We start from the raw sequence: 144,179 nt of genomic DNA, 5'->3' as shown, positions 1-144,179 counted from the left end.
AGTATCTATTAACACGCCGTATGCGGGAACACCAGACAATAATAGTCAAACAATATACTCTTATCAATTCACGACAGGTCAAAAAACTTGGGTAATGTTGGTAAAAAAAATCTAAATGCGGCAATGGTGTAAAGAACTCTGGCCTATCAAAGGTTTGGTAACGTTCCAGTAATGGTCACGCGTCCTCAAATAATATTTTACGGCTTATTACAACACTAACACGAATCGACCATTTTAATAATTACTGTTTACCCTTTTTTGCTCGTGTGGAATTTTCAGGAACTGGAACGATGTAAAATCATCCTATTAATATCATTATTTATTGGCTAGACAGTATTTTTTTATCTTTTCCCTTGTTCATGGTTCATTCAAATGATTTTTGAGAGCTAAGGATGGATCGCGCCATTTAAATTTGACGTTAACTTTAACCTGCGCGCCGCTGGCGTTAAGATAAAATAGCATACTTTGCATTATTCTGCGCAGGTAAGTAAATTAAATGTTGCGACACACCCTAAGTTTATGCGGGTATATTATTGTGCTATGTGAATTTTATTTTGTTTTAATCTTTGAAAAAGGCATTATCCTTTTTCAACTTTTTGACAACATTAGTTGTTCAGGTGATACATTTATGAATCATGAAGATAAAGCGAAATAAAGATACACGTATTTCGAGATAAATACATACTGATTGCATCTGGTGTATCTAGCGCTTTGAGAACTTATCATGTCAAGATCTGATAACATTAGGTACTTATATTGAAATCTTCGTAAATAATCTTACAATAACGAAGTCACTAGCTGGCGCGTAGCTGAAGATAATATCGAAAAAATGGCTAAACTAACTCTGATTTTTGTTTTGTTTTCTGTAATATTTATTAGTGTGACAGTGGCGGAAGATTTGAAATTAGGCAATTCGACCAATGCCCTGTTGGCGTATGTGGAAAATGTCAAATTGTCTGGAATTCCACTGAATACAAGGACAAAGAACGTCTGGTATAATGATGAAAACCCTACGCCTAGAGTTATTAAGGTAAGAATTTTTTTTTTGTTATGGATGGATTGGTTAGTGTGTTTATAGAAATCAATGAAAACCATTTAAATAAATCCGGAGCATTTATTAGATGACCAACTGACAATAACAGTGTTTTTGATAAAATTTGAAGATTATTTTATATATTTCGTTATTATTTTTTCATCGCTTATGCCCCCTTTAATCTGTGAATAATGAATGGGTTAAACAATTACAATTTTTTTTGTGCTTTGTTTATCTTTATCATGAAACTATCTACTAGACATAAATATAAAAATAACTCAAAACCAAATTTTACACAGGAAAAATCAGAGGTGTAGGGTTAGTATTTACGAAATCAAAATATCGATACTTATGTCACAATATAATAGACTACTCATGTTAAGCGTTTATGAAATTATATTTTCTTCAATTTTTTTCCATTAGTAGTAATTTAAAACATCGATAGTAATTTAAAGATACTACGGAAATTATGTCTTTGTTTCATTTCTATCCATTTGGCACGGCAAGGCGAGGCTCTTAATGAAAATGATTTATTTCCAGGCCATCACAGCAGTAGACCTGGGCAAGTCTAAAGCCAAAGCGACAGTGACGGCCGGGGGGGTCGACTCCACTTTCGTGAACATCCGGATGAAGAGTGAGAGGGGAGACGGTCTCGATTTCCAGGTGCAGATTTTTGTGTGATGATATAAATCACTGATGGTTATGCTAAAATAAAAAATATATACAAGTATTTATTTTTCTATGTAACTACCGTCTTTATAATGAAAATGTACATTACAAGCATTACATTTTTAAGCATAGCTTCCAAATTGATTATTGAAATAAAATGATGTAATTTTAATTATTATTTAAGATTGATTCAATGCTCACAACGCGAGTCTAGTAGACTCGATATGTTTCAGGCGTCTAACGTGGCTGCGGTGGCTACATCTCGTCTGGTGGGCAGCATACCAATTTGCCTGTTTAATAGTATGCAAAAATGTGGTCATCAAACTATTTACTATGTTGCAAAAGATAAAAAATCGAAAGAAAAATTTATTAATATTATGGTCGCACTCAAGCATTGTCATATTTTATCTGCATCTGATGGACAAGTCGATCTATTTATTTAAAACGTAAAAGATGTTTAATATTGATATGATAATATCTTAGGTAATAACTTAAGACAGAAGGTCCATTAAGTAGGGACTAAATAAATTTACCGACTTGGTATTACATGTATCTCACAAATTTTTACGGTAGAAAAACTGAGCTGCGAGATTTGGGTTTTTTACAGCATGTTTTTGATGGCGTTTAGTTTTCTTTGGTGCAATAATGTTGCACCAATTAAATATACAGAAAAGAAACAATTGTATTGTTGAACAGAAAATGTTTAAGAAATTACTTACCTACTTACCAACTAATCATGTTGTGGTTTAATAGAAACATGCAGCGTATAAAAAGAAATAAAATCGTTACGAAGCGGAGTTGAAACTATGCAAATTCAAGGTTCAGTAGTCGTGTAGCCGGCGCGGCACATATTGGTCAGCGGGCACTGACGCGTAGGGGAGTCCGAGAGCTAGTGGCGTTAAATGTGGAGTTTTTTATATTAAACATTTACCCAAAATCTTAGTAGAAACAAGAAATTCAACGTTCAATATTCGTGTAGCCGCGTAGACGAGTTCGAGAGCTGAAAAAGATAGTTTTTTTTTATTATCTCAAGTGCTTTCGCTGAATCGTAGTAAATTTCCTAATCAGATATTGAATCGTCGTTTGGCTGACATATTATTAACATATACACAATAAAGACCGAAAACTTGTACTACAAAATAATATAAATATAAATATATTAGGACTAGCTAGACTATTGAGCTAGCCCCAAAGTAAGTTCGAGACTTGTCAGCAACGTCTAATTTTTTAAAATATAATTGAACATACGTGGCTTAGGAGCGAGCCTTGAATTAATATTTTTTCAATTCTGTTTATTAGTCCTTGTCATTCTCGCAGTATCATTCTTGCGGTAGAATAATTCACTTCTTAATCAAGACTTCATTGCACCATTTACAGGCAAAATATATTATAACTAGGTATCCATATATGAGCGCAAAGTTGGACTTTTTGCGAGGTATTTTTTTTATTGCACTAAATAAATTTACCTAGCTCCCCGTCTATATCTGTGTTGACTATCGTCCCCCGTTGAATATGCAGTGCCATGGGCGTGCCCTAAACTCTTGTAAGCCTTTGTCGATCCCGATATTGGATGCCCGGACTTTGATACGTTGAAAATATGCCTCTTGTTTATATACAGCGCACCGGCGCGTGGTTCGACGTAAGTTATTAATTTGAAATTAAATTGGCCTTTATTGGTCGCCGGATGTTAGGCTATAAGAATATATGGGCTAAAATATTCCTAGTTATTTCGTGTAAGTACTAGATTAATTTGGTCTTGACTTAATATAATTTTTGACTGAATTTTACAACAAAATAATGAATTCATCACAATCGGCCTGAAAAGTTGTATAAGAAAATACCTAGTACCTATACCTAGTTATGAATAATATAGGTACATTAGGTATGCCTTAAATAAGTCTCTGATTTAGACCAGTAATATGTAGCAATTATCGTCCAAGGAGAAAAGCTCTTTATACCCAGGCGAAGCCGAGGCCGCAAGCTAGTATACATAACTAATGGTATGTAATTTCATTGTGTAGCCCTTAAACTATTTCCACCTTCAAATCTATAATGCAACGACTTCAATTAAAAGATGCTACAAAGTATCGCTTCGGAACTACCATTACTTAGGATAAAGCCATCCCGACATCCACTTAAAATCGTCACCTGCTCTAGCTCAGAATGTATAATTAAAGGACCACTTTACAAGACCCCACTATGCACCCAAAATCTTTACACCGAGAGCTCTGTATCACTGGAAAATAAAAACAGCTAGTTTAAGGCCACTTAGCTTTGGACCTAATAAATTAACCCGTTACAACGCCGCTGTTTATACAAAAGCAATCTAATATGCTTTGATTTAGGGTTTAGATTTGTGTATTCTGGTGATGTTGTAAGTATATCAGTAGCGTGTTAACGAGTATTTGATTGCAGCGATAATGTCCCCGGCGCCGTCCTACGGAACTATATTCGCCAACTGGAGCTGTCAGAAGTTCCATTTTGAACTTTTGCTTTGCGCCTATTTTTATGGGCTTTTGTTTAGTTTTGTCTCTGGCAGGTGAGGCTGAAGCAAAAGATGCAGTAGTTGATTTTATTGAATCGAGCATATCTTGATGATTAGCCTTTTTTCTCGCTAAAATTACATTTTATTTTCCAATGTCAAATTTTGTATTATATATATTATTTATTTTATTTTCAAATTCACTGTATTAATAATTATATAGATATTTAACATCCGTATTTTCATAACCCGTACTAAAATTAAGAAAGTGTTGTTCTTCTTTTACGGCAAAACTGAGCAATCGCTCAGTTTTGAGAAATTTCAATTGATTAAGTTGATTTTTGTATAGTACAGTAATAGCTGGGGAGTGACACCGGCTACTTTATACCGTGGGCAAAGAGGCGGCTGGTTGTTCATAATTACAGTGCATTATTACTAAAGCTTGAAGTTTAAATTATGACTGTAGCTTTGCTTCCTTGAAATTAAAAAGTAAGAAATACTTAAATGAATGGCCGGATCGAATCTCCAGGCCTAACCTATATAAACCTCGCAGCTCAGAATGTTATCTATCGCACTTATTCCACAGCATTAGAAGGAGAGAGCAGGAGGATTCAGTGAGATATAGTGCAGTAGGAACAGAATCCCGTGGGGGCCGTTAATCGAGTGGAGCTAATTTGTTGACTGCTGTCCGGCGTTTAATTATTTGTTTGGAAAAGAGTATGTTTAGTAGTTTCCAAGCTACATTTACTTTTAGTCTAATTGGAATTAAAATAAATTTGACATTTGGTTAACATTTAGGTTGGACATTAGAATGAAAAATGAAGCGTTGGATATCCGGCAGCTTAATGCGTCAATGACGTAAATAATAGTTATAGAATTCGGTAAAGATGCGCCAGGACAGAGAAAACAGGCATAGTAACAAGAAGACAAAGGCCTTCTTCTTGGCCGACCGAGCGCTGGGACACGATACATGGTAATTTGAGTTCGATATATTTTTAGGTTCATTTCACCAAGTCGCTTCATAATAATCTTTCTATCTTATGATGAGTTGAATGGTAATTTTTTTCCAACACTGGTATAACTTAATCATCTAATTATTTCGATGTCAATACTTCCATATCATTGTTACAAATTCTGCGTAGAAAACTATAGCCATTTAAAATTACAGGCAAGCCAAATACCAGGATTACTTGATAATAAATAAATATATTAGGACAAATCACACAGATTGAGCTAGCCCCAAAGCAAGCACGAGACTTGTGTCTATATATATATATATTAGGGCCAATTAGAAAAAGACCACGAATTTAGTTGTTAATAAAATATTAGGCTCGAACGCGATCTCTAATCTCGAAGCAAAGGCAAACATATGACTGTGATCACAGCACGCCTCCGCGACGTAACGGGCGATCCAAGGGCGGGCAGTTTCCTTGCACAGTAGATCGCCATCGCAGTGCAGAGGCACTTGGTTTTAACATATTAGCTTTATAGAAGGGGCTAGATTCATTATTTAGTGCGTTAACTACCGGTTTGAAACTAAATCGCTGCAGTACACTGGAGGGCAGTAAATTGTGGACACAATAAATAAACTTCGACATAAATCACGATACACTATGTGGCTTGATCCCAGCCGACAATACAGTCGTGGCGTGATCATATCGTGTATGCAGGGCAGCTCAATTTATGGTATTTACCATATTATCGGTTGCCTAAACAATCATTTCAAGTATATATAGTTTAATATTTATCAATCAAGCTTGATATTTATCAGTGTTGAAGTCTGTACCTAAAAAGTAACAAAACTAACGCTCTTTTTCTTTTCGTGTGAACATCAGTTTTCTGTTGAGGTTTTCGAGCGTTTTATTCAGAATCTTCACCTGCCGTTTACAATGTTTAGGTTTATTTTCTACATTTATTCCAGGCTTCATCGTGTCTCAGCTCCGAATACAGACAGATCACACGAGCAAGAAATAAATAGGCTGAATAAGTGAGACCATCTTAATTCTCTCTTCTGATCGAGCTATTTTCTTTTTCAGCCACAAGTCGTCTGAGTCTATGATCCAAGTCAGGTCACTATGTCTAATTTGACGACCTCGGTGGCGCAGTGGTAAAGTTCTTGCCTCTGAACCGAGAGGTCCTGGGTTCGATCCCCGGTCGGATCATGATGGAAAATGATCTTTTTCTGATTGGTCCGGGCCTTGGATGTTTATCTATATATGTATTTGTTACAAAATATAATATCGTTGAGTTAGTATCCCATAACACAAGTCTCGAACTTACTTTGGGGCTAGCTCAATCTGTGTGATTTGTCCTTATGTATTTATTTATTTATTTATTTATTGAATTTAGAAAATGAAGAAAAATTAATATCAATGCTATTTATTTGATAGAATATAAACATAAAATATGAACTGATGCTGAATGTAGAAATTCAGTTGGTCTCAGGGGACCAGAGCGTTGTATTGAAATCCCGACGGAGATGCCCGTCAAATAGTTGCTGACTCCAGGGTTCACGGTGTCACAGCCCCGAATTCCATCAAGGAGAGAGACTGAAGAAGTAAGACTACATGAATCTCTCATTGGAGCGTATTTCGATTTGATTTTCAGCAACAAATCATCAGAACTGAGGGTTAATTTCAGGTCAGCATCTACTTCTTTATTTTTCAAAATGGAGATGACGATTACTGTCAATGTTTTCGATAAAAATATGAACTTTAAATATAAACTAATGCCGAACGTACAAACGTCAGTTGGTCTCAGGGGCCGGAGCGTTATATTGAAACCCCGGCCGAGATGCGCGTCAAATATTCCATTGTCTTGTCACAAATATCGAATACGAACGTAAACTCGACACCGGCGGATTGGATTGGTTTGTTTTGTATCAGCTCTGTTCTGTTTATTCTTCTCTTAAATATATGGATATATGAGAATTGTATGTACCAATAATAAATAGTACAGATAAAAATTAACACGAAAAATACTACAATGTACAATGGTAGACTTATTTTTATGCATTCACTGTACAAAAGGCAATAACCTTAAGTGAGCTGTTCATAATCATATACGTTAAGCATGAGATAGAAACCAAAACTTTTTTAATAAATGCCTAACAAAATACCAAGCAACTACAAAAAAATTACACGAAAAGAATCCCTTCACACAATATTGCGGCATACCTGAAAATTTGGTCGAGCAAATCCCAAAAAGAGCACTAGTCGAAAATATTATTTCACGAAGACAAAGACTGCTACACATTCGCCCTCCTCTTTACTCAATTGTCCTTACATTTTACATTTCTGCATCATATTCCGTCGTCTCGCAATGAAAAGTAAAAACATTGCAGATGATAGTGACTCCAAAGAAACTTCAACCTTAAAAGTAAGAAATGTAGGAGTTAAATTAGTATATCATGGTAATTTCGTAAATTCTGGTGCAGGAAAAGACGAGAGTGGCTGAATTGAGGTGGAAGCTAAAGTGTGGAATAAAAGTGACGAGAATGCAAAGAAATAAAGTAGACGCCGCGCTTGCCTGCTACTTTGCCATCGATGGAACGCGTTTAGCTAATCGTTATACGGGATACTTACTGACACTAAATTGATTTGATTGTGAAACAAATAAAAAAAAGCTCAATGTGGCAAGTGAATTTCTTTATTATCAAATTTTGCGTGTAAGTTGTCAATCACGACAGTGATGAAAAATCAATCTTTAAATATAAAAGAATCATTTGTGGTTTTTCGACCAGTTCTTGCTTAACGTCAATCCTATGTGGAAATGTTGTTGCTGACTATTTATTAAGTGCCTAGTACGATATTCTTGGGAGAATATGGAGCGGTTTTATTCTAGGTCGGAAATCACACGCTACATTAATAAATAATAATAAAATTTAAAAATCTCATTTATTCACACAGTCTCATGTGAATATGTTTTATTAAATAATAATATTGTTTATTTGTAACAAGAATTGGCTGCTCTCGAACTAGGCAAATCCATGGAATTAGTAGGTACTCCGTCGAAGTACTTACTATAATAATATATTATATTTGTATTATGACAGTAATGTATTGTAACGTCACAGAATAAAGTAAAAGATCATTCCTAATATACTTTAATCAGACCGAAAAAATACATTATGAGCAACAAGAATCATGAAGAGTGTTATAAAAACAAGATCTTTATATAGCTCAATGATATTGTTCCTAGTCGTAGTGTTAAAACTTCACAATTTACCTATTTTGATTTTATCTAGGTTCTCTTTTTACGAACAAACTCAATCGGACAATTAAAAAGCTTTCCTTTTTTTAAAAATAGATTTACTTTATCCTATTTTTGAAGTTCTAACTTTTGCTCGTCAGATTTTATTTGTAAATGTGCCTTGTACTTTAAAAAGAAATTGTGTCAAAACCTGAAATATATAGATTGCACCAGTTAGCTTTGATGTTAACTTTAATCTTCATAAAACAATGCAATGTACGCTATTTTGTCTAAGCGTCAGCAGTGCTCAGGTCAATGTCAACGTCAAAGTGTAACTTACCCCAGGCCGTCATGCTAATCATGACTAGAGTCATGATTAGTAATCATCTAAAAACCTGATCACAAAATTTACAGTGAAATAGATGTCGTACGTGTCGACTGTACCCTTGTCAGCAGATAGGCAACAATAACATTCCCCAATCTTGCAGTTGGCAGAGGCAGTTGACCAGTAGTAAAATCAGCCTAATTTTTCATTTTTTTTACGCTGATCCCAGTCTTGACGGCGTCACAGCCCCCAATGCATCCAAGAACACGCAAAGACAGAGAACACACTAGCAAATGTGAACCGCTGTAAAAGCGTTATAATTTTGAAGGAAATTTGTAGTGGAATCAGCTCGGGCACGCCGCCAACTCGTGTACAATCAACTGCATCATGAAGTTACCCTGCATGGAATTCTATGCGATGGTCATAAAGGCTAATTTGCAACGGTTTTGGACAGCTGGCTATGGTGCTTGCTGTACGTCTCCGAGCGGTGCTTCAGAGGGAACAAGGTTATATCGTACGGAAAATTAAACTCGAATCACATGTGTATTATGTACTTAGGCTACCATCTATGTTTTACGCACTAGTTGTGTCTCGGGAATTCGCTCTTGTGAGAATTCTGGGGCAATGTGTACTATGTATATTTGCTAGATTTGATTTTTGTCTTTTTTTGAAATAGTAAAACGAACCACATTTTATTCATTAAGAAATATAAAAATATAAAAAAAATAATGTCAATGTAATTCTCAATAATTTTAAATGTAATGTTATTCAAATTTCAACCTACACATCAGCAGTACTAGCAACTGCCAAAAGACTATCTGTCTCTCTCAATCCAAAGGATTTTCCCAACTCACACAGTATGTGTGTCTAACTGGTACACACAGTCTGCCCGCGTCACGTATCGTTTTTACTACCACCCCAGCTGTAGCCAATCGAGGAAAAAACATCATTTAATATTTCATCTTGCACCTCCTGAACCGATATATTTTAAATTCTAATTCAGTCTGCCGAGCACTGACTACGTAGCCGGTAGACCACGCAATCAATTGATGATTTTATTGTCTTTGACGTTAAACTAGTCTGATAAAATGCAAATTGAATATAATAAAGGAGGACAAAGATGATCTAAGTTGATGAATAGGAGATGAGGCTAAAAATACAAGCTCAAAATTGCATAATCACTATTGAAGATTCATTTTATAAATTGTAGACAAGAGGAGGCGAATTAAGCTGTACGATGACTATTAAACATGAAAATGATACTGACTAAATAAACGGTAACAAGCAAAGTGTTTCCGTTTTTATTCGTGTCTGTGGTGCCATAAAAGCCTGACTTTCTACTTTTTTATTTTGAAGATTCAGCGACTTAACGAACTGGTCACACGCCAGTTGACAGCCTCTCAAATTATATCCACTGAGTTTTTATTTATATTTGTAATGATGATAAACTTACTGATAGAGATGATGGAGTGGTCTTAGTCTAGATCGGAAACAAGCAGATTCAAGATATCAGTGATCTAAACATGCACAAGTCAATATTCCCAATAGATCCAGAATATAAAGTGGGATTGTAAGTCTCTCGTGATTTAGCGTTCGTGCCGCGTTTCAAATTAATGTGCAGACTCGCCTTACTTTTGTGAACATCGAACTTCCCGATGATATTTATGTCAGGGTATAAAAATTCATGAATTTCGAGTAGTTATAAGATGCTAAAAGATTACGAAAGTATCATGGTGATTGGAGAAGCGGTGATGGTTCAGTGGTTAGACGCTCCTGTGATCGAAAGGTTACAGTTTCTCATTCTATTCGTGCCTCATTAGTTTGCATCATCACCAATCTGACCCATATGTAGTAATAGGTTTCATAGATCACCACTTGTTTCCACTGGAGGAAAACATCCTACAAGACAAACGTTCATCAATTTTACTTGCGTACAATGAGTCATTTTCAGTCACCTTACAGATACCTTAAGGCGACTTAAACTGACTTAACAGACTGAATAAGAAAAAGGAATACAGGTCGAGTCTTTAAAGATATAAGAATGAATTAGGTACCATTCAAAGCGAAAAAATCGAAATATGATAATCATACGAAAATAGTATATAAATAAACAAAATTAAAAAAAAAAAATTTCAAAAATTAAACTCATTCTGTTCGTTCTTTCGTTTGTTACCTCAATCAATCTTGAAATATCCCATATATATAATTAAGAGTATGGAGAAGGACATATGGTACCTTTCAACCCAGAAAAAACTATTGTTCCCATGGGATTTGCGAAAATCCTATACTCTATTAAAAGTGGCGCCAAATATGAAAAGACTAGATGGCGCTGTATTACAAGATGGAGCTAAATACTAATAAAAAAACTTTGCAATAAAAACACTAGATGGCGATGTGTGTACTGTATTTTGAATGCGCTATGGATATTTTAATTTAGCTATCCCAATCCCATTTTAATACTAATAAAAAAACTGTTCCCGAGGGAGTTTACACGGGCGAAGTCGCGGGTAAAAAGCTAGTACACTTAACACAAACAGTGTATACACTTAGTTCATTCAGTACGCATAATTCAATTGGGATACATTTTCTGACATCAAATATAAAACACGTCTTTTTTAGTAATTACAAAACTGTATTTACAACACCAACAGTTAATATTGTAATTTTATTTTTCAACGAAACAAAAACTAAAGTATACAAAAGTACAGTCAGCTTGCTTCCTATTTGGTATTCATATTAACTTCAGGACTTGTACGGAGTCGGGCGTTTAACAAGAATCGTGGAGCAACAAGTTTCATGAAAACTTTCTGTGCTTTCGAGCTTTTGCATCTAGTTCTTACCTGATAAAGCTTTATAGATACATAAATACATACCTATATAAGCTACAGAAATATTCGGCATGTTAAATTGTAAAGTAGTCTTGATACAAATATTTTTACTCTGACAGCAATTAGGTAGTTCATACTATTGTGTATGTAATAGGGTTGCCATCAAGTCAAATCAGATATTTTTTTACATGTGTCAAAAAACAATAAATGTATGGGACTTGTACGTCAGTGGGGACGAAGTAGAATATAAAGTATTTCAGGATGGGAACTAAAACATAATAAATCTTACTATAAATAACATTGATCAATTAAAGTGACATTTGATTATAGTGGTTTCATTAATGTGATTTATTTATTATACTAAACATTGTATTAAATAATATTTAGTAATAAAAATTAAATAATATTATATTATTAATTATTATTTGTATCTCCTTTTGGGATTCACGGCACATAGTCCGGTCCTTTGAGAGGCTTGCGTGGGGATATGGATCCAACACGTAGAGGCCCTTAGGAGAATTTAAATTATTATTATTATTATAGTTTCTTATATAAATGCATTTATTTATTTTATAACCAGACAACAGCCATATTCATTTTTGGAATACAATACACGATTCCGTCTTTTTTTGCGACTACAAAGAAATTTGATCAGCCGGAAAATCTCCACTTAATCAAGTGTTTTTCTTGATAAGCTATAACAAAAACAAGACTGAATAATTTAAGAAGGAAACATACAATATTCTAGCCAGCTGTTGAACAGAAGTTCTGGCTTCCCTGCAGCTGTAAAACTGTTGTTTATCTCCGCACTACCTGCAAGAACTGGCAAATAAAATGCACAACTCGACTTTTGTTAGAAGATAGCTCCTTACAAACACAGGTATATTTTTCAATGTGTGCTTTGTAATCCGAAGGTATAGGCTTGGATATAGTTCAGTAGGAGAATTAAAACTGTATACCGTGAGATGTTAGGATAGTGTTTTTCGTTTGGCTTATTTATCCTCGCTTTCATAGGAAATGTGACGATTTTCTGACACTTATTTAAACTTTCGCAGATACTCAGCGAGAAACAAATGATGTTTAACTGGTATAACTGCTAGCATTCATGTGTCCGCGATAGTTATAATTCTAAAGATGTAATTACATAAAATGCGAACTCATATTATGTTTTAAGAAAGCCAAAACACCCATTAACATATAAAGGTTAAAAAAATATATTATTTAGTAAATTTTTGTGAAATTTAGTATTGAGGTAACAGACACATAGATTAATATGCTTTATTAGGGTACTGATTTAGTCAAAAAGCCTGATAGTCAATGGCGCTTTCTAAAGTAATGGCGCTGTGTGGCGTCTGTGCATACATTAAAAACATAAGTAAACGTTTTAATAATCACAACGAACGATAGACCGAGGGTACACTGCCGGGTACAACTAATTATAATAACGGTCAGGCACTATAACATAACACAAGAATTAATTATTTATTTATTTTATTTATAGTAATAAAGGAGTAAGTGCCGTGCATATCCAAAGAAAAAAAAATAATAATGCAATGTACATATTAATAATATATGTTGCTTATATGCAGTCGCCGTGTCAACAAAACAAGAGTTATTCAAACGAAAAAAGTGCCACATTACAATGTCCGAAGGGAATCCGACTTTTTGAATTTTACATTTCCAAAGGAATTTTACACTAATTATAGAAAACTGCGCCCCGGGCTTCACTCCCGTGGGAATTTCACGATAAAAAGTAGCCCATGTGTTATTCCAGGTTATATTCTACCCGTGTATTAAATTTCATAACAATCGCTCCAATTTATTTTGCGTGAAACAGAACAAACATACACACATATACATATACACATTCTCACAAACCTTGGCATTTATAATATAATATTAGTACTATACTACATAAATTTATGGTCTGTATTATAACCTAACGAACGAACTGTACGAACGAGGGAACGAGCGAACGGGCAAACAAACTTACTTTCGCATTTATAATATTAGTTGGGATTGGGATATAAAATATATAGACTAACAAATTGGAAGGGAGAAAAATATATAGATAGCAATACAAGCATTCTTACACGTTTTTGTGATAAAATGTAGAAAAATATAGAAAAAAATCGTATCGTATAGCTTAAAATGAAGTCATGTATTGCACGGCTGCTCCTCATTCCGCATTCACGCATCGGCCGAAGGTTTAACAGGAAATTTAAAACTGCAAGCTGCAACTATTTGCATTTGAATTCCTTACTTTGCGGAAATTTCCTCGCGGTATTGAATAACGAGTGTAATGAGGTTCTGTGCTTCGGGAAGGTGGGGGGGGGTGCTCTCGATGCTTTTAAGATTTTTACTGGTTTTAATTATGTTTATGTTTGAGCCTCGTGACTCTTGGCTCTGACTACCCCGAAAGGAATAAGAACGTGGCATTATACCTGATTCTTAAGTGTTCATATTGTAAACTTTGAACTTTGTGATTTTCGGCTCTAACTATCCCGTAACGAGACAAATATGTGGCATTTTATCAGATTCTTAAGTTTATATGTTCTAGATTTTCAAATTTGTGATCCTACTCTAAAATTTTAAAACATAATTACACTGTCTTATGTATTAATTTACTTATAACGCACAGTCATGTACCCAACGTAATTTCTCAACTAATAACTCCCTATTATACGTATACTAGTGTTTGTCCAATTACCTGCTAACACAGATTACACTAAGTCTATATTAATCTGAACTAGATCTATGAAATTATAATCATAATCATCTGCCGCAATGTGGAACCGTGTTACAATAACGTTAACCACGTGACTAATCTGATCTCGATGGGATTTGCACTGAAACACGAATGTAATTAGAGTGACAAAGTCCTGTGATTTTGCCTACCTACATTTTTGGAACTGTCTAGACACAGGTGCAGAATATTCGTATTCATTTATTTGCCAACTAAGGGTGGGTTGCACCGTCAACTTTGACATAACTTTAACGTGCGCAAAAAAACGCAATGTACGTCATTTTGTCTAAACGTCAGCAGCACGCCGATTAAAGTCAACGACAAAGTTGTTGGTGCAACTCACCCGTGTAAAGTAAGTTTAACTTCGATACATCCAGTACATCCTTTCCTTAAAACTATATAATTAATGTACCTAGCATGTTCGTTTATACGCTGATTTTATTCTTGCGGTACGTCCAATATTAATTAACACTAGGTACTTATCTTAAATTAATGCAAGTTACATACACATGTCATGTTGTTTCAAATTAAAGTAGATACGTAACGTCGGTAGAATCCTATGTTATCTACACAGAGACATACTGTAGCAAATAAACTCAGCTCTTCAATTTTAAGTTATAATTTTAGGCCTACAAATTCAATTATTTCTTTAAAATATCTGAAAAAGAAAACAATGAATAAAAACTAAATTAAACATTTAAGAAATCTCCAAAATTTTTGGTATCATGTCATATATTCTAGAAATAAGATAGATTTAAACATAGCTCAATGATATTATCTTTCCAATAAAAAAAAAAAACTAGATCAAAATCAATCAGTTTATTGTATGGCTGCTACGATGCCACGGACGGACATACTATCTGTATGTAGACACAGACCTGTCAAAGTTATAACCAATAAAAAAGATGATTTTTCTGTTACGTAAATCTAAAACGAATACAACTTTTCATATCTTAAAAATGGACTCAAATCAACATTTTTAATGTGAAAATAACCACCACAACTACAAAAATTTCATTAGATTTAATTGAAAAAGAAATTACTCACATTGCATCCAGACGTTAATATTTTAAGCTCACAAAAGGCATCCCCTGAGGACATATCTAGATAAAGCAATGTATTACTCAGAGAACACAGTCTACAGTCCAATAATCTATCTATAATCTAACTTCCTTTATCTATATCTTTGGATCTGGCCAGATCTACCAATACTTCCAATTGTACTACTAATACTTTCAATTGAATTTCATATGTAAGTATTGTTGATAAAGTTGAAAATCGCTCGGAGAGGTGTAGTAAGATCAGTCGATATAAAATTGAGTATAAAGTTGGTAGTACTAAGTGCATCTTGCATCCGCTCCCGGTGTCGGTTGGAAATTCTCGTTACCGCAATAATCCACCGTCGAAATAACGTTTTCCTATATTTTACCGCTCACAATTTGACGGCGAAGGTTCGCCGACAAAAGATCTTGACGGCGACCGACGGTTATATGGAATTGCTTAGCAAAATTCTTGGAGGTTTTCATAAAGAATTTTTCTGAGCTTGTGTCAGCTGTTAAAGTGGTAAAGTATGTATGTATCTTCAATAAATGTAGGATATTTTATTTTCTGCTAAATTATTAAAAGCTAAAAGAATTATTTTGCGTTTTTCACCCATTCCAATGTCTATTATGGTCGAATTTCCTTCTATGTGTTCACTAACGCTACAAAGAGAATCTGACAAGTTGAGTAGGATTAAAGATAATTTTGCAGGGAGAATCTTAAATGTTACTATCCTAAAAATTCTTAAAGGTTTTTAGTTTTTTTGTTTAACGATTTTAAAATGTCTAGTAAGAAAGAAAATTGGTTGTAAAAATAGTACATACAAATTATGTTAAAAAAAAACTTAAACCTACGTATTGTATTTATATTAATCAAAAATTCCATGATATATATGTAAAGTTACAGAATTCGTAAAAATCTTTTAGTTTTTTTTATTGTTTTTCATAATCAAACAAATTAATGCTGTAATCAATTCAAATTGTCTCAGGTCTTAATAACTTCCACTTTGAAATTATATTTAAAAAAAATCCAACCTAAGTGATGTCAATAAAGTCGAAAATACTAATATTAAAATCGTTTCTGAAATCGAGGTAGCATACACCAATAGTGCAATATACACGAATGGTGGAGCTAGCCAACTGAATTAGCTTTATTTGTGGCGGCGACAGCTCGTTCAACTTGTTTTGTGAAATTCACGCAACAGAAACAAACTGTAGTGAAATGATAAACTTTTGGCGCCGGGATTATTTTTAGCGCCGTTTTGTGCTTATTTATTCGAAACAATAATGTCGTATCGTATATGATATAGTGATTTCTCACTTTGATGAAAAGGCCGTGTGAAATTTGTGGTGCCGTCATTTCTTCGCCTAAGCTTGAAATCTGCATTAGATATACTTTAAAGTAAATTGACTTAATATATGTGTATTTTATCATATGTAAGTTTGAAATAATTAAAATTTAATTTGGAATATTTTGAGTGAATTGTAAGAGATGTCGGACTTTTGAGGGACGATAATTCTTCCCTTTTTCCACAATAGTAGTTGTCATTTTGTATGCTTAGATATTTAAAACTATTTAATAAATTTTGATGTAACTTGGTTTAATATATAATGTATTTCCTAAGAAAGGTAAGTGTATAATTTATTATGGTTTTACCCCAGCGAAGCCGGAACGGGCCACTAGTTCATAATATTGGTGCAGTGTAAGGTATACGTCAGAAATACTCTCATCCTTTCTCAGAGATGTAACTACAACTGAGCCCATAACCCAGTGGTTAGTGTTCTGAGAGGAACATACACCAATAATAAAATAGATCTCCAAGAAATAGTTATGAAACCGGTTTTAAATTTTAACGTCTTGTATTTTTTTTTGTAGATAAAATAACAGATCCATAACATAGAATAGGATCACTCCATTGTCATCCCGTGGATGTCGTACAATGCGAATAAGGGACACACAGCCTTGGCAGCTGATACCAAGAATAACATAATGTTAAGAGGGATGACGCCAGGCATGTCTGCCTGTGATAAAATCACAGGCAATTCCACTAAATTGTAAGATTATTTTTTACACTGACCTCGGCTCGACCTCACAGCCTTATATTCTAGAATGTAAATGTGAGAGTGAGAGAGAGAATAAGTCAGTTAAATTCATGGTTTCTTTTTTTCACACTACACAAATTTTGTAAGCTGGTGCGAATGATGACACTTAGTCTTCCATATAAATTGGCTATAATCAGCTGATCGGACATAATTCGGATGATTCGGTAAGTAGATTTTTTTTTACCTTTGTTTTTTTTTTTATTGTGCAGTAAAAACTACCATGTGTAAGTTTACTGTTGATAATTCAAATTCAAAATTCTTTATTCAATTTAGGATGATATACATCACTTATTGACGTCAAAAATTACTTAAACTAAGTCTACTGCCGGCTTCCAAAGCGCAGGTGAAGAAGAAGCGGCGCAACAAACTTCACCGCAGCCTTTTCTCCAAGGACGTCAATTAACAAATATAAGTCTTATAAATATATTAAAAAAATATATTATGTAATATGATAAATCGTAATAAAAATATATCTACACGTTTGTAATCTATAAAATTTGTTGTATATGTTCTGGATGTATAAATGTTTAAACCGATGCAATGACGAGCGAACACAAAGGGCATTCTGTGTTCACTGTGCACTCTGTGCCTTAAACACAGCCTGTCTTTATCCTTAGATCTGTGTCTCTATCAATTTCAGGAAGAGAAGTAAAGTTTGTTTGGCTTGCCTCCAATATTAAAATGGGTTTGTTTGTTACCGGACTGAAAGGTGTCATGTGAGATCTTATATGGGTATTGTTTAATGACATAATGAACTGCTTTTCCTTGATTATATGTACGAAAGAGACACAGAAAACCTCAGTGTGGAGACTCCAAAACTTACTGTTAATTTGTAACTGTGAAAATTTATTGCACAAATAAAGCCCGGAGCCCAGTCCTTGAGGCTTGCATGAGGACATTAATTACTATTATTCCTATGGTAGGAGTTGAGCTAGCTCGACTAACCAGCAGTGCAGACTCCACACCCAGAAAGGACAAGAACACATGAGGCCTACCTGCAGAAAACTCGTCCTCGAGATGATTCGTAGGCATTGTATAGACAAAATATTGAAATAAAGAGACAGAACTCTATTATGTGTCCAATTATAAAAATAGATCTCGCATAGCAAATTACTTAGCAATTTATTTTTATTTATTTATTAAAGATAATAATAAATAAGTGTTATTCCGCAGAAATGTAAGAACTTTATAAACCTTTGAATATTATGTGTTAACACATAATCAGCCATCAAAATTAGTTTACAGCAAAAAAAAATACTATGCATTTCTTTGCTAATATATTTCATTTGCAATGAAAAATCTAACAGGGCATTTCTTGAAAGCGCCAAATCGAAATAGATGAAGACCTATAACGTAACTAAATTGTAATTCAAATTAAATAACTCAATCACCTTCCATCAATCACATACCTACAAAATATTACACTCCTTTTCAGACAATCTGATAAATTGTGTAATTATTCCTATAACTTTAGAATTTTCCATTCAGCTCTCCAGAGAACAATCCCTCTTTATTCTAGAGTAAATACAGTACTCAGACTTCATAATAAAGTATCCGCGAGGCGACGTTGGCGTAATATTTCATTGATATTGGAAACAGAGGAACTTCAAATCGATTCATTTTCAGACTTTTGTATATAGTTTGTAGTTGCTACAAAACATTCCCGGAATAATCAAGTTAAAAGTCTTCCTACTGTTAAGTTTAGTATGAACTTAATTTATAACCAAGTTAAAAGTCTATTTTATTATATATTGTAATAATGTATATAATTGTTTCTTGTAAAATAAAATACTAATAATCAAAATATTCGATCAATCCTTCATCTACGGTGACATCAGCTGCAGATATCCGAGAATCAATCAGATAAACGGAGTCAGGTAAAATGGCGGGAATCGGACAAAATACAGGGGCGTTTGTCTCGAGAACTGGCGATTACGGGATAAATGATCGGCCGGGATTCCCTGATCGGAGCTAGGGTTGGCATTTATACAGTGTTCACTCTAGTAAAATTACAAAAATTACCATACCATATATGTAAGTTATCATTGTTATAATGTACATTTATAATTTATAACATTTTTAATTTTGTTATAATATACAATTATAACAAAATGTAGGCTACCTTTTCTCTACCACTACGGATCTAGTGAGGAGATTTCTTTTGAATTTTTTTGTTTAAATGGGTGGACCTCCGAGCGTTTTTCCTGCGGCCGCGCCGACATTATAATCCGTTAATTTTCTTGAGGAAGCAATCATTTCCAAAATTAATCATTCATAGAATCGACACAGTACAGATTAATGATTTTAAAAAATGATCCTTGTCTTTGTTAAAATTTGAAAAATAACAATGACGCGCGGCCGCAGCGGTCGAAACCCACGGAGATTCACCCAAATACACCTATATATAAATAACGATGTATTATTATGAAAATCCTTACGAATCACACTATCTATTGGTGAGAATTGCATGAAAATTCATGCATTCGTTTTTGAGTTTGTCTTGTTTATAACAGACAGAGAGACGCGGCAGAGAACTTTGTTTTATACTAAGTATGTAAAGATAAGAAGCGGGTTACGAATGTACGGCTTAAAACGATATCCCCTTTTTTTCAAAGCTTTACATTGCTATAATTGTATACGGTGACACTTGTGGAGATAAAATAGGGCGACAGTATTTTTGATAGAGTTGAAGTAACATTTCAGTGAAGGCAACCCTATTGCCAATCTTCATGAGGTCATCAGGCCAGCTAAATCATTTTACTAGCTCTCTAGTAAACGAACTAACTGGACTGACTATGTTTTCATAATAATAATGTAACATTGCATTTTTTTCATAATTTACCTAATCAAAATGTATATACTAGACTAAAATTTTAGAAATTTTTTAATGTATTAAAAAATGTGTACGTGCAAAATTGTTGTGGAAATTTCATGCATTTATATTTTAGTTCGTAACATATTATGAAATTATGGATCAAATTTTAATTTTACATATCAAAATATATATCATATCTAAGACAATGTTTTCTCACAATTTGAGACAAAAATACTAGTAAATCTAAATTAAAATTGCTTTTGGCAAAACTCCAATTTACACTTACAATAATGTAAGTATTTCACGTTTTCTAACAAATACTGGATGTTGACTGTGAGTGCAGTTGTCCTCACATTTGGGAATTCAGATTCTCTGCGAATATTACCCGGTTAAAATAAAAATACGCGGAGAGCGCAACGCTTATTTTAAAAACGCCGGCTAATACGGGGTTTTGGAATTTTCTCGGGGATTTTGTACAAGAGGTGGGAAAATTTTATATAAGTATTTTTGTTGCTGTGAAATGGGTTGATATTTCTGTATACCTAGTTTGCAGGTGAAAAATGTAACTGACAATAAATATTTGACCGGCCGGTGATGATTCCAAATGGCATCAATATTCGTAGATTTATTTAACGATTTTTATAGACAAACAAAGTACGTGAGTACATGGAAAATAATTATAAAAAGAACTGATTTAAATTTTAATCATTTTATACTTTATATGAAAACTTAATTGTACAAAATTACAAAGAAAAACACCATATGGCATTATCTATCAGTAACCAATAGTATACTAATCAAATCAATATTATAAACAAATACAGGTTTAAAATGTACGATGCTGTCCTGCAATGAAAAGAGCAATTATTTTTGCGATTGCAAGTAAAAGTAATTTCAGGAATAATGCCACTAACTGCATCGAGTGTCCGTCGAGAAAGCCGATTACCCCGTGAAATACATAGAATATTCACGTTGCACCGCGGCGCACGCAAACGGCCGGCGACGCGCTGAATTTTGATCGCTGCGCTTTGCAAGCCACAGATTATGCGTATCTAGATTGTTCGACTGTTTCATTCCATTTGGGGTGTGTTTTCGCCCGAGAATACCATAATACTACTCCACGTTTTCCCGTGGACGATGAATCGACGATGGTAATTTTGAAAATTTTGATACCTATCAATAGCCGAAACTGAAAAATGTTGGTGATTTATTTCGCTCGCTTCTGTTTTTGTGTGTGAGAGAGAGAGACTGTTTCATATTTATTTTATCTATAGTTTCATTACATTTAGTTTTATTTTGGATTCCTTTCAGTTTGTATTATTAGCATAATATAAAAATCTCTATATTGTTTGTAAAGAACTTTAACTTTAGTAACATAATGAATAATATATTAGCGAACTCTTTCAAATACACCCCAAAAAATTGACTTACTTTAACCTGGAAAATATATTTTTGGAGCTTTCACAGTTATAAACAAAAATAATGTAGTGATTTAGTCAAATTTTGCCGTGAGTAATCTGGAAATAAACTAAATACCGGATATGACAATATAATCGGTCAAGTGTGAAGACTCGCGTTCTGTGGGTTTATTTAACATAGACACTCCATCATATGGACTGATTATCCTGTTCATCTGTCAGGAATGGTGTTATCACAGCGCACTGGTATAGATATAGCGGTGGTAAAATAATGGTTAAGAATTGTGAATCAGAAGGTCCCAGGTTCGAATCCGATTCGTGCACCTGACTCATATATAGTAGTTTTTATCGACCACCACTTGCTTCCGGTGAAGGAAAACATCGTGAGGAAACCTGCACACTAGTTGATTATTAACTTGTGTGTGAAATGTGGAAGGCAATGACAAACCACCCTATCAATATATAGTGCGAAGTAAGTTGTGTGAGTTTCATTCCACGTAATGACCACGACCATCAGCCATGAGGAATACGACTATGAAGCTGTAAATATAAAGAATCTCGGAATCACTTAAATGATAATAAAAATGAATAATCTAATTACCGCGAGGAATGATCGTTGAGAGTCCAATGCGAAATTACGACAATAATTGGGTCAATTCCGACTGGCCAGCGCGCAGACTTACCGTAAGGCTAACGTCACACTAGCAGCTTATTCTTCTTTTTAGTGTGTCGACTCAGCGAACCGTATTAGTAAGATCAAATAGACGCTACCGATACAGCATTTAACTGTGGCTTCATACTGATTCTTCAGCGTGCAGGTAGTAGGATTTAAGAAACTGTAAGAATTCTTTAAAGTTGTCACAGGCCACGACTTAATAATTAATTTTCATTTCTATTTTACTTAAGATTTAATTAAATCTATATTGCCAATATTAAATTGAAACAAATATGCTTATATTTCCTCTTAAAAGCAATACTATTAGGTTGCATATTATTGCTTTCGTTTTACATCGAAACAAATATGTATTTGTTTCAATGTACAATTGAAGCAAATAAATTATAAAGATAATGTATAAATTTATCATTTGGTACAAAAAGCATTTTCTTACAAATTATATATTTACTTTATCTCGATTAATAACGGCTTATCCCGAGCCCCGTGTGAACGCCGCCAACCATAAGCCGATAAATTCGAGAACTAATCCAATCGACGCCAATTGAAGGCTCCATTAAATTCACTTCTCTGTAGCTTTTGTTAAGAATTTGCTTATTAACTGAAATGTCTTTGTCTTCGTGTTCAGTGTTAACAAAATAACTTTATATAATTTTTTGTATGAGATTTTAAACTATATATAAGAAGATTCAGCTGTGTTTCACAACCGGACACCTGTCTGACGTCAACCCTCCTTGGGAATGCTACACACGCCTAACAGACAGTCATCATCGTCAACTCAAACAATTTAAAACGCATTATGGCACCAAACATGTAAAAAATAACAATTCATTGATAAATCTTGATATAGGTATGTCATATATACTGCTTTTTAAAATACATCCTCGATAGATTTCTTAAAAAAACCTTCCTGTTTGACGGATTTTGGATTTATGATCCAACAGATCCTTGTTTTTAAGGTAATTGGCGGCCCATCTTTTCGGAAATTTGATGAATGATTGATGATGATTTGATTTAAGAAAACTAACGCAACATGACAGCTGCTACTTATTGACGGGCGATCCACTTGATCTGCCTGGGAATCTGAGTCCATGTAGTATTATCCGTGCTAGCTTGATACCGCAATCCTAGATATAGCCTCCCCATTCCAGCAGTGCTTAATGTAATATAAATATAAGATCTACATTTATTAAATCGTTGGCAATGGAGGAAAGGCTGCGGTGAAGTTTATTGCGCCGCTCCTTTTTCACGTCTTTGAAAGTCGACGATAGACTTACTTTTAAGTAAATTTTTGATATCAATTAGTAAATAATAATGATGTGGTCCAGAACTTTATAGCGAAGTAGCCACCTAAGCCTATTTTTTTCTATGTTTACTTATGAGAGCTTTGGCATAATAGTTATTTTAGAACCCCTCTTTATGAAAATACCTCAATTCTAAAACCAATTTTTGTATTAATCGTCAACAAAAGCACGCGCGTCCCATAGGGACCTCACAAAGAACAATTGCGAACACAATGGCGCCCGCGAAGCGTCGATTGACAATAATATTCAATTTTAGAACCCAACTCGATTTCGCGCCGTTTCGCCAGTATTGCTTTTTATTCGGCCAGCGAAATGCCAATTTAGAAAAATATTTTCTATTTAAAAAGTTGGACTGATGAATGCACCATGCTTGGTATTATGACAATGTTTGTCAAAAAATTTGGTACTTATAGGCAAAACATCTATGGGCAAAACTATGTCATTTAAAACAAGACATAAAACAGATAAGACTCGAAAAAGAAATCATAAATCGTAGATCAACAATAACCCATACGTAATAATTATAAGCACTTAGCAGCAGCAGTACATAGCGAAATAAATAGTTTGAGTTAACTGATGTAGTCAAACAGTATCGGCCAATCACTTCACTGATAAAATATCTAAAGAAAGAATAACTACTGAAGAAAGGAAAGTTCCCAAGCATCTCATGTAAGACTTGTATAACAAGATAAGTAAGTAGAGGTTCTAGCCATGTTGAAATCATCCTATTAATGTTTGCTTCACATGCCTTGACGTAGTATTACTTACTTCATCGTGAAAATTGTAAATTTTGTAGTATGGTTTGTTTCTACTTTACTCAATAACCTGACATTATACAATTGTTGAGAAATAAAATAAAAAACGAACGTTGAATATTCGTTATAAATAGGTGATACATTGTGATCCTCAATATCCAAGTTGACATAATAATAACCACACTAATCCAGCAATTAAGTCAGAGTTAGTTAGCGGAGTGTGTCCGTCCGTTAGTTAATGACTATTTAACGAGCGAGGATGCGACCTGCCAGAATGCACCCTATCTATATGTTAGTATTTAAGTTTGATGACCTGGGAGCCTGATTTTCATCGAAATGAATCGTAGTTAATTTAATTACTTACTCCTTGGCTCAGAGACGCGAAAGTGAATCTGGGTCTCCGAAAAGTTAGCCAGCGAAGCGGTGGTGGTGGTGTAAACCGAAAAGTCCCAAGTTCGAATCCTACATGTAGCACGTAATTATCACCAATCTATGTCGTACAAAAAACCAAACCAAAAGTACAATCTGACTTATGTATAATAGTTTTAATCGACCACCTCTTGCTTTCTGTGAACCTAGAAAGCAGGCAAACAGACGTGCGGCCTACCTGACGGTATGTGGTTACCACAGCCTATATATGCTATATACAATCATGCAAGCTATATTTGACTTGATGTCGACTGCACTTACGAAAATCAACCCTAGCAGCAACTCCAGTTTAATCCAAACACGTCAACCGATAACCCAGCATCGGACAACAAACTGCGACGTGACGTCACTCCGTCAAACCCGAGGTTAGATTAACTTAGTTAAATAACTGTTAGCCGTGACTCGCTACATCGCTTCTAAATTAGCTGCATATCTAGACTGGAAATAAATTAATTCATAGAGTATATTGAATTAGATTTGTTTAGTATTGTGACTTGTTGTGCCGCTTCATATACTCCTATGCATGTCGTAAGAGACGATTAAGGGTCGTAAAGCCTTGGCTGCTGTAAGGCAATAATAGCATTTCCAAGGTGAGTTGTTAGGCAGGCGGTCGGTTGTTAAATCTTAGCCAACTTATCGAATAAAACATATCGAACAAATAGCATCACAAATTGTGTTTCACAAGTGTTGGGTAAGGCTAACTGGCCAATCTAATTGGGCAGATTTATCCAGCGGTTAATATAACTATCAGATTACATTATATTTTATCAAAAAGTGGTGGAACAAGCTTAAAGAATGTTAAAACTATGCAAAAGCTTACAACACAAATCTAACCACACAATACAGTCGCTCCTGCACAGTCATCAATCAAGCTCATTACACATTAAATTTAAACAGTACAAGCGCATACCTACATCATTCCCTATTCCGGCTGCTGCACTGGACCAATACTGATACCTACTCATTCATTGACAAACACGATATTTCCTATCACATCTGCATCCATTACCGTTTTTATTGAAATGCGTTTTAATGTGGAAGATACATGAAACGTAATGGATTGCTAATTGAAAAGATTGTAGTGGAAATGCACTAGAACTAGTACACGCGGCAGGTAATGCCAGTGATTCATAGGGCGCGGTCGACGCTAGCTGGACTCATCAATATCGGAAAACGAGGGACCGTTTGATATCGGCGTTATTACGTCAAGTGTTGGGGAAGTCGAGTGATTTAGTGTCGATAGTTTTATCTCAAGGATTGTTGTCTGATAGGTCTTGTGATATTATCGAAATATTGTTATGTATGTTTTTGTTAAAAATAGTGTGTGTTTTTTTTTGTAGCACATTAATAGAATAAAAGTTTTTTTTTTATCATTTACAATTACTTGAGGATACGTACATTGTTTTCAACTATTTGAATAAAAACTATATTATGAACCTAGTAGAGTTATACTTTTTTGTTTAATTTTTGACAAGATTCATTTAAAAAATCCAAACTATAATATTAATGACAGATTCAAAATCAAATCAGAAATTATAGTTTCCTTATTACCTATTTCATCAAATTTCAAATATATATAAAAGCTACAAACTACTTCATTTAAAGATATTATTTATTTATTTAAAAGCATCGATATCGGCCATCGTCATAGGACTATGAAATGACAACACTAATTACATACACGTTTCGGTCGTGATGGATTTACAGTTAAGAGCATTGAAAGTTTGCGATTGATATTGGAATATCTATATTGATTTGCATAGCGTAGGTCGCATTGACATATTAAGGTGTGTTAGAATCTAACACATTGTCACTATATTTGTGATTTGTTTACATTTGCTTTTGACAACCATTTAATGTTCAAACATTAACGGTTGTCAAGTTGATTGTAGTAATTTATCTTTTGATTATTGTTATATAGAAGTATCCTAAAATACTAAACATGATTTACAAATAAACTGTTTAATTTAAATATTTACATTTTAAGATATTAGGTATTTTTGAATTTGATTTGATAGTGACAATCACTCAATTGTTTTCGTTTTAATTTTCTATAAAATAGTTTTTTTTAATTAAATGAAGTAATATACCTTTATTTTTATACCATAAAATATGTATTTACAAACTTGATTTAATTGAAAGATGTTTGAATTCAAAATATGATAAAATACCGGTAATATTGTTGCCCCACCACCGTCGCAAGCATAAAAGCGAGCGTTGATGTAATTTTTGATTCATTCTCGAACAGATTGTTAAAGTGAAATAAACTCCGATTGTTATGGAATTGCTGCCGTTTTATTTGGATTTTAAATAATTCCTGGCTAAGTCTGGTTGTGTTATCAGGTGGAGAGACGGTTATAGTATACGTCTCCTGCTACTGAAAAAGATTAAGGGCACACTAGCAGACTAGTAATAATATCGATTAATTATTTGATGACCTAAATGGTCTTTATCGCTTCTAGTGTGTTATTACTGACATTAGTTTCAGATTTTATTAAAGTCGCCTATAGGCATCTGACATAATTTTTGCAATTTGCGACATGCGTGCTTGAGAGAGAGTATATCAAAAGTAATTATGCAGAAATGGCTGCGGTGAAGATTGTTGCGCCGCTTCTTCTTCACCTGCGCTTTGGAAGCGGGCAAATAGTTTTAAGTAACGAATGATGTGTATCATCCTAAATTGAAAAAATAAATTTGAATTTGTCACATCTAGCTGTGTAATTTGTGCTCTGCGGTCGGCATGGCGTAATTAAGCGCCATGATTAGTTTGCAGCAGATTAACTAACGATTTTAGTTGGTTAATAGTAAATCACTGACATGATTGGCTCATATTAATTTACTATTGCTATCAATTTATTTGACAGCAAATAGGGATTTGATGGGAGACGCCTACTTCCGCGTTCGTTTTGATTTTGCTGCAGTTTCAAAACATGACAGTTTCAAAAATATTTACTTTATAACCATTATTTGTAAATGGTATATTTTTGCACTAGTGATCAAATTGTTGATCTGACGATTTTGATTTGAAGTGCGAATTGTACATTGATGCCTTTACAATTAAATCGAATTGAAAGTGTATTTCAATCGATTGATATTAAACATAACAACATCATATTATGATCTTTCTTTCTCTTCTGCGAAAGGCATCAATTAACAATTTGCACTTATAATATTAAATCATCAGGTCATAGTTTCAACCACAAGTGCAAATATGTATTACCTTACATGAAAAGTGTTTATATGTCACTTGGTACTGTTCAAATAAAATTTGCAGACAAAATATGCATGTGGTATGTATGCGTTAGATCTCCATTATCATTTCCGATGACCTCAATTAACACTGACATATCGAAAATGTCATGGGAGGATATGACACGAGTTTACCAAGTAAGAATAAGAATTAGAATAAGAATCATTTATTTTTCGAAGAGAATTACATGCATATAAAATAACGAGCGATCCCACACTAGGCTAGGCCTGAGTACAAATCGTTACATTTATCGTCAATTTATCGTCTCGACAACGTTTAAAATTGTTTTGTAATGAGATGGACAAAGTTACATACATAATCACGTGTACGTATTTGTAAGGCAAAGTTATGTAATGTAACATATGGCCAAAATTCGTAGCATTAATGCTAGATGGTGACTCGTAGCACGATGCTACGAACTCGTAGGACTTCGTAGACGATTGTCTACGAATTCGTAGCGTGTTGAAAAGTCTTGCTACTCTAATGCGCTAGACGGATGCTTCGTAGCACCCAAAAGTAATTTTATCTTTGCAGTACTTTTATACTAAAATTATAAATACTGTCGTGTTTTCATGGCTAAACCACTGGGCCGATTTTAATACTTTTTTAATTTTTTTTTTAATTTTAAAATTTTAAAATTTGGAATATTCAATTCAATATAATGTATTCAAAGTAAACAGTGTAGGTAAATTTTTGTTATTAATCAAATGCACACAGTTTACCGCTGGAGGAGCTGTGGATTAAAGCTATGAAAAAATAATTATATGCAATTATTTATTTACATGTTACTATTCATTTGATCATCGTATTTTGCATACCCGTATTCCTCATGGGTGAGGGTCATTAAGTGGAATGAAACGCACACAATAACTTTCTTGGCAATGTTGATGGAGTGGTTTTCCTTTGTCTTCTCCATTTTAGACACAAGTTAATAAATCAACCAGTGTAGCAGCTTTCCTCATGATGTTTTTCCTTCACCGGTAGCAAGTTAATTAGTGGTCGATAAAAACTAGAATACATGAGTCAGATTAATATACAAACCCATGTGGCATGAGTAGGATTCGAACCTGGGACCTTTCGATCCACAGGCGGTCTCAACCATTACACCACCACCGCTTCCGTTTTAATTACTGCTATCTAAAACGCGAGCAAATCAATCAAAACACAATATGGAAATTTATGAAATCACATGATTTATGCAGTCGGCTTAGCCAAATGTATCAAACAAGGCACTAATTAGACCGTATTTCCAATTAGTTGCATGATATCTTATTCGGGTTTATTAGCGCCGTACCCCGAAACATTGTTGTGCCATAGTACATGATTTACTGTAATATATTAACAAAAATGACTTCTGCAGCAAATCGAAAAACAGGTTAATTTCTAGCTAGGATTCACTGATTGTGGAGCAATCGCAAAACAATTTAACAGAATATAGTATGAGACACATTGTGTGATTTTTTTTGTATACTTAAAAAAATAGACTAAATTTATCTGAATCATTTGTGATCTGAATCTGAATTATTTACCATTGATGATGAAAATAAAATATTCTATAACACAACGGTTTACGATGTGAGTTTTTACAAAGAGCGCAATTCGCAAATTAATTGTTTTGCGTCAATTTAGAAGTTTTTCTAAATATATTTTATGAAATATAGAACTCACTTAAGACCAATTGCTAAAGTAATAATGCTAGGTATTAGAAATTTACACAAATATAATTTGAGGGCTAATTTTTAATCTTGTCAGATTTAGCTCTTTTCATCAGTTAGATATCCTTCTGATGTCTATACTGTGGCTGCGGTATAGAATAACATTGTTGAGAGTCGTAAAAGCGGTATATGCATTAGTCGCGACGCGCAAAATTAAAGTGGAGGGGAGGGGGGGGGGGGCTGACGTCACAGTAATTACGTCATAAATACGCCATATATTGTATGGCGTAACTGTTTGGAGTTTTGGTTAAAAGCGGCTTCCATTGTTAGACAAAAGAAACACATACTTCCTTTTTTTATTTTTATTTTCCCCTTCATTTATTCAGAAATTAGACCTTCACAGGCACTTTTTCTCATCAATTTTTATATTTATAGTTATTTCTCACAAGCTACAAACTACTGGCATTTCGGAACGACCACTGCTGAGAAGAAATGCCGAAAGAAACTCATTTGAACAGTGTTGATCCCTATCATGCCAGATCGGCTTACCATTATTGTTTCTTAAAACGTTTTTTTTTTCTAATAATATATAAAAGTACATTATGTACATAGTCAAAAGGTATATCAAAACAGGTTATGATTGTGATCCGAGTGCTGATTATATAATATATAATAATCAATTATACAACAAATATATTATAATCAGCTATATCATCAATCTATGAAAGCTATATCAATCTATTATAATCTAATATAATATATTATAATCAGCACTCGGAATATTTACGAGAGATTTATGAATAGATTCAATAAAATTAAAAAACGATGTACTCAATATAAAGGTTGATGCCAAAGATCATGTATAGTGGAGGAAAATAACTAGAAAGTTTTATTATTTGTATTTTTAATAATAAGTTACAATAAAATATTTATTAATAGAAAATGGAGTTCACTTTCTACTTCTTAGCATAAGCGTCAGCGCTTAATGGTTAAGGAAGAAAGTGGGAATACGCTCAGATCAAAGAGATATCGTTTTTTTTTTAAACTAGGTACTGATCAAGCGGCCTAACTGATGGGAAGTGGTCACCACCACTCTAACCTGCACCTACAACACCATGGTCTCTCTAAGGAAAATCATGACGCAGGAGAAAGTTTATTTTGTAGCGCATTTTACGTGACTGATCCCAACATAAGTAAGTTTGTTTGTTTGTTAACTCTTCATGCATTATCTACTACACTAATTGTTAAAAAATTTGGTACACGGGTAGAAAATAACCTGAATAACATCTGGAAGGACACTTTTTATCCGAAAATTACCACGGGAGCGAAGCCCCGGGGCGCAGGAATGTATTATACAAATGTAGTTCATATATTTTATTCTTCTAGTATACACCGTTGTTTCTAATACCTGTCAATTTATATTTTGCAATGAAATTCTTTTAGTTTCATATATTTTTGTAATCCCTTTTCCAAAACCTTTATTTTAATACCCCTCTCGATTTGACCATTAGTAAAATTTTTGTTTTCAGTTTACAATTTATGATGGAAATAATCCGCTATATTAATTTTATAAGACGTCACCTATATATACACAGTGGTGGTGTAATGGTTAAGACGCCCACCTGTGGATCGAAAGGTCCCAGGTTCGAATCCCACTCGTGCCACATGAGTTTGTATACCAATCTGACTCATGTATAGTAGTTTTCATCGACCACCACTTGCTTCCGGTGAAGGAAAACATCGTGAGAAAACCTGCACACTGGTTGATTCTTATTAATTTGTGTATGAAATGGAGAAGGCAATGGCAAATCACTCCATTAATAATGCCAAGAAAGTTATTGCGTGTGTTTCATTCCACGTAATAATCACGACCCTCAGCCATGAGGAATACGACTATGAAGAAGAAATCACACGGTAGTAATGTAAGGAATCAAATGCTGTAAAGCAAGAATTATGGTGGAATAACAAAATTTACATGCTTATAAGAATCTTGGTCGTGTAAAGAAGAAAATAATTAGAAGAAAAAAAAGCAAGTGCCAGTTTCTTAAGTGCCAGTATTTATAATTTGATGTGGAAAATGCAATAGCCCAGTTTCTTTTTCTGTTTGTATGCCACTTGCCAGTTACCTACTTTTTGTAGTAAAATGCAAGGTCTTAAGTGCAAATGGGAATAAAAATGCACAATTAAACCACATATGATGATAAAACACTATGTTTTATTCATGAGATAAAACACTAATAGGAGCAAGGCTTCAAGTTTGAAACTAGAATCAACCGCCTAAAACCGGTTGTGAATTATATTTATCCAGTATGTGAAACAAAAGTGAGCCGGCAAGAAGTTTACAATCCCAATGTTTTAGCAACCCTATTCCACTTAACGATACCCACTTCGATATTCAACCTTATAATTTCAATATGAGAGTTCAAAATTGGTATTGCTTGTGATATTTTTTGTTTATACAGGGGATGTGTGAACTGGTTTGCGAATGTTATATGGAAATTTATTATTTATGACCTTTTGTTTAAGGTTTATTTTCGGTTGGTGTTAGTGAATTCGTGGAATGCCTGAGTCACAGCGAACTGGGCTTGCATTCCGAAAGCCAGAGGATTTCGCGGTGTTTTGCGGTAGTTTGTATTGGTAATGTACTACTGTATCACAGTTTACTTTTGTAGAAGCTTGTTTGAATAAAAGGTCAGTAAGTGAATACGTAACCTGTAGTTTATTTCCACAAAATAACTTTTTACATGCAAAATAATTTAATATCGCAGTAATATACTAAAGAAATAAAATCATGAACCAAAAGATGTTAAGATTCGCGATGCCTTTACGCGTTCACATGGGTTGGGGGCACGCGGTCGCGCCTCCGTCCTCCCTTATTAACGAAGCGCATCGACCGAAATTTTTATACACATATAGTATTATTAAATAATGTTGAAAATTTTCTTTCTACATCATATTCTAAAAAACTCTGAATGTTATCACTATCACTACATAGGATTTTAAAATGTTGCTTCCTGATCTTGCTATCTATCCGCTATGAATGCTAAAATTTTCAAAACCACGTAACGAATTTTGATGCGTTTTTTGTATTTCCTGAGGAAGCTGTATAATTTAATATGGTTTTACCCGAGCGAAGCCAGGACGGGTCACTAATATAAAATACACACTGTAAATTTGGTTACTCCTTTCTAATCTCCTTTTCAAAAAAATATAATAAATAGAATTATTTATCTAAAGATAGTTTTTAAATAAACCATTCAAGAAAGTTCTTCTAAACCCCTAGTTATATTCACTAACCTAATTTTGTATTGAAAATATCCTTTTGATCGTATTTATATTTTATCATGCATAGAAAGAGCAAAAAACGGCAGAGTAAAGAGTTAAAAGGAAAATTTCTTGAAAACATATTTTTCGTCATCATATTATTTCCGTTCGTAGTATTTGATGTTGATACGCAAGACAGGCACAAGATGAGAGCTGTCTATATTACGAAAAGGTTAATATATAGAACTAGCCGTTACCCGTGCTTTAGAGGTAGCCTATGTTTGACCATGGGTCGAACTATACCTATTCCAAATTTCATCAAAATCAGTTTAGCCGTGAAAGCATGGCAGACAGACAGACTTTCGCATTTATAATGTAATATGGAATTATGGTTATACATATGGAATTATGGACAATAAAACGTAAATAGAAATGGAATCTCTTGTATTTACGACAATGAGAGTTGCAATATCTTTGCTTACTAGATAGCTCCCTGCATTGCTCTTGGAAGACGTCAGAATACTATGAAGAATTCGGATGCTTATTGAATTCACTACTATTCATAAAAGTTACGTCAGTTTTCATTAATATGTGACCAGAACACAAGCTACAAGGAAAAAATATTTTTAAATTTGGACTTTCAGACTGAAAAGTTGTCATTTTGCGAAAATGCCATCGGTAATCTGTGTGTGGGTCGACACCCACACACAGATTACCTGCGATGTCCCATTCAGTTCCCGACATTATAATATATTTAAGTCCACTGAAGCTTGTTTATCAGTTACCTGGCGATACATGAATACATAATGCCCGTCTACGTAGAACTTGTAAAGGAGGGTTTACACTACGAAACTAGAAAATTTAGTGACTACCTTATTATACTTTAGATTAGCATGAAATCATTATTTTTTTTTAAACATTTCAACTACCCGAGCTAAATGATGCGCGTATCGTAATATGACTTTTATTTCATCAGACTGACTAAACAACTACATAAAGACGTTTTCACCTTCCTGTTATAACTTATAGCTGTCTCTCTATACATCTGGATAGAAACAAGTAAATAAATAAATAAATATATCAGGACAAATCACACAGATTGAGCTAGCCCCAAAGTAAGTTCGAGACTTGTGTTATGGGATACTAACTCAACGATACCATATTTTATAACAAATACATATCTATATATGTATTGTATGTTTATCTATATAAAAATATCATTTTCCATCATGACCCGACCGGGGATCGAACCCGGGACCTCTCGGTTCAGTGGCAAGAACTTTACAACTGTGAAACCGAGGTCGTCAGAGTAATAATATATTATTATGAAATTTAGAACAGCAATTTAGAAGTCTATTATAATAATTTGCTCGTGTTGTATCTTGTATACAAATTATATGTCTAATATTTTTCTCATGTTACATTTAATATTAAAATTATAACCGTAATAATTTTGTCGTATTACAATTATTTATATTTAAGTATTACATATATTCATATAACACACTAGGAGCCAATGGTCCTATTTTAGTGCGGAACTACACACCTCAGCTTAGGATGCGATAAATCATATGAAGAGAAGAAGAAAGAGTAGCAAAGAGAAGTGTTGGATAAAATGTGAACAATCTTTAAGGCTGTATATCGCTAACGATGACTCGTTGAACCGATTCAGAGGTTTAGCCCTTTTCATTCGGTCAGTGAATGAAGCGGGCTCTATCGCGCACTTTTTATTCGGTTTTCACCGAGTCTATTCATTAAAGGTATTCATTATGTGGGTAAGAGCTTACATGCGTTTGTTGAGGCTCCTTTCATCTTGGGGATGAATATATTTGGCGATTTTAATTTTGTTATACTTTATTCTATGTACCTAAGTATAATATAGTGTGCTAATCCTTATCCGACTCACGATATTACGAATATTTAGTTTAGACATACTATAATATTATATTATACCTATATATCGTAGTTGTTGTGTTATTTTAAAGCAAGTTTACACTTTACATATACACGCTTTACATCATACGCTTTCGCGCTTTACGGTCCAGAGTTTGTGACTAGAAAAAAAGGGAAGCCTATACCCGGCCGTTGGTTGACAACGATGATAATGATCACCATCCGTGCAGATTAACTTGATATGTTGTATCTAATTCTAACTATATAATAATAGCCTCACGACCTCTCGACGGGACCTCTTTATTTCGTTACGACACTGCGTTTCAGTTCAGTCGTTTGACATTGACGTACGCAGAAACACCGCAGTTATGACATACAGTATCTACTGGTTTGTTGAACCACAGGGTGACGAAACAGTGAAACCGCGCTTATTCCCCAAGAATCAGGAAGCAAAGCTTTCAAAAAAAATATAGCTGCGCCCTGGGGCTTCGCATCCGTGGGAATTTCGGGACAAAAAATAAGGTACCTTACCCTATGAGTTATTCTACCCGTGTACCAAATTTCATAACAATCCATCCAGTAAATGCGTGAAAGAGTCACAAACATACATACCTACACACATACATCCTAATGCGAAGTTTGTCAGTATGTTTGTTACTGTTCCACGCAATATCTACTGGACAAGGGTAGAATAAAACCTGGGATTCCCAAATGAGCTAAGCCCCGGAGAGCAGCTAATAAGAAATAAAGCTGTTTTTACAATTTTAATGTTCGAATTTGACTACCAATATTTAGTTATAATTCCAATCAGCCCAGAACAAGAGTTAGTACATTAATATAGAATCAATCTAATTTGTCAATGAAAGTCGGGAGCAGACGTCGATCGAAACCGGCGATAATATGGCGCTCTATGATTTATTGGACGAGCTCGTTGAGAAGTAACTTGAGAAAATTAGTCTGATATAGAAAATTAAATAAATGATTACATTTAATAAATTACTTATAAGTATGTTATTATTGATTTTGTTCAAATCACTTTTTAAGAAGAGGAATATAAACATTTCCCACTAATGTGTTAGCATCGTTAATAGGTGGAAGAAATTATTATAAGTATTCATTGAATAAATAAAATATAATTTCAAAAATATCATAATAAAATAGTACTGTTATAGGCTAGAAAAGTGAAATAATATAGCGTTGAGACTATAACATGATATGAATACATGAGTGGTGATAAAAAAAAACAATTCTGAGATACAAAAAATATATTTAAAACAATAATAAACTACTTTGTCTAATGCCAGTAACATTTTAGTGGCGACCACATCTATATCGGAAGCAATTAACGTCAAATCTGTAATATTGGGCCGATACACTTGCTTACCAATTCACAGATTTATTCATCTGAGGGGCTACTTTCAAAAGCTGCCGAGATTGGATCGGGATTGGCAAATAAAGTATTCAACTTGGGTACAGTACGATCTTCATCTGTATTGCTAGCTGATTTTACAATCGGTCAAGTTTGGACCACCCCAGGGCAGTTTAATGGAACCTCTACTTTTTTTTATCTTTTGAAAATGTTGTCAATGCTAACAATGAATTATTTATTTTTCAAATTGATTTCCATAAAAAAATAAATAAAACATGTTTTATGTTTGAAACTTTAAGATAAACAATTTAAACGAAAACAAATAATTTTCACAATGCTTTCGAGTAGTTGCGTCATAATCAATTTTATTTCCGCGATGTTTCTCAAGCCTCCTCGAGCTGACCTATGTAAGTCTATAACGTAGTTAAATGGCTCATCAGAGAATGCAGCATCCACTGCAAGGGTTGAACGACCGGACGCATGCGCGATACCCCTTCTTTTCGGGCTAAATAGCCAACGAGCTGTCTTAGTGCGCATTCATTCTGTCTAACTGCGATCAAATTTCGATCTTACTATGTAACGAACTGGATCCTTTTAGAGGTGCGTGGGATATAGGCGGGCGGTCGGAGTGAATCGTCAGTGCCTACCCGGTGGTCGAGGGGTGCACACGTCTCACCCTGTCGCTCGAGTCACATTTTTTTCGCCGGCAAAAGTTTCGAACTTTCCGTCGGGTTTTTCGCTGTGTCCAAGAGAAGTTGTATGGTTTTTATGATATATACTCTAAGGTTACAGTGTGTTGGAATTTGTGAGGGACTTTTGGAAGATTTATTTGATTTTGGAAAAATGAAAAGGTGAGTTTTGTGAATTTTTCTATTGATGTGAAAGATATAATAAAAACCAAATATAATTAAAAAATATTTTATATTCTCAGAATAAGTATATTAGTAAATAAAGGTCATTATATTACCAGAATTTGAGATTTTCCAAAGGGTAGCTACATTATAACTCAAGTTAAAAGTAAATATTAAAGATTGAGATGAAACTTATTTCATTAATGAACTCTGAGATCCAAAGGAATTATTACATTTTCAACTTTATATTGAAAATGAAACTTCATTATCCTAATTACACGTCTTCCTATACTTTAACAACTCAAACAAAGTGTGTCTTGAAACTTTTCAGCTTTTCGTGTCATTTTAGTAACGGTACATATATCAACGTGTGTTTTTTACTCATATATATTTTTTGTTTGTTGCAATTGAAATATCTAATTATACAATGGAATATAAGATTATTATAACGCGGCACCTAATTATTTTATGACGTCAAAGACAAATGCAATATGATCCTGAGTTGAGTGGAAAAAAAAAACGAATTCTTATGAACGCATTATTGCTATCAGTTTGTAGAATTGCGTACGTAAACTAATATTTTGGGGGTTATAATTTTATAAATATGAAAGATACTCGATCACAGAACATTATCATACCTTTTTTTAACTGAAACACCTTTCGTTGCTTTAACACAGAAACTGAGTTTAGATGTTTTTTTTTTTCATTTATAAGTTTTTTGTTGCTGGGAGGGATCCTTGCCTATATTTCACACACCTAAAACAATGTTTTTGAATAAGAAAATCAAAAGTCCCTGAAACACATTTTTTGCCATTGTTTTCAGAATGGTTTCACCCTATTAATTATTATCAATTAATGGTTTAAACTATTATTTTAGGGCGTGCTAATCGTACAACTAATTATTAACTAGTTTCAATCATAGATTTTAATTAAAAACCAGCGTGTTTTCAAAAATAAACGAAAAATTCTTTCGAGATATATAGGTATAAATAAAACAATTTGTTTCAATTTAACTATACCTAACAAAAAGGTGAAACGAATTCGTTTTAAAACAAAAGAAGAATTATTTTTGTTTAAAATCCAGTCAAACTTACTAATTTTGTATTCTACATTTAACTTTAGATATTTTACTGTTAAATATATCACAATATTTGACGATATTATTGCTACAATAACTACCGGGCTGGCGTGTGACAGAAAACCCCCGAGTTCAAATTACGAGGACCCGAAACACAACCCCGACTAAAGTACTTTTAGTTTTAAATAACACACAACCTACCTCTTCTGAAAGATAAAAGATATTTTATTTGCAAAACACGTGTAAATTGATACATAAAATTTACTATAATATAGTTACAGTCGCTGCTATACATAAGTAATATTTTTTTTATATGTAATTTTAATTTTTTTGTAGTAACTTCACAGGTTGTATATATATATTGATTAATATACTCTATGAAACATATATATAAGCAAAATATTAAGTAAGTAAAACAAATTATACCTACTTAACAAAATAATTTGCTTAATATTCAAGTCTCCGCTACACAGGAGTATGCAATCAATCATACAAACAAATCCTTTAATTAATATGGTTGTTTTAAATAAAGGAAAGCAACAGTTTGAACTGATATGCTTAATAAGCAATGAATACAGCCCTAAACCCGACGTACAATATAAACCAAATACCAAATACCAAACGCCACTGATCCGAAAAACCCGAGCGCGCTGGTTTCCGTCGAAAAAATATATCGGTAATTCGTTTGCTTTTAAATTAATTTAGCAAAGAAGCATATATTTTTTAAGAGTCTTTGATTTTATAATTTTTAGTTTTTGGTTATCGGATTTTTAATATAAGATCGTATAAGATATGTATTGAATATATAGGTATACGAAAATAATAAAAAACAATAGCTATTTAATGTTCCATTCTTTTAATTGCTAAAATGAACGAATATAAATAAAGACATTGTTTTTTATTTAATTACTTTTGATATGTTGCTTTAACATGAATTAAATTGGTTCAGACAAATAACGCAATTGTGCGTGTATTAAATATTGTGTCAGATGTTAGTAAAACATAGAATAATTCATCTATCCAGCTTTCTTCATTCTTTACTAGTTTTCCTGATCATCTGCCCAGAGTGGAGTGATCTTGACAAACCAATGAGTCGGAAAACCCCCTTACTTCATGGTTTTCGACCTCTCCTGATCCACTCCACCTCAAGGAGGTCCAAGATGGAGGGTTAAAGAGCATACAAGGACTCTTAGGTTATTGAGTGGAGGGAGATTATGGTGACGTTACTTTGTTTTCTGATTAGTTACGTATTTTATAAGCAAAGGCCTCCTTTTCCAGCACGCCTAAAGATTTATAGAAAAAAAAATCGACACATGTTTCGTCAATGAAAATATATGAATATATCGTGATGCGTGCTACAAAATATTCAATATTTTGAAATGTCCGCAACAAGCTTCATCGAAAACTTCATTCTAGAGGTCCACCCCATAAAGCACCCGGCTCAAAAGTGCCCACAATATTAGTGATATTTCCGCTATGGAAATTGTCTTTACATTTACTTTTTTATATTTTAGGAACATATTAATATGTTGTGTCCGGTCAACATCTTGTCAATACCCAAATTCATTGCAAAATAGCAGTTATGACCACCGCATTGAGATTTATGCTGGGTGATATGCATTCTATTTACTATGTATAAATAAATAAAAATTAAATTACATTGAAGGATAATTTCAAGAGATTTTCGTTCGAATGGCAGTAAGTGAAATAGTGTCTATTTTAATTAATTAAAATTAAAAAAACCGAAATATTGAAACTAAATAGGAACTGAATGTAACTATTTGTAGCAACCTTTTTGTAAAGCTTTAATTATATCTTGTACAATTTTCAAACTAAATTTAAAATGAAGATTATTTCCCAAGAAACTTTTTAATTTATCTATTCTTTATTTAATTTTTCACTTTATTGTTAACTCAATTACCTTTTTGGTTTTAAGTGAAGTTGATTGTATTAAGTTAAATCAAAACAGTTTTCTAGTATTACACATTTTATTATTTGCATTATAAATTATTAATGCTTAATTCCCATGATTTTCTGGAAAGTGTTACTTTAATATACGTGAGCATTAACATTTATAATTTTTATTAATAACTCAAATATTGACCGAATTAAATCAATATTATTATCATATTTAATATTACGATATTATTTGCCTTCTAATTACTTATCTAATGTATATAGTACAGTTCTTTAAACTAAAATGAATTAAAAAATATACACTTATCTAAAAATAATAATGATTAACAAATAACTACTGAATAAAATAGTAAGTTATATTTGGTTACCCATCCTATGACCGAACATTATAATAGTGTCTTAACCGGATCTATCGCCAACTGGGTTTAAAGATTCTCAAAGTTACTTGTTGCATATAAGTTCAGAATAGTTACAGTTTCGCATACAAAAGACGAAATTATAGCACTGGGAAATATCTTGAGTTGAAGCAGTCGGCTAATTTGATCGCCGTCTTATAAGAAAAGTTAATTAAAAATAGACTGGAGACGGGCGCAAAAACTGAGCTGCTTCCGAGCTGAGCTCCGTTTCTGGGTGAAGTGGATGTAGCCAGGGTAAAGTTTAAAAGATCTGATAATTCTTTAGTATCGGATAAACGCTTTGTCAAGTGTTAATAAATACGAATGACTGAGCTGCCCGCTAATTGTATTTTTAGTAAATGATTCCTCCCTAAAATAGGGCCAGTCCATATCCTCAAATGAGTATCGTAGATAGAAGCCGTCGATCGATTGTGAAATTACGTTAAGTTTTAAGTTTTTTAAAATGCCGAGTTCATCTAGAAATGCGCGCGCATTTATGTGATTAGTTTAGTAATTTTAAGTCAATCTCTCCTTTAATTCTTCCAATTGGGTGCGTCATTCTCGGATTTAACATCTCAAAGCCCATGGAGTAATTAAATCAATTTAAAATTATGAGGATTCAACCTCACGTCAACTTTCTTTGGGTATATGGAGCGTTCCTGTTCTAGATAAGAACCACATACAATCAAGTCAACAAAATCAAACTGAACAAACAAAACGCAAAATAATTGGCGCACCTAAAATTTGTCGACAAGCACATTTTGTATCGAGTGGGGACCTTTCAATAAAATAAACTACGGGTCTTTCAATAGGAGTAAGTTGGGGCAAGTCGGGCCGTCCCCGGGGAGACCGGGCTATTGTGAACAATGTTAGGAATTCCTCGTCACATCCTGATTTGCGAGTTTGTGCACACGATTGCTTACGTGTAGGTTGAATGGAAACTGTTTTTGCTTTTTTATACTTAAAAATACAGTTATCAACGACATGTTTGAAATAAATAAATAAAATATCGGTACATACTTTTATAGTAGATCTAAACTAAACAAATGTTATGTTTCTTCTTCCCACATTCGTGAAATGACGTCCTTAGACAAATGGCTTCGGTGGAGTTGATTATATGTTGCACTATTTTTCTTCACCTGCGCTTTGAAAGTCAGCGGTAAACTAATATTTAAGTAAATTTTCGACGTCAACTATATAACCCTAAATTAAATAATTTTGAATTTGAATTTGAATATTAATTCTGTAAACGGTGCGATAAAAAGTATATTTGTCTATTTATCAATCAGAATTATTATATTTATAAAATTATCAGTGTGGCGTAGTGTGACTTTGCTAATTACATGTCACTAACATGCAACGAACCAATCACATGGAGCCATTGTGACGCCAAGACAACCACAACGCAACGTGATTGGTGCACTGAGACTCTTTATTGAGTAGTGAAATGTAAACCCGCACTAAGCCCTCAGATTCTCGAATGTCCTACGGTTTAACGCAGATAAAAATAAGTACAGTACAGGTAGGCTTCTTATAAATAAAATATCTTCTCGATATTAAACATTATTTTGTTAGGTATAGTACTGAGGAACACGCATGTAATGTAACGAATAAAAAGAATTACTAATTGATAAAAATAAAATGGCGGTACCTAGGCATCCATTATAGTTTTAAGTACAAATTCAAAATTCAAATCATTTATTCAGAAATTAGACCTTCACAGACACTTTTTCTCGTCAATATTTATAGTTATTTCTCACAAGCTACAAACTACTGGCATTTCGGAACGACCACTGCTGAGAAGAACCGAAAGAAACTCATTTGGACAGTGTTGGTCCCTATCATGCCATGATCGGCTTATCATTATTGTTTCTTACAGTTTTTTTTTTCTTTCTAATAATATATAAAAAATTGTACTCTTGAATATATTGCGTTCTTAATTATAAAAATGGAAATTAGAACAATGCTCTTCAAAGATCATAGCTTGAGGTGAAAGAATAATAATAATGGTATCTAACGAAATGATATTATTTTAGTAATCAATTGCAAGATAGCGTATCTGTTTGGACACGCGAAACACGGCTCATGAATATGTAATCGTTTAATTAAATTGGTGCTACAATACTGACGAAGATAGGTTACGGGTTAGCTAGCGTATTTATATTTCATAAGATATATTGGTATATTTTTTTTAACGTGGACATGGACAAAAAGGTTTGTTGTCCATGTTTTACTGTACCTAATTAACGAATCTCATCAAAATTCGTGATTAGCTAATTAAAATCCACTTTCGTGATTATGATTTATTAGTTACAAATACAAATAATAGGTCCCAGTCAAGAAAACAAAAAGAATGATTTTATTATTATTATGTTTGTTTAATTTATTATAAAAATACACGTTTTACGATCAAGTTTGCACTACATAGTACAAAACAAAGTCGCTTCCCGCCGTCTATGTGCGTGGATCTTAAAACTACCTTTACGAAATTGCATCAGATATTTTATTAGATAGTGTGATTCCTGAGTTATGTGTATGAGCAGCCCGTCCCGGCTTCGCTCAGGTAAAACCATAATAAAACTTTCACATTAATCACCCTATAAAATTCAAAATAATTGAAGTTCAGGATTCGAACCATCCACAGGTAACAACGCGAATTCAATGGTGTTTACCGCTGAGCTGTGTAACCTTTAGTTGACGACATTTTGAATGAGATTAATCGTTATTTCTTTTCACCCTCATTTAACTACCCTAAAGGTCAAATTAAAAAAATCCTAAAACATGGGTCTCATTTTTTTGTAGCATAGCATTTGTACCAAGTTTCAAGTAGATCAGTAAAGATTTTCGTTATTTTTCATACAAACTTTACACCCAACTTTTACCCCTTTAGGGGTCGAATTTTGAAAATTCCTTTCTTATCTGAGCACTACGTAATAACCTAAAGCTATTGCCCAAACTTCGCATTTATAGCTTCTATGTTTTAGGCTGGGCGTTGATTAGTAAAAATCGATTGTACTTTTATATATATCGATTTTGTATGGTTATACGCGAGCGAAACCGGCGCGGGCGGCTAACAAAAAAATAAGATGAAATATTTTCTCATTTTGCAAAAGAATCCTTCCGGAAACGGTTATAAACTCACACGAGTACATAAATATTTAAACCCTCTTATATAATAATGTGTGTGTGGGCTTGACATATAAATGTTAATTACCTTTACCCGGCAAACATTGTTAATTGTTTGAAAACATTTCTCTGCTCAATTAACCACGCGATCATTATGAAAAAGTAACAAAGGGAACAAACTTTGACACCTACTCTTCGTTTGGTCCAAGTTGAAAGATGAGGCATTGTCACACACACTATTAAACACACAGTTTACGAAATCCGTGCGAAGTAGAGACAAAAAAGTAGGAAAGCGGACCTTAGGCTTCGATGCTCAACGGTTGAGGAAGTAATCGGGAAAAAGTTCAGATGAAAAAGACTGAAGGTTTCATAAAATATTGCATTAATATTTTTAATGTACCTTTTAAAAGTTGAAATAACAAGGTTTGCACACTGCTTTCTACGTCATATATTTTTATCTTAATTGGAATAGTTTTTACAAGATTTATTCAATTATGTAAAATGTATCATTTGAATTACCTACTAAGTATTACTTTTTACAGGATTCACTCAAAAGTGTGCGATTCATTTTTATTTTATAATGACTTCACATTTAAATTTGTTCGTGTCAGTGACATTTGTTGCTTTATTTTTTTTTTGTAATAAATAAATGAAAATAAAGTCTTACGTTTATGACATAGACCATACTTTATGAGAATTACAGCGCAGTAAGAGAACTTAGTTACATTATGAGTTCGCAAACCGAATACCAACGAGTTGCGTGAATCTGCACTGAGATTACACATTTACATAGAAGTACACAACACACACAAACAAACACAAACATATTCCTGTGCGGTTTTTAGTTGAAGTTTAGACCCATGTCTTGTTTTGGTTTTTGTAAAAGCCGAATTTGAAAAATAGAGAATCATTAAAAACATACGCACATTTTCTTTTTTTTTTCTAAAAAATTTATTTATTATAAAGATTTTCATAACATTTTTTTTAATAATCTGAACACAGTCACTAATATACATTAAAATTCAATAATATTTTTGCCTTAAACTTGAATTGTCTTTATTTTATTTCTAAAACTCGATATTTTACTAACATAAAAAAAAAAACAAATGAGCTTGGGCAGCAAAACCTATAAAAAAAATTACTTTATTTTCTTCGTCTGTTAACCGATAACTAAAAATCCTAAAAATCCTTTTATTCCGTTTTCGCAATTATTTTTCTTTCTTCTAAAACGAACATAGGACACGAATCATAACTTGTCTTATTTTAAATTCGGCTAACATAATTCCGTTGACAGCCCGAGGTGTCTTATTAGCCGGGGCTTGATTAAACGCGCCACGACATAACCAATTTTCACCGCACAAATATGATTACATATAGACAGACAAAATTGTTTGTTTTCAGGAAAATTACCAGGAAATTGTTACTAAGCACCAATGAGAATAAAGAGCAGTGCGGAACTTTCCCTGGAAGAAATCCAGTATTGTTTACGATATTGTATTACTGCCAATCACAACTTGCCAGTTATTATGAATTGAAGAAAATAATGAACGATTTAGCTTAAACAAATGTGTTGATTTACTAAATATAAACCCTTCTTGCATGATACTGAAGAACACTTTTTTATATGAGTTTCTTTCGGCATAATTTCTCAACAGTAGTCGTTTCAAATTGCCAGTAGTTTGTAGCCTATTGAAAAATACTATCACTTCACTACACAGTATAAAACAAAATCACTTCCCGCTGTCTGTACCCATGTATGCTTAGATATTTAAAACTACGTAACAGATTTTGATACGAGTTCTTTTAGTGAATAGTGTGATTCCTAAGGAAGATTTATATATATTGGGTAAAAAAACATAATTTCCCAAGTGAAGCCGGGGCGGGCCGCTAGTATAGAATATAATTTGACGTGAAAAAGTGCCCGAGAAGGTCTAGTATCTGAATAAATGATCTGAATTTGACTATATTTAATATACATTGATAATGTAATTATTATACTTCATCCATAACATCTTAGTCGGCGCGATAAAATTGCATTTTATGGCCTCCGAAATTGCATTATACAAGTAATTCCCCATGAGGGGCACAGATCGCCCTAGAGTCGCACGTAGCCCACATTATTCCCGGAGACATTTAAACTTTCATTCCCAGTGTCAAAGACAGGGGCGGACTCGAAACGAACACCAAATATAGATGACACAGAAAGATAACCTAAAAACTATTCATGTATAGCACACGGAATGGTAACTGGTACAAAAGTGCCCACTAATTTGGCTGTTTACTTTCTGAAATGGCAATAGGCATCCTTTGGACCAGGAACCATCAGAAACGGTATTCAAAACTACAGTCCCGTAAACGCCGTCTCATCTCATCTCATCGTAGTATTAATGACAATTGAAATAAACAATTAATTTTATCTGTCAATAAAAAGATTAGTAACTACTAAAGTAAATAATGTGTACAACGCCGCACTGGCAAGACAATTACGGTGGCTAAGAACCATATTGTTAAGCTGCTATTTTCATTCGAGAAGAAGTGCTAAGTGTGCGTTGCGCCACTCAACTTTGACTTTAACTTTAATCTTTGCAGAACAAGGCAATGTACACCATTTTATTGAAACATTTTTAGGGGGGACACTACTAAAAATATTTTAATAAAATGCCGAGATCATACAAGTTGAATGGTGCAACAAACTAGGACTACGTAAATAAGATCTCGGAGAATCTAATATGTAATAATGATACACCTTACCTCATGTTGTACATATGTGTAACATTGATCGATACAATTATATGAACTAGTAGATTAGGTATTGCTATCAAATAATGATAAAGTACCTATCTCTGTTTTCTCTTTAATTTGTGTCGGAGGCGACTCGAGTGAGACGTAAAATGAAATATCGCCGGCCCTCCTCGCCGAGGCGTTTTTATTGCTGCTATGTGTAAAGCTTGTAAAAAAATTACTCCAAACTCACTTTTTTATTTGCGCCCGAAGAGAATGAGGTGATGATAATTTTTTACGTTTTTGCGCTGTTCCTTCGCGAATATTGCGGGCGTAATGTCTTTATTTGGTGATAAAACTGAAATTACAGTTATGAGCGATTATTAAGCTCATTTTACGCTCATGTAACTACACTTCCATTTGTTTATCTTCATCGTATTACTTTAGTTTTGCTAAAAGTAATTGCATTTCTGTGATCCACATTGAGCCATTGAAAGCAAACGATACATTTCTACAAAATGAAAACTATATAACATTAACCCCATATCATATCAATATAATTTTTCGATAATTTGTTTTTCTTACTTACTCATATTTTTTTATGTTATAGTAGAGAAGCAAAAACACAGTCATAATATATCGACACAATAGATTGTCGTCTTAAATCGACAATAACTGTGGATCACACGTTGGTAGCTTTGTAAAACTTCCACGAACGTTAATACGAACCGCAATTTATGGCAACCTTTTAGTTGCAAATTGAAATACGGCCTTTACAAGTTGCTGACAGGGTTACTACACGAGAGATATCAATAGCTATGTAATATTTATAAAAACCGCAAAAAATTATTCAAATTCAAAATTCAAATTCAAATCATTTATTCAGAAATTAGACCTTCACAGGCACTTTTTCTCGTCAATTTTTATATTTATAATTATTTCTCACAAGTTACATACTACTGGCATTTCGGAACGACCACTGCTGAGAAGAAATGCCGAATTGAACAGTGTTGGTCCCTATCATGCCAGAAGGGCTTACCATTATTGTTTCTTACAATGTTTTTTTTTCTAATAATATATAAAACTTAATAATAAATAACATATAAAATTATATAAAAATGATGACTCATGAACTGATAAAATATAGAAAATAATCTATCTTTGCAATACTTTTGAGCTGTTGATTGATGAAAATATTGAGTTCCAACTGCCTAAATTTCCACCACTATGAAGGATTTCAACGAAGTTAACGAAAAAGCGATTACAGAGGCTACATAGCGGATTAATGATATAAGTAAGCTATTAATTTGTATACATAAATTATAATATAACGTGTTATTTTATTCTTATTTATATAATACCTTATAGAGATTGCAAGATCGAAGGAACTTTTCACACGATATGATTTTCATGAATTATTAAAATCTTGTTAATGTTCGTTCCACTAATCTTCAGTTTTTATTAGATTGCTTGCTTTTGATTAAATTGGAACTTTACTTGCAAAAATACACAAAAGTAACACATAAACAACTTTGAAGTTAACTTGACATCTGAACAAGGTTAGAACGTCAGTAAAATGCCTCATTTTTAAAATCCTTTAAATATCTAGCATATTCTGAAATGTGATAGCCCTATTGTGGGTAGCTATTACTATGAACGAGTTTGGAAAGCAGGTAAATATATTGTCTGAGCACAATTTCAACTAAAAATAATTGGCCTTTAATGAATAGTGCTTAATTTGTTGATTTTTTTCAGTAAAACATTTTATTTTAAACCCATTATATTATTAACTGCGTACATTTAAATTTCATCAATTATCAGGAAACCTTACTAATAAAATAAAAGGGAAAAATTTGTATTTATGTTTCTTTTTTATTTGTAATGAATAACCACTGGACCGATTTTGATGAAATTTGGTACAGAGATAAATTATACATTTAGGCAATTTTTTTAAATATGGTTTTACCCAAAGCCATCCATAGAAATTCAAAACTTACATATAATTATATAGACAATAAACAAACAGTAAATTTTTACGGCGGAAATAATCCAAAAAATATACCTATATATTTTATATACCTATCGTATTCGACACACCCCAACAAAATACAACACCGCTCATTATATTACAAATCCACATTATCTATGGCTAATATTGCCCAACTGTCCGGCCGTCAAGTAATCCCCACACTCCTCCATAACCAATAATTTAGCGCCATAACGCTTCCCTCAATTTCACTGGCCGTTCTCCCCTGCCGCTTGTGCAAAGCGTCCGACAATTACTATGAAAGTAAAGATTTGACGTAACTTTATTTATTTCCTTTATTATTCTAAGCCAACCAGAGAACCGAAAATAATATATGTAACTAAAAATATTTATTTATCTTAAATTTTGCCTTAAGTACATTTAAAATAATATTTTACCAGTGTGTCTATCATTTAAAAATGTATTGTTTTAGTAGATTTTATACACTTACATAAACCGAAACTTCTACAATAATGAAAACCCGGCGTGTACTGTTGTCTTTTTGATTGGTCTATTTTATCTATGGTCTCCATCCAATCAAAAGAAATGCTAGTGGTAGCTCAGGAAATACATATTATCTGAGCTGACCGCCGACGAGAGAAGTAATGCAGATAAAAATAACTGTGTTTAATAAATATTCTGATATTTTGTAGCCTTTTGAGTAATAAAAAATATTAGGCATACATATAATTTAAAATTGAACGTGAAAAAGTACCTATGGGAATGTCTGATTAATAGGTAAATGCTGAGACTTTGACTGGAGCAAATCTAGTTGTGGAATGTTAAACGAACCGATTCAGCGCGGTGACACGGTTGCACGTGTATTTTATTAAGTTTTTAATTTACAGAGATTTTCAAAAAAGGTAATTTTTAAAGAACATAATGTCAGTCAACCGTCAAAAACTGCAGTGGAAAATGATATATGTCATCAAAATATGTTATCACAAAACTATTGTATGTTTTGTATTGAGAAACTCGGCGTATTGTCAGCGCGGAGTTTTCAATACAAAACGTTCAGTGGTTTCGATAACAATATTAATATTCATGTAATCGTACCTTAAAATTATACACAAACTTATAGTCGACATTATGTTCCTAGCATCACAGACAGAACGAAAAGTCGTCAAATAATCTTTGTTTAATTATAAATTTGTTAATAGCTACAATAAAAAAATACGGTTGCACTCCGACAGTGTCGGCAGAAGTAAAAACTTGAATTAACGTTGTGCATTTTTGACGTCTTACGAATTTTCGATGAGGGTCACGACGTGTCCTGACGCGAGTTTAACATTTTTTACCCAACATGAAAAGTGCGCAACGCCGCTAAAGAAGTTTTCACTTCAAAAATAGAAACAATGATGGAAACGGCGGACTTATCCCATGGAGGGATCTCGTTTAGTTAACTGAAACGTAAACACTAAAAGAAATACAAAATACACTCGAAGTATTTATTCAGACATCAAACTCTAATTTCATATTCTAAATTAATAATATTTATCAAAGCTACAAACTACCAGCATTTCGGAACGACTATTGCTAAGAAGATATACAGAAACTCATTTGAGCAAAAAGTTTTTTCACACATACATCAACGGAATAACAGTATATTTCATATATATCTCGACTCGGTATTTTCGAGCTAAGCAGCAAGCACGAAAATGCTTTTACACTGGACGTGACACGCGACTGTTGATTTTTGAAATATTCTAGAATTTCATCACTTTTATACTCACGACGTTGGTGAAAATAAAAATATTATATTATATAAAGTAAATGTTGCTGTGAATATAGTCTATTGCTTATATGAAACCTATATAGGTACATATTTAGTTTCAAATATATAAGACAGCGTAGACAAAATTATTTTCATTAATTATTTGAAATTTTGCATTAAATGAGTGTCGTAAGTACTTTAAGAAGGGATTTTTTAAATTTACTTTTAATAATTGGGAATGCAGTTATGCTTTAAAAATAACATGGCGGAATCGTACCCAGCCGCGAGACGTAGTCCATGCTTCCAACTATTTACATATATGCCCGTGTTTCTGTACGTCTGTTAACTTTTAGCAACAAACTGATTGATTTTGATACAAGATATAACATAATCAACGTTTTTCAAAAATCATACCCAAAGGACACAAGGTTTTTTTTCTACGAGAGGAACTGCAGGCAACTGCTAGTTACTACATAATATTAAAACTCTCTAGTCGCTCTCTATGTCTGTTTGTATCTAAGATTTATTTTAAACAACGCAATTTTTCACCGTTATTCAGCCAATTTATTACCGAAAGCCGGGCCGATATCGCTATCCTTAATCCTAACTAATATTACAAATGCGAAAGTATGTTTGTTTGTTAACTCTTTACGCTCTATCTACTGGATCAATCTTCTTGAAATCTTGAAGTTTTGCATACATGTAGTTTGAAGTATGGAAAAAGACATAAGGTACCTTTCATTCCGGAAAAATAATTGGAAAATTAATCGCGTGGGAAATTCACGCGGGTGAAGCAGCGGCCAAAATCTAATAGTGTACAAAAATAAAAGACCTTCCTAAGGCCCATGCATGCCCCCACCGCCGCCGGCAGCTTGCGAATCACGCAAATTGAATCACAACCATGTTTTATTACCTAATGATGGGATTATTATCAGAATAACATTTTGCCGTTGTCGGGCTAACAATAATATTATGATTATTCCTGTGCTATTATATCTTGAATATATTGGAATCCCAATGGATGTACTAAAACAACATTTTTTAAGTGTAATGGATATTTACTGTATTGCTTTGTCAGATAAAGACAGATAAAATGGCTTTACATGGCGCTGATTGTATTCTGAATGCTTTTTTTTTTTGTAATTTATCACATAATTATAGATCTCATTCACTCCCAAACAGACAAATTGTTAATTTCATTAACTTCAATATTAATTAAATAAAATGACTATTAAATACATATCGTACAGCCAATAAATCAATCACTATTTTATTATTGAAAATTAACAAATTTATCGACATAAATTTTAAAAAACAAAAACGCATTTTTTGTTTTAGAATAAAATTTAACAAATATTTGTATCATCGACAGCCCTTAATCGAAACCAAACGAGCGGACTCTACGATCCCTTTCAATTTTTCCCAAATATGAATATTTCCAAGGGTTATAATGCGATTAAATTGAAAATCTTAAACTGGGTAATAAGGAGCGTGACTGAACATTTTTGCCTCATCCTGTTATATTAAAGTGGTTTAGGAAACATCCCGCAAATGAGTGGGGCCTCGAAATGATTTGGGGGAATAAAATATAAAAGGAATTGAAATATTTCGGGGATCGAAGTGCGCTTGACAGGCGATTTTTCGCATCTCAAGAATAATAATTTCCTATTTATCTTTGAGACCATTGTGCTTTCCTGAATAGTTCGGCGATTACGCCGTTTAAATTAAGTCTTTTGAAGTCATTTTATTAAAGAAATGTCGTTAATTTTGCTCGCTTTTTTATTTTATTAATAATGGTTTAGCCGACTAAGGACTGGATGACTGACTTCGTGGACAATATCAATATCTCATAATACTTTCATTAAAATACATTCTTTAGATTAAATTACGTTGGGAAGAGTTTGGTGGTAGCAAAACCGACCATCATTTTTGCGTTCAGAAATGTATCAAACAATATCTAATAGACACATAAGATTTGACAATAGGACAGTATGTACAATATTTTGTTACCCATATTTTTATAATTAAAAACTTTTCAAATCAATAACAAAGACACATCTGAAAAACCGTCCGCAATGTACCTTCATGTCCCCGATGAATACCACATATTCACTGTAAGAAATATGTAGCTACGACATCTCCGCTATGTCGAAATATTTGCATCTTTCAAAAGAGAAATTAAATAAACACAGCATTTCGTTTCATTCAGCAATTTAATTGAAACTAGTGCTGCAGTAAATTTCAACGTAACTTCGAGTTAAAGTTAAACTATCTCGGAAGAAATATGACTGTGGAAATTCTGGATAAAGTTGGGGCTAAAATAAGAACTATTAAGATTAAATTGAACCCTAAATCAAAGTGGCTCAGGGTTTGTTATAAATTACAATGTGTAAGCAAGATGCCGGATATATTGGGAATGGTTTATTTTTCGGGAAAAATTATAACAACATGTTTCCGTTACTTGATCTCAAGGGAAATATTTGACAATATCTCTATATGTTGTCTCAAGTTACCAATATTTTTGATTATTTTAAATTTTATTAACCTTCGAGTAGTACATAAAAAGGTCCAAAATTTCCATCTTCAAATGTAAATTGTTAAAAAATAGAAATACTCGCTATTATAGAAGGTAAGTGAGAGCCATTAGTAATTGAATAAGGATGGGTCGTCGCGGCCGAAATGAAATCAAATATCCAGGCGCCACTTTTAGCTCTTAGATGTTGAAACAAAAATATGATACCACCATTCAAAGTTGCTTCAAAGATGTACTTAACAGTAAGATATATTTTTGTCCTTCGTATTTTTTAAAAAAATTATATTTTTGCACGTTTCTCCTCTTGTGGGACTCGATTTTTCTTCTTTTTTAAAAGCTATGCCATTGCCGGTACAGTTTTCACGAAAAATGTTACTTCCTTGGTTATATCAAACTAAAAATAGGCATATTTAAGCCTAGAGTTAATAAAAAGGTAATTACAGGCATATTTTTCATGTTTTTAATAACTGAACAGTAAAAGGATTTAATAACTGAACAGCAAAAGTCAAAAAAATATTTGTCGAAAGACTCTTTCCGAGCATTTAGTTGTATACCCTCTTTGACTAGGCATTTTATAAAGGTCTAAATTAATAACAGTTGTGTTTTTTATTTAAATATTTAGACGCACATAATATTTTTAAAATTATTATTTAGGATTCACAAAACTGACATGACACAATAACAAGCTTATGATGTTAGCTTAAAATAAACGTACAAAAGTGACAAGTTTTCTTGATGTGAACACTTTCTTGTTTTAGCATTTCATTGAAAATCATATCAAAACTGAGCAAGTAGAATTTTTAAGTAAACGGAGCATACAAAATGTAAAATAATTACTTACTAACGAATTATTTACAAGAGAAAATTGTACACAAGTCGACAACCTTCGACTCCCTACTAATCTAGCGAGGTGTGAAGTTGATAAGATTAATAGCCGGGAAGCGTGCCGCGCGCCGTTTCCTGAGATGGTCCAGGCTAAATAGGCAAATACGAATATAACGCTGCAGTGCCCATGCTCCGAGGAAATTATGTCATTAATAATTGGAAAATAATAAATAGAAAATTCTGGATTAAAGAGTTAAAAGATCAGAAACTTTCTATTCAAATAAAAAAATATGCATGAAATCATTTGATCACAAAGTCTCTATTCAGCTATTCAATGTAATAAAAGGTACGCCTCATCTTCTTTAAGGAGATACAATAAGAGATTCAGCGTAATTCAAACCTTGTTTCAACAATTAACCTCGAAATTGACTAACGAAACTCAAAAACGAAGCAACGGACTAAGCAGATTAACTGAAAACATTTAACAATCAATAGCCAATTACGTCGCCAAAGTTGCAGACGGCAACAAAATGGCTGACTATACTTAGTCTGTGGTACAAAGATGAATTACAGTCGATGTTCGCTTGCGGGTTTACCGCCTTCGCCATTCAATTTACAACTCTATTGCGGTACCACAAGTCTCAATTTGTAAAAATGATGTATTTAAATTTGAAAATTGTGAAAAATATTTGGCCAACATTTTATCGGTATTTACAAAGTAGGAGCGACGTGACCCGCGGCTATGACATACAATTTATAGATAATTTGCCCTTTGTGCGGCGATATCGAAACATAAATATTCCCTTTGTATCTGGTTTATTTATTTTAACATTACTTGTTTTATTTTCAATACAAATGTTACGCGATTCCGTTGATTAATTTATTGGTTTTATTTTAATGATTGGCCAAACGAGATTTTAGTTTAGTTACCGATCTTTTATGTAAGAGAAGGTTAAATAATTATATTATCCAAACAATGTTTTCAGTCACTTTAAAAAACTGTCAAAAATTACATTTATCCTTTTTATTTATTATTGTACAAAGTAAACAATCTGGTCAATCAATAAAGTTGTACTAATTTCGAACATCAAACTAACCTCAAAATGGAACAATTGAAATCCATAAAAGACGCAACGGTGGCGGCAGAATTTTTAGTCAATTTCTTGTCGGACACAATTGAATTTGATCGTCGGATAAATCAGGTTTCTGGGCACGAGCGAGGGTGACTTCCGTAGAGTTGCCCCGGGCGAGCCGAAAGTCATGAATAAACGGCGATTTTTATAATTCTAACCGTACACGCATAAATCACAATGTCGAGCACATTTTTCATACCACTTTCTATTAAACTACTAGGTAAACAAACAGGCATGCACTGGTCACCATGGCCTGTGGACGCCTGATATACTGGTACCAGCAGTGTCACCTGCGCGCTAACCCACATATTAATATTTTCTTCATAATTACAGTCAGATCATTCCACAACCTCAGAGTCCTCAGTACTTGGGAGTACATCCCTTTTGAAGCGCACTGTACATTACTGTACACACACACTGTATATACTGTAGTGCTACATTTTAGGCTCCAAGGGCTAAAAATTAAATAATGTTACGTGTTTTTGTTGTTAGATTTTTTATTATTTTTTATTAGAGCTTCAGGATAAATTAGAATCAAAACTAATTCTATAAAGTTCTTTTTTTGGTTCATCTATTTGCAATAATTTGCTTTATAATATCAATTATTGGTAAAAGTAATTATTATAAACATCTTTTTAATTCATTTATTAAAAGGAAATGTGTATTACACAACACCTCTCACTTCGCGGGTCTACTGGAAGAAATTTCTAGAAATAAATAAAACCTTACTTATTTATATGTAAGTTTTATATTTACACTTTTCTGTTGTGTACGTAAATAAGTAAATAAATTATTTGATGTGTAGATAAACAGTGAGTAAACAGAAATATCGCGTCACTTGCACCACATCCACAAAGTTTTATATCCGCTACGTCGCGATCTCATATTATCGTTTGTAGCAACTCAATGCTCTTTGGTGAACTACATCTCACTGAAACCAATTTCTATCAGTTTCAAGCCTATGTGTCGTGTCTATACTTAGTTGTTTAATAGTTCATAGGAGTTTGTTGATAAATTGTTGTCAATTTCATGCATCATTTCAACTAAAAATCGAAGCATACATACATGGCGAAGAATGGCGAGAAGTGTCGACTTCAAATTAAATGAGATAAGTTCACGCAATGACAGAGAGAGGTTTTTTTATGCCGCGTCCGTGAAACTGTGAAAATTGTGTCTTTTTAACCGACTACACAAAAGAGGATGTTCTCAATTTGTTTTCAGTTGTACAGTGCCAAAAAATATGTAACTTAGAGAATGATAAGAAAATGGCTTTGATCGTGGTTTTTTCTCTCTATGGCTAGGACAGATGATAAATATGACGTTGATTTTTACTCCTTGGAGACAAGTAAAAAAATAATTTTGTTTTTGTGTTAGTGTTTTTGTTGTATTTCACGTTGCTGGTGTTTACAAATTTACAAATCAAATACACTGTACTTACGATACCTAATTAAAACTTAAAATTCAAAGAAACAAAATCGATTCCCCAGTAAACGCCTTTTGTTTTAACCCAACAAATACCGCATCAGCGTACCTATTCTCAAAATAATTTGCACCAACGTTCAAGACAATATACAACGTAACCTCACCTCAAATTGTCTGAGGGTGCTTAGCGCCGTACTTAACTACCATCGTTATTAAGAGCCGATTGTTCACGCCCGCACTATTAATAATAGTTACGGAATAATCGCCGGATAAGTTGTGGAGGGAGATTAGGCATTCATGGGCAAAAGTCTTATATAAGTAGACTAGTGCGAATGTGGCGTCTCTCCTTCCTTATATTATAGACCATCCACTCTCTCGCTCTCTCTATCCTAATATATATAACCTGCACTTGGGACAATCTAATTCAGGCTACTTGAGTTGTTGAGGCTTGGTGGCGTGGCGCACCTGTGTGGTAAAATATAACATACTATAGCTTTTATCCGCGGCTCGGCACACATCTATTCCCACGGGACCAGTTATTTTCAGTATGAATAGTACCCTAAGTCCTTCTTCGTAATTACTACATGTATATATTTCAAGAAGATTGGATGCGTGAAGAGGTAATGAATAAAATTACTTTCACGTTTATAAGATTCTTTTGATAGGATAAGTAAGATAAGTTCAAAATCGTTGAAGTTATCGCAATGACTGAAATCGGTCGGACATCATTATCACATTATAGTTGGAGAGAAGAAGTAGGCCCGTGGCTTCACTCGTGTAAAAATCACTGAATTAACACAGAAATTACTTTTCTAGAAATCAATAATTCAACTATGTAAAAAAATGAATCTCCAAAGCTTCGACCTCATTCGCCGATCTTTCAATAAATCAAAGTTATCGGTTGTTATCTTTCAATATTTATCGCTGTAATTAATCAGAGAGCCTCGTTGCGCCTGTCAATCGAATTCAGTTATTTTTTATACATTAGTAGGGTTAATTTTTTGTTTATATCTGTCAATCAGTCATTACTTTTGTATGTTACTATCGACAATTCGTAAATGAGTTATGTGGGGATAAATACAAATATATGTAGAAACATTCACATAGCACAGATTAAGATAGCCCCAAAGTTAGTTTCAGATAACTCAACGATGCTGTATTCTGTAGTATCTGGGATGACTCTGGAATCATCTCTTAACCCGTGACGTATCCCAGAACTTGGGCAATACCCACCGCGTTAGTGCCTTCTTTAGGACTTACGACGCTTGATAAAGTTTAAATGTCAACAAATCATTTTCACAAATAAATTATCTTGTTCCAGATACTACATGAGCCCGCACTCCTGTCTAATTGATTGGTGATGAAGATGTTCGGGAGACGAGGGCCCTGTAAGAGTTTCGCAATCAGCGTCATTCAGATCATCACCATTATATGCCAAGGTAACTTTTTCGATGATATTTTAAGATGATAATAATATTTTTCACAAGCACAATTCATGCTTGGATCATTAAAATTACGCAACGTATTTTGATGCGGGTTTTTTTATAGATAGCGTGAGTCCTCAAGAAGGTTTAGTTATATAATTTATTGTTTTATCTGAATAAGGAAGCGCCGCTAGTGATAAATAACTTAAATCTTGTAGGTACATGGTTTCGATCGTTGAATATTCGACAAAACACTGTGCATGCTGTCGTGGCTGATTGCACAGCTATAGAGCGTTGGGACCTAGGCTCCGACAATCTATGGCTAAAGAAGCATAAAGATGAAGGAAAGTCAAATATAAAATGTATTATCTTAAGAAGTGCAAAACTTAGCCAAACATTATTTTTATTTTCTTTTCAAAATTTTATATCAGCTTGAAACTTTTATTAAAATATCCGCTGATGTGAGACAGTTTTACGATCTATATTGTGGTGTGTGTGAGTGGTCAAGGAGGCCATTATACCTCAGATTTATTCGCCCCAATATCTAGAAATGCAGCCACAATAATCTCATACAAAGCATCACGGAGTCTCATCAAGACAATGAGACCTGATAACGAACTTCTCGAATACGAAACTTTTCAAATAAAAGCTGCTCAAAGGCGCGAATCTTAATGAAGACAATATTTTGGGAGTTCTAATTAAATTTCAGCTCATATCGGTTGTGTTCTATGAATCGGTTATTAAATTAGTTGTGGCGGATGGAAATTTAACAATTTCCGAGTTCGAGACCTTAATAATTCAGGATACATGTTAAGGTAACCACAGGAACAAAAGGGGGTAAAACTTTGTAATTATATGGCGAAAATAATCCCAGCGCGTGTTTAAAATTATGTCAAGTTTTCTGCCACTAAATTCTGCGACGTCGTATTACATAACAATTTAAAAATATATAAATGTCACAGGCGTTCACGTCAAATTATATTTTTTTAGTTTTTCTTAAAAAGCTGTATACACAATATAATACTTGACGTACTTCCATACTAATCCCTCCATGGGACAAGTCTACCATTGTTAGTGCGTTTTCTGTTTCTTGTGTCTATACGTTTTATTGTGCAATAAAGTTATTTCGAACAAATTAATATTATAAATGCAATAGTCTGCCTGTCACGCTTTCACAGCTTAACCGCTTGATCGATTTTGATGAAATTTATAATAGGTTCATTGTTTACTCGAGCTCAAACATAGGTTATCGCGGACAAAGCTGCAGGCTACATTTAGTACAATATAGTTCCTATCGTAGCAAAAAATATTTATACTCGTATCACATCAATATTATATAAAAATATAAATCATATTAGATTAATGTTTATATTTATATTAATATTCATATTTCCATTAATATTCATTTATAGAAAAAGTTCTAAAAAAGTTCGTGCAGCAAACCTCGAAAAATATTCCTGGAAAACATTAGCCGTTTTCAATATTTTCCGTATTTACTCTGCACACATTACAATAAAAGATAATATTCTTTGTAGACAGATTACAATCGGCCCGAATTCATCTTGGAAGTAATCATTTCTCAAAGAAGTACTTGCGAACAGGATATTATGTTTTGAAACTCAATCACAAAGCATCATGTCTTTTACAGGAAAATCTACGATTCTTTTCATCCTACTTTTTAATATATAAAGGATAATTTTAAAATAAGCTTCTATATATTTTTATACGTTATTTAGGTATATGGATACGGTATATGGATTTTTATACGTTATTTAGGTATATGGATTTTTATACGTTATTTAGGTATATGGATACGGTATATGGATTTTTATACGTTATTTAGGTATATGGATACGGTATACGGATTTTTATACGTTATTTAGGTATATGGTATATGGATCAAAACATCAAAATTAATCCCGACAGGGTTACTAGAATTTTTTTACATGAACAGCACTACTGACACATTGCGTTAAATGATCGGCCAAGTGCGTGTCAGTCGACGCAGTGTATGGTTCCGTATTCCATGGAGTTGTTCGATGCTTTATAGTAGAATACAGTTGGTCGACTATTATTTGTAAACTTATAAAGCCTACATAGGTGTGATAGTTTTCTTACCAATGCCGTAACGTTTGAATTCCTATGAACAACGGTTTCATTGATAGAGGAGGGGTTACACTTGACTCTAACAAAAATTGGCACTTTAACGCTTAACAATTTATGAAAGGTTTACTAAATTCAAATTCCTAATTCGAGTTCCTTGTTTCTAAGACCCTAAAAAGAAATAAATAAATATTTCATTGGTACATTGTGAGAAAAATCGAATTTTAAATTTACAAGCATGTGTAGTAGTTGCTTCAACCATTCTCACAACCTATATTTTTTTATATATAGCCATATTTACACATAATATTGCTAGCGTAAATGAATTACCTGGCACGAAATATTGAGGAACAATATATGTATGTGATACGAATCATATAATTAGAGTGTCTATAGGACATAGACATATTATCCATACAATCGTTAATTGTTGACAATCTAACATTAAACACCTTTTTTACTTCGGATGTTTCGGGTCGGGTCAAGGACCATGCTCACAGAGCAACTGACTCAGCGGACAATCCTCATTGAGACTAATCAGCAATCCATTAGGAGCTACCACTTCGCTTTGGATCCACATGTGAGCCATCTTCCTTATCTAACCATAGATGAGAGGACTTTAAGTAAAGGAAACTCAAAAATTAAAGTCATTTTGTAATACGTTTAGAATCGAGCGGAGAATGCTAATGTCGTATTTATTACAAGATTATTACAGTAATAATAAAATGGAACTGCCTGAGTCTGAAAGGTGACCGCAAGTATTTTAATCTTGATCTTTCCAAGTTAATCGCTTAACTCGAGCGTTAGTAAACAAGAGGGTTACAATTCAGAGAGTGACGTTTTTAATCAGCGAGTCGCCGGAGTGACTGCGCAACATTGTTTATTAGTCAACTTTGTGGAAGTTATGTTTTGGAGATATTGCGAGTTTTGAAAGGCCTGGATTTTTATCAGTTGGAAATTGTTTCTTTTTATCACTCAAGTGCCAAATAATGGTCTCAATTTAAATTAGACTTTTGATATTATGTGACTAAAGGTAGAATTAAACTAAGAGCAACTTAGACCCTATGTTTAAGTAGTTTCTGTCTTTTTTTTAAAACTATCTTGATGAAAAAGTGTCTATGTAATAGCAGTTTGTGGTAATGTTAATTTTTTTATTTTATTTAATTTCTTGTCTTTTCTTACACCAGAGCCAAACGGCGCGGCACTAGTTGTGTCTTGAGGAATACAGTTCTCTTAGTCTTATCTCGTTTGTTTTATATTTATCCAGGACTTGACCTTAAAACTCTTCCAACATCATTAAAAAAATGACATAAATTATTATTATTATTACTAATATAAAAAAAACCATTGAAAGTACAAACTTAAAAACAAAAAGAGGAATAAATAATTCAATTTCAAATATTTTATATATGCGTATGTAAACAAGTAAATAAATAAATAGGCTTTAAAACAATACGATCATTTGTAACGCAGTTCTCATTACAAAAACATGTATTATATCATCAAAAACCTCACAACGCGATTAAGATTCCCACGGCATACTAATGTAGAGATGATGAAACGAATTTCGAATTAATTCGAATGAATTGTATTAAATTGTTCACAATTCGGCGATACAATTTGTGACCTTTGTGGGATTAAAATAAGGGCAAAGGTTATCTTTGAGTGTTTAACAATAAAATGTTTTTTTTTATTTATTTTAGAATTCGAATTCCAAATATTTTTTGATTATACTGGAAAAACCTATCTTATTTGTTCGAGTCAAGCTGCTGTTGTTTTGCAGCGACTATTTTAATTTTAAAAATATATAAATAATTATGTTAGCTATTAATGCTAACTATTTTTGAGGTTTCGCTCTCATGTAATATTTGGAATATATATGTTCATATAGTACGTAAATCATTGTATTATGTGAACATAATTCTCACCAATAGCGTCGGCCGATTCAAGTTCAAATCAATTTATTTCTACTGTATTTATTTCTTATTTACAATTATTATTGCAAGTTTACACCTAATGCGATATTGCGGAATCATATGTAACTAAAACAATTATTAAGTATTGGCACTTTCTAAATGTTTGGCCCTTTGTCCTCAATAATAAGTTTAATAAGAATAATTTAAGTAAATTTAGGAAATTTTGATAATATTTGCTTTTAATAATTATAATAATAATGTCACCTTGACGTGGTGGGGGGGCTTAAGGGAAATGGTTTGCACCCATACTTGGAATGGAGGTACTACTTTAGCTTTTAAAACACCGAAGAGCAATCATACCACTTCCCAACTAACGACCCCAACTTTCCTCTCCTACTATCCACCTATACCCGTTATTTGAAATGGAGAAAAATAATAGCAGAAAATATAATTTGCGGCCGCTGCCCGGGGGTCGCCGGGGCGCATCTGGAGCCGGTGCTGGGTGCTTCAGTTCGAGTGACACCGGTGGCGAGGAGTTGAGCAGGCGGGCTCCCGTCATACAAGATGCTACAGCCGGTCGGCGTGGGTTGAGCAAGCGGGCTCACGACGTAGAGGTTACAGGTGACATATCGGGCGACGATACAAACTCACTATTTTCTTCTATACCTTCCACGCGCCCTTCCTACATGACAAGACGAACAGCTACCTTGTCCACAACTAGTACGCTTGACAGTGTTGTGCAAGAAGTCATCCTAGACTGTGAACTTGCACCCACCGATAGCGGCCCCAACTCGCGTAGAAAATGGTCACCAGAAATGAATATGTTCATACTACGCACCTATCTTCAGTTGACAGTATTAGATACTGACACAAAAACTTACCTTGAACCACTTCACCTTAAATTTATAGAAAAATTCCCAAATATGGCAGTCAGCCGACAAAGAGTAGGAGATCAACGTAGAGCCATTATACGGAGCAAACTACTACCACAAAGTACAATAGATCAAATATACGCCGAAGTTAAAGAGGAACTGGAGACTGTCCATCACAACATACAAACGCATTCGCATAATCTTATAGATACACAAATAACTCTTACTAATCCACAACCACGCATGAGATGGACTAATGAGCAAAATGAAGCAATAATTAGAATTTATTACCGCATTACACAGTTAGACACAAACCGAACATCATATAGAAAGGCTTTGCATGATAATTTTATTAGTATGTTCCCATCTTTGTCACACTTGAGTGAACAAAGAATTGCAGATCAGAGAAGGCTTATCATAAATAATAAATACGTTACCGATGACAGACTAAACGTTATAAAACAAGAAGTTGCTGAAGAATTAGCCAATGAAAACAACAATAATTTAGCTGTCTCTGAACCGGATTATGTAATAATACAGCCCTTAAATAATCTTACCGTAGACCACCCACCCGCCACATCAAACTTTGACAAACACCAAGACATAGATGACACTTTCACATTAGTATATCACCATTACATCAACACTAACCCAACTGAAAGAAACTACATACCGAAACAAAAGACATCAAAAAAATTATCAATAATAGTAGATTATATAAATACAAAAATTTTACCTAAATACGTTAATAAAGATACAGACTTCAACACATTACAAACAATAATTTATTGCGCAGCCTGGACTGCAGCCAAGATGAATGGTACAAAATTAAAACTTAACGAAACAGAAATAGTACGAAATAAACAATACAAACCACGATGGCAAAGAAGATTAGAAAATAGGTTAAATGATGTAAGAAGTAAGATAAGTAAAATAACTCATTACATTAATGGAAATAGAAATAGAAAACTGACGGCAGATGTAAATAAGATTGTTGAACAATATAAAATTCATTCTACACATGAATCCCCAAATACACAACTTTCTCACACACTAGACACACTCAAACAAAAACTTTCAGTTATTTCAGGACGTTTACAAAGATATACTACATGCACTTTAAGAAAACATCAAAATAAACAATTCCAAAATAACGAAAAACAATTTTATCGCAACATGAAACAAACATCTCTAAATACTCAAGAAATTACTAACATTAGCACACCCCCCAACAGTACGGCACTAGAAAATTTTTGGGCTGGGATATGGCAAAAGCCCTTTGAACATAACAAATTAGCAGACTGGATACAAACTGAAATGAATCATAATAATAGAAATATTGAACCAATGACTTATGACTATATCTCTGTTGATGTTTTAGAAAAAGTACTTAGCAATGTCCACAACTGGAAAGCACCAGGATCTGACTTTATTCATAGTTACTGGTATAAAAAATTCACAACAGCCCATATGTACCTCCTAAATTTCATCAATGATTTCATCAAAGACCCAAATCTAATGCCACCCTATATTACAACAGGAACTACTGTAATGATACCCAAAGACAATAACGACCTTGGAAATCCCGCTAAATACAGACCCATTACATGTCTACAAACCCTATATAAAATTATAACATCCTGCATAACCGAACTTATGTACACACACATCACTAATAACAACATACTAGCAGAACAACAAAAAGGTTGTCGTAAATACTGCCAGGGCTGCAAAGAACAACTAGTAATAGACTCTGTAGTATTATCACAAGTTCAGAAATCCAAGTCAGATCTTTTCACCACATATATCGATTATAAGAAAGCTTACGACTCAGTCCCACATTCTTGGTTAGTACAGGTCTTAGAAATCTATAAAATTAATCCTATTGTAATAAATTTTCTAAAAAGTGCAATGACTACATGGACAACTAGACTCAAACTTACAGTAGGTATTGAAACAGTAGAATCCAACACAATAAAAATACAAAGAGGAATATTTCAAGGGGACGCTCTCAGCCCCTTGTGGTTCTGCCTTGCCCTGAATCCACTTTCAAATATGTTAAATTCTAGCTCACTTGGATACACTTTACCACTTATAGATACAACGACAAACGGACAGACTACTTATACAATCAACCACCTCCTGTATATGGATGATATAAAACTATACGCCAATTCAGAAGATCACTTAAATCAGTTAATTAATATAGTCGAACAGTTTAGTAATGACATAAAAATGGAATTTGGGTTAGACAAATGTAAAATAAATTCAGTAAAAGAGGGTAAGAGTCATCAACACTATTATACAATGCAATCCGGACAACAGATCGAACCTTTAGACGAACATGCAACATATAAGTACTTAGGATTTAACCAAGCATTGCAAATACAGCATAAAGAGACTAAATTAAAGTTAATAAAACAATTCCGACACCGATTAAACATCATTCTTAGATCACATCTATACGCAAAAAACACCGTAAAAGCAATTAACACCTACGCCATCCCTCTACTTACATATTCTTTCGGGATAATATATTGGAGTAAATCCGAACTGAAAAATGTACAACGCATTATCAACACCACTATGACAAAACATCGGAAGCATCACCCTAGGTCATGTATACAAAGATTAATTTTACCGAGAAAAGAGGGGGGAAGAGGTCTCATAGACATAGTAAATCTACATAACAAACAAATAAAGAACCTAAGGCATTACTTTTTCAGCAGAAGAGAAACATCAGAGCTCCATAAATCAATAGTACACAATGACAAAAAGCTGACACCACTTAATCTTTGTGATCAAACAACACAAGCCAACGAATCACTAACTGACAATAAAACAAAAATCTCAGATTGGGCTCAAAAATCTCTACATGGAAGACATCGCCAAGACCTATGCCATCCACATGTCGACAAAGAGGCGTCGAACGCGTGGCTAAGTCGAGGCGAACTCTTCCCGGAGACGGAGGGCTTCATGCTGGCCATTCAAGATCAGGTCATTGAGACCAGAAATTACCAAAAATACATAATAAAAAACTTAGTATCTGATATCTGTAGAAGATGTAATAGTTCATCTGAAACCATCCAGCACATTACAGGTGCATGCAAATCCATAGCCCAGACTGACTACAAACATAGACATGACCAAGTAGCGAATATCATACACCAAAACCTTGCTCTACAATGTAACTTTATAGAATCAATACAGCCCTACTATAAATATATACCTCAAACAGTACTAGAAAATAATACGAACAAACTATATTTTGACAGAGCCATCCTTACCGACCGAACAATACATTACAACCGACCTGATATAACGCTTATAAATAAATCTGATAAAACTGCTTTTCTCATAGACATCGCCGTACCAAACACACATAACCTGCAAAATACCATAGCTGAAAAACTTTCCAAATATATCGAACTAAAAGATGAAATTACTAGAATCTGGCATCTCAAAAAAGTAACAATAATTCCAATAGTCCTCTCATCTACTGGCGTTATCCCGAAGCAACTACATCAATCACTAAGAACATTAAATCTAGCACCACATACCTACAACCTATTACAAAAAGCTGTCATATTAAACACCTGTCGCCTAGTTAGAAAATTCTTGCAAACAGACACTCATTCTTCCATAAACACATTTGTCACACAGACACCCATCCCTCAGCAATCACACCGTCTGCCTAATACTCACCTCGATAATACACTCCTCTATCAAGTCATGCAAGATTCTAGCTCCAGCAGAAGAGAAGAAGTGATCCAAATTAACGATATTGATGCCCTCCCTGATAGCCACTTGGCTTAGGCCCGTGCTATCAGTATACCGGTTTATCGGAAACCGAGAAAAGAAAAGAAATATAAATAATAATAATAATAATAATAACCCCCCCAAGGGGTCACCTTGTCGTGGTGGGGGGGCTTAAGGGAAACGATAAACCCATGTCTGTCATGGAGGTACTTATTTAACTTTAAAACATCAAAATGCCTTTCCCGACTAACGATCCCAACTTTCCTCTCCTACTATCCACCTTTACCCGTTATTTAAAATGGAGAAAGAAAATTGTAGAAAATATAATTTACGGCCGCTGCCCGGGGGTCGCCGGGGCGCACTTGGAGCCGGTGCTGGGTGCTTCAGTTCGAGTTACACCGGTGGCGATGAGTTGAGCAGGCGGGCTCTCGTCACACAAGATGCTACAGCCGGACGCCGTGGGTTGAGCAGGCGGGCTCACGACGTAGAGGTTACAGCCGAAACCTCGGAAGACGATTCTACATCTTTATTTTCATCTGTTCCTTCGACTGGTCTTTCATACATGACCAGACATAGATCAGCATCTTCTTTAAGTAGTATGCTCGAAAGTGTTGTGCAAGAAGTCATCCCAGACTTAGATATTGGACCCACTGAGAGCTCTTCCACAACGCGTAGACGATGGACACCTGAAATGAATAAATTCATTCTGCGCACTTACCTTTTGTTAACATCACTCGATACTGACACAAGAGTATATCTCGAACCTCTCCACTTAAAATTCATAGAACGATTCCCAGACGTACAGGTTAGTCGCCAAAGAATAGGAGACCAGCGTAGAGCTATAATACGAAAAAAATTACTGCCACAAAACGAGATTGATCAAATTTACGACGATGTCAAACAAGAACTCCAAACTTTACAGTCAAACATTCACTCTCAAACCTCATTATTAGCTCCAACTTCCTCATCATCACTGACACATCTAGCAACCACAAACACAAATTCACTAAACACTCATACACCAGTTCCTAATTCACAGGCCAGTCAATCACGAATGCGATGGACACCCGAACTCAACGAGGCTATAATGAGAGCTTACTATCGTATAACACTTCTAGGTACTAACCAATCGGCCTATAGGAAAGCCCTCCACGAGAGTTTCATTAATATGTTTCCAGCTTTAGCACACATAAGTGAACAAAGAATATCTGATCAACGTAGATTAATAGTGAACAATAAATATATTAGCGACGCCAGACTTAAGATAATTAAGAGAGAAGTAGCTGAAGAATTAGAACTCAATGATAGAGACCGTGACTATAGGGCTAATAGTGTCAACATGCCAAATGATAATGATGAGACACCAATTTGTGATATAAATTTTATAAATATACAGGAAACGGAATTAAATCCCCCAAACTTAGATTTAAACTCAAGGCCTGATATTGACAATCTTTTTCAACAAGCTTATGACTTCTACAAAGATACTTTACCTATGGATAGGACTTACATCCCCAGACAAAAAACTTCCAAAAAGCTTGCTATTATTGTTGATTATATCAATAACATAATTTTACCAAAAATAATTAATCAAGATTCCAGTTTTGAAACTTTACAAATAGCTATTTATAGTGCTGCCTGGACTGCTGCAAAAGCTAACGGAACAAAACTAACCCTAAGAAATAGAGAACAATCACATACGCCGTACAAAATACATAAACCTAACTGGCAAAGACGATTAGAAAATAGAGTGGAAAAGTTACGTAGAAATATAGCTAAACTAACACAATACAACAACGGCAATCGAAGCACAAGAATAGTAGAAGAAGTTAATAAAATATTGCAGCAACACCAAACACACTCAACACACGAAGCACAAAACACAAACATAAATAAATAAAATATAAATATATTAGGACAAATCACACAGATTGAGCTAGCCCCAAAGTAAGTTCTAGACTTGTGTTATGAGATACAAACTCAACGGTACTATATTTTATAACAAATACTTAGATAGATAGACATCCAAGACCCGGGCCAATCAGAAAAAGATCATTTTTCATCATGACCCGACCGGGGATCGAACCCGGGACCCCTCGGTTCAGAGGCAAGCACTTTACCACTGCGCCACCGAGGTCGTCAGACATCTCACATACTTTTGACACTCTCAAACAAAAACTTGCAGTTCTCTCCGGCAGATTACAAAGATACAAAACATGTACACTCAGGAAACAACAAAATAACGAATTTAAATACAACGAAAAACAGTTTTATCGCAAAGCAAGACAAGCAACTATCAATACACAACAAAGACCTAATCAAAATCAATCACGCGATGCCCCAAACCCTGAAGATCTACATCAGTTCTGGGCACGCATTTGGGAACAACCTACACAACACAATATTTCTGCAGATTGGATAAGAATAGAAAATAACGAAAGTAATATAAATACAGTGGCCATGAATTTTGAACACATCACACCAGAAATTTTTGACAAAGTGTTGAACCGCACCCATAACTGGAAAGCACCAGGATCTGATTACATCCATAGCTACTGGTACAAGAAATTCACCTACATTCATACTTACCTATTAAATTTCATAAACGATTTCATTCAAGATCCCACTACTGTTCCGACTTACATCACAATAGGTACTACAGTTATGATTCCTAAAGATAATAATGATCTACAGAACCCAGCAAAATACAGACCAATCACTTGCCTACAAACATTGTATAAAATAATTACAACATGTATCTCAGAAATAATGTATATACACCTCCAAAACAATAATATCCTTGCCGAACAGCAGAAAGGCTGTAGAAAAATGTGTCAGGGTTGCAAAGAACAATTGGTCATAGACTCAGTAATTTTGAAACAAGCCCAAAAATCCAAATCTAATCTATTTACAATGTATATAGACTACCAAAAAGCTTACGATTCTGTCCCCCACTCATGGTTAATACAGGTTTTAGAAATATATAAAATCCACCCAAAAATCATTTCATTCCTCAAAATAATTATGTCTAACTGGTCTACCCAACTTAAACTTCTGCCAAGCGCTACCTCCGATCAAATGGAAGAATTTGCGCCAATAAAAATAAAACGTGGCATCTTCCAAGGAGATGGGCTAAGTCCATTATGGTTTTGCCTTGCACTAAATCCTTTATCTAACTTACTTAACACCTCTTTAAAAGGATATCCACTAGATTATACAGAAACAGACAGACAGACACATAACGTAACACATTTAAGTCATTTACTATACATGGACGATATAAAACTATATGCCGACAGCGAAGACAAACTCGATCAACTCACAAAAATAGTAGAAACTTTCACAAATGACATTAAAATGCAGTTCGGACTAGATAAGTGTAGAATTAATTCATGTATAGATGGGCAGAACTATCAACATCGATACACTCTAGAAACTGGACAACAAATTGAACCCTTAGATGAACACAGCACTTACAAATATTTAGGCTTTAACCAATCTATGCAAATTAATCATAAAGAATCAAAATCAAAACTGACCCAACAATTCCGCCACCGTCTAAATGTAATACTGAAATCACATCTATATGCCCGAAACACAATTAAAGCAATTAATACATATGCCATACCAGTACTAACTTACTCATTCGGAATAATTAATTGGACAAAAACAGAATTAAAGTCACTACAAAGGATTATAAACACTACATTAACAAAACAGCGAAAACATCACCCGAGGTCATGCACGCAAAGACTTACTTTACCGAGAAAAGAAGGAGGGAGAGGATTAATAGATGTGAACAATTTGCACAACAAACAAATCACGACATTACGCAAATACTTCCACAATAGACAAAACTTATCCACATTACATAGAGCAATAGTTTTTAATGACCATAAATGTACACCCTTAAATATGAATGATCCATTAATCCAAAAAAATGAAGAAATAGTTGACAATAAGACCAAAACTAGAGATTGGGCCGCCAAGTCTTTACACGGGAGGCATTACCAAGACTTATGCCAAACTAATGTCGACAAAGAAGCGTCGAACGCATGGCTAAGACGAGGAGAACTCTTCCCAGAGACAGAAGGCTTCATTCTGGCAATACAAGACCAAGTTATAGAAACCAAAAACTATCAAAAATATATTATGAAGCAAAATGTATCAGACATCTGCAGAAAATGCAATAGTGTACCGGAAACAATACAACATATCACTGGTGCCTGCAAATCTATAGCCCAAACAGACTACAAGCATAGACATGACCAAGTAGCCAATATTGTCCACCAAAGCCTTGCATATAAATTTAAATTTGTAGAATCTATTAAACCCTATTATAAGTACATACCTGAAACTGTTTTAGAAAACTCCGCAACCAAAATTTACTTCGATAGAGCAATTCTTACTGACCGCACTGTCCATTACAATAGACCAGATATCACCATAGTTAATAAAACTAATAAAACCGCATACTTGATTGACATAGCCATCCCTAACACACACAATCTACAAAGCACCATAGCAGAGAAACTTTCAAAGTATACTGAACTAAAAGATGAAATAGTAAGACTTTGGCATCTTCAAAAAGTTACGATAGTTCCAATAGTGCTATCAAGTACAGGAGTAATACCCAAGCAACTGCATACATCCCTCAAGACACTCAATCTTTCCCCTTACATCTATACTTTAATGCAAAAAGCAGTCATATTAAACACATGTCGCCTGGTCAGAAAGTTTCTACAGACAGACGCTACTCATACACCTTCATTTCCATCACCATCATCTCATACAAACCATGTTCTCTCTCAACTATCAAACTTTTAATAAAATTTCACGGTTTTTACTTGGCTTCGGCCCGTATATATCGTTAAAATTACCGGGTTAAAACCCGAGAATAAAATGGAATAAAAAATAATAATAATAATAATAATAATAATAAAATTTATTTGCAGGCAAAACACGGTAAATATTGGTTACAAGTTGCGACAAGAGTTTGTCTAATATAAGTTGTACAGGCGTGTTGCGCCAACAGTTGGCATGCAAATATTCAATTTCATAAATTACAATTTATGTTAGTTACATGCAGAATTTTTAACAAATAAATAATTTAAACATATAAATTAAGAAATTATTGAAATTTTATATAATAATGTCAATTATAATTTTTGAGGGCGCTGTATGTCAAAGTCAAAATTTAAATGCAAGAAATTCATTAATATCATAAAAGCAGTTAGTGACCAACAATGTATGAAGCTGTTTTTTAAACTTTGTCAATGGCAGGAATTTCAAACTTTCTGGCAGATGGTTATAAAGTTTTATTGCCATATTGTAACTGTTCGCTTGAAACAATTTAGTGGTATGCGCTAGTGTAGCCAGGCGATTCGGGTATCTAAGTGAAGAAGGATATGGTAGTTTACAAAATTTCTGTATGTTGCATTTTACAAATAAACAAATATCCATCAAGTACATGCAAATCAATGTCAAAATTTTTAGCTTTTTGAATAATGGCCTACAACTATCAAGAGGTCTGGCACCAGATAGAGCCTTAACACATTTTTTCTGTATTACAAAAACTTCGTTTATTCTAACTGAGTTTCCCCAAATGACCAGTCCATAGCGCAATGCCGAGCAAACATAGCCATGGTAGGCGAGAAGTGCTGTTTCCTGTCCACAAGTGTTTCGTAACCGATACAGGGCATATACAAATCTGTTTATTTTCTGACACACAGAGTCAATGTGTTCTTTCCATGACAGATGTGCATCGATGACGATGCCTAGAAACTTTGTAGAAACACATTCTGCGATTTGCTCACCATTATACGCTATAGACAGGTTTACAGGTTTACCATTTCTATTGTAGTATTGCAAAAACATCGTTTTTGAAAGGTTGACACATAGGTTATTACATTTTAGCCAGTGTATGGTACTGCTTATTGTGTCATTAATTTGCTTTTCATAACTGCAGTTTGGTTTTTTGTTAACAACAATGGACAAATCATCAGCAAAGAGTGTACATGGGTAAGCTGTTATTGTTGGCAATTCATTTATATACAAAATGAATAAAAGTGGGCCCAGCACACTCCCTTGAGGTACCCCTATTCTATTGACTGTAGCCGAGGAGCGGAATGCAGTAAACTCTAAATCATTGTTGAAATTATTTACTTCTACGCACTGAGTTCTTTCAGATAGATAATCGACAATCAGATCGTGAGCTTTTCCTCGGATTCCGTAGATCTCTAATTTTGCTAACAAAGTTTTATGACAGACGAAATCAAACGCGCTTTTCATGTCAAACATTAAAGAGCTAACTGGGACCCTCTTATCCATCCATGTGGCAATTTCTTTTACAAATGAGAAACAAGCCGACGTTGTAGACCTTTCCCTCCGAAAGCCATGTTGTTCAGGCCTTATTACATTGAATTTGTCAAGAAAAGTTATTAGTCGGGCATGAATAACATTTTCCCATATTTTTGACAAGATTGGTATTAAGGTTATGGGTCTGTAGTTAGTTATATCATCTCTGTCACCTTTTTTATAAATCGGTTTTACAATCGAATGCTTAAAGCTTGGGGGGAAGATACCGCATTCAAGAGAAAGATTAATCAAATGTGAAATTAGAGGTGAGAGTTCATAAGCACAAGCTTTAATAATTTTGGTAGAGATTTCGTCATAGCCTGTTGAGGTGGAATTTTTTAAGGATTTTATTATTTTATATACTTCATTTTCGTCAGTAGGGGTAAGATAAATAGTTGAGTCATTCTTTTTTAATAATCCAAGGTCCGTTTTTATTTTTGCGTCATAGGTCTTATGAGTTAAATTAATAAAATGTTTATTAAACTCATTAGAGATTTCGTCCGCATTGTCTATTTTTATCCCTTTTATTTTTAAATGTTTTATTATTTGTTTACTGTGATTATTTTGCTTTCTATTTATGACAAACCACGATGCCTGACATTTATTTTTTGCCATTTTAATGAATTTATTATTATTTATTTTTTGAGACATGTATATGCATTTTTTTAATAATGATGTATAATTCCTATATAATATTTTATTTTGTTTAGTGTTATCTTTGTAATATTTCATTCTTAGTTTCCTTTTTCTAGCACATGATTTTTTAAGCCCTTTCGTTAACCACCTAATTTTATTAGTTTTATTTATTAAACATTTCACTTTATATTTGGGAAAGCACAAATTATAAAGAAGTTGAAATTCATTATGAAAATTTGTAAATGTTTTCCTAATATTGTCACTTTCAAAGATTTGAGACCATGGATAGTGGCTAACAAAATATTTAAATTTTTCTATATTATCTTTACTGAAGTCTCTTCTTACCTCAAACCAATGAGTAATACATTTCTCTCTTTTGCTGATAGGAATGGATAACAATTGCGCGGTATCGTGATCAGACAAGTGTAAAGGAAGTGTTATGCCTGTAGCGCCCAAGACATTGCTCGCGAAATGATCGATGCAGGATTTTTTGCGTGTGGGTGTATGTATGTGTAAATTTAGATTATAACTGTGTAAAATTTCTTTTAATTTTTTGGCCAATTTCATTGATTTTGAATCTGATGCTAGTGTATTTATGTTCCAATCCCCTGTTAAAATTATACTTCTATTGGTCCTACTTCGCAACTTGTCTAATAGGACTTCAAGTTTTTGGAAGAAACTATTTATATCGGCATCTGGAGTTCTGTACAAGCAAACTAAGATAATTTTATGTGCCACAATTTCTACGCCACAACACTCGAATGTACGCTCCGATGCCATATCTTTAATATACGGTAGATCCCTTACATCCATTGAAGGAACATTCAATATGCATACTCCTCCCCGTTTTTTCTTGGTCTTTCTGTCTCTGCAAAAACACGAGCCGAGCTTATATCCGTTTAACTGTATATTAGACTCATGATCTCGGGGTATGAATGTTTCGGTTAAGCAAACTATATCGATAGGTTTTCTATGGTTATTTGATAATTCACTCATGGCAATATCTAAGAGCTCACTTTTGTTAGAGAGTCCACAGATATTCTGGTGAAGTACACGTAAGGCATCAGGTTTATTTACTATAAAAAAGAACAATCAGCACAAACAGGCTGTGGCAGATCCTGTGGATTGGTTTTAAGGGGACTAGATAGTGAAAAGTGTTGCTTATTAATGTTTTCAGTTACAGCTCTATGGAAACAGTCAAATCTAGTAATCCTATGTGTAAGGTGGTATATTTCCCTAGTAATCGCAAAGCTTAAATCTGATGTGAAGAATTTAGAGCCAAATATACATTTTTTATAAAACATGTTAATAAATTTGCAATGGGGGAAGTCTCTACAGATCAGCTTTAGGTCGTAGTTTAAATTAGAGCTCAGATATGCATTCCTTGGTAGACCACTAACAATGATATTTGTATTAACAGTAGAATGCAGCCATTGAAGAAGACTTCTTTTTAAATTTGGGGGATATCTAATATATATATATATCTATATAATAATTTATTAAGGTATTTGTTTGCAGTTCTGACCGAGGAGCCTCGCTTCGCGGAGCCGATACCAAACGTTACAGTCGCGCTGGGCAGAGATGCCAACCTGCCCTGCGTTGTCGAGCACCTGGGGACATACAAGGTAAGTTGTTCTCAGTTACCTCCACGGCAATGACATACTGAAGCCTACCGGGCTTGCATCGATCACCTGCCGTACGATCTGCACGTCCTCGGAAACAAAATTAAAAGTAAAGATTTGACTTTGATTTTACGACTTACCAATGTAGGTTATTTAAAGCCTTCAGAATTACAAAGGGATACCTATTTTATTTACCCAATGATGCATTAAGGGATCCGTGTATCTACCTTATCATTTACCATTCAATATATAATTCATGTTAAAAATCCACGTGAAAATTTTAAAACATAAATTTTTACATTTTAAAAAGAACACCAAAAAATATATTTTGCACGAGCAATCATCACAATAGCCGGATAAACCCAATCAAGCACAAAATGCACCGTGTGAAGCTGTAACCCTTTGACTGTGGCGCCCTCTGGGAAATCGCGCTTTGGCGCGTTTTTATCCACTTTGGAAGATTAATAGCAATCGAACACAATCAGATCGTTCCCGATGATACCGATGGTGACGGATGCTGGATTTCAATATTCCTATTCATTTTTATATCACTTATTTAATACTTTGTAGTCAATTATATCGTCAACCAGCGACCTACTACCTGCCCCGACTACGTACGCTGTCATTTATTTATGTATAAATTTTCAGGAAAATTCTGTAAATTGTGAAAATTTACATTAAAATCCGTAAGACAAAACTTAGAAACAATGACCCTTTTTTGTACTATACAATGCTTTAACAGAAATTAAAGTTAATGGATCAGCGACGCATGAAGTTTTGTTGTTTATCGGTAATATCTATTTAAACTTAGAAACTAATTAATTAGTTTTGAATTATGTAATCTGATTATCATTTCCAAAGATGATTGTGAACAATCATCTTTGGAACCAGATTTGTAATTTTTCTTACCATTTTTAAACGAAGCATTGAGATACTACTTAAAAATGCGAACTCTTTCAAGAATATATTTTAAATTAACTGCTCCTACTAAAAGTCAAATAAATAGGTATATGGAAAGAATCTTTCCAAAAAGAAAAAAAAACTAAATATTAGCTATATTTTGTAAATTTTCTCAAACGAAGCAATAGGTAGCAGGTAGTATAAAAACAATGATCAAAATAAAATTGATTTCAAAACCACTCCTACCAATAATGATTCCTTAGTCCTGCCTGTCACCGGCTTATACGAAACAATATTTACTCTTTTTTCAATCCCTTAATTGTTAATTCACAAAATTTAAACTTGGAAAAATATGTGAAGAAACTTTACATCCCGCATATCCTGTAACCATACCTCAAAAGAAATATACTGTAACTATCGCCTGAATCGTTAGGCCTGACGCGGGAATCAATCGCGGGCCCCCGGGAAATCCCGCGCCCGGGCCAACGCTCATTAATCTCCGGCCCTCTGAATTTTGAATATGAAATATCGCTTCTTGTGAGGAACACTTTGTTTCGTTATACAGAATTTCTTGAGATTAGTTTTTATACGCGGTTTGGTTTGTATAAATTGTTTTCTATAATCGTCTGGTCTTTTAGTTAAAGACTGAATCATTCGTTAAATATAAATATATTTATGTATATACACAACATAACAGTGTAAATATAAACTGTAGAAATAAGAAAAAACTATTTGTTTCTACTGAAATCTCTTCCAGTACATCCTCGACAAAATGGAAAAGAGTACATTTACGTGAGCTAAAATAGATTTAAAAGACGAATTGCTGTCATACGGCAAATAATAATCACAAAACAAAGCTTTGTACATTTACTTGCCACAGATAATTAAGTTAAAAAGCAATTATTTCCATACTTTTATTTCTGTAGTTATAAAATTAAATATGAAATCTCCCGACCTCATCAAACTGGCTATCTTGAAGCCGAAATCCCTAATAAACCCGACTAATACTACCTGATTCTAATTTAAATGAAATTACGTAAAGAGTTATTATTCAAAAGTTACAAATTAGCCGAAATAACCCTTTCAATTAGTCGAAAATTGTGAGGCATTCTGAGGCTCCTCTATTTACGATTCCGGCTCGAGATAATAGCAGTCGTAAAATAAAATAAATAATGTTGAGCCTCCTTTCATGAATAAGTTAATTGTTACACTGCAAGCGTACAGCAATGGGGAACACAGAAGTGGAACTCGAAGAAGCCTGTGTAAGATACAACTAATACTTCACACCGCTTAACGCAAGTTGCTTTCAGGAAGATATGACGGGAAAAAATAAATAAAATGAACAATTTATTAATCATGGCAATTAATACCATACCATATAGGTACAATAAAAATATATTTGGGCACAAAAAATCTGACCTCTCACTTAACCATGGCATTTTAAATACACAAACGAGGACAATATATCGATATAAAAATCACTAGGATATACGCCTCGATAAAGTAGTAAAGTAACGCACCTGCTCGATTCAAATTGTCGTTTTGAAAATGAGTGAATCAAAATAATTTATTGCAAAAAAGATATATAAACAAGTTATGTATTTTATGTATTAAACTATTTATGTAATGTATTGTAATGCGTGAATCTGATACTTCTTCTTATATAATATCTGTTCTTGTTTTGTATACATCTAAATAGTACCTATGTTGTCAACACACTAGACTTATTATGTTCTTCTGTTAATTTTTCGGCACTTTTTTGTATATATAGACAAATGTTATTTTTATTGTAAAATGTATACTGCTTGTGCCAATATTTTTTGTACTAAATATGCCATTTCTAAATTTGACAATTCAGTATTGTATAAAGTAGCTTAGGTTAAAATAATGTTATGTAGGTTTCTAAAATTAAATTAAGTATTTGTTAATTCAGTTGAAGCTATTTGACAATTAGATAGTTAAACATTTGTAACATAATTATTTTAAATTCTTGCCTGTGTAGTCGTTACGCCCTGGCCGTGCCCGCCCCCACTAAATTGCTGTAGGGGCGGAATATGACAGTTCTCTCGCAGATGGATGGTGGGGAGCTCACGTAATTGCTCACATAAAATGGTGGGAAACAATAGTGGCAATCTAATCACAAATAGGCCTGTTGGTTATTTTGTTGATATAATTTTTCTATACAGTATCGTAGGTAATAAAATCCTATTTGGAAGACCAGTATTCAATTTCATGCCACATGATCTACACACGCCGTATGCTGTGGCATAAGAAGTAGCCTTTTTTGAATGGGGGTTCAAACGCAGGCTACCAACCCCTAAATTACTATGATGGGGTGAAAGTTCGAGAAAATTTCGAAGCCTAGGGCAAACGCTTGTTTACTACATAATTTTGGTGCCGACCATATTCAATTATTATTTTTATATTTTCAATTATTATTATTATTATATTATTAGTGATCTGACACTGTGATTGATTGTCAAGATCTCGTCGATATGAGGACTAATATATTCATAGGAATACAAAGACAATATTAAACGTCAATGCGTGCGATCGCTCTCAAGGTGGTATGAGGACTGAGCGGTCCACGGGCGGCCGCGTCAGCGGGCCGGCGGCAAACCAGTCCGAGACACCAGCGCATCTGTCGCAGGCGCCGTTGTCAATTGAGGAACACATTAATACTAAAAACAAGTTGATGGAAATTGTTAACGTTTTATTAAATATAATAAAAATAATTTTGTAAATAAATACAAACTGGAACACATAACATAATTCCAGGAATCAAAATTCCATATACAACTATACTCGTATTTATCACGACAACGATTCCCAGAGGCCGATTACACATTGATCTAGTGAGTATTACTGAAATTTGTTACAAACGTAATGATTATTTACACGTTTAGATAATTAACAGAATGCTGCAGGGAATATTAACTTCTTTTATTTACATGACGAGAACATATTTTAAATTAAAAATATTTTAAATTCGGATTTTTATAATCAATCAACACCACACTAGTAAATAAATTTAAATAAGGCTACAGTCATTAAAATTGTTGGTACAGTAGTAAATAGTATATTAAAATCTTTACAGTTATACAATCTTAGCACAATAATAGTTCTCATTCCACTCCGATCCACCAATCTAACACCCACGGGTCATCAGAGATACAAGAAACAAACATTTCTTGTTAAAAAACTGTGGTACAAATCATCGTAGCAGTGCTACGAGATGAAACAAGATGAGACTACGAATTGTAGCAGTGCTACGAATCGTCGTAGCAGTGCTACGAGATACAACAGGATTAGACTACGAGTTGTAGCAGTGCTACGAATCGTCGTAGCAGTGCTACGAGATACAACAGGATTAGACTACGAGGTGTAGCAGTGCTACGTATCGTCGTAGCAGTGCTACGAGATACAACAGGATTAGACTACAAGTTGTAGCAGTGCTACGAATCGTCGTAGAAGAGTGGTGTGCTATATTATATACACTGCGAAGCTATAAATAAAACTTTACGAATACAAAATTATACAGTAACATTGATTGTGCTGGAGAATTAGAACGGCGCCACTTTCCAATTACAAGACAAATTCTTACTCATTGTTAATTTCTAAATCTTCATTTATAACATGAATATTTAAATCTCTCATAATGAAATCGTAATTTGGTTTAAAATACGTACCTAAAATATGAAGTCAATCGTCGACTTTTTTATAAATCAAATTCCAAGCCTCATCATAATTTGCAATGTCAAAAACATAGTTATTACACATATAACAAGGAAGGCAGAATCTGCCTGAAGCTATACAAAATATTAGAAGCTTATTCAACTGCATCATCGGTTTACATTGGCTCGCCCAGTCGGGCAAGAGTTACGTCTGGCCAGCAATTTGCTCAACTCCGCCTTATTCCGTGTAAATTACCTTAGTTTATGAATACTAATTAAACTACTGTTGACCATTGTAAAGTTTTTCATTTGTGACGTGTTGTTGGCGGAGAGAGTGGTGTGTTGTTGGAAAGGAATTAGCTGTAAAGGATCAGCAAATAAGTGGTTCTTCCTAGAGATTTGTGAACGCAACCATTATATTATAGTCTGTGGACTTTCTCTTGTCTACTTTCGATACTGTGAACACTGTTAGTGCGCTCGATAAAATTGTATTTGTATTTTATACGTATTTATTTTCTTGAAAAAGAAACATTCTGAAACATATTGAAAATATAAATGGAAAAATGTTAGGACGCTTGATACGACACGATGCGAGTCACTATTCTAATTTGTGTACACACATTTTTTATGGAATACTACCTAGTTTATAAATCCTAGTTTTGTATAATATGTTGTTTATTCGGTTAATCTATAATATGTGATAATAAAAATATATATATCACGCATTTATCTCTAAACGGGTAGTAGTCTGGACTTGCGAAACACAAAGGCTTTTAGCAGTACGGGCTAATCAGTAAAACTGAGATTTAATACTGATAGGTCTTATGAGAGTCTATCGTTTATGAGAAGAATCATCAACAATACTCAAAAATCATAATTTTAATATAACATTACAATTTAATTAACTTAATCTATATAAAAATTTAAAGGCATTTACGAGTGCAAATCACTTAAAAGAAAAAAACATAATCCTTCCCTAAGCTCCGCGTGAGGTGTATTTGATTGCGTTCCCGCGGGGTCGGTCAGTGTTTTATTCCACTCGTGGAATTGGTTCTCAATGATGCCCTTTTAGCGGAACCTAATAACTTTTTCAGAGTTATTTTTATGGCCAGTGGAGTTATTTTTATTTGCCGTCGTAAAGCCAGTGTGGCTGTGATGGGATGTGTGTAAAACGGTGAATTGATTTTAGAACGTGTGCTTTTAAAACCAAACTGACCGATTATTTTAATCCTGACCCTATTCTAATTGTAACTTAATATTATAAATGCGAAATTAAGTTGGTATGTTACCTTTTCACAATTCCCGCGGGAAATTGCGCAGGCGGAGCCACGGTAAGTCAAGTAGTGTTTAGGAGAATAGTAGTCCTATTTTATGGTGGGACCACTATTCTAACTATTCTAAACACACGTAAAAATTTAACCCGTATCATTAAAAGGCAAAAAGGAATGGGCAAAAAGTACCCAGATCAACCGGTCATGAAAGCCGGATAACTCCGGATATTTTCCCCAATAAACATGTATGGTCAAACTCTAGGTTGAAACTATCTTAAAAAAACATCATACACATATTATTTTCAATAATAACCAACGAGTTTACTTCCCGTATAATTATTATATGTTGAACATTATAATGGTGTAATCTAATGTGCATGTAAAATTTCAGCATAATTTCAAAATAGAATTAATTGAACATTGAAATTTGGTCGATGAAATTGTTGTCGAAATTAGAAATAAAAAATGTATTTTCGCACACTTGTACGCGTGAATTTCCTTTCAAAACTAAGATAACTTGAGTAGGTAAACAGTATAACAAACTGAGTAAATTAAAAAGATAATTATATATATTAGTTTATTATTCGTGATATTTTTATATATGCATAAAAATAGTATAGCTAAATTTTACGTTCGCAAAATTGTCGAATATCAAATTTAGTTGGGTTTCGGAAGCCAGCGAAGTGTCGATAGAGGCAGATAACTGAAAATTAAATTTAGTATCGCGACACGAACAATATTGTGCTGTAAATACCGTGGCTTATTACACTGCACTAGTTTAATAACGCATTGCGTCGGTTATTAAGTTTGTCACAATTTATAACCAATATTTCCTGTGGGATAAAGCAGCGAATTACAGATCTTCACTTGCATACTTCTAGCCCAATGCATGTTTAGACCATGGTAGTTCTTAGGTCGTGGGCAACCGGTTGGTCCACAGATGCGCTGGTGTGACGAATCAACAAATTAATATCAAAATCAAATCAAAAATTATTTATATGATTATACGATTATAGTAGTATATGGTGTGTATAGCCAAATGGCTATATAAATATATAACATATCAACAAATTAATATCAAAATCAAATCAAAAATTATTTATATGATTATACGATTATAGTAGTATATGGTGTGTATAGCCAAATGGCTATATAAATATATAACATGCAATTTTTTAATATTATTATGTCACTATTAACTTTATTTCTAAGTTCAATAATAGACGGCGCAATTCAACATTTTTAGTTATTTATTCTCAATATATCATAATGTATTGTATGGGAAAATCACGCGAGCGAAGCCACCATATAAGTAATAGGTGTCTAAAACTAGCTATATATTTTTTCGATTAAACAGGTATTTCCTTACGAATTACAGTGCATTAGCGACCAGGGCAGCAATGAGTTATGACGTCACTTAATCTTGAATCCGCAAACTGTTAATAGTCTTGGGTTATTGTTCAATTCTCAGATTTATGAGGACAAGTTCATTACAACGGCTGTGTGTAGTTGCGATTGTAGTCCTGCCTCTAGGTTACTTCGGTGATTTACTTTTGTTGATTTGAAAATAATGATTGTTGTTCTCATTGCATGTTATAACTATCTAAAATCAAATTTGATTCATAATGTAAGTTCTAAATTAAATAGATATAACTTAAGACGTGTTTTTATTTTCATATTCTCTTTTTCCATTGTCTAGCCAAAGAATCTTTGCCTTGCATAGAAATAAATATATAGGTCTTTGCCCTAATAAAAGTTTCACTTCAGAATCATCTTGCATACCAAAAAGCTTAAAAATGAAATTAAAAAAAAAACATCTTGATAAGTGTTTATGAAAATGTAATTTTTGACACAAGCTTTTGTAGTTATCAGAGAGATTTTATTTTGCAATCAATGTGTTACAAAGAAATCATGTCCATGCAATAAACCGTTGTGGAGTTCCCATGTCTGGAGCCGTTTCTGAGTGTACCATCAACATCGTTATGAAAATAATTCATTGTAATCTAATCAATTTCTGCACAATCGATTGAAGATATCTGCTTCAGAATTAAGTTTCAAGAGTTCTATCAAATAAACATAGAGACATACATTTCAAGTGAAATAAAAGTTTGTAAAAAACAACAATTTTATTTAAACTTACACCGCTAACAAGACCACCTCAATTAGCTCAGACAACAGTACAGAATACTCCCAATGATCGACTTAAGCAGTTATTCCAACTTAAAGCCAACATCCGCTAATAAACTCCATTTCTCATAAACTTTACCGTGTAATCCCGCCCTTAATCATCTGGATGCTTGAACAACCAGAGAGGTAAGTTGGCAAAGCCTGAAAGCAGCTCCAGTAAGCTCGCTCCCCCTTTTTCTCCACATACTTAACGCCGATTTCGTGTATACCGCGTTGGTGTTACAACTTTATGTGTCGCGGCGTGAAGTGCGGATGCCGAATTGTGGTTTTCTTTTGTTTTTCTTTATGGGGGGCGGCGGCGGGGGGGGGGGGGGGGGAATTATGGGTCTGACATCAATGTAATGGCAGAATTCATACTTATCCCACTTAAATAAGTGGGTAAATAATGTATTATATATGCATTTAATAAAGATGATACATTGTGAATATTTTTATTACTTCTTCATGCTCAAATAGCTGGGTAAATTATAAACACTGGTTTCTTTTTAAATTAAAATTCAAATCATTTATTCAGAAATTACACCTTCACAGGCACTTTTTCTCGTCAATTTTTATATTTATAGTTATTTCTCACAAGCTACAAACTACTGGCATTTCGGAACGATCACTGCTGAGAAGAAATTCCGAAAGAAACTCATTTGAACAGTGTTTTATCTCCAAATTACGCGATTCCCTTAGGATTTGACCAAAAAGTCTTATAATCGATAGCGCTTTATAAAGTACACGGCGTTACAGTTCATAAAAATTTAAGTATTATTTTTTTAATAATTATGAGGGTAACACCGCAGCGTGTAGCTAGTATTAGATAAAAATATCAACATGTTTCTTGAGTTGGCGAAAAAATGCTTGACCCCGAAACGGGTTAAGCCTACATCACACGCGCGGCCGCGCACTGGACCAGCACACAATGGTTCTCCACTATTACGATATTTATTGCACACCCAACCTTCCTTTTGTATCAAACGTAATGTGAATAAAATTATAATCCAACCCTTTTAGGGACAGTTGAAAAAATAACGCTGTTATTTCAGAAGTTACACAGCTTTCCTTATGAATTGTGATTAGAAAAGAGTACTGTTATTACGCCGCGGAGGTTTATTTCTAATTTTGGAATGAAAATCTTATTATATCTTATCTTATTTCGGGTTATATTATATAGTGTACAAATGATTGATTAATGGACATAATCACACAAATTTCGAATTTACAATATGAGCAGGATTCACTCCCGTTGTAATAAAAGTTTTACTGCGATATAAATTGAATTAATTGTCAATATTATGTCAATATTAATTTACGATTTGATTAGAATCATATAATTATTGTGATATTTTATAATATATTATCATTGATGCATTGCAACCCAGGATCTAGGATCGGCTCCCGACCAAGGAACTCATCAACGGTTCACCATGACTATTTTGCCACGAGTCGAATGCTATAACAAGAAAACTTTGTGTTAAAATTTTTATATTTTTTATTTTTTTAATATTCTTTCCAAAAACTTATTGTCGTCAATGTACAAGGTATGTGTGTGAAAACAAATAAAAGCAGTAGTGTCAGCGATATCGACCGCGAATAAAAACTTAACGCAGCCCACCCTCTGAATAATCCAATACAATGAAAGCTCCGGTCCTACAATCAGATACGAGCGTAAAGGCAGATGCCGTTCGTAAAGTTGAGAATACTAATAAAATATGCAACATATCGAGCGCAGTGCGGCATTGCGATACGGTTCTGCTGCGGCGGTGAGTTTAACGCCGCTGCGACTTTGTCAAAGTAAATAAGTGTGTGCGGAGATTCCCCATAGGTTTGTTTGTGCTGAAGCTTTGAGGTTAGTTTAAGGATTTACAGGTCCCGGAGATATGGAACTAAAATCCACGCTAAATTATTCAATGATACGTTAAAACACAAGATCTGCTAACAATTCAGTCAGATTGCTGGTAATCGGATGATATGATGTGAACTGTCTTTACTCCGACCAATATTACCATTGTCATTAATTTATTCATACATTTTTGCCTATAAGTTTATATGATTCGCTGATATATCGCGGAAATATGAAAAATCTGAATTTTTCTTGAAATTTTATTCATATACAAAGAAATCACCGTCGCATGCCACATTCTCTCAGCACTGGTTTTAGAGTTTCCATTTAATTACCGAATCAATTATAATATCTTTGTAAAATTATTAGGTGTTGTATTCCACGTCAGAAATAAAGTCTCGAAAATATTTACTTAAAGATTGTTCAGCATCTATCTGAATAGATATTTTTTCCCATTTTCTTTTAATAACATTTTACATTGATTACTGCCATGTTTACAGCATTAAATAGAAACGTTCAACTTTATCTCCCTTATATTCGCGTGTTCCTGTTGCTTTCGAGGCTGTGACTGCGGTGAAGTTTGTTGACTGAAAAGGCTGCAGTGAAGTTTGTTGCGCCGCTTCTTCTTCACCTGCGCTTTGGAAGCCGGCAGTAGACTTAGTTTAAGTAATTTTTTTGACGTCAATAAGTGATGTATATCATCCTAAATTGAATAAAGAATTTTGAATTTGAATTTGTGACACTCAGCGTAATAATCAAACCTGCCTGACGTCAACCGTTCTTGTAAATGCTATTGACAAAGCAATGAGATATACCCGGAATAAACCAAATTATTAATGTATACAGTGACTAGACTATGAAGTCATGCCCACAATCTGATTTATAAATTTAGATCAAGCACTATATTCGAAACGTACATTTTCTGTGTGGTAGAATTTCAATTTCCGGACTGAGTTACAGTTAAATTTAAACCTTTTGTAAAATGACAGAATCTTAGAGGGAGCCACATCAAAAATATCTGTGAGATAAATGCAGAATTATAGAGACAAAAATCTTCAGTCAGTTATATAGGGTCAGTTACAATCTACGGGAGTCGAATCGATCTACTGGTTCGATCAATTACAACTTTATCATAATCAACGTCAATTGTTATGAAGTTGTAGCACAGATTTTTATAGTGAGTTGTAGTAATCACCCTGTTTCTAGTTTAGATCGTGAAAATCTTTGCAAATAAGATTTTCACGGTCACGATCGATAAATTCAAATTCATCGATCTATCCTAATCACTGACAGAACAAGAAACATGTAGGGAAGAAGAGATCCAGGAAGACCGAGGAAGAGTTATGAGAGCTAACAGAAAGAAGAGGCAAGCGTTGTGGTATAGAGACGTCTGGCGAGCACTCTACCAGAACATAGCTCTAAAATAAAACCTTTCCTATTTATAATTATTCCTAACGGAATTTCGATAAATCTTTTCGGGTGTGTTAATGCTGTGTGCAAATCACCTAGAGGCATTTGACATGACTTTCACGACTATCACCAATTTAGTGACAATTAGTTTCATAGAAAACTAAATAATCAACCGGTGTGCTGGTTTCCTCACGATGTTTTTCTTCACCAGAAGCAAGTGGTGGCCTATAAAATTACATGAATCAGATTGGTGTAAAAAATTTTGGTTCACAGGTAGGGTGTCTTAACCCCTCGACCACCACTTCAAATATACCACATGTTTAGTAAAGATAATATTCTGTACGCAATTTATTTTGTTCCTCGGTCCAGCCGGCCAGTACCCCCACGTAAATATCTCGGCACGAAACGAACTTTCTATTTTATATATGAAACTTTTATCGCACGAAGTTGGCTGAATTTCTGAAAATATTGCCGGCTGTATCGAATTTTGTTTACTTGAGCTGGCGGTTTAAACAATTATGGAAGTGTTGGATTAAAATAAGCGCATTTTGTAAATTATAAAAATATTAAAAGATGATAATGTGATTTATACTCATAAATATTATTTGGAAAGCTTAAATTATACAAACTTTATTATGATCATTTTGAATTTTCTGTTCAGATTTTTTTATTTAACACTTCAGGAGTTTTAACGTTATAATTTGCATATTATCATCTGCTTTAGACGAACATCGAATGTTGTAAAGTAAAGAAAAAAACATATTCTGTATAGTACAAACCAATAACTATATAGCTTTATAATTTATATTCTTTGACACAAACAACACAGGCCTACACCGACTGGATGTCTGGTTACTTTGACACCACCAAGATTTAAAATAATTGTTTTCTAACAAAATATAATTTCCCTGTTCCCCAGGTGGCATGGATCCACATTGACCGCCAGATGATCCTCACCATCCACCGTCACGTGATCACCCGCCTGGCCCGCTTCAGCGTGTCCCACGACAACGCCATGACCTGGTTACTCCACGTCAGCCAAGTGCAGCAGGAGGACCGAGGGTACTACATGTGTCAAGTTAATACCAACCCCATGATCAGCCAAGTGGGTTATCTGCAGGTCGTTGGTAAGTATCAATGCTACTCCTTGATCTATTTCTTTGAATACTCGTTTCTAGATTTTTGGCTGTGATCGTCGCGCTTCCTCAAGTTCAAATCATAAACGTAACTATCTGTAAGGAAAACTTTTCCTCTCTGGTAGTAAGTTTAAAACGAATGCCACAATTTCATAAGATTCATGCAGTTATTTAACTGGCTTGAAAAAGGCGAAACAGCTCGACAGCTTACGAGAAGCAAATAAATAAAAGATGATATTCATTATAGCTATTTTTTATTTTTACCTAAAAATAAATAAAAACCTATTTTAAAAATAATTTATGCACAATATTTCATTAAACAACAAAATATACTTTTAATAAAAACAACATCGAAGCGACCACTTATTTCACATCTGCCGCTCCAATTGATCCCTCAAATAATTCCCTCGCTATTTATTATTTAGATTTCGAAACAAAACCAATTCCGAGCAACTGATAGGATAATGACCCCAGTTACGAAGTATAATAGGATGGTACTAACAAAAAATAATAAAAAATTGATAAGGCACCGTACTGGGCTCGTTTTATAAAGTTTTAATTACTTCCCCTTTAATATCTAAAAGGGTTTAAAATAAGCTTCCCTTGCTGCCCTTAAAGCCACGTAATTATTTTTATTGCCGACAAGTACCTCGGCTTTGAACATAAATTGAAACTTTATAAAATATTAATTTAATCTTGGTGAAATTTAGTGCGTAGTATTTTCGCGGTCGGGAAACGCTCAACTGTTGGGAATAAATTTTTCGCATTCAAATAATGATACCTACATTTTCCTATCGAAAATTATATATGTGTAACTTATTAGCTTACTAATTCACTAGAATGTTAGTTTTAATTCACTGTAAGATCCCAATTAAGTTTTTTATTAAATTTAAAAAGTAAAAGTAAAAAGTATTGTTATAATTTACTCGATAAGACTCGATTCTTTGTTTACCGTTTTAAGTAAAGGTTATTTTAGAATTTGCCCCCCACAAACCACATCATTGTACAATATCTAAGTACATGTTAACAAATAGAAAAATAAAACCATCGAGCAACTTCCACATTCTGTCATCAAATTAATAAACACAGCAACCAGGATAGATCGTCACCCGAGGGCGACAATAAAAAGATAAAATAGTCTCCAAGCGAAGGGGCAAAAAACCGCTTTTCCACTTAAAAGTTGGACCAAACTGCGGCTATATAAAAGACTAAGTGTTTCCCCGATCGACAGTTAGGAGCACGCCTCGCCGTTAGAATAGTTGTTTTTGCGATGTTTTTAGAAATTGAAACTGTTTTGTCGATGCTGTCGGGTGAATGGTTTCATTTGGCGTTTTTGAAGTTTGGTTTTTATAAAGTGTTTTCGGAAATTTCATTAGGTCGGTGGTCGCGGCTGGTGTAAATGTTTTTTCATTATTCGTGTTCCAAGTTCTCGTCTTGCTCAATTTAGATTTTTCTAAAACAAAACACTATTCTAAAATTGTTAATGGTGTAAACAAGGCTGAAGTTTCTGAGATCACAACCGATAGTTACAGGAAGATAAGGCAAGATTGAGAAAATAGCTCATATTTTCTCTATAGGCTGATTGGTAGAATAATATAAGTATGCCGTTTGCATTATTTGTAAAAAAGTCAAATAAATTTAACACAGAAAAGACCATAGATATGCTTGAAAAACATATTTTATATAATAGTAAATGTACAGGGTTACCGGTATCAAACGCAAAACCTTGGGTACATCAAAACAAGCAATTTTTATTCTACGACTTTTCGTGATTCGTAGTTTTTTTTTTTCATATAAAAAAATACAATCTAATTTGCGTTTCTACACATCTTAACTCTATGTTATGTATGTGTAGCGGAATCGAACTTAGAGGTAACGTTTTATAGAAACGACATTAAAACTAAAAAAAGGAAAATGTTTGTTTTTATTACTTTTCGACAAAAGTCGTAGAAGAAAAGATGTTAATATATATGCACCTTATGCGCCTTTGGAAGGTTATGCGTTAGATACCAGTAACCCTTTAATATAGTAAAGGTACACTTTTATACCTAAGAGCCAAGCTAATGAATACAGTTTTGAAAAAAGGTGATTGTTAACTGTAGTCTATTAGCTAGATGTATATGATAGACGCGTCTTGATTAATAATTGACTTGATAAAGTAACAAAGTAGTTATATTACTCTCTCTTTCTCATCTGAGCGTATTCTTGGTTTCTTCTTTAACCGTTGAGCGTCGTAGCCCAGGGTCAGCTACTTATCGTCTTCTCTTCGCTCAGTCGTCGATTACTAGTATTTATACTTTAGTCACATTTCATATATTTTTTTTGTTTTAGTGCCCCCAAACATTCTTGATGAAGAGAGCACGCAGTCAGCAGTAGCAGTGAGAGAGAACCAAAACATAAGTCTGGTCTGCAAGGCGGATGGGTTTCCAGCGCCCAAGATCATGTGGAGGCGAGAGGACGGACAGCCTATCTCTGTCGACAGAAGAAAGAAAGGTAATAAATATAAATATAATACCTATATGTTTTTAGGAGCATCCACATCCGGAGAGCATTGAAGAGAGTGATGACTATGGAGGAAGCGAGTGAGATTTGTTCGGATTGTGGCTAGTGGAAATTCATCATCTCTACACAACCCCATGGAATACGGGCGTGATAATATTTATGTTTGCTTGTCTTACCGCTGATCATTTATAAGCAATGGCTTGATCTAAATGTGTACGAATTATCAAGTGGAGATCTTAAAACTGTATCGAGTTTGCGTTTACTTCTGTAAACGCTCTAAAAACATCGTAAAATTTTATCATGTGTAAATAAAAGCTGATGGTTTTTCACGATATCATACCATTACTGTACTTATCGTTAAAATTGTTGCCATTGCATCAGATTTTAGTTGATTTTATAACGATGTCCCAGCAAAAGATATTGTCACATAGGTATTAGTGTAAAGAAAGAAGACCATTATTCTTTAGATGTCGGTGCAATAGAAAAGCGCCCATAAGTCTTTGTGAGTCATGAGCTAGGAGGAGGAGTGTTCGCGAGCGATTGGATGGTCGCAAATCGAATGAAATATTTAACGATCAATTGTTTTATTTCTTTACATTTTAGAAAAATATATAACATACAAATTACACAGATTGTGTAAGCCCTAAAGTAAGTTCGAGACTATTAAATTATGGAACTCAACGAAACTATATTTTACAAGACCCAGGTCAATTTAAAAAATATGATTTTTGATCTTGATCTGACCAGGGTTCGAATGCGGGATCTCCAGTATAATCCGGCAAGAGCCATCAAGAGATCATCAATTATGTGCAACAATGATAGGGAAATTCCCGAGGCAGTAATAGTTCCTTGTGGTTTTTATTTAAGGAGATAGTAATACTTTACAGAGTTGATCACCAACCAACCAATTTGTGTATAAAAAGTAGAAAATAAATAAAGGTACTATGTCTTGGCCGTCAACACTTGATCGACCAATCTTGACCATTCTATTTGATATTGCACGGGAAAAAAATAGTTAAACAGCAGAAAGTTGTGTATGACTGAGAGTCGTGGTGTTATGTGAAATGAAACCCAAACATAACTTCTTAACATTATTAATGGAGTCATTTGCCATTGCCATCCACACAAGTTAATAATCAACCAGTGTACAGATTTCCTCACCGAAAGCAAATGGTTGGTCAATAAAAACTATACTATATATGACTCAGATATACAAACTCATGTATGGTATACAAACTCATGTGGCACGAGTAGGATTCTTACCTGGGATTTTTCAAATACAATCTTAACCATTATACCACGACTGCTTCTCAACTAAACCCTATGTATATATTAAATCAAACAGCTGACAATATGAAAATAAAAAAGTACCCAACATTATTCACAATATAATGTATATGGACGGACACCACGAAAGAAATAAAAGTTTCATCATAATACTCATGTAGTATTATAGGTAATTGTTTAAGCCATTTTTATGAAAGTATTCAATTAATTACAAATATAGGATAGATATTAATAACACAATGTTATTAACATTGTGTTTAATTAATGTGTACTCTCAACGAGGTGCAGACGGGTATCCATTATCCGCTCTAATCCGGTTTCATCCGAAATAAAGCTGCTCCGGTGTTTTCTGGATCCGACGGGAATGCTTGGCGTATAATACTCTGCATTCAAGTTGTTATTGTTTTGTCAAACCGTGTAATTAGCCAATCACGTGCTTTTATTTGTATTATTTCTATTCCGTTCAAAGAAATATTAAAGCATTATTAAATGTCATTACAGACATACGTCATATTTCGTGACATTAGAAATTCTAAGTTATAAAATTGTTCAACTACGTTACTATATTAACTTTATTGTTCAAGTAAATAAAACTAAGTGAAAAAGCATGTAACTCATGCCTTTCTCATGTTCACTTAAGGATTATATATGATTTATGCGCCAAGAAACATTTCTTGGCCTAAACAAATAAAACAATCATGGTTTGTAGTTGCCGAGCGGAAAATATCAAATTATATCACAAGTTCCTGATGTCATAACAAAACCATGACTTTAAACCGCCGCAATCCCACTTGGAGCGGATTAAACCAGAAAAAACCGGATAATTGTGGTGCAGAAAGCTGAGTATTCCCAGCAAATTAAACGGGACCTCGTTGGCGTTCACAAAGGCGGCCAAAAATTGAGTTTAATTTCAAGAGCGATTTTCTTGTACCGGGAACAACGTGCGGTGTGAAGAGCCCTTTGCGTTAATTGTGTGTGGTGTGATGCCCTCGTGTCATAGTCACTGCCAGCTGCTGATTTCGAAGGGCGAAAGGTATTAATTATCCCGTCGATGTTTTCAATTCGTTGCCTTTTGTCTGATTTAATGTGAAAGCCACTCTCTATTTGACAGCTTCGAAATCCGAAAGAATTGGGGTATTGCAATTAGGCCTTGTAAAACGATCTCGTTTATAAAAGTCTGAGTATGTTATTTGATTGGATAAAAGAACCAATTTATTTGTATGTTTTAATCTAATGCGCCTTAAGCTGTAATTTGTGAATATATAGTTTCATGTAATCTGTCGATTGAGAAAAAAATATTTAATATTTTTATTACATCTTTTATTTTATTGTAAGATGTGTGTCATTGTAATCGTACCATTACTTCAATACCTGCAAATTTTCGACATCGTCAAAATTTATATGAGAAATGGCGTTTTTGATACGATTTCATTCCGGCAAAAAATATTTTGTTAGCCCCTCAGAATATGTTCAATGTTTGCTATTTGCAAAATGTCATTTTTAAATAATACCACTGTTTGTATTTGAAATAAAGGATTTAGAAAATGGATACTACAATTTTTAATTCTTTAAAAATTGTAGTATCCATTTTATCATATTATCTTCGATAATAGCATAGTATGCATGGCACCGAAAATTTACAACAAAATTCCAAATCAATATAAAAGCTTAAATTTAAATCTATTTAAAAAGAACCTCAAGTCTTTATTAACTGATAAATGTTATTATACTTTAAATGATTTCTTTAATGATAGACTCGGATAGAATTTAGTGCTAGTATACATTATAATTATTTTTTTTTTGTTATTTGTAGTGGATAGCATGCTCCTATTTATTTATTTATATTTGCAGACCTATCGGTAAAACATGTAGGTTTAATTCATTTTGACATCAATTTGTATATTTATACTCATGTTTTTGGCAAATAAATGTTGTCTTTCTTTCTTTATTTTAAATACAAATTTGGTTTCACACGAGGTGTAACAACAAATTAGCCGAACGAGTACCAAAAAGCACCGCGACCACAATACTACAGACATTACACGATGCAGTTTACATTTAGCCCCAAGAGCGTACAATAGCGCAGTAATTGCTTTATACATCCTCTCTCATTACATTCACAGCGTCCTGGGGCCGGTCAAATGTGCGCTACAAAATAAAGACGACTATAGAAATATAACTATTTTGTTCTACGATAAGTCACCATACATATCGCCCAGCCAGATTGCAAATCTCCTCTATAAGGGAGATATAAGAGAAGCACCAATAAGAGAAGAGTAAGCATTAAGTGATGAGTATAGAGGAAGCAAGTAGATTTGTCATGATTGTGATAAGTGGATATGCCTAGTCTCTGCGTACCCCCATGGGAAATAGACGTGACTATATTTATATATATATATCTAAATTACATTCTCATCACCTATAGCTAATCAATTAAGCTACAAAATAACGTAATACAGAGAAATATATATACAAAATATCTTCTTCGGATTTCGATGATTTTCAATGATTTCAAAATTTATGTTATATCTGTAGTACATACATATCTTGAGAATCGGATAGCACCCACGAGCAGACGTTGTTTTCGCATGTTATCGTATTTGTAAAACGCGAGAACTATTGGACTTCATTATTCATAAACCAAATGGAGATTTTTTTTCAAGCAAAGGTGATGTAACATCTACTTTGCTATAAGCAAAGCATCTTGGTATGAGTAAGATTGGAAGTAATGTAACTTAAATATCTACTTGCATTTTATTTACTTGTAATTTACTTTTTCTGATTTCATATTTTTTTGTCCGATATCTAAATATATGTTATTTTTAATTTCAACAAAAAAATTATAAAATCAGATACACTGTTCATACTAACTAGTAACTGCAGGATTACTACCTTATTTTGTATAACTTCGCAGCCGAAATTAAACGATGCGTTATTTCCAACCTATGATTATTTTGTGTGTAAACACAGAACTCATTACCCACTTGATGCGGCATACGCCACCCGAATTTTTAATTTTTATTACTTTTTAAGCTAGATTATTTAACCGTCGCCCTCACGTAAACATCCCTTTGAGCCCGCGACGCCTCCAGCCTTTTAATGAACTTTGTACCCATTTATCATAGCTGGGCTGAATGAAAAAAAAACTTTTTTGCAATTCCAAGTTTGAATATAATTTTTGCAGTCATGGTCACGTTTTGGACAAAAAACGGAACCATCTGAAATAAACTTTATTATCTTCTAATAAAGTTGTTAATTAAAGGGTTGGTCCTTTCTTTCCAGTGAATTCGTGTGGCGACATTTTTGTAAATTAAATTAGTTATGTTCCGAAAAATAGCGACTGAAATAAATAAAAGCTTATGGCATCTGAAGTAGAATTATCGAAACTCCACCCAATGTCGTGAAATAAACGTGTCTAAATATACAGGTTTAATTTACATTGAACGAAAAATACAAATATAATTTTTGTACTTAAAATTTTCTTTGCAAAATTATTAACAAAAACACATGATACAAAAGGCAAACTTAATGGCTTAACTTAAATAAAATAATAATGACGTATATTATGTATGCACATAGTGAACAAAACAAGAAAAAAGTAAAAGAATTAATATGTTATTTCTCTCTCCTAGTGACGGTGTATGAGGGAGATACCCTGAGTCTGCAACGAATTAGTCGGACAGAGATGGGGGCATATCTGTGCATCGCTACTAATGCAGTTCCTCCATCGGTGTCCAAAAGGATCATCGTTGATGTTGAGTGTAAGTACTTTATTTAACTACTGAGAAATCAAACTGGCATGTGGCCCACCTGTTGGGAAGTGGTCACCGCAGCCTATGGACGCCTGCAATACCAGGTGAGTCACACGCGCATTGCTGGCTATTATTGTGGTTTAAATGATGTGAGGATGGTTCAGCATGCTACTGATTTGTACTCGTGCTATGAATTTATGTTAGCTTTAAAATACTTATTTCCTCAATTCAATTCGATTCAATTCAAATCGTTGATTGCCATTCATATTGTACATCAGTTATCTTAGCTAGCTAACACTATTTACATAATAGGTACAATACGAACCCTGTCGGGTATTTAACAACAACAAACAAGAAACAAATATGGAACGGCAGGCGGATTTATAATATAATTTAAATTACATAAATGATAAGCTAATATAATAAATATATATTGAAGATATACAGAGAAAGTCTAACTGCGTTTCATTTCATGTAATTGTTGCGACGCTAAAACTAACTTTGAATTAACTATATAAAAAATATCACTTGTGTTTATTTGTTTCATGACAAAACGAATCATTGGATTGAGGTCATTTTTAGTGTGGTCATAGTTATAAATAAATAAATAATATTAGGACAAATCACACAGATTGAGCTGGCCCCAAAGTAAGTTCGAGACTTGTGTTATGGGATACTAACTCAACGATACTATATTTTATAACAAGTACATATATATATAAACATTCAAGACCCGAGTCAATCAAAAAAAGATCATTTTCCATCATGACCCGACTGGGGATTGAACCCGGGACCTCTCGGTTCAGTGGCAAGAACTTTACCAATGCGCCACCGAGGTCATCAGTTATAGAGCTGGAGAGTGATATATAGCGGACTCCTCTGCAAATATCATTATAATAAAAAGAATAGTGCTTCCCAGATATTAATTTCACTATGATATCAAGTTTTCTCGGCTTCCAATGCAATTCCTGTCCAATCACCGTTCGCTGTTGATTCATTTGTTTTCCCACCGCTCGGCTGCAGCGCAAAAAATATTATCTTTCAATTACCGGCGCCATCTTGTCGTGTATTTAGTCAGCTGTTATGGACTTGGAATAAAGAGAAAATGGCGGATTTGTCCTTTCATTCCGAGACTATTTACTGTTGTTATTTTACGGTCAAACCTCGTTTTGTTGTCGTTAATTAACCATTTCAATAGATAGGCTGAGTTTAAGTTAAATTCTCAATACTTTTTCAACGAAAATAATGTATTTTTAATAGTAGTTATTACGTAGAAAATAATTTATTTTTAACACTAGTCAAACTATTGTTCGTATTTTTGAGAAATACGTAGTACGTAGTAGAGTATTTTTGTTGATTTATGGTAAAAGTTCATATGAAGGTTAAGTTAATGCCTGGAGTTTGACTTTTATCTCCAATAGTTCATTACTTAAAAGGTTTTACAAAAATGCTATAATGTTGTTATGTTTATCCTTCATTTAATAATATAAAGTAAATATTCTTGTATTACTTCAATGGACAATATTTTTAATTTCGAAAAATTTACAAGCATATTAAAAGTAAAACTTTTAATTACTAATACAAATATAAAATCATTTAAGTAACAGGATTTAGAAGGAACGCTTTCCGAACGTAATCCCGACATTAGTTACATTACATACTAAACCAATATTGATATAAACAGACAAACAAAGCGACGGGCGATACCGGATACCCGCTAATTCTCGACGGTCCATGCTAATCCTATTGTATCCCATACTTAAATCCAACAACAATATATACCCCGCATTGTCTATGCTGAATGAGGGATACAAAGGGAAACTCAATTTATCAATTTCATACTCACTACAGTCCTAATGTGGTAAAGTTTAAGAGGTTTTGTTTGTTCAAATATATTATACGACGACTATAATATATCTGTAAAATTAATAGATTTTAAAAAAATATTATTTGCGAATGAATCATCCTTTTTAGCCAGTAGGTATATATTATAGTAATTGTATAATATTATTACTCCAACAATTTACATATAAATGCAAATCAATATAATAGCTTAAATTTTAATAGCACTTAAATACTTTATTAACTATAAAACGTTATTATTTTTGCAAACTTTCTTTAGCCCTTTTCTCGTATTCCCTCGTCACAATATAATCTAACAATAACCGGTTTTAATTCTTTTTATGGCATTAAGAAAGTTTTATAGCAATCTAGATTTTTATACTTGTAAATTTAAAAATATTTCAGCCAATCTAAACGACTATACGCTCTTCCGACGAAACTTGAACCTACGACCGTAAAACCGCGAAAGCAGTTACCTTCTCAATGCAAATAACGTCGTGAAAAGGCGTCCCTTAACCGCCCTATTTCACAGAAACAAAAACAGGGGCGCGCAACTGCGTGTAACTCTCACCCTCATAATGAAGTCCTCCATAAGGACATAAAAGAAACCTGGAACTTTATAAATATTTTAAAACGTCGTAGAATATTAAAACGTATCACGCCAAGGTAATAATATTTCCCGTGAAAATGGCGGCCATGAAGTGAAAAATGAGAATTACCATCGTCATGGCTGAGCGACAGGGCAGCGCGACGCGCCGCGATGCTATAATATCAAACAATGTATTATTTTACGGGGGCATGATTCTGAAGTTATAGAAAAATAATAAAAAAATACAATCGAAGACAAATAATCTTTGTCGATCTTTTTCGATTATATTTGTGAACTTTCAAATCGTACCTAAGTTTCAATATTTGCATGCGATTGCGTGGCGCTTCGTTGTCAGTGTCCGGTCACGATCATCGCATCGCGTCGCAGATCATTCGTCGCTCAGCAAGGACACCGATAGTCTCCGTGTGCGTTTTATTATCGCACTGCGAGGACGGACGATCTATCATTATTGAAACTTAAATTGCTTTCGCTAGGACGAGATGGATAGACGTGCCAGGGGCTCTGGCAGTTTATGTCTACACGAGGTCATCTGTAATGGTCACTGACAAAGCTGGTATTTTTAATTTAAAAGAAATAATAAAAAATATTTTAATTTAATATTAAAATAACATCGGTACAAAGAAATCGTGGTTGCCATGAGCAAAAATTCTTCTTCTTTTTGATGGGGTTAATTTGTAACATTGGTGTCAATTTTTATCCGAATCGCCTAAAGGCACCTGACATGAGTTTTACTTTCATGATTTCGCTGTTATTTGCCACTAAGTAGGAACACCTAGACTAGAATACCATTTACATTGCATCCAATATTACATCCACGAGTATTATATTTCCGACTTGAAGTGTAAAGTGGTTCTGGGTTCGATTCCAAACGCGGACAAATATTTGTACATGTAACATCATCATGTAAGGTCAAATTTAAAATGTCAAAATTTGAATGAATAAATAAAATAAAAGTTGTATTTCCAATACAAATATATATATATATATATATATATATATATATATATATATAAAGCTAAATGCATGCATAAAATAATTACATATGTTATGAGGATACTTGCCTACTGGTAATATGCCTTTTTACAAAGTACTTCTTTTATATAATTTCTAAATTTTTTAAATCAATCCATTTAGGCAATTTGTTATAAAAACGGATACAGTTCCCAACAAAACACGTTCTAACTTTGGCCAACCGATGCCCGGGGACAGACAATTTATCTTTATTACGTAAGGCTCTATCAGTGTAATCACCAACTTTTTTAAATAAGTTTAAATTTTTCCGGACATGCATAATGTTGTCAAATATGTATTGAGAGGGTAAAGTTAAAATATATAAAATATCTTTAAAAAATCTCTAAGGGAATCCCTTCTCCTCAAACCACATATAGCACGGATTGCTCTTTTTTGTAAAATGAATGAAATAGTGTTAATGCTAGCACTCCCCCGAAGTAGTATCCCATAGGATATTAAGCTATGAAAATGACTAAAGTAAACTAATCTAGCAGTCGCCACGTCCGTCAGTTGTCTGATTCTCCAAACTGCGAATGCCGCGGAACTAAGCTTTTTAGATAGGCCATTAATATGAGCGTCCCATTGCAATTTGGAATCAAGGGTAATTCCTAAGAATTTGGTGTTTAGTACAAAATCTAAGCTTTTTCCATTCAGAGTCACGTCGACGTGAGCCTGCCTAACATTGGAAAGTGTAAATTTAATGCATTGGGTTTTATTTGCATTCAGCAGTAAGTTATTAGCAGAAAACAAATTCGAAATGGTAGACAAAATACGATTTACATCATCAATATCTTCGCTATGGCGGTCTACTTTAAAGATTAATGACGTATCATCAGCAAACAGCACGATATCAGCCCCCTTTTCTACCATATATGGCAGATCATTGACGTAAACTAAGAAGAGAAAGGGTCCTAGAATTGAGCCTTGTGGTACGCCAATTTTTACATTACAACCATTTGATTTAACGTTATTAATATGAACAGTACCTATCTTTTAAGTAAAAAGCTATTAACTCAATTGATTTAGAATCAAAACCGTACTGACTAAGCTTTCGCAAAAGTGTTTCATGATCTACACAATCAAATGCTTTAGAAAGATCACAAAATACTCCGATAGCATCCTGTGAGTTCTCCCACGCGTTGTAAATATGACTGACAAGAGCCACTTCCGCGTCAGTTGTACTTTTACCGGCAGTGAAGCCATATTGATGGCCGTGGTAAAGAATAAGTTTTAAAATGATGTAGCATTTGATTGAGCATTGTCTTTTCAAATACCTTGGCTTAATACGGGTAATATGGAAACTGGTCTATAATTGCCAGGCTCAGATTTCTCACCTTTTTTGAATAATGGAATTAATTTACTATATTTCATTAAATCTAGAAAAGTACCTTGGTCAACACATCAACACATTACATATAAAAGCTAAGTCTACAGCTATGACATTGATTATATTTTGAATCAAACTAACAGACATACCCCAATGATCTTCAGAATTTTTAAGATTTAGCTATTTAAAAGTTTCAATGATGTCACTAGGTTCTGTGAAAACTTAAATTTAGATCTACATGCAATGACATTAGTTTTAAGTAGAGAGAATTTATATTAGAAGTGAGTTCTTAGATGTATGTTAGTAAAAATAATTTTCAAATAAATCAGCTATTTCTTTTTTCGAAGTCGTTTTTTTATTATTATAATTAATTTCTGGAATGCTTTCCGTAACTACTGTTTTACCAATTTCTTTATTAATAACATTCCAGGTCTCTTTCATTTTGTTAGAAGCTTTATTAATTTTATTTTTAACATAATTAAATTTGGCTTGCCCACATATTTTTTAGAAAATTTTTGAATAAATCCTTACATATTCTACGAAATTGGTATCGAACCTTTATTGTTTTTGGGCATATAAATCAAAAAGTTTTTGTCTGCTTTTATATAATTTAACCCATTCTTTAAACTTTAATGATGCTAGGTGTGCTTGTTTGTCTACGGTTCTTGGTATGTTGTGCTCGTTTCCTTACTTACATTATTATGTTTCTTTTGTAAACGGTACATTAAAAGTTCATCTGTCAATTTCCCCATTTAACTATTAATTTTCTAACAGTTTCGCCAATGATCTGGGTGCCTAACCAGCTGGTGGGCGCGCCAGCCGGCACCGATGTCACCGTGGACTGCCACACTGAAGCTCATCCGAGAGCCATCTCCTACTGGGTGTACGACAACGTCATGGTGCTGCCGACCAAGAAGTACGCTATCAACACTGAGGAGAACTCTTATAGGTAAGATTTCGTTTTCTTCTTCACGTATTAGGCGTCAAGACATAGGCTACAGTGACTATTATCCCTCGGGTGGCCAATTTTCATAAGACGCATGGATTGGATTGAATTATGGTTAAATAATAGTTAATTTCATTACTGGAACGATGGTTATGTTATTTTTTCTGGTGGTAACAGGTGGACAGAAGGATAGGTGAAATGGTATCACATGTACTAAATTATAATAATAAAATTATATAATAAAATTAATTAACAAAACAGTAAATGATTTAATGAAAATAAAAATAAGTAAAGGAAAAGTGAGACAACTTGTTTTTCAATTAAGTGCATTGCAACTTGAACATATGATCACGTCATGTGCAAGCACACCTAGCATCAATATTTAAAACCTTTTTAAATTCACTGAATCATTTTAAATATATATAAATGTGTATCTGTGTCCAGACAGTCAGACAAAAGCCCTGTTTCGCGAAACCGTATGGTCCGACCCCCTTCCATCAATTACGAGTGGACTAATGATTAATCGCGTGAAATCAACAGGCAGCCACTTCATGGTAGATTTGGTCTGACAGGTCGCTGGGGGATAATTAACTGTGCGTTTTGTTCGAGTGATCGCTGTATGGATTAGTGTACTCGGGCGGATGAATATAGACTAATAATATCAAGTAAGCTTCCATCCAGAGACTACATATGTATCTACAGTTATTTGTACAATGAGGCATCGACAATTTTGGGATAAAAAGTACAACTGCGTCATTCCAAGTTATATTATACTCGTACACCAAATTTAGTCAAAATCTATCCAGTAGATTTATAAACCTACTTAATTTGACCGATTGATGGTTTAGACTTACGCATTTCGAATACTTTTTTGTTGTTTTTCTTTGGAGAAATTGCATTGTAACAACTTTTTGGCCCTTAGTTGCATGGAGCCAATACAATGTCACACACATAATTTTTATTCCAATACTCTTGTTTGTTTGTGTAAACAAAAAATACAAACCACCCTTTCATATCGTCGATTAAAAATCAATACGAAACTGAAATAGATTTGATATTGAATAAAAGTGATAGCCTTCAATATTCGGCCCTGATACAATATAAGCAGATGGATTCCTATTAATAATTCACATATACTCTGTATGGAGGTTATAAATAAGGTCTATCTTTTGACCTTTGTTACGTTGGATTAGAAGCCCTTTTCAAGACGCAACTTAATGGTTGGTATTGTCAATATTTAATCATGATATTTTCTTTTCTTGTGTTAGTGGCCAGTGTTATCTCATTTGAGATAGAGATAATCCTGAAAATATCATAGTAACAAAAAATACGTAATGATTTTTTCATATATGAGTACTTTAAAAGAAAAACTTACTCATAGATTTCCAGAAAGGTTTTTTTTTGCTTTTCTTTGAATACATGTGACACACATTGAAAATATAAAAAGTTTATAATTGTATATACAAAACAATTGTTGGACCCTCTCTATTTAAGCTAAAACCATATGGCAGACTTAAAGCTTACAAATACTCGTATAAAAATTACCACCAGTAATTACAACAAAGCTGCAAGTACATTGAGCACATAAATGATGTCAATCATTGTAAGTTAAATAAAGAATTCTGAATTATAATTGACTATTGTAGTAAGTATGAATCAAAGGAACACTAAAAGTATGTAACAAATTGTATTTTATTATTTAGAGCCCATATGAAGCTGACGGTACGGAACCTGCAGACTGGTGATTTCGGGAACTATCGCTGCATCTCCAAGAACTCGCTGGGCGAGACTGAAGGCTCCATCAGACTTTATGGTAAGTTTACACACGGCATTGGATCAGACCTGCAGAATTCTATAAATAATACTACGACCTCCCAACGAATTTGAGCTCATTTGATTTAGCTTCACAAGAAGCGAAGCTAGATTTAAAAAAGTAATGTTAAGAAAAAAATAATTAACTCAAATATTAAGAATGTACATGTAATACTGTACGCTATCATTTCATATTAATTATTTATATAATGGAAATGTATTTAATGTAATATAATGGAAAGTTTAAAATAAGTTCAATTTACTCATTTTCTAATAAAAATATGATCCTTTTAATTTAAACTGCGTAGGTTCATTACGCCATCAATAAATGTTCCCATTGTGCTGGCCGATATCTATTCAGCAAGTTTGTCAATTAAAAATAAATATTAAATCAATCTCTAATTTTGATTTAATTTTGTTTTTCTTTGTATAGAAATTCCAATGCCGTCAACGTCACCAAAAGCGACTGAAATGAAAAGCAACGCCAACAAAGAGAGTAAGTATCATTTACTTAAACATTTCAATAAGAGAATTTTAGTGAGAGAGCCTACGTGAGTCAATCGAGCGGATATTAGTCTCATCGGACACCCTAGGTCCAGCTGAAAAGACAAGATTCCCAGGGCTCTACGGAACCGAGTTAATGACTTGCGAGAGTTGGTACAGATCCGCGAGAAATTTATCAACTTTACGTCACTATGACGCAATAGAAAGTATATACGAGTCAGTCATAGTTTCTAGTGCTATAATATTATTGTCGTCGTGGTTGTATCGTTGTCGTGGAAGGATTTAGACTGTATAAAGTCCCACTGGACAGAGGCCGTTACGAGGATGCACTTTGCATGTCACGTATAATTTCAATTGGGCGTGGGTTCGAATTTCCGCTCGAACCCTCATTATTTTAAAAATAATGGTAGGAATAAAAAAAGTAAATATACAAGATGAATATTTTGAATATTTATTTCTTGCTACGTACTTACTAGTAACTTGTATGTGTATTCGGACATAAGGAATAGATAGAATATAGCTTGGAAATAGAGACAAAAGCAGTATATAATTTAAAAAAAAACTATTTTATTTTGTTCTTATTAAAATACACGCGTAAATACGTTCCATAGATTTGCATAAATAAATTGAAATCCTCAATATTGCTGAGTGAAGACGTAGGTTCGTTCATTTCACAGCCCAAAGTCAAACAATCGCGGCTCGAGTTATTCAAATAGAATAATTTCGAGTTAAAAGTTGCAACAAGTACGTCAAGTAGACATTGTCATTTGAATCATTGGCGCAATCTTTTTTGGTCAAGTTGAGATTAAAATGGCGACTGATTTTGTATTTTCAATAGCTTTAAGCTTTTAATTAATAATATCAATTTGTTTTCAAGTGTAATACCCGTTATATATAGCCGTAACAGAAAAATATAACTATTTTTAGTTATAACAATATAAATAAAAATAGTATTGTTTTCTCTATACGATTCGTATGCTATACGAAATATTTTTAATATATGTATATAATATATTAAAAATATTTCGATACCATGGAAATATATTTTTAATAAAAATAAAAATTGAAACTGCGTTTATTGTATGTACGTAATGCGTACATAAATTTCAATATCATTCCACTTATTTATATAAACTTATTATTTAATATATTTGCTTCGTTATATAACTGGCAAGGAGCAGTGAAATTTTACATTTATTTACTTTATTATTTGCAGCGATTGTACAAGAAAAATGCACATAAAAGAATTCGATTAAAACCCGAAAGAGCATTAGTGGAATCGCAACAATGCACGTAGGAGAACGAACGACGTTACCCGTTCGTTTCAGCAGTCGTTAGCAGAGCCGAGTATAGCTCGTGTTCGTTGAGTCGCCGAGTGCTCAGTCGCCGAGCAACGGAGCATTCTCCACATTGTTCTTTATTCAAAGCTATTCTCAAGAAAATGTTACGGAAACTAAATGGACGGAACGCAAGCGTAAATTGATTGTTGAAATATATGACCTATTTGAAACTTCATGATTGTTTAATTAAATTGATCAACAAATACTGTCAAAATACTCTTACAAACGGTTATAATTGTATCGCATAGCAATCGACATTATAAAGTTCTCTTCTATGCGAGACCTTCAACGCTTAATTTTTTTTTTAAATATATTAGGACAAATCACACAGATAGATCTATCCCCAAAGTAAGTTCGAGACTTGTGTTATGGGATACTAACTCAACGATACTATATTTTATAACAAATACATATATAGATAAACATCCAAGACCCGGGCCAATCAGAAAAAGATCATTTTCCATCTTGACCTGACCGGGGATCGAACCCGGGACCTCTCGGTTCAGAGGCAAGAACTTTACCACTGCGCCACTGAGGTCGTCAATTTAATCTCTTTACCTAGTCTTTCGCGTTTTGTGCTATTATATTATAAATTATAAATAATAAGTAATATTTTGTCGAGGTAGAATATATTTTAATTTTTAACAATAATTTCATTCTAGTAGTGGCGTTGGACCAGTCAACGTTGTCGTTAACTTTAACCTGAGCAAAAAAAAACACAAAGTTCACCATTATGTCCAACTTGGTGGAACACTGGTTAAAGTCAATGTCAAACTCATCCTAAGTAATTTTATATTAAATATTAAAAAATACACCCACAAAGTTACATGCTTGTAAAATTATTAAGTGTTAATCAAATCAACTCATAGTCATATCAGTCATTAGTTACATCACCGCACATCAAAGACCCTTCGCGCTCGGAATGGAGGTAACGGGTTGGAGTCATAAAATTAGTCGTTGAGGAAATCCTCACCATAGTACTTGGTCTGGCTCTAATCAACAATTCGTTAGTTGCACCAATTTATTCATTATTAGTGTCATTCAATTAAGTAATTATTAGTGTTTTATTAGTAAATCAAATTCACGTCATGGTCATAATTTAATCAATTTTCGAAGCTACATATAGTGGAATGGATGATAAATTGCAATAATTTTATTTGCCGTAGGTACTAGTAAATCATATTCCCGATTCTCAAATCACAAACATACATTTATTGTAGAGGTTAGCATTAGTGATAGAGATTAGTGATAGTCAATCATTACATTGTAGCAACCAGGATTTTCAACGTTAACATCTGATTGTCCAAAATTAAAGTCAATAAAGCCTTATTTTCATTACGACATATCAAAATAATTACGTTCTTAAAAAAACATTTCTGAACGTCACTGTAGTTTTATTATTACATTCTATATACACTAAATGCACTAGTACATCGTACAATAGTCATTGTACTAGTATAGTCATGAAAATTAGGCTAATCGACTTTCATTGTGCACAACCAGTGGGTCGGTTTATTTATTTGGAGTGGAAATTCTGTTTGTTCTATTGTACTTATTGTACAATTTATTACGAAATTAAAATTATTATTTTTTTATTATTACACTATTTTCATACTCCTTGGTTAGTATCTGTTCATCTTTTTATTGCCTATTCATTACTGATGTCAGCTCCAATTAATGTCTACACGTATCAATGTCATCGTAATAAAAGCTAAACTTCATTATCATCCATTAAAATGAGGCGTGTTGCAGGCCGGCGAGCGAACGTGAGCCGCGCAGTCCAACGCGCCGAGCCGACCGAGCGGCCGAGCGTGGTGCGCGCGCAGCTCGACCGAGCGCCGGAGCGCGACGCCGCGCATCACGTGTACCGCGCCCCCCACCCGCACCACGTCTCAGGTACCATCGCTTTGCATCCCATTGTTTGCCCCACGACATGATTCACCTGTTTATTTTTATCATATAGTTGCGATGTGTTATGTTGGACAGTCTGTCTATAATGAGTAGAAAACGGATTTTTAACGAACCACATTTTAAGTCAATATTGCCATGCCAGCCAAGTGTACACAGCGCCCTCTAATAGATTTATAGAGAGACTGTAATTACCACTTTCACATTTCCAAATCTTGTCGGTTCAAATCTTTGCCAAATTCAAATTTCTTAACAGTGAACAATAATATGGTAAAAATACCCAACGGTAAATAGCAGACGACTTACGAGTATATACAATACACGCCATTACACTGAACCTTCACACCAAGCCTTCATAACAGTTGTAAGCTGGAGGAATATAAACCCAGCCTTCACACACTATGAACTGACTACGTGTTTCCCCTTATTATGATGCACTCTACACGATTAATTTTTTATAATGAAAATCACAAAAAGACAGCCTGCCAAAGGCCGGGCGAAGTGATATCACGTTGTTTAAGCGGATTCGAGTCTCTACACCCCTACTCATACTGCGGTGCCCGTGGCAGGGTAGTAGCATAGCAATACAAAAAGGCTACTTGTCAATTTTATAACATGTAACATAATATCAAATTAAATTTTTCATTAATAACATTAATCTCTTGGTTTCAATGTAAGCGATAAATTACATTTTTATGGAAACTATTGGAAATTATAACTTTCAAGCAAATAAAACTATCATTTAAAATACTTGTCATGTTTTATTTTGATTTAAATTATCACGGAAACTGAAGCGACGTGGGAAATTTCAACTCTGTAGGACAACTGGAAGTAGGAGATATCTAACTTGCAAGATTTGATTACTGACAGACAACGGGACAGGTGAATTGCTTGTAAAAACATTATACACACATTAACTTAACACTAGAAAACATGAGAATATGGCATTAGCTTCAAAACAAAGTCTTCCCAGTCCATTAAGATAAAAAGCTTCAGACGGCGTATCCAGTCGCATGTATTTTTTACACCGACCCGGTTTAATAATGCAGTATTGTGTTACAAAGTATACAAAGCGGGTAAGCACCGGAGGCTTCGCTTTGTGAGCTTTACAAACGTATTGAGCTTTTTATTAGTATGTAATTAGGTTGACACAGGCTGACGGGTTGGCGAAATTGTTTAATGTAATCACGTTTTGTGTTTTTTTTTTTAATGTGACGGTATATTGAAACATATGTTTTAAGCCTTAGGTGACTTGAATAAAATTGTACACCAGTGCTAATTTAGAAGAACTATAATCTTTCATATTGTTACTGTCTTTCTCTCATCATTTCCCAGTTCTATCCCCACCTTTAGAGCGTCAGAGCGCAGTATCCACTAGTTTTCATACTAACTGTAGCAGTTGTACACCCGACCGCCTCTGCCTGAACGTCCACCCTTCTGCATCAAGGCTGTGTATCCCTTAGTCGCTTCACACCTACGATATCCAGGGGCAAGATATGGAATAGCCCTATTTTAGGTCACACACCATATAAAGTAGTTACCGGATATTCTCACTACAAAAACTAAACTACAGTCGGCGTAAAAGTTTGTGACCCTTCCGCGTGTAATGTGCGACTCCTACCTCCCTTGAAATATTCCGTATTTTAGGTAGGTACTTATTAACATTTAATAAATTATCGAAATTTATTTTATAACATCCTTGTTTGAGAAAGATTTTTGAAACGAAACCTTTTAGATGATTACACCGTTTAATAAATTGTTTTCTAAAATGTCTGTTTTTAATAAATAACGTCGTTGTTGTTGACATAAAATTATATTCTATTTCTAATTTTGCTTCGTTGTTCTCTTTGGAATATAATTAATATTTACCTATAGCCTGATCAAATACATTTTCCGTCTGTCCTTTTATGTAGTCATTTTAATTAATGAGCTTACTTTGACTTCTTCTTCGTTTTTAACGTCATCTAAAACCAAACCCAACAATATAATTTCGAAAACATAAAACATAACACATCAAAATCCGTTGCTTAAAAGTTGCAAAACTCGAAGAACACATTAAGCTGTGAGTATCTATTTTCATGCTGTATAAATCGATGCAATAAAATCAGTTGAAACAATTTTTCACTGATTTTGTTTAAAAACAAAACAAATTTCTTTTTAAATCAAATTACCGCACGCGGAATAAAACATGAGAACTGTAGATAACATCGGTGACTTTAAACTGAGAATTCGCTTCGAATTGTTGGATTTAGCTCGCGAAATGGCTCAGGAATTAGTGTAGAATTGGGAACCTCCTCGAGCGGCACGTGCCTGTCGCCGCTGCGGTCGGGTGCCGGCAGGGCTGGCTACGTATGAACTATTTATGAAACCACACGAATATATTCAAACTTCCTACTTGAACGGACCCTGAGCTCCGGCGCTCAATAACTGAGGAAACAACTGGGAAAACACTCAGATACATGAGATAATATATTCAAACTATCAGATTTTTTTTTCTTAATAAATACACTAAAAGCGACTGGACTGATTTTGATGAAATTTGACATAGAGATAGACTAAACCTAAAGTCACGTACACAAAGTATTAAATGAATGTAATTTTGTATGTGGAGATATTTTTTCTTCCTTACCACATTCCTTCCGACTACAACTGTCTTTTTTCTGACAGTCTCCATAAAACGAGCATTGTTCTTGACCTTCCTTTGTCTCCCCATCTACATTTCCACCAAAACACGCAATGGAACGCTACGGGACGCGATCTGCTGTGAGAATATGATAAATTATGGTGAAACGTATTAATTTATGACGTAGTGTTAATTAAGTAGTGTAGTGAAGTGATGATGATGACGATAGTCATGCATCTTTAGTCCCTCCCCTAGAATACCGGGTTAGACTAGTGTCATATACTGAGTATCAACTTTGTCTCCCAAACTTCTAAGTCAACCATAACTCAATTACTAACTTTGAAATTCAATGATTAATTTTAACTTTGTAATTAACTGTACTTATTTCGAAGAATTATACGGTTTGGAATCTATACTAAATATATATAGATGTCTACAACTTTGAGATTGTATTGGCTGCATACTATAGAAATACGAAAACAAATCTCTTTGTTGTTTACGTAGACATTGACGGACTATAATCACAAATTGTGCTCGTCCAATCGACCACTAAGTTATTATCAATAATAACAGGTTGATAAAGAGTTCACATAACTATAGTAACATTTGAACACGTTTTTCTTGTTTGTTGCACTTTTACGGCAAAACCACTGGACTGTTTTAATGAAACTAGGAACCACGTTCAAAAAGGCTACATTTTTTCAAAAATCAACACCCATATAAGTGTTGGTGAAAGTTTGTATAAAATCATGTCTGATCCGCGGAGAAATTCACGCGGGCGACGTCGCGAGTAAAAGCTAGTTTCACATATATCTGGACTTAGCTAGTGTAGCGAAGCTTACCAAACTTACTGAAATATCATGAATGAAATGTGAAACAATTAAATCTTAATGTAAGCTGGGCACGTGGTATTCGGGATAAGAACTACTCAGTTCTTTTCTAACATTCGAAACAGTAATAACTGTTTCCAATGTTAGAAATAAAAATAATTTTATTTTATTTTAATTTTATTTCAAGCACTCAATTCAGTTACAATTCAGTATTAAATTAATATAGATTAAGGAGGAAAAAAATCCCGAATCTATTATGGGAATAAAAGTCAATCTATGACACGAACTGAATACACTTATGTATACTGTAATAGGTATATATTATGTATACCGTGTGTGCATGAACAATATCCCCAGATTATTTTAATATAAAAAAATATTGTATCTATTTTACTATTTCGTTTTTACGATATCTGTCTCTCACGATTAGTGTAGAATTCACAGATCCGTTAGCGTTTCTAACATTGTAATAACAGTTTTTTTTTTTATAAAGGTACACGATTGTTCTTGTTTCTGATATTTATAATATTACCCATAAATTTAGATTTTTTTTTGTTTTGTTCCTGTGCCTAGCAGCCCTGCCCAGCCCGATACAGATTAAACATTCAACGAGTTCGCATACACACTTAACCCTTATAAATATTCAGGTCATACCGCGTACAATCAATTCTTAGAGCACGGAAAAAGATCAAACACATAATATCATATCAAGTAAACGTTTGAATATATATCTGGCTGGTGTATGCTGAATATGAACCATCTACGCTTTGATCATAAGACTTGACCTTTGACTGCTTGAGTATTGTATTTTAGACAATATTTCCATTATATTGCTCTTTTCAATAAAAAATCATTTTTAAAATAATTTAAACTTTCGTAAAAAGTCATCAAATATAATAGATAACAAAAACAAGAATTAGTTTTACTATCTGACTTTATAATGATCAATAGGGTGGTAATATACATTTTATGAATGATTGATTTTGGAAATGATTCCTTCCTGAAGAAAATTGACGGATCATAATGCCAGCGCGGCCGCAGCGGTCGAAACGCTATGAGAACCATCCGCTTGTGAATTCTGTTGCACAATTACAATTATAAATTGTACAATCTTACCAGAAGCGTACCATTTCGAGGGCTTCATCGGAAGCTGCCATCAAGTCTGCCCAAGTACAGGTTTGAGCACTCGGGACAGGCGAGCAGATGAGCCATCGATTGCGAACAATAGCACATATTATGAGAACATCAAGCAATCACCATTTAATCAGACTATTTTTGCACCGGCCCACTAGAGTGAGCAGTCTATTTAGCAACTTCCAAGTGGGCCAGAGCTGATCATTGCCAGGCGGAAGTTCCTTTCGCAGGATAACAATATCCGGTACTTTGTGGCGTCTGTCCCAAGTCTGGCAGTTTTGATGTCGGCACATATGGGTATGCCCGCATTATTTATTTATCAAATATCGTAAATCCTCCTTGTCTTTCATACCAGTATTTTTTAATCACAATGAAACACCACTAAAATATGAAAAATTACGTATGACCAAGTGTCTGTTATGTCGCTCTCAACAGGTCATAGTAGATGAGGCAGAACCAAAAAAATTAGATTGATATCGACGAGAAAAATGTAGAGGAAAAAGAAAGAAAGCGGATCTTGAGCTTTGACGCCCTAAAGCGTCGATTGTCGATTATCTAGTGCACTAAAGCGTCATTGATTACATTTCCTCCGCAGCTCCACTTTTCAGCCATATATGGCTGGAAACAACCGGAAAGTCGCTATACACAAAAATTGAAGTCTATTCTCAATGAAACACGAATACATTAACAAAGTATAGTTCCGCGACACCACTCAGCCGTGTTATCATTTCGCGCCGCTGCTTCCCGAACACAATTCGCGACGCCGCCATTTTTATTTCGTTTATATCGTGCGATAACAGTTCTTACGCTCCGCTGGACAAAGACTGCGTTTTGGTATCTCCCGTGTAATTTTGTCAGGTATTTGTTCGACATTATTTGCGGCTTTATGGTTAGGGGAGAAGTTTGTAATGGCTTAACTCCTCGCGTATTACAAGCCCTAACCGTACATAAGAACTAAGCGAGGAATTGCGTCTTCTCATGGGTTAAATATTAGTGTTATTTTTTGAAGTCTTGTCACTTTGAGGTCCTAGGTTTGATTCTCAATGCAGGAAATACTTATTTGTCTGAGATCATTCATTAATTAGATTTTGACCGACTGCACTGCACTTATATTAACTGATGACATATGCATTGTTAATGATGCATCGTCCATTAATCAAAATAAAGATAAACATATATTATAACCCTAATAAAAAAACTTATAAGTCATGACGTAACATAGCTAGGTATATTGTTTACTTATTTGTTTGTTGGAGATTGACGACACACAATATTAAATGAAAATATATATTCTGTTTAGGACCATTTGCGATTTGTAAAGAGGTCTTAAATTTATTTATTAGCGTGACTTACCACGAACCTTCCGTCCGTCAAGTCCCGTTATTATATAGGAATATAAAGTTATGTGTTCAAAACGAAAAATGTTTAAAAACACTGTCTTAAATTTATTGAATTTCTTTCTTTTTGTTCCAGACGGACTCCGATTGCAGTGCTGGCGACCTACATTCCTGGCTATTGTACTTCTAGTTCACGTGGACCTTATCTTCTAAACCTATCATCATTAATATCGTTCTATTTATTTTAACATGGAAAAAGTCTCGTTCATCATAGCCACCCATTCTGTCAGCAGTGAAATGTGATTAAAAAATCAAAGAACTATTTAACTGTTATTATATTCTTTGTGAAATATATATAGAACATAAATTATACATTTTGTATGAGTAGTCGCAAAAAGGCGTGAGAAGTGTGGAGCTTTGTGGCGTCCTCTACTTGTGATAGTGATGGTTAAGCAACTTTTGAAATGACCGATCTCGGGATTGGTGGCGTAACATTTATTATCTCGTGTTCGACAGTGCTCGGGCATGTAAAAGTTGCTTAATGTTGTTAAAACCTACTATTCCTTTCCATCAAACCAGTGAGATGAGACGTGCCCCAAAAATGAAGATATAAAGAACCATTGAAACTGATTTGCTGATACCACATTTATGAAATAAACACCGAAGAAAAAACATAAAATTGAATCAAAAAAATACTGTTTATTTAGTACCTATTACTCCTCATTTGCTAACATATAATATGACTTGTATTATCAAATTAAAAATAACATTTCTAATCCATTATGTTAAAATCACAACTTTTATGCGAATTAAGGAGTTTATCTGTAATAGATATAATATTTTTTCTTAAGGGTTTTTGTTAAAACCCACGCTACTGTCCATCACATAAATCATTCGGAATCACTCCAACCATGTAGCAAATATATATTCATATGTTTTACTCTCGTATTAATAAAGTGAAACATATCATTGTTATCCTTGTGTCATATCGTGAATGAAAGATGTCGAGTGAGAATTTTATATTTGTATAAACGAATTAATTTTAACATTCCAAAATCCAAATGTAATACGAATAGTTGTAAGAGAAATTTAAAATAATAAAATATATGCTGAAAGATTTTATGAGCGAGAATATGTGTCTTGTCAAAAAGTATTATATAAATAATGATTTTAGTTGTAACAAAATAAAATGTTACAACACAGAGTAGATTTTTTCCCAGAATATAAAATCCGAAAATTGTTTCCAATAAACATACAATATGAACGTAAAGTAGCTACAATGTTTGTTTCTACACTGATCTTTCTAAAAGTATTCAAATATAATCGTGTCGCAGCTTTGCATATAAGACTAACGACATAAATTACGTAGTGAATGATACTTAATGTTGAAAACGTTACCATTTTAGTCTGAAGATATATGTTTTTGTTTGAATATTGCGTTAAAAAGGCTTGAATATTCAAAAGCAATACACATAAAACTTAATCAAATAAAGTCCACTGATTTAAACAACATCGGAACCTGTGACGTAGTTTGCCTATATATATAATTACATAACATTCTAAATTGAAACGTATCGGGAAGCACGAGAGTTGTTATTTCGTTAAAAATAAAATAAAGCAGTCGAAAATGCTAAACTGAAATAGATACAAGCACGCATCACGTGACGACTCGCTGGACATTGAATGCTTCTAACAAATGCCTATAAATTTTATCAAACTTTGCTAGGAATTAATTAATTTTGAATATTCGAGTTGACTACGTAATAACTACCTACTCGTATATATAAAAATATGATCGAATTAATCGTAATCTAAACCGAATGAATATCACAATATAAAATGTGCCAAAAACTCTATTTTTACTTTCTACAATTTTAGTTATTAATATGTTAACATGTGCTCAATTTCGTAATTTTGTTACCTGATTTTTCGAACAGCAAAATTGTTATAGAATTATTATTTACATAGGTATACAAAATTTACTACAAACCCTTAGGATTATAAAGCTTGCCCTTCACGCTTCATGGTATTGTAAATACAGCACAGTAAACAGTTTTAAACAATTATATACCTTCGTAATAAATATAATTTGTTAATTAATCGACCTAAATAGTTATATATGAATGTATAAATTGTATCTTTTATTAAAAATAAGAGATATCTCTAGGGTTTTACTAACTGTACAGAACGTGTGGTTTTGAAAATGTAAATAATGATATTAAATAAATTAGTATAAAATGAATTCAAGGTTTTATTGGGAACCCCCTATATTTTCCTCTCTTATTACACTCTACGAAACTTTCGCCTTTATAATATTAGTAGGATAATCTGTGACTATATCCGCGGTGCTTTCGGGAATGTATCATGCGGTCGGAGTGAATCGCGTGGTACAAAATTCCTATGTAACTATACGAAAACTAATAACTTTAGAAAGTTGATACTAAAAGCGTCAATCTGGTCTGAATACAATTCGAATTTCAAAAACACATGGACAGTCAAATTACTGGATTTTTATTGAGAAGTAGTGGTAGTGTAATAGTTAAGGCGCTTGCCTTTGAACCGAATGGTCCCAGGTTCGAATCCTACCCGTGCCACGTATGTATACCAATCTGTCTCACGTATAGTAAGTAGTTTTCATCGACCACCACTTGCTTCCGGTAAAGGAAAACATCGTGACTGCACTGAGGTTGATTAATTATCAATTTGTGTGTGCAATGGAGAAGGCAATGGCAAACCATTAATAGTGCCAAGAAAGCGGTGCCAAGAAGTCAAAAATTATTTTTAACGTTCTAAGCACTGATAAGTAAAAATCGTCTTATACTGGTAGGTCAAATATTGTTTTAGGGTTGTTGTAATATCTGTAAATAAAGTTTCAAACTCTTAGACTCGTACAGTAAAATATTTGAAGATTGATTTGTATAGTCAACTTAAAATTAGTATTATTTTCTATAAGTACAAAAAATAGAACAACAACCAAATAGGAAAATAGAACCCCACAAACAAAAAAACGATACGTATCGCACGTTTAAAAATAATTAAAAGGCGGTCGGGTACAATCTTATCAGTTTTCCTTACTCTGACAGACATTATCGGCCCGCGAGAATCGATGGTGCCTTTAATTGATTCCACTCGAGTCTTTGTCTTCGTAATCGAAATTCACCAGGGGTTCGCGCGAATTTTTCTTAAAAGAACTGGCGGGGATAAATACTAATGGAAAAACAACTGTGTTTGTAGGTAAATTTGAGGCCATTTGAGCTTCTATATTGCATTTATAGAATCATAAGATTCTTATACAAAATATAAGCATTTTTATTTATAAAATATTTGTAATAAAATAAATTCTGATTTTACTGCTTTGCTCTCCACTACGTGTTTTATGTAAAACATAGAATTATATACAACCAAATACGATACTTATGTACATTATTAATTCAATTTTAGTTTAGTGCTCATAAATATGTATAATTTATTGAAAATAAATTCTAATAAAAATTATCTAATACGACGTTTTTTCATAAAGTTCTGATAGTGGAAAACTTGCTAAATCTATTTCAGTAGAGATTGCTGTACTGTAGTCATATAAATTCACCGTGTCACAAGTTAGACTGGGATCGGCAACTACAAAACTTCGGCTTCTCTGACGTATGGACCAAACTTGCTTGCTGCAATAACATGTTCCTACATACCTAACTTAACATGTATCGATATAAATATTGAAGTAGTAATTGTTTTGACGAAGCATGTTGCAGTATTTTAGATGTGAAATATGATCGAAATATGTAGCGAATATTTTCCTGTGATCTTATGAGTTATGAGATTCTTAACGAAGCTCATAGTGGATATTTTAGAGTGTGTTTCCGTCATGGAATAGTCATTTTATGGAAAATATCATATAAGATGAATAAGCTATACATAGTTGCGGCAGCATAGAATTCTCAAGGAAGGCTGACATCAGGCAGGCAATCAGTTGAAAAAACAAAGCCGATTTTTTTACGCTAGGCTTTGCGGCGTCACAGCCCATACGCAAGTGGGAACATATAGAAAAGCGAGTTGTAGACATTTTGGTCATGACACTGACGAAGTATGTGGCAGATTTACTTTTTCTTTTAACGAAGCGTGTTGCAGGCCAATACTGTTTTCAACTGGAATATTTTTCTGGTGCACTAACATTTATGTTTGGAATGTAAATAAAAGAAAACGCACACGTATTATTTCCCTCCAAACCATTAATCCCGCCGGCCAATGATACGCGAGCGGCAATGACATCACACGCACTATTTATTGCAATCGGTTATTCATCGGCCGCGCTCGTAAAACTGCACGCATCAATTTGCCAATGCAGCTACATTCTTTGACGATAACATTAAAATTTATTATTGTATTGTGTCGATATTGCCGCAAGAGATGATTTTTAAAACGCAGGATTTTGATTTTTGCTAAAGAACTCATTACTCTGATTAGATACTCATCTATAGAGTTAAAACACTAACTACCAAGGATGCCACAGTCATGCGAATTGGAGAAAAAAGTAGGATAGCCCTAAGCTCCAATCGAAGATAGCGGAAAAACTATCAGATGATGGAGGGAGGGAGTCAAGAGATGTATAGACATAGGAGGGAGATCACAACGCTGTCCTCTGTTTTGTATTGGAAAGAAAATAAATTCGGGGGCTAAACTCGATCTTATAGGCATTTATTTGGAATTTTCTTCAGCTGTGCATAATTAAAAAATTGGAATAAAACTAATCTAATTATGTTTATTTTTATTTCGTAGGCAAACTTTGTTACTATATCCTTTTTTTTCATATAAATATGATCCTCTTCATACTGTCCATTATGTTAGGATCAACGACAGTTGTATTACACGGACTGTTGACCGTCCTATCTACCGTGATATCCGAAGGGCGCAACGAGTGTAGTAAAATATTTTTAGGATGAATAACTTTAGGATCGGATGGAAATTTATCGTGTGAATGATTGATGTGTAACAAATCGATATAGATAACTGACTAGTTACGACTTTGAGATCCAATTAGTTTAAGGAGAAACAAAATTGGTATCTATCCTTAAAAATGTAGGTCGTTTATTTACGCGTCTTGTTACCAAGTCGGCATACAATTTATTGCAAAGTAGTTATTGATTATTTATGTAGGTGTGACAAAATTATTAGAGTAGGTTGCACCAGTCCACTTTGGCGTTATTTTGCACCCGCGCCCCGCCGCCTTTTACATAAAATGGCGTGCTTAACGTTTTTCTGCACAGATTCTCGCAGCGTTTTGTATCGTAACTTTTCAATAAGAGTATATTAGTAGCCAAGGTCTGTAAGGCATCAATTGTAACCCAAGATATTTACCCTATTATTACCCTAGAGCGCTAATTGGTCACCTACAAGCCCCATTTGAGGGTAATAAGGACCTACTTACCGAATATGAGATGTAAAAATTATTAATAAATCAACCATTATTGCGTGAGAGGGCAACAAATCCTTTTTTTTTCTCAGAAACTTCGATACGAGTTAAAAAATATTTCCTTTGCCACGTTAGGCATTATAATAAAAAAACAGGCCGCACCGAAGAGGAAATATGATATTGCTTTTAAATATGAAATATTACGGCGAAAGTGTTCTGGTATTATGAAGAAAAAGGGCTCACCCTTGTCACGCGGTACACGATGTGTCTTCATTGGAGAAACAATGAATTGGCGTTGCCACATCTTCTTATTTTTGCCCAAATTCACAATTTATGAATTGTCTTTCTTAAGCTTGTTTACGATTTCAAAAGTTTTTGATAGGTCCCAGTTCAGATGAATAAGAAGAGGTTCCATTAACAACTCGCATTGCTCGTGAATTAATTTCACTTTTAATGAAGTAGAAAGATTATAGACAGAACAAATTCCAATCAAAATGTGTAATGTAGGGATGTCCATAGATTTGGAAATCTTAATCATTCCTGAATTACAAGCACAACACGAGCATACGATAAAACACAAGAACGATCGTGATTTTACCATGATTAAAAAAATATATGAAGCGAAACGATAATCCAATTTTCTCAGTTCAAAGCGCTGTTAACCTCAAAATGATCAGCTACTGTTACACCAGAGCATTTGTTATTGTTTTAGTATTATTTGTAATAGTGTTTGTGATTGTGGTTCGCGAGACGTGCGCAGTGCGCTCCACCAGGCCAATGACCCCAATCCCAAGAAATATACATCGTAAGGGAATGTTTGGTAAATACAAAACTTTGGAATCTGCAGCGTTAGATGAAGATCCGGACCCAGTTTTGTATAATTTATTTTAACAAAATTAAAATGAGAGATAACATCTGCGCTGATGAAACCTTTCGATCTAGAAGTCCGACATCAGAATATAAAACTGAAATCAAGGATATGCGTCCTACTGAATTGTCTTACTAGTTGAACTATTGGAAAGTTAACGATCTCAAGACTTCTCTTGACTTCTTCTTCTCAAGACTATGAAAAATATTGACACACGCGCAAACAATTCCATAACTACGGTGACAGAAATACTACAAAATTTACATAATCGTAATCTTCAATATAAATAAAAAATTATGTGCTCAATGTTACTTAATCATTTTCATACTACTTATTGCTATAAGTTATTGACAACATAAAATATTTTGACACCTAGTGCACCGAATTTTCACTGGCATATTCTAATTATATATTTTAAAATGTATTTATGATTTATTTAATAAATATATGAGAATTTATTTTAAAAAATTGTATTTCCTTTGTATATTTGAAGCGAATTTGTTGTGAAAATAAACTTATTTTGTAATAAACGTATATTTAGATATTATTCTACAAAATAATCCATTGGTACAGGTAAGTATGTACACTTATTACAATATTTAACCTATACTTCGTCAAAATCTTTGAAAATTCATAGTAAAATGCGGTAAAATATGAATATTTAATATTTTTTGCAAAATATGAAATTTTTTTAGCCTATTATTAATAAGAAATCTAAATCATAAAAACATTTTTCGCCAACTGTCACGCACAACCTAATAAATTAACACGCAAGTTTGATTTTTTATTTTGAAACAAGTAAACGAAAAATACCAAAGCGGTACCCAATTGTTTATTTTAAGATGACTAGGAGATAACAGCAGCATCTCTCGATATCGGTACGTGTTACCACTAATTGGATCCGATGTAGCATTCCGTCTAATGCATGTCTGCAATTCTGTGCAGTTGATTGAATATTTCAAACGCTGAACGATCTGCCGGCCATAGCACAGTGACAATGGAAAGTCAATGCCACTATTAGCTTTTATTATACTTTTACATGCTCTTTATACTTTCATAGGATAAAAAAAATACTAAACTGCTTGTCGTGATTTATTATGTGAATGTATTTATACATTTATATATTGTAACCAATTTTACAGCAATTAAAATTATTTGAATTGATTTTCAATTTAATCTCAAAATAGTATCAATACTTAGACCAAACCTGCAATCTGCTTTCAAATCTTCTATAAATACTGAAATAAGCTTCTAAGTCTCATAAAAGAAAATATTCATTATTTATTTGGATGCTTTATGGCAATTAAATTATTTTGAAAGTATTTTGAATAAATCACTTCAAAGCATCAAAATGCTTCATGACTTGATCGAACATTTCTGGAACACCGTGTCAGTGTCAACGTGTTAAATTGACTTACTACTAGTGTTATGCTGTGAACAGTCGATGAATTTACATTGCAAATAATAACGATTTGCTAATTAAGGTTTGATGTCGATAAATACGGTTGTTTCGTACATTTATTTATGATTCAAATAGGAGAGCAGACCCTGGGCTCCGACGCTTTATGGCTGGAGAACAACCAAGAAAGCGCTTAAATGAGACTTCAACTGCAGTTTCTTGCTTTTTGAATCGTACAGATCGTTGCCCTGCTGGGCGCTTATAATGTTTGTGCAAGTTGCATATAAAAATATGATGTAGCCCGCGCTGATTTATAAAAGTCACTCGACTATTGCAATTTGTGTCTATTTTAGAATTTCATACCTAAATTGAATTCTCATGTATGTCCATCAAAAAGCCTGCTCTCCTGCCGCTCGAGTTTCCCAAACCTTGGAGCTAAAGTTAAAATGAATGAGTAAATCCGTCTACTGATATAATTTGTTTTTAGAGTCTATTAATATATAGTTGAACACATTGAAAAATTAAATAAATAAACTATAATCATAACAGTATAATCTATAAATGATTAGAGTTAATTAACAAGATAAAATGTACCTACATGCTCTATACCCGAAATAGATAAAACATATGATTATAATTTGTAAATATATTATTTGTTAATCTTTATCTGCATTTGCTAAACAAAAATTGTTAAACGTACATATTTTTTGCAATACGCACTACGTGTATCCTTCCCATTTCCCGCTTTCTGCAACGCGTGCCGTCCCATTTTCCATGTCGTTTTACGTCCCGGTTTTTTATTAACCACAAACTTTAATTAAACATTTTATGTATTTACTATTACTGTTATTTACTACAAAAAGTAAGTGTGCCACTTTTCAGCTTTTTATCTTGAAAATTATATTAAGTTCCATTCAATTCTTTCACCCCCCTTTTGAAGAGGTTGAGGGTTAATTTTCAGAAAAATTTGAAACACGTATGTATTCATTGCTTTGTTGTAAACAACCAAAATGCAAATTTTCAAGTCACTAACTTCAACGGTGTAGAACTTTCATATTTACACTTTTTCACCCCCTTCAGAGTAGAATTTCTAAAAATCCTCTCTTAGTGCTCACCTACACTCACCTACTTGCCAAATTTCAGCTTCCCGCCCAGCAGTTTCGGGTGTACGTTTTCTGTCAGTCAGTCAGTCATTCACTCAGTAACGGAAGAGTTTTATACTGATATATTGATACATACTGCGCCGAAAATGCACCCACCCTCTTCTGTTATCCTCTCTTAATGAGAGATTTTTATCCCAAAGGTTGGCTGGAAGAGATTGCTTAGCAATAGGCCCACCATTGGTCCATATGTATGCACAATTTGTATTATTTTACTTTAGTACTAATATTGTTTTTATGGGCAATAAATATATTTGGTATTGTATTGTAAATTTAGTTTTAATAAAGAAAGAAAGTAGACAGAGAAAGTCGTTCTGACAACTGATAACAATTTTTGTATGAATACAACGAAAATAAATAACATTACCTTATGCACGTAAGTAAGTATCAAGTAAAACTCTTACGATTTCGTTGAAGAGATGGGTGTGGGTTGACTTAAAAGTTTTAGTGGCGCCATCTAGTGTTTTATTTCGGAAGTACAATATTTATATCATTTTGTCTGAGCGAAACCATAGCGCGTTTTAAAAGACTTGGTGGCGCCATTTATTATCTTTATGTTCAAAACTAAAATATAACAAAATTAAGTTGAAAAAAGGTATCAAACCTTCTAATTATATATATATATCAGACTTTCATCGATAAAAAAAATTGTTTATATTCTGTTTACACCTTTTTACAAAATTTTTAAGTAAATCGGCTCCGTGGATTGTTATTTTAATTTTCCTACAGGACCCTCCTTATTTTCCGGGATGAAATGTCTATAAGATGTTAACCCGGGATTCCGAGGTATTTTTTATTTATAATTAGTTTTTCAATTATCCTACGGGAACCTGACCATTTACCGGGATGTTAACCCGGTATATAAGGTACCTACATACCAAATTTCAAGCAAATCGGTCCAGTAGATTTCGAGAGATCCGCGTTCAGACAGACAGACAAACAGACAAAAATTTCCAAAACTATATTTTCGTCATCTATATCAGTAACTAAGTATATTCTATGAAGAATTTTAAAAAAAATATTTAATGTACAAATTTAGCTTTTCTTCAATTTTATTATATGTTTATTGATATATTGATGATAGCCCCTGTTTATAACTATGTTTTTTTTTGTTTCACAAAGAAAAAAAAAGGATTTTATTTAAATCTACCTACAAAAGTCATTGATAATGCTGTAACAGTGACCAAGTACATTTTTATCACAAAAACCACTCGAGTCCACACGCAAGAATAGAAAGTAGTTAGTATTATTTATCTAAGGAAGTGCTAGTAATTACAATCAATATGCATACATAACGAACCTATCCTTAACTCCGTCCATTTTTATAGTATATAAAAGTTGCAGTGTATGTCTAAATATGAAGATAGGAGCTTTACCCTTGTCAAAGGGGGACTATTACTAGCGTCCGTTAGAGCGAGATGCTGATAAATTATGAAAAATCTTACCTGCTTTTTGCCTTGAAAGGTGAAACATAAGGTTTATTGTATGAAACCATAATAGATTCCACTATCAATAAGAAAAATAACATTTTGTTTTAAACAGTTATCTCTCTCTCTCTCTCTCTCTCTAATATTATTGTTTTTGATTAAATTTTTAATACAAAACACTTTTTGCTGCGTTATGTTACTAAATTGTAAGTATTTTTTATCAAAACAGCCCCTAAAACAAATTAAATGCATTTCGAAAATCCACTGATGAAAGCAGCATCTTTTAACCAACGATGGAGAATTTGCAGGGAAAAATCTTTGCAATAAAATTGTAGGATTTTGTACGTAAATTTCATCATTTATTATTGAGTAAGCCTGGTATCTATGATACAAGCTACTTTTAACTGTTCAATAAACATATTACAAACAAAAAAAAAACCATTTTTTTTATTTGTAATATGTTTATTGAACAGTAACACATGTTAAAAGTAGCTTGTATCATAGATACCAGGCTTACTCAATAATAAATGATAAAACGCTCTTTTTAATGTAGATATTGCAAAAATACAAAGACTTACACCGTATATTCTACATTTAATAACAAAAAAGGGTTCCCTAATCCTTCTTGGCGTTGCAAAATTTAGCAAAAAACGCAAATATCAGTTAATAAATATACAAAAGGTCTTACATCTGCTGCTCGCAGGGTTTAACCCGCGTCAGGACGGACAGACGGACGGACCGAAGGATTATAATAGCGAAGGCCATGCCTCCTCACAAATATGAATTGATTGAGAGGACGTGGAGAATTCTTATATAAAAATACAATCTTGTAGTTTTATTTATATTTTTGAGAACCGAATAAGTATTCTGAAATAAAATTTAGAGTATTATAGATGTTTGTGCGACAGACCCCGAAACTTTGTTTTCGACAGATTTATTTTTCTTGTTTGAATGAAATTAATATTCTGAAGAAATAATTACTATATCTGATTTCCAAGAATCCATTTAATATTCCTGTATGAAGAATGTTTTATATCGTAATAATGTTGTTCTATGATTAGTAAACCACAAGAGTATAAAAATATGTTACGTATAAAAATATGTTATGTTATGTGTTTGTGATACGTGAATAAATATTTAGCATTCAGAATAACTATGGAGGTATTCACAACTTCATAAATAATATGGTCAAAAGTGACAAAGTGAGGAAAGAAAAACAAAAAAGACCTTTTACCGTAATAAAGGAAGTAACTTAATAATTAACTGGTCATTTGCATTAGACTCAACGTGACTAATTGCAGAAATAAGGGAGGCGAGATCTAATTCGTTGACAGAATATCTTTTTTTTACATCTTGGACATGAATTTTAATTAGTCTATTAATTTGTAACATTCGCATTATAGTTAAATTAACTAATTAATCCCTCATATAGCTAATCTAGTTACTTTAGAGTTTAGTTTTAACTCCGTGCAGGTTTATCCAATCAAGAGAATTATGCTCCAAAAAGGCTGTCTAATTATATATATGGCAACACATAGCTTCTGGCCCAAAAAACTTCCAGCTTTGTTATCACGGAAAAGATAAAGATAATTTATATATAAAAAACATGAGTTTATTTACAATGTGGTGCTAAAAAACGTAGTATTTTTCGAAATAAAAATAAACATGAGGTTCATGAGAATTTTGATGATGACAACACATTGACCTGGCGTTTCAAACTAGTTTCGTTTACGCACTAAACCGCAAATCCATCTGGTATGATAACATTTAGGTGTTAATATAAATACATACGAGCATGATACATGGGATAGTTTTAACAAATAGTACAACCTCCTTATAGAAATCAATATTATTTGTAAACATTATGCTTTCCACGAGACAATGCAGTTTCCCATACGCTGAAGTAACGCCCGAACAACTTGTAATGGATTTCGGAAATCCTGACACTTTCTTGTTTGTTAAGCTGAGTTGCGTTTTCAGGTAATGGGGTAAGTCCGGCAGTTCCCAACTTATATTAAGTTAACATGTTACTCCATGTGAAATATAATGACCCCTTGAGTTAGAGTTGCAGACATGTCCAATTAATTACATTTAAACAACTACACGTGAGATTGGTGGTGTAATTTCGTAGAAATTAAAATATATTGTACTTTCGCGGATCTACTGGAAGGAATTTCTATAGAAAAAGTGTCTTGGTTAATAATTGTGTATATAAGAGTTCCATTGTGCCCAATGTTACTGGTACAGTTCTGTTCAAGATGATATGTCAGTGTTTTATTCGATCATGCCGATGTAGATGCAGACAAATCAAGTATGCTAATGCAGTAGCTGCACCCAGTTACAAAGCGAATAAAATTTCATTCCATCCAAGACACATTGCAGTCGGTAAAGAAGTAAGTTGGCCGTTCGCGAGCACGTGTTGCGCTCGTTTGAACGAGTTGTGCTTGAATGCTAGTACTTGGCATTAGTACAGCGGCGATTTATACAACTATCAGCAGCTTTTCGAAATTGGGTATCGGTTCCTAATATATCTATTTATTATACATTGCAGCAGAAACACCCGCTAGCATGTTTAGGGCATAACTCGGTTTAAACAGGTTTGTCAATCAATATGAATTTCGTGTGGTGAATGCGCGATTGAATTTGCTAGTAAACTATGTGTTACATTATTGACCCAGTGATTAAAATTGGAAACTTTCTAAAATCCATAAAAAATCATTTTCTTCATAACTAGCCACCTAGCCCTGCTTTGCACGAGGTCATTTATAAATCTATAAACCAAATCAAAGGAAATAAATTGTCTAAACAAGAGTGAAAACTGCGCATCAAAATCCGTTGCGTGGTTTCAAAGAAAAAAATTAGAAGCAGCCAGACGCGGAGGGCGACTTTGTTTTATACTCTGTAGTGACGAATATCCATAAAAAAAATTGAGGTTTATCTTTTACAGAAATCCCACGAACATGAAAGAGAGAGAGAGTAGTAAACACTGACTGGATCGCTCTACTAGCAACAACAATTGTAAAAGTAAACGGTCCCCCGCGAAGCGAGTCGTCACGTGCGTGACTAGCGCCCGTAAGTATTGCTTTGACATAGCAGTTACTGGCTGGATAGCGGGTTCAAGCCAGTGCAGGCATTGCTTACCATTGTTACCTGTATCGACTTGCCTTGATTTATTTTGCTAAGCATTTACCATTTGTGCTCTTTATACAACGTTTTACTTTACGAATAACATGAAAAATTTTCAGGATTTGGTGAAGCTAAGCTTGTCTAACGAACTCAAGAAAATTAGTGGCAGAATATACACGTCTAGAGTTTTATACAAGATTGATTGCGACAAAAGTCATATACATGGAACATATAGGATAAAAAAGTAATTACTCATTAACTCACTTGTCATTATCATCACCAACTACGCCCTCCGTAACCCATTACTGGGTTTAGGCCTTCTTCCATCTACGCCAATAAATCCAATGCCTCTCCTGATCCATCCTTATCCATTTGTTGTCAGCAATTTTCTTTATATCGTCGGCCTAATTCCTTTATATCATTAATTTCTTAATACAGATATCATAAAAATATATATATCATTGTGAATCCGAAATTTTAAAGGTACGTGCACATATAACACCACTATTAAGCAATTAATAATAAAACGCGAAAGTTTAAATTTGATAATATCATTATAAGATATATATAAATATATATTAATCCGTTATTCCATCAAAATTAATGACTGACGCTAGTGAGTTAATAATTTCATTTTAAAAGGAATTATGAAGTTCAATAATTTCATAATTCATTTTGCAATCATTCGTTTCTATGTATGTATATACTAGCATGTACACACATGAATTCTGTGATCAGATCAAAGTGAACATTAGTATATTATTCACAAAATTATGGACAGTGTGACACGTAACTGACTATAAAATTGATTATTAGATTAGAGAGCGTCGTGGACTCAAAAAAGTGATCCACAACAACCTATCCTAAACACTTCCATATTCAATCGAGACGACATAAAATACCTGTTGCTATTCAAGGTTATTAGCAAGTGGAGTTTACGAAACACAAGCTTTCCAACCACCATTAAAACAGCTGCTTAACTTCCCTACGACCCGGCCCTCTCGGCTCACTATGCAAATTCTGGTCTCAAATGACTTCCTTTTAATACTGCAATACTTGAAGGAAATGCCGTTTTGGAATGTCGAATAAAACTAATGTTATTTTCTCTTTATCAATATTGAATGTTAGACGACTGACCTTATGTGGCGGCAGCCGTGGATCTTTACGAAAAAAATGTACATTAAATTTTGAATTACTATGATTTTAAAACCGGTCGCCTGCTTAACGTCGACCCTCTTTGGAAATGCCACTCCTGCTTCTCAGCAGTTAAAGTATCCATAATTATTATAGATTAGTATCATTCTAGCGCGAGACTACACGCCGCGAGACGGGTCTAAATCTCCTTGCTAAATTTGATTTTTCACAATCGCAATCGAGTTTCTATACAGCAAATAAAATGTTGCAGATGTATATTGACTGTAGTAACCTCTTTCTATAAAGTATACCTTACAACCTAACTTTTTTATATAACAAAGCTATACAAATGTGTTTCCTAACTTATTGTTTTATTTGTTGCGGTATAAACAAAACCAAGCAAACCCTGAGGCTACCTTTAACATGCTGATGGGCTTACAAGATATTTACATCGCTAATTACTGAAAACATGGCAAACCCTTCTTTATTGTCTATATAATAAGGCCTAAATATTCCAAACAATACCCAAAAGCGTTTACAAGCGTTTTAATAATGTGCGGGACATGTAAATTCGGCGAAGTTTTCCAATAAAAGTTGCAACGCTGTTCGAGTGCGCCAGCCCGGAGCGAGTTGCAACGCTGTGCCATCACTATTACCTCATAACGATAAGATGGCGGCATAAGCTTTTTGAAGATAGTTACAGTTTTAAAGGCCTGTTAGAAGTTGTAATACTAAGTAATATCGTATAGAGCGCTCAGTTTGTGAGCCTCAGGCTTATGGAAAGTGAAAAAGTATCCGTCCACTTTTGGTTATATAAATTTGATGAGATGAGATCGTGATATTTCACCTCACTGTTTTCTACCAATATTATTTATATATGCTACGATTACTAAGACAGATTTATTTTCTAACCAAGTATTTTCAACTATGTTTAGTCATAACACTAAGAAATAAAGATAAAAGATATATTTTATTTGCAAAAACACGTGTAATTTTATACACAAATAGAGGCATGAATATACTAACGGGACTTAGCACCTTTTTGTTTATTGTAATTAAACTTTAAAATAAGTAATACGGATAGTTTAATTGTTGAGAAACTCCATCCGCTACAAACGCGCACCGCAAGTGTTTCAGTCTGAAGACGACATTAAAAAAAAAACACTGACATTATTAGAGTCAAAAATATGACTACTTATTCGGATCAGGAGATCCGAAAGAACTAGGATTCTTTTGAAATGTGGCGAAACCTTTAAAATCATTGAGTTAAAATTATGATTATTATATTATAGTTTTGTATAGCATCAGAAATATATTTTTTTATATTTTTAGATTATTCTAGATATTACCTAATGATAGAAACTTTAACTTCAAAGTTATTGACGGCGCGCAGTCTGCCTTGTAATGTAAGCAAATTCTCTATTCTTCAGTATTCTCTACTTTGTATTGTAATCTTCAAAGTTAAAACTTTTCCATTGAAACCTAACATCGATGATGTGGTATTGACGTTGATAAATTAAATTAAATTTTACTATAAATAAAATAAAGTTTTGATTGTATTTACTACATGGCATAGATAGAATGCTGAAAATAATTTCTAACGTGACGTAAAACAAGCCTGTAAAGGCGTTTAGTTTATCAAATAGACGATTTACAGGACATATATAGGACCACTCCATATCATATGATGTCATAAAAGGCGGCTAAGGAAGACTTGGTAATGGATTTGGTAACAATTGCATTTTCAATAAGGGTTGACGTCAGGCTGGCGGCCGGTTGTAAAATCACAGCCGAATCTACAAAATTTTGATTTATTTTTGCGCTGACCACGGGCTTTGCGGCGTCAACAAACGGTGCCGGGAGTATGCAAAGATGAGAATTAGATAAAATATGCCAAAAGTGAATAGTAAAAATTTCATCAAAAATACTTTGATTTTAACTTTTGGGTTGAAGTCACGCCCGTGACTCTGCGGAGCCCAGAGTTAGCGTGAAATATAAATATTAAAAAATTCGAAGTTTTCACTGTGATTTTACAACCATCCGCCTGCCTGATATAAACTCTCCTTGGAAATGCAGTTATTACCTGTCAGCTATCAAGGCTATGTATCCCTTAGTCATCTCGTACGACATTCACCTAGGGAAGTCCTAACCCAGGGTAAAAGCCCACGCCGCTGATGCATGCAGATGGCATTGCAATGAACATGCCTCAACTTTCATTACGTAAAATATGAAAAGTAAATAACTGCTATCAAAGCGGAGGAAAGACTAGTTAATTTGTGAATTGGGCATTTTACCGCTCCTATATTTACCCAATTAGGGAGGTGTGCTGCGACGGTAACTTTCGGAAACTTGCTGCATACAGCCTTGCTGCTTTGAGTTCGCCGTACTCCGCTGTTAGTTATGGGAGCAAGCGAGTGTTATGATAGCAAATGATGATGAATACAAAATACAACTATAGGAGTCATCTCCGAGTTTTGTTCAAGCGCGTGGAGAGAATAGTGTGAACTCTATTAGATATTATTAGTCATTGGGTTGATGCTTATTTTAGTAACAAATCTTATCCTCTCTCTAAAGAATAGGTTACACCAGTTAATCTTGACGTTAACTTTAACCTGCACAGATATCTAAACGTCGACAGCGCGTAGGTTGATATCAATTTCAACATTTACTGGTGCAACTCACCCTTAGATTGACATTAATTATTAAACAAGTATTAATATGATAAAAAGAGAGAATATAAAGAACTTGCCAAATATTTGATCTTTGATTTCTTCAAAAGTGATTACTTTTGGGGGAGCATGGGAATAATCGTGGAAATTTTCAATTTAAGCACTACTTGTTATCACATAATTATCAGTTAAACAAACTTATTATTTTTGATATCACGTTGTTCCGATTGATTTTAGTACGTTGTAAAAATAAATCGAAGTTTCTAAAGATTTATCCGACAAGATGACAAATTCCCAGTTTTCTACCTATCAAACTATATTTCACAAAAATTTGGACTACAACAAAAATAATAGCTATCTGCTCGCAACTTGCCCCATCCCCTCGCCTCGGTGCACAAGTTTTATTGCAAGTCAACTGCGCTCCGCAACGCACGTCAGATCTATGTTGTTCTACTGATGTATACATACTCATTGAATACACTCTAGCACTCGTGATTTAGTTCAGCATTTACTGGACGTTCAAATTAAATGTTAAGATTGTCCTCGGCATTTCTGCAATTGTCAAATTTGAAACTGATTATTTGATTTTATTTAGCTTGGTTTTATAAAAAGGTTCGTGGATATTTACTTATCTTACCATGTTTGCCCTTCTTGCCAACATTACGTATTTTGATTAGATTCTTTTATCCTCGTATTTTGAAGTCAACATTTTTCGAGCCCAATTGTTTAAAAATAATTCTCAAAACTACTTTCTAAATAACAACAGCTGAACTAAGTTTCTGGCAGTTTCATTCTTCATCATATAAAATGGTGATATTGCAGTGAAATCTGCACATTTTCATTTAGTAATTAGCCCCAGTCCTTCCTAAAATAGAAAAGTTTCGCTCACAAAGGACATTGTAGCAAAAAATGGGCAATTTCATACATCTACCCATGTTACGGTAGCGGACAGACCGACAGATTAACGTCGCAAGCTTCGTCACAGAATAAGCAACTAGAAGAATAAGAATTATGTAATTTCCACTCTTGACACTGATATAAAGTCATGTGAAATTTAAACTTATCTATATGGTTAAAAGTTCGTTCTAAATATTAAACTTTAAATGTTCCTATAATAATGTTCTGTATGTAATGTTCATATAATCTATGAAATTCACAATCACAATGATTAAGTAGAGTATACATATTTTTTACAATTTTCTGACCTTGTCACCTACCCTATTAAGTGATTAAGGTCGTCTGGTCTATTTCAATTATCACCATCAAATCGTTAGCATATTTCTTTAAAAATGAAATACCCCTCTAGGGGTCAGGCGGTACTGCCTACTCAGCAGATGACCTAAGCTTCACGACGCTATATGACGAACGTGACATCCGCGTCCGAGCTTTGAGGCAGGTAAGCTTTTATTGCGATTCCCTGTTTAGTAATAGTTTGATATCAAAGTGTTTGCTGACAAAGGTTACATTTTAATATTTTCTCTGGGACATTACAACATTTTATATAATAAAAATTACATTAAAATTTAAAAAACCCGCGCCTTCCTAATATGATATCATATAATTATGTGTGAACAGCCAGTTGGAAATCGTCAGCTATTTTCTAGCAGATAAGAGAATGTAAGCAACTTCCACAGGCCAGTTTGACTGTTTGGGAAGAAACCGACAAATTCTGGACATAAACCCATCTCCGAAGGGCACAGCTTTGTTATCTGCTCGCCAGCCGGCCGACAGCCAATCACATGGACTTTGCACGCCCAGGTTTGGGATTTTAGAACGACTGGCTTGGCATTATGTAACTGGCTTTATGTCTAGGATTTTAATTCACTGGACCAACTGATTGGAGGTTCATCAGGTGAGGACCTGATGACAGGCTATATCAAAATTTAAATTTTGGCTTGTACATTACAACCTAAGAATATATAAGAATATATAAGCTGTTGCCTGTTACTCCGCCCGGCATGTATATTCCAAATTTCATCGAAATAGGCCCAGTGATTTAGCCGTAAAAACGAGACAAACCGACAGGCCGAAAAGACAAATTGTCGCGACCCATAAAATTACTATGGTTTCGCATGTCATTATAGTTAAATGATTATATTATTATGATTAGTATTCTAAAAAAACAACTGATGTTGCAGTGAGCAACTTATAAAATGTCCTCCGAAATTATATGCGTAAGGTTTATTTTGTTATTGAGAATTTAGTTTATTTTCGCATAAATTTTTCATTTTCATTCGCAATTTATTAGGTTTTGTTGCGGCCTCATAACGTGACATAAAATTGCTATGAATAAATGATAATACCGAAATACAAATCTAGGTAATAAAATAGGCTTTTTATTTTTATGTATGCGCGCGAAAAAAATATATTTCTCGCCGAATCTCGCCGCGAAGCGTTTATTACGATTCAATGTAGTGATAAAATGAAATATACGTGTTTATGTAAAAGTTACCCGTCCGACCAATGACATACAGTAAATAGATATCACATCTTGTGACGTCGAAGTGCCGTCGTCCTGCGTCCACCTCGCCGCGTTGCTTCAGAATGCCGTATATAAGGATCTTCGCGGCATCAGTCTGATGCCCTACTGAATTCAGCGAACTCACAGCGGGCTGCTTGATCTTGTGCCTAACTGAACTCACGACCCTATTCGAAACTCTTTATTTGTAGCGTTTTAATTTTACATTCTTTTTCGTCTTTCAAAATTGTCTACGTAGGAAATAAATAACATTGTTATTACGGCTTAAATTCTAATTTAACTTCTGTCCTCGACTTTCCTAGGCTCAATCAAAAAAAATTTAAAACTACAGGTCCAGTCATCATCTATTTACAAAGTATGTAAAATGTTAACACAATCGAAACTTAACACTGCATTAAATTTTCTTAATATCCTGATTATAATCGCTGATAAGTTAATAAAATATTCAATGTTTACTTTTGTGATATTAAGTTTGAAATGTATCTTTCGCGCAATTTTTTATTTATTGTTTTGTCTACTGTTTGTATATGAAAAGTCTATGATCTAATTGTATGTGAGTCCACGCTCTGATATTCCGTCCAAAGCCTCTTTGATTGCGATTGTCTTGGAATATTCGCTAATATTTTTTTACAAAATAAAGTTTAAGATCATTATAATTGTATGAAATTACATCTTTAACTCTCCTAAACCTAAAATGTAACGGTAACTTGTGAGGCCCTTACAAAAACTAGTTTCAAAGGATGGGTTTCGAAGTTTCAATATTATAAAATGTAATTAAATATCATAAAATAAAGCAGTGCTAAAATATTAACTTTCCACAATGTTTAAGTAAAAGAAATCGAACCTACAACCTACTTCTTTGTTGCAAGTTGCTCCTGTTTAAATGTAAAACCATTCACAGCGGAACGTTCTTTGGAAGAGGCAGGTATAGTAATACCATCTTTTGTTTTTAAATTAACGTTCATTTATTAATTTTTTTTAGTAATAAAACTATCTGACAAAAATATCATAACATCATATCATAATTAAATTTTACCTTATCGTCATATTAGACTTTATTTTTTCTTTTTTTCATAAAAAATTTTGAGGCGTACCTGACATTCGAAGTGAAATACTAATTAGAATTAAACCAGAAAATTGTTAAAGAAACATTTATGTACAACGTACAAGAAAATTAGCTGTTAATTATGGGTAATATTTGGTTGAAACCTTGAGGTACAAAACCGTAAACAATAATGTCTCAATCTCAGTATAACTCACCGCTCTAATTCTCAATAGCAGTTGGCGGGCAGTTCGCCCCTTCTCGATTGCTGTAATCTCGCGCCGATTGCCATTCATTTATTGTCTTTGGTAGGTTGCGGCTATGGTGACAAGAGCGAGTAGAAAAATAAATCGAAGCGGTTATGGTCAAGTGGTTAAGACTATCCGGCTGTGATCGAAAGGTCCCAGCTTTGAATCTTACTCGTGCTACATTAGTTTGTATATCAATCTGACTCATGTAATTTTCATAGACCACAACTTGCTTCCGGCGAAAGAAAACATCATATGGAAACCTGCACATTGGTGGATTTGTGGAGTTTAGTTCACTAGTGTGTATGCCACTACCTGCCACTAGATAGCGGTAGGTAGTCACAAAAATCACGTCAGAAGCCTTTAGGCGACCTGAATAAATCCCAACTCCTGTTAGTAATACCACACTTGATATGATTTTGATGATAATCGCTTTCGCATATTACACTAAGCGAATACCCTAGGGTTATCACATGGGAATAGTTGCGTAGAGACCGGCCCGGCGCGCGGCAAATGGCCGAATGGCCGACTTACGATCCACTGGTGGCCAATACACTTAGTTTATTGTAGTTATGACAGCCCTTTATTAGTTCCGTCTACTTGCGCCAAGCTTGTTTGACGGTTAGCTCTGGCGTCATAAACTATTCTGGTATAACTTTCAAACAGATATTAAGCGATATTAGACTATACTTAACAAAAATCTCTTTGTCGTTTCTTTCTATAAAAGAAACAGTTTTGTAGTTTTATCTGTGTGTTTATGTAGATAAAACAAAGATACTTTTCTTAGGGCTGATTAAAATTTATATTAGATATAAATTACTAAAAGATTTATAAATTATTGCATGTCTCAAAAATAATGTGAGAGTTAAACTTTTGAACATACTTGTATGCTTTGAATTTGAATAGGCTTCAAACCCGAATACGAATTGTCGTATTCGGGTGCTGATATTGATCAGCACTGCTACTTGGCGACAATCAGCCGCGATACAAGTATATTGATAGTAAGGTGTCCATTGTTACCAAGGACTAGTTTAAAGCCTTAAAAAATGTCTCCTATCTGAACAAGTTGTAAGTATGACATGAATATCATACACACTTTATCACCGCAATACAGTTTACGGCCATCAGATCTTTATGCCTTTGTTTATGCGACATTTTCCCGCATTTGTTCGCAGTCAAAATCATAAATCCACTTTATGGGTTACCTTAGCGATCACAACATCGAGTTCAGGTTAGTAATAGAGCATTACACGCTTACTAGCTTATTCAGGGGCCATCACAAGTGATTTATTGCTATTTCACCCCCGACGTAAAAAGGATCTTATCTAGCGCATAATTGTACTGGAGGCACTTTATTCAAGTCGCCAGGCATCTGGCATGATTCTTACTACCTACCGCCATCTCGTGACAAGTAGCATACACTGTAGTAAACTATGAATATTACTACATGAGTCAGATTAGTATACACAATCATGGGGCACAGTAGGATTCGAACCTAATACCGGATGCAAGCGGGCGGGACCGCTGGACTTACTGTGTTTACATATCTATATATCAAAATTGAAGAATTAGGTATATGGCATTCCTCAAAAATTTACGCATTACTGGAATTGAACCCTAAATTCAAGGATTTGCATAATTTTATTCTTGTAGTATAACCAATTACATAACGCACTACAAAAGAATATAAAAAATGATATCAATAAAAAGCTGAAAAAAAGCTTTAGTGCGGTATCAGCAGTATGAGCGTGGTTACCTGGTTATATGTAGACAACCATAGATAAAAGAAATAATACAGACAACTTAATACAACAACAGCACTACCAGCCCCCAGTATTTATGTGTAAATCTTGTGTTATATCTAGTACTTACCTGGATCAATGCGCTCGAAGTGAAGAAAGCAGGGTTCAGAAAAAGCAAAAGCAGCAGGCGATTTTAATGTACTTTTATGTACTATTCATACATATCACCAACACACAAAGTAAGAGAAGATGAACAGTACAAGCGACAGTCTTAAAATCATGGGAACAGAGAGCGAAGTTTATAAGCGTTTTTAATAACAAAGCAAATTATTTTTAAAACCGTCACATTGAAAATGCACATACAGCGCGCGCGGCGAGCCACACGGCCGGGCAGCTGTGACGTCAGACCTACACTGACTCCTGCGCATGCAAACTCGCGTCTAGGCTCGAGCGAGGCACAGAGGCACAGGAGTAAAGCAAGTTTCATACATCAGCGTATTACAACAACGTATGTTACGAGGATTTTTATCTGCTACTATGAATTTGAATACGATTAAAAAATTAAAATTAACTTAACAAAGTAAGATAAAATATATAAAAACTTTTTTTAAACATATAAAAAAAAAATATATAGTTAAATAGTCATTATAGTGAGCAGATTTACGATTTTATTGTGTAAGAAAATATTGTGAAGAGAAAATATTGTGTATAGAAAGAAGTTGAAAAATAATATTTAGTTTCTTGAAATATATTTTTAGGTATAACCACTAAAATAAAGTGGGATAAGTCTATCTTTATAAATACTAGAGTATTGTAATACTATAAAGGCACACAGTATCTACTATGTAAATGAAGTTATATCCACAAAAGATCAAAGAAATATCAGACAATACTCTTTACGAACCGTGTAAATCTTATACAAATTCCCAGACAGATTCCATTTAGTATAGAACTCAAACTTGGAATAATACTTAATAAGCTAGATTTACAAATGAAGTGAAACCGCGACAGTTCGAAGTTAAATTTCTTCCTCCCCCTCGAGGGGGTGGGGGGTGAGGGGTTAGCAATACGTGGAGTGGAGCAAGTTTTCCTTTATGAAGTGGTTTAATAAAGCAACGCTTGCTAAATTAGGCGCAAGACAGACGCCGAATGCGGCACAGGGTTGCCACTGCTGTATAATTACTTTTCATCTGAATATCTAATTTTCAAGTGATAAGAAAAAAATAAAAATCACAGACATCGAGTGATACGACCAAATCTTAATCTAAAATATTTTTGAATATGATAGTGAATGTAAACATTCACTATCATATTCAAAAATATTTTTTATTAATTATTTTTTTATTTTTTATTAATTATCACCAAGTTCCATCTCTTTTAAATGGGCTAAACGATGTTAAAGTACTTAAAGGGTAAACAAGTAGTCAGGATGAAGATGTTTTATATTTAACTCAATATTGAATAAGACCGAATAGTATATTTTAAACTAGACATTAGATTTCAGTTTGAATTTTATTTTATTGAACAAGATGTGAACACTACCTAGATCAGATTCATAACAACATCATCATCGTAATCGATAATTTGATAGATTTATTATTAGTATATAGTTAGATTTATTAGCATACGTCTATTATATAAGATGAGAAGCGAAGCGGTGGTGGTGTAATGGTTAAGTCGCCCGCCTGTGGATCGAAAGGTCCCAGGTTCGAATCCTACTCGTGCCACATGAGTTTGTATACCAATCTGACACATGTATAATAGTTTTCATCGACCACCACTTGCTTCCGGTGAAGGAAAACATCGTGAGGAAATTTGCACACTTGGCGATTATTAACTTGTGTGAAATGGAGAAGGCAATGGCAAACCACTCCATTAATAATGCCAAGAAAGTTGTTACGTGTGTTTCATTCCCTGTAATGACCACGACCCTCAGCCATGAGGGATACGACTATAAAGAAGATTATTTAAGACAAATTGAGAGAAACACAGGGAAATTTGACGTCATCAAACTATGATTTATGTGTCAATATATTGCATAAATTTAAATATTATTATGATCGTTTAATTTGCAATATAAAAATTAAATTAACGAAATAGCTGACAACCCTACTCACCACATCTACCTAGTTAAATTAGTTTTGACACACACGCTATTCTGTCTACTAACTCCCAGTTAGAGTGACAAAAATAAAGGACGTCGGAACCGACGAATTGTCTAAGTAATTACATACCTTATTTGTGTTCTCTTGTGTCCTAGGCTTATTTAGGATTTCGGGGAAAAGTTACAGTCAACAGTCACACTAAAACTTGTTAGGCTAATGTGGCATAGTCGAGTTGGTTGGATACAGTTGTTCTGTTGACTAGGTTTAGTCTAAATGCAATTTCTCTGTTTCGAGTTTCGCAGTAAATTAGGAATATTTTACTGTCCTGAATTTGGAGAGAATGAAGAAGTCTCGTGGAGCCCAATCAACCTATCGCGGAAAAGTGACAGGTGACAAGAAAAGTGACAGGTTTTAACCTAGTCGAGCGCCCCGGATACCGTCGGAGTGACAATGTGGAGGCTGATCTGCGTGAATTGTGGAAGCTAACAACTGGTAAATCGTAGCACAGAATAGAAGGCTCGGGCACTCTCGTTTTAGAGGTAAATGCACTTTGGAGTCACTGAGCCAGCGGAGTGACTGAGTAATTAAGAAGTGACAATATTTTCTTCAGTCTGTCTGTTTCAGAAACTATTAAAAAATATATAAAGAGAAAAGATTTGTATTTTTGGGTTTTTTTGTTGTTTTTAATCAATAAACTCAATGAGAACATGGTCGTTTTTGAAGAAATTTGGCACAGAGATAGACGAAACATTCAGCAGTAACATAAGCTTATTACTCTACTTTTTTATTACGGTTTTACCGGAAAAGGAGTAAGATTCCAAACTGAGACCGTCCAATATTTCTCTCCACGAGATCATCTGCACTTGAGTCAATAAAGCATAATTAGAAATTCTAATTCCTGCCAGATTATGAACTCGCAGAGTTATGAGCTGAACAAGACCGTAGCAAGACGCAATTTGATGCATGTATGCAAAGCGAGCGATTTGCCGACTGCAAACACGACGTGGATTTGTGGAGGGAATGATGCTATACCTTCATAATGCTGCATTTACACTGCACCGATAGAAAACGTATTACAAATTCTCAATTTAATTCTATTCATTTCAGGCCGAGTCCATATATTACTGTGGGGACCGCCACGCAGCCTGCATGGAGGCTCATCGTTTTCTGATAATAGCTCATGCCTTTTACTGTATATTAGAAATATATTGCTTGCAAAATAAGATATTGCTAAGACGTTTTATAAACCGAAAAAACTACCTACAAATTGCATCATTTTTTTCCTCGATGCCTGGAATATTTTTTGTTTGCTTCCCACGAGTACAGAAATATTGCCACTTGTTGCATTTGACGCGTTGCCAGGTCAAAAACCTGAATTGACTATAAAATGAATGATTCAAAGTGAAAATCGCTGCCAAAAAATCACATATATAATCGCTGCTCTGGAGGATTTAGTCGATATGAAGTTTCAATAATAACGTTATACATTTCATCATTATAAATTTCAAAATAGGTATATAAAGGTTGTTTAAATTTAATGAGAAATTCTGATAACTTTTAGTCTATTAGGTATTAAACATTCCTGTTTGTCGAAGCATGCTCTCAATCATGATCCTGGGGATTAGTGAACTTCGTTCATCTAAAACATACCTCATGAGAAGGACATAATTACAATCCAAATTCATTCCCGCTCGGCTCTGTGTGAATACAGCCGTTTTTAATTCCGTGCTGCTCGCCTGTCAATCATGCACCTCGTGATTATTTAACTTTGTTCTTCTAAAAGTATATCTCAGGAGTAGGACATAATTATGTCCTACGATTTAAGGTAATATAAGGTAAGTCCATAAGATTTAAGTTAATTACCTTAAATCTTGATAAACTCCCGCTCGGCTCTGTGTGAATACAGCCGTTTCTAATTCCGCGCTGCTCGCCTGTCAATCATGCACCTCGTGATTATTTAACTTCGTTCCGCCTACGAGTTGGTTATTAGCCGTCTTACTGATTGCATCATTAATAATTTGATTACGTATCACACTCGTACACTCGTTGTCGAGCTGATTAGGATACTCCAGCTTGGAATATTTTGTTTGTGTGTTTTAATCATTAAAATGGCGATGGTGGCGTGTGGTCGCCTCTAGAATAGAACCACTCCATACTCTCAAGAGGATGTCGTACGAAGCGACTAAAAAACACATCGCCTAGGCAGGTTATGCGGAATTAGCATTCCCAGAGAGGTTTGGCGTCAATCAGGTGACAGGATAAAAAACCAGCCGAATAATTAAAAAAAAATAAAATTATTTTTTATTATGATACGCTACAAACGCGCGTTGTGCGGAAATGAGAGGAGAGCTTGTAAAATAAAACATTATATTTTTGAGTGAGAAAAGGCAAAATTTAAACCGAGAAATATGTATTAGTAACTTTCCAAGCCCATTTTGTTCTCACATTAAAAACACTTTACACTAACCGAATATGATCTAACCCGAAACTGAAACGCACACGACAAAACCTGCCAAGTTGTATGAAGACAATTCCTGGAACGAGGTGTTTGCGACAAATTATATTTCTCAGGTAAGGTCCCGCGGGGCCCCGGCCTAAGGCTGACAGCTGGAATTTACTCGGGGATAATAAGGGTGGCCCGGGCTTTGCGACAATCGCTGAATTAAATAATGCTTGTGATCTGTCCGGTACAATCATGTCATTTTAAAAGACGCTCAACTGTCTATAAAAATGTCCAGAAATGTTTTTATTAGAAATGGTTTTGTTCAAGGGACAACCTAGAATATAATCGCTGTATATCCTCCCGTGGATGTCACACGAGGCGACTAAATAAACGATTATAACATTTCCAAGGAGGATAGGTTGTAAGTAAATATTATAATGTATAAATAACAGTCTTCTCATATCTAATATGTTTGTTACATTTTTACCAAAAAGAATATTATTCAAAACTGAAAATAGCAAATCATACGATTTTGGGCAAAAGAACTTGAGCTATATATTAAGATGTAGACTATTACTACTAGAATAACGGTTTTTTAAACTTTGATCGTGTATTCGTAAGTTCCATGTCTCTCAGCAAATTTAGATACGCGTTCTTCGTCACGTACAGTCGGCAAAATTTATCTGCCCTGCGGGAAATTACTGCAGGTACGGTCAGCAGGCAAATGAACACTATGTGGTGAGACGCCGTCTTAAACGTATGTTAAAATTGGAATTTATATAGACACATTATCTATCTAAAATCTGTGAAAAAAAATGCTATTGAAAACTTTTTAAATTATCAGACTAACAAAAAATATTTCTATTTACCTAAATATTTCTAATTAAAAAAAGGGCCACTTGTTATTATACTCAACATTAAGATATCTTACTTCTGGGCAAAGGCCGAGGAGATAAACTTTAAAAAATAGTGCAATATTTTGACAATTTCATTCATGGCTATATGCACAATCCCTTTTGCACTTTTAATATTACCACGATCTTGACTTCCGCCTCATCTCGCGTACTGGCACAAAACATCTCACCTCGCCCCATATATCTGCCACAGTATACTATAATACAGTATGTTCACAGTACGCACGTGACCCGCACTCTGATCTGCTTCCCGGTTACAAGTGTAATCTGCCGACTGATTGTCTGGAGACAGCTGCGATGCGAAGGTTTTGAATGACTCACATTTTTAGAATGATTGGACTCACCGGTCCATTGAAAATTGTAACTTGATGTGCCAAGTGAACATCAAAACCTGCAAGGCAGCCTGGTACGCTGCATCATTAACAAATGTATTAATGCATTTAAATGTGGCTCAAAACCGTACACCTTCACATCTCTTAGCGTTCCCTCATTCTTCTAGGAAGGGTGATTATAATGCACGTCTAACCTGTTCGAAATGGAGTTAATATATAGCAAAGTTCAATATGTTCTAATTTAGGATGGCAGTCCATAAATCCTGCATACTATGCTGCTTCCTAATAATATTTCAATATATTATTCCCAGAATAATTTACTGCATATAAAACAAAATTATATAGGAACATAAATTCACAACTTTAAAAAAAGTTACGCGCCCTATGCGGGCGTTCTGCGCATTTGACAAAATTTCATAAGGCGGCGCTGGCGTAACCCTTTTGGGAGCATCGTAAATATTCAAGGTTACATTCGCTCTCACACTTTTTTCCGAATTTACTGAAGCCTGAAACTGTGGCCAGTGAAATTGCGACAGTTGTCAAAAGAATATGGCATATTCGATGCAATTGTTACACCAGATTATTATTTTAATAAAACGTTCCATAATTTTCTCGGATGTCTTTGGATACTCCGAACTCCACAAAACTCTTTATTTTTATTTACTCAGATAAAACTACGAACTTACGAGAATAAGAGAGAGTATAAACCAGGAATGATTTCAAATCTGGATAACTCTGTCTACCCCGTAAGACGTGCCAGTACATCAAGCAGACACCATGTTCGGCGCCAGTCCGCTGTTTTCCCAGCCCACTCCTAAATAAGTTTGTAATATTATCATTGTTTTCTCGCGCCCGCGCGTCCTGCGGGAGCTCCCCTCATTTGAATACCCTGTTTATTGTGCGGAGTTTTCTTCTTTCCCTGTTTTTCCCGAATTATCGAATAATATTTCTCTTCGGTTGAACGTATTATCGCGGGACTCCGTATGAGTTCCGTATTTTTTTTTACTGGATTATTTGATTCAGCGCCGCGCGTTTTTGAAGCGAGCGCGTTAAATATTGATGAGAATTCGAATTCGCATTTGAGAATCCTTAAAGAATTTAATCCGTGTATGTATAGGAATTTAATATAAATCTTTCTTAGTTACATGATGTTATCCAAAAGGGATATACCACAAATATGTAATCTTAAAAATGTCTAACCGTAACGTCTAGTATATTTTTTATAATATTCCCTATAGCGAGATTCGTGGTAGTTATGTGGAATAAAATACACACGATGTACTCAGCATTAGTTTACTATTTGCCTTCGGCTCACACCAACTAGAAAATATATTCAACTAAATTAAAGGTTTCCTCAGTATTAAAATACTAGTGTGTACATTTCATTCATATTTCGAATTTGAGATGATTTCATTCATATTTTAAATTTATTTAAAGTTGAGATAACATATCTTCATTATTAACGGCTTTCTTTTTCACTTCTGGGAACGCCTTCTTTAATGAACCATCCCTCTCGGTCTTGAAATAACACACAAACCACGTGAAAGGCCGGCCGAGGGTCGCGCTGAGACATTAGCATACTTGTGAGAAATACCCAGGTTTAAAGTTTCATGAGCATGACATAATGCCCGCCCAATTGGCCTACGCCTTTAGATTTGAGGAAGCAATGAATTTATTCTGGTGAATAATTACATTTTATGTGGGTTGTACAGTCAACGTACACAAATTCAATGCTCGCCAAAAACTCGCCGCTGTTACTGCGCCATAGAGGTTCATGCGGGGTAACTTTTGTTCGCTTTAGTAAATATATATTGAATGGGTTGATGGTTTTTCAACTGAATATCTGAGAGTAAATGAAAAGCTATTACATCAATTTGATGCATTTATGTGTAACGACGTGGCAAGCTACCTGTGATCCGCCGCTATGTCTTACGATTTTATAATATTTCAGATCACATTCATATACTACTCGTATACCATGGTATCCGAACTCCCATACTCTATATTCCATGGAAAAGTCTGTCACGGTTTCACGATTAAACCGCAACACCGATTAAAAAATATAAATTGAAGACATGAGAAGACAAAATAGTAAGAAACGCTCATCGGCATCTCATAGAAGACATATCAAAAATAAACGTATGTTCTTTTAAATAAATCAACTACTTTATCTATATTTGAAATACCAGGCATTCTAGGCAGCGAGAGCCTCCACAAATATCCTCCATATAAAAATATCCCGCATCGCTATCTCGGTCTATCACAAAGGCTATCTACAAAGGCAAAGAAGGCCCTGTCCTGTCTGTTTACAGCGATACATCTCCTTGCGGGCAGTGGATAACCTGCCATTTACATATTGAGTGCTTTGCGGGAGATAATTATATAGAGAATCTGATGGAATCATTCGTTCCACTTACATTGAATTTTTAACGTGTAAGTAATTTATTTCCAGTTTCTTTCTGATAATAGTAATTTGAATATAACAAATAGTTTATTGTCTCAATGCAGAAATGATTTCAATAATACAGAAATGATAAGATAAATGACGGACGTTAGCAAGTATTTCATCTCTGCGTTACATCTTGGTTGACTGGTAGAAAAAGGCTTCGTGTTGGACTTTAACCACAGGCATGTTGGATTTTTACATATTTATTTTGAACTGTTATATCCTGTTATCTGTATTCAACAAAATAAAGTTCGTGCATGTTGAAAAAGTTGACGCGAAATGCTATTCTTGAAAAACTCCTCCCAAGGGAGTACTCTAACTGTCCGGTTGCAATGTAGGAGTAGCACTCCTACATTGCAACCGGACAGTTAGAGTACAGCATATGCAGTCACACGATCTAGATCAAGTTCGGTTTTGCGAGTCATACCGAGCTCGTGCAGGAGAGGAGTTGACAAGGTGTTACCGTCCACGGACACGTCGTGGAAGACGTCATCATCAGCACTATACACAAAAAGCTGCATGTCATATTATGCAAATAGCCGCCGTCAGAGCTTCTTATGAGAATGATTCAATTAAATTACGTTTGAGTCATATATATATATAATCAAACTTAATAAATATAATCAAACTTAACCTTTTACTACGAAATATGCAAACAAGCGTTATCTACTTTATGGTGAGGATCATTATACCACAATACCTTGTAAATAGACTGACTCTTGCACCCTTCAAACCGGAACACAACAAGAGTTGATTGAACCACATTATCTGTTAGATAACCCATAATACTGGCATTAAGTTGTCATCATCAAATGTGGATTTCATTTCATACGTTAAGTATACGAACTTTAAGTTCTCCATTTGTATCTCAGCTCCTTGACAAGAGCTCAACTCGTCCCGAGTCAGGCGCCTCCTCGAAACTTATCAATAGATTGAATCACATTAATTGATAAATGGCTGACTCCGTCTGCCGGATGTCGTCCGTCTGATTGTTTCTTTTCTTTGCTTTTTTTTTTTGCCAATCCCAACTAATATTATACCTACATGCGAAAGTACATTTGTTTGTTACCTCTTCACGCGTTATCTACTCAAACAATTTTCGTGAAATTTTGCATATATATAATTAAGAGTATGGAGAAGTACAAAGGGTTCATCCCGGAAAAAAACTCCCGGAAACCTATATAGGTGGCCGTTATTATAAAAACACTAAATGGCGCTGTATGTTTTATAAATCCGCTATGGATATATATTATATATCCCAATCCCATTTTAATACGAAGAAAAAACTACTCCCGAAGGCATTTAGGCGGGCGAAGCCCCGGGTACACAGCTAATTCGATATATTTTCTTCAAAATTAGATAGATAGATAGATAAAACATTTATTTGTAAAACAA

General features: G+C 34.0%; 1 protein-coding gene across 2 annotated transcripts; it reads left to right on the top strand.

Moving 5' to 3' along the window:
- Positions 1 to 36,817: 36,817 nt before the first annotated feature.
- LOC128670825 (lachesin-like) lies at positions 36,818 to 114,066 on the top strand. Of its 2 annotated transcripts, XM_053746820.2 has the most exons (11): positions 36,818 to 37,093; positions 57,305 to 57,422; positions 74,569 to 74,675; positions 86,862 to 87,069; positions 89,410 to 89,571; positions 94,500 to 94,628; positions 100,184 to 100,358; positions 102,059 to 102,168; positions 102,601 to 102,663; positions 105,764 to 105,907; positions 111,980 to 114,066. In XM_053746820.2, the coding sequence occupies exons 2-11, from the start codon at positions 57,344 to 57,346 to the stop codon at positions 112,054 to 112,056; spliced, it is 1,254 nt and encodes a 417-aa protein (XP_053602795.1). In that variant the 5' UTR covers positions 36,818 to 37,093; positions 57,305 to 57,343; the 3' UTR covers positions 112,057 to 114,066. The 2 variants fall into 2 exon arrangements, with proteins under 2 accessions (XP_053602795.1, XP_053602796.1); XM_053746821.2 differs by lacking the exon at positions 105,764 to 105,907.
- Positions 114,067 to 144,179: the final 30,113 nt, after the last annotated feature.

The sequence above is a fragment of the Plodia interpunctella genome, chromosome 6, assembly GCF_027563975.2.
Source record: "Plodia interpunctella isolate USDA-ARS_2022_Savannah chromosome 6, ilPloInte3.2, whole genome shotgun sequence".
Lineage (NCBI taxonomy): Eukaryota > Metazoa > Arthropoda > Insecta > Lepidoptera > Pyralidae > Plodia > Plodia interpunctella.
This window is presented reverse-complemented; position numbering and strand designations above follow the sequence as displayed.

Bases quoted from the DNA above. Each gene is read 5' to 3' on its own strand.
- LOC128670825 (XM_053746820.2), top strand. From the start codon at position 57,344: ATGAAGATGTTCGGGAGACGAGGGCCCTGTAAGAGTTTCGCAATCAGC. The intron at 57,423-74,568 runs GTAACTTTTTCG...ATTTGTTTGCAG, and splicing joins CATCACCATTATATGCCAAG to TTCTGACCGAGGAGCCTCGC. The intron at 87,070-89,409 runs GTAAGTATCAAT...TTTTTGTTTTAG, and splicing joins GGGTTATCTGCAGGTCGTTG to TGCCCCCAAACATTCTTGAT.